Source organism: Patella vulgata, chromosome 1 (assembly GCF_932274485.2).
Source record: "Patella vulgata chromosome 1, xgPatVulg1.2, whole genome shotgun sequence".
NCBI lineage: Eukaryota > Metazoa > Mollusca > Gastropoda > Patellidae > Patella > Patella vulgata.
Genome location: NC_065879.2, coordinates 795,921 through 917,816, shown reverse-complemented (window position 1 = coordinate 917,816; position 121,896 = coordinate 795,921). Strand labels below are relative to the sequence as shown.

The 121,896-nt window shown below is 36.4% G+C and overlaps 6 protein-coding genes and 1 long non-coding RNA gene across 9 annotated transcripts in view; 4 read left to right on the top strand and 3 right to left on the bottom strand.

The window, feature by feature from the left end:
* The first annotated feature begins 217 nt into the window (after positions 1–217).
* LOC126808576 (uncharacterized) lies at positions 218–58,565 on the top strand. Its single transcript, XR_007674675.2, has 4 exons — positions 218–788; positions 15,401–15,793; positions 56,726–56,902; positions 58,430–58,565. It is a non-coding gene; the product is annotated as an uncharacterized LOC126808576 (long non-coding RNA).
* A 5,709-nt stretch (positions 58,566–64,274) lies between these two features.
* On the bottom strand, positions 64,275–78,727 carry LOC126808525 (kinesin-associated protein 3). The gene is made up of 16 exons (XM_050533342.2): positions 78,589–78,727; positions 78,017–78,148; positions 75,773–75,930; positions 74,879–75,082; positions 74,192–74,416; positions 73,521–73,619; positions 72,975–73,153; positions 72,427–72,589; positions 71,818–71,918; positions 70,653–70,871; positions 69,492–69,780; positions 68,733–68,831; positions 67,921–68,006; positions 67,232–67,427; positions 66,605–66,707; positions 64,275–66,185 (listed from the first exon to the last, which is right to left on the bottom strand). The coding sequence occupies exons 1-16, from the start codon at positions 78,627–78,629 to the stop codon at positions 66,002–66,004; spliced, it is 2,478 nt and encodes an 825-aa protein (XP_050389299.1). The 5' UTR covers positions 78,630–78,727; the 3' UTR covers positions 64,275–66,001.
* Positions 78,728–78,927: 200 nt separating this feature from the next.
* On the top strand, positions 78,928–82,938 carry LOC126808560 (N-terminal Xaa-Pro-Lys N-methyltransferase 1-A). The gene is made up of 2 exons (XM_050533402.2): positions 78,928–79,140; positions 81,067–82,938. Exons 1-2 carry the CDS (start codon positions 78,937–78,939, stop codon positions 81,577–81,579), a joined length of 717 nt encoding a protein of 238 aa, XP_050389359.1. The 5' UTR covers positions 78,928–78,936; the 3' UTR covers positions 81,580–82,938.
* Positions 82,939–97,895: 14,957 nt separating this feature from the next.
* On the top strand, positions 97,896–104,450 carry LOC126808565 (actin-related protein 2/3 complex subunit 5). The gene is made up of 4 exons (XM_056098331.1): positions 97,896–98,169; positions 99,772–99,843; positions 101,284–101,460; positions 102,587–104,450. Exons 1-4 carry the CDS (start codon positions 98,032–98,034, stop codon positions 102,647–102,649), a joined length of 450 nt encoding a protein of 149 aa, XP_055954306.1. The 5' UTR covers positions 97,896–98,031; the 3' UTR covers positions 102,650–104,450.
* Positions 104,451–107,858: 3,408 nt separating this feature from the next.
* Positions 107,859–110,024, bottom strand: LOC126808552 (prostaglandin F synthase 1). Of its 2 annotated transcripts, none has more exons than XM_050533394.1 (2): positions 109,945–110,024; positions 107,859–109,031 (listed from the first exon to the last, which is right to left on the bottom strand). In XM_050533394.1, exon 2 carries the CDS (start codon positions 109,010–109,012, stop codon positions 108,053–108,055), a length of 960 nt encoding a protein of 319 aa, XP_050389351.1. In that variant the 5' UTR covers positions 109,013–109,031; positions 109,945–110,024; the 3' UTR covers positions 107,859–108,052. The 2 variants fall into 2 exon arrangements, with proteins under 2 accessions (XP_050389351.1, XP_050389352.1); XM_050533395.2 differs by having other exon boundaries at positions 109,963–110,023.
* Positions 110,025–111,569: 1,545 nt separating this feature from the next.
* LOC126808549 (KRR1 small subunit processome component homolog) lies at positions 111,570–114,665 on the bottom strand. Its single transcript, XM_050533390.2, has one exon. The coding sequence runs from the start codon at positions 114,643–114,645 to the stop codon at positions 113,596–113,598; it is 1,050 nt and encodes a 349-aa protein (XP_050389347.1). The 5' UTR covers positions 114,646–114,665; the 3' UTR covers positions 111,570–113,595.
* A 3,535-nt stretch (positions 114,666–118,200) lies between these two features.
* Positions 118,201–121,896, top strand: part of LOC126808542 (target of rapamycin complex 2 subunit MAPKAP1) — a 20,185-nt gene continuing 16,489 nt past the window's right edge. For both annotated transcript variants that reach the window (XR_008785894.1, XM_050533378.2), the window contains exons 1-3: positions 118,201–118,260; positions 119,763–119,846; positions 120,759–120,996. Coding sequence is in view for 1 of the 2 variants with exons in the window: in XM_050533378.2 (XP_050389335.1) it covers positions 120,779–120,996 (218 nt within the window). In the remaining variant the exon portion in view is untranslated. The remainder of the gene's footprint in view (positions 118,261–119,762; positions 119,847–120,758; positions 120,997–121,896) is intronic.

The following is a 121,896-nucleotide window of genomic DNA, read 5'->3' as shown; positions in this document are numbered from 1 at the left end:
TAAAATATTGTCTTTGTTCATGGTTTAAGAACACAGGAGGTGCAGGATATTTAACAATAGAATCACGGTCTTCATACAATAGTTGGCTTGAAGCTATAGTCAAGGCATCGTGCCTTTAACAAAGAATGATCTCTCTCTCTCTCTCCCAATCACCGTATTACACAGATTCTGTGTGTGTGTACAGCGTTCAATACGACTGTAAAACACACGGGCACCAGTATGAAGTGGGAAATTTGAACAAAGTTTAGATTAAGTTAGTTAGTTGAGTTATAGTTGGTTTGATGTGAGAAGGTCGCTATATATATGTACATGTACATTGTGATCGTCCCCTTAAGGCAAACCAGTGACATTATATACCATGCTTATTGCTAAAGGCACACACCACAGTTAACAGAGACCCGTTACAATTGGGTCAAGTCGCAAGCTTGCAACATAACGGGGAAGATTTTAGAAAGTTTTATTTGTTTTTAAAACAGTATTTAAATAGATTAAAACTCGTTGTTGGGATAGATGGCCGTGGATTATTTAGCGGTGCATGAAATCTGGAGTATATATACAAATTGTAGGAGATGAAATGTTTTTTTGGGTGATGTGACGATTGGTGTCGGACATGTTTGATGTTTATTTGTTTTAGAGCAGTGAAGGAGAACGAACCAAGTTTTAACAGTCGTATAGAAGAGTGGGAGTATCAATTTATGTTATGGCCAGGCTTGACGGATAGCAACAGACGTAAACTGAATTATTGGAATAATTAACTTTTAAAATTTTCATCAATGAACAGTTAAACGGTAGGACATGTTTTAATTCTATTTTACTTATTATCGTCGTTGACTGAATACAAGATAAAGTTATATGTTAAGTCAAATTTAGGTTATAGATACGTCAATTCAACATGGGGTACATGTTTAGGTTAAGACGGAGCTAAGGTCAAACATTCTGGGACACATTTGATACGTTCATGTTGGTTGTGGAACTCGACTGTTCAGATTTAATATACTTTTATTGCTTACAAATGTCTGAACATACAAATATGAATTTACGTGACAAATACTATATTATACATGTTTTATATACGAAAATTCTGGGCTGAAAATAATGAATTGTTTGTTTTGAAATTAGTATTTTTAAAATGTTTAATGAAACACACAGCATGCCCGGTTGTTCACATCGTCTATCTGTAATAAATGTTCATTTGATAAAAAAAAACCTTTGTCACAGCACGCCATTATTATTATTATTATTAACGTAATTCTCAAACGTCCATAGTAATATAAATACTGCTGTTATTACGTAATAATTAATAAGTTAAGGAAATCTTGTAAAAAATAAAACATTATATTTTTAAACAAAAGGTTTTCTATTGATACAGGATTTTAAACAAAATCTTTTCTATCGATACAGGATTTTAAACAAAGTGCTTTCTATCAATACAGGATTTTAAACAAAACGCTTTTTATCAATACAGGATTTTAAACGCGCTTTCTATCGATACAGGATTTTAAACAAAACACTTTCTATCGATACAGGATTTTAAACAAAACGCTTTCTATCAATACAGGATTTTAAACAAAACACTTTCCATCGATACAGGATTTTAAACAAAACGCTTTCTATCAATACAGGATTTTAAACAAAACACTTTCCATCGATACAGGGTTTTAAACAAAGCGCTTTCTATCAATACAGGGTTTTAAACCAAACACTTTCTATCGATACAGGATTTTAAACAAAACACTTTCTATCGATACAGGATTTTAAACAAAGCACTTTCTATCAATACAGGGTTTTAAACAAAACACTTTCTATCGATACAGGATTTTAAAGATTTTTTTATTATTGAACTTTAAAGCAGGTGTACTAATATAAAATACATCTACTGATGTCAGATAAACAGAACTAATACTTCACACTATCATATCATCTGTATTATTTCTAATTCTTGTAAATATTGTTAAATCTCTAAATAGTACAACAGTAGGACGTTAAACCCCATTTCGTTTCCAATTCGATATTGCCATTTAAAGTTTGTGTCGAGTGGACGTTAAATCCCATTCCCCTCTCTCTCACTTATCGGGGACAGATTTTGAAATTTGAACCTTGCGCAATGCATTACACAAAATCGAAATTACCCGTTAATACGTGAGATGAAATAATCGTAAAAGAAGCATGAAATTATTGAAATGTGGCTTTAAATGGTCGGCCATTAACAACCATATCTGACGATATTCAATGACCACACGACCATCTTGTTTCCGTTTTATTAAATACGTGTAAGGTGAATGGTTAATCTGTACTTAAACGATGAATTAATTACTAGTTCAACCAGTCCATCGATTCATCTAATTGACATTTTATATTTTATTGAAGGAAAACGTTAATTAACTTTGAATATGATTTAAAAGACTAATAAGTAGAACTCTAGACGACGTAATAAGCTTTAAAATGAATTGCGGTTTAATTATCTACCTTTCGATACAATCCTGGATAATTGAGCTACCAGGGAAATTTATTTTCCTGAAAGGGGCGTTTCCGTCCATTTCTTAATCTTATCGAATTCCAACTGGCCAGGATTCTTTGTGGTGCTCAACAGCGTGTACAACGTGACCCAAGTTGTTGGTCCCAACTTCCTACGTTAGGTCTATTTGATAAGGTCAACTTCCAGTTTGGTCAAAGGTCACGAGATGTGAATAGGGCTAGCGCTAATCCCAACCCTAACCCTGGACCTAGCCCTAATGCATACCCGAACCATAATCTCACCAACCATAATCTCTCTTGCCGGGGGTACGGGGGTCTCCCCCCCGGAAAATTTTGAAAATTGAGTAGCTGTAAACGAGTTTCTAAGCATAGAAATCGACAATTATATGTTCTAAGAACGAACTATTCTGAGTGTTTTTCAAGAAATATATTCAAATCATACATAGGTAATTTATAAATATGGTCGACAACTTTTTGTCAGGGGGGGGGGGGGGGGCAAGATTATTTCCAGGGGGGGCTACGGGTCTGGTTGTAAGCCCCCTGTCATCAGCCGTCAATGTCAATCTACCTAGACGCTATATAAATCATGGATTGTTTTATGTCTGAAAGAAGACGTGTATCCACATTTTATCAATGTCAATGTTATTTATAACAAAAAAACAACCTCTCAAACGAAATAAACAACATGCCAAAAACACTCCATCTCCAACTGTTTCCTATAAATTTATTTTGGTAACATGGGATCACGGTAAACCGTTACCTCGCTAACCAAGAGACCAGGGTTCGATTCTTGTGTACCAAAGATAACTTCCCGAGACTTTCCGGTGCTGTTACCCTTTGACAGTTGTGAACGATTAAACTTGCTGTGTATAAGAATACGAAAATCTGGAGTAATTCCACTGAAATCACACAGAAATAAATTCATTATATCATCATGATGATAAAAACTTGACAGATTTAGAAGATGTAAAATAAAAACAGATTATTATTGTTATTGAAGATCATCCGTCATTTTTCACAATCAATATTTTTACGAAGGAAGTTATTCTGCCGACATCTTTGTTCTGACGTTATAAATTGATGATTTCTCCTCAGTTGACAAGTTGTTTTTACGATAATCACAATAGATGACGCATTTTATTATATTAAGGAGCCATGCGAAGGTCCACGGTGAATGTAGGCTAGTATGTGAACACCGCGAAGTTCTTCGGGTGGAGCTAGTATGTGAACACCGGTCCGTGTATAGAGTTGTAGATGTGTTGGTATAAAGATCGTTATAGGCCCAAGAGAGAGAGAGAGAGAGAGGAGGGGGGGGGGGGGTAACGTCCACTCGACACAAACTAGGTCATTTCGGGACTAACATATGGTTCATTTTTATTTCAATAATTCGCTAGCGCGTACGGGTCTTTAGCAGTGGGAGGAAACCGGGCTATCCAGAGAAAAACCACGAGGTTGGACAGGCGACCCTTCACCTTAACACGTACAACCGGGGAAATCGAAATCACGCCAGTTGACTCGGTGACATGCGATAACCGTTTGGTTATCCGCCCCCCCCCCCCCCCCCACCTCGCTAAATTGGAAATGTACGCCTTTATTTGAGGACGATGTGAACGTGCTCACCGACGATAGTTGTATATATTGTACCTATGTGTAAACCAGGTTACACCTGTTTATATAGACAGGTGATAAGACATAGATCACCTTGGTTGTCATATATTCACCTTACTGTGTAAAATAATCAGGTGGGAGCGGACGTTAACCCCCAACTAGAACCACGTGGTACCCCGTGAGCTTCATCAGGTTGTCATGAAAAAATGATTCCGTTGACAAACGAACAGTCTACAAGATGTGAAAGGTGGTTTAAGTAGCGCCACTTAAATTCGCTAAAAATACTATAATTGTTAATTTGATAATTAAATTTGAAATCTCTTCTTGTTTTAAACTCTCTTAGGCGGCGTACACGGACGGCCATGTTAACCAAGATAAGAGTACTTTTAACAAGTTAGGAGTGCTACAGGAGGTCTCCTAAATATGTGTCATAGTTAGGAGTAATTCTTAAAGTAAAATGTTTTATAAATAGGTCTTAGGAAAATCTACAAAGTTAGGAGTAATTTTTGACAGTTAAGAGTTGGTTCCAACTCTTAGAATTTTTGTAATTACCGCCCCTGGTTATTAAGCCAGCATCATACTCACTGAACCACCGCGGCTCCCCTATAGGGAATATAACTAGATGGGGTACCAATAAAGGAGATAATTCCGCTATGAAATGACTAATTATGATGAAATTATATTAAAAGATGAGCAATGTGTTAAGGACATGGACGAATAAAGATCGATAAAATTTATTGTCATCAACCATCTGTCACCATTTCAGCAGATTTTATTATAATTGACTAGATTTAATAACACAGTGATGTGTAGAGGCTTGGAAATAAAATAAAATGGGGTTTAACATCCTACTGTTCTGCTCCGACTGGGCTAATGAAGACGGGCATATGCCATACAGTGTGCTATGAGGGAAATTTTGCCCAGGTAGTAGCACTATGGCCTACGCTTATATCGAATTCCAACTGTCAAGCTAACTGGATCTAATAATATCATCACCAATATTTTACTTTAATCTGCTTAAATGAAATGGGGCTAATCTTTTTCTAATATTTTATCTTTTAAATGTTAAAAATGTCATCAGATTTTTCTTTTGCGTTTCTATACATTTATACAATTCACGTGCATACACGTCACACACGTGTTAAAACCCCCATGGTGTATACCCGTACACTAAGTACAGCACGTGCTATGGCAGAAATCAATTTCTGTTATAAATCGTCAACAAGCATCAGCTGATGATGATAAAAACATCACACACAAGATGTCGAGCTGGGACTGGGAACAAAGATGGCGAGCTGGGACTGGGAACAAAGAAACTACGTGACAACAAAGAGTTTAGACCCTTGCCTGGAATCAACGAACATCGGAAGGGTGACCTTTGACACCGCATGCACGACCTTTGACATCGGGAATACGCGACAAAGAAAGGCTATGACGACGGACCATTTAAACACGCTTTAAGCGTAGTCGGGAGATTTTGCCAGGGCAGTGGCGTACCAGTGGGTTCTGTAAGTTAATTCTTTAATTTTCTACACGACTTGAGAAATATTCGTGGTGGCGTCGAATAATAAAATGACTTCCATGTGATCTGAATACTGCAGGATTATTGTTTTCTTTACAGATGACAGGCTTCTACAGAAATGAAATGAAATGGGGTTTGACGTCCTGGGTAAATGAAGACGGCGGGGGTGGGACGGGCCCGGGGGTGGGTGTCAACTATAGAAAATGATAACTCTTACAACTCATTAGCAAGCGGAGGATAAAAATGCCGCTCGGTATTAAACAGTATTATATAATTAGCATTTACTAAACGCAGCAAATAATTTGATTAGGGGTTGTGTCGGAGCAACGACAGGGTTTTGTCAGGGCAGCGACAGACCAGCATGTTCTTGGAAGGACTTTACAATTAGATAGTTATTCCTGGGTGCCGTATAGAAAAAATGTGGAGCGAGAGAGGGGGTGGGGGTAACGACAACTCGACACAAACTAGGTCACTTCGGGACTAACATGGTTCAATTTTATTTCAATAATTGGCTTGCGCGTAGTGGTCTTATGGGGAAACCGGGGAACCCGGAGAAAACCCATGAGGTTTGACAGGCGACCCTACTCCTTGTAAGTTGACATGGACATTGTTTACCAGTGACAAGAGAGTTGATCAACACAATAACTTGTTAACTAAATAATAGGTTAGCGGTAGTTGAATGACGATTGTTGGGGTGTCAAACCGCGGGGATATACACCATTAAGTAGTTTATCTTACTGTTGAATTCTATAGAAATCACCGCCATTAGATAATACATGACAGCTGATAGATAATAGATATCACCGCGTCTTTATAACTGTCTAGTTTCTTGGAGAACAATAATTGGCGGATATTAAATATAGTTACATCAATGTCAATTCAACATCTTTAATTATCAACCATGTGGGTGGGGTTGAAAGAGAAGGGGGGGGGGGTTTATCGTCCACTTAAGTCGTACTAGGTTATTACGGGACTAACATGTTAATTTCCAAAACGCTCAGAATTCATGGACCAATGCGGTATAGTCTCGAGCTGCACTACTGCTTGGAAGGAATCGGGAGAACTTAGAGAACCCACGAGGTTAGGGAACCCACGAGGTTAGGGAAACGTCCACGTAACACTAACTAAATCATATTATATATTGCTTTTCGTCTGTTGGGGGGGGGGGGTCGTAGGCGGCTAAATTAAGGATAAGGTTGGAATGAATCAGGGGAAACTTAGGTAATCATCGGGTAAAAACTTGGCTATATTTTTAGAGTTGCGACGAACAATGTTGGTCGTATCAGTTCTAGTTTAATAAAGTAACGGCGTTGCCTGGGCAAAATTCTCCCTGGTGTGAACACCCGGAATAATATCATTCAGACGTCAATAACATCAGTTTATGGATGTAGGTTTACTGTCATTAGTTATTCATCAAGAAAAAACAAAGATCCTGGTGATAGGGTTACAGGATGTTGGTCGTACTGTTTGATTTTAATCCGGAATGAACTAATGACCAACAGACGACAATTTGAAAACTCGCTGTAAATAAAACGGGGAGTGATGTTGTGTGAAAATATGGCGAGAATATTCGAGAACCTCAGTAAGAGTTTGTTATTGTCGTCGGTCGTGATGTGAATTCACCACATGGTACTCATTATAGTTCCTGATGGTTAAAGGGCCTGTGATAATATTATTCTATGATCTTATCGTTCTTAATGTTCCTTGGAATGAAATGTTTCAATGGCATTTAGTTTTTGTATCATTTGCTTGATAAAGATTAAACAATCCCAGCTATCCGATTAAAATACACATCTATATTTCGTTTCCTTACTTGGGGATCACGTGGCTAAGTGGGTAAGACGCTAGCTCGCTAGCCTGAAGGTCGGGTGTTCGATCCCTGCATTGGCCGAGAAAGTTCATCCAGATTTTCCGGCGTGGTTCTCCCTTGTCAGTGATGCAGGACGGAGGGGCTGACAAGGAAAGCTGTCTAGTCGTTCGGATGGGAAAAAAAACCGAGGTCCCGTGTACACATTGGCGTGCACGTAAAAGATCCCTTGGCAAGTGGAATTCGATATAAGAGTAGGCCGTAGTGCCGCTGTCCAGGCAAAATTTCCCTCATAGCACACTGTATGGCGTATGCCCGTCTTCATTAGCCCAGGTTAGGAGCAGAACAGTATGTTAAACCCCATTTCATTTGTTTCCTTACTTTATACTTTCGATGACCTCCACGATAGAAGATCTGACCATATGACGGGGAGGGGGCGTGGGCGGGGCAAGGAACAGTTCTAGTCTTTAGGATGGGACGAAAACTCGCTGTCCGGGAAAAATGTCCCTCATAGTACACGGGTGTCCGTTTTCATTAGCCCAGTCGGTGCAACAGCCAACACCGCATGAAGTTAAACCACATTTCATTTCGCTCTCTTGTGAGAGTGACAATGCTGCTTTAATAACAGTGACGTATTAAAACATGCGAGTATTCTTTAATATCAGGTCACATGATCAATATGGAGTGTGTGAAATAAGTTAGATCTATTTTATAAGGCCAACTTCAAGTTTAGTCAAAGGTCACGAGATGTAAACAGGGCTAGCGCTAATCCCAACCCTAACCATAGCCCCAACGCTTACCCTAACCTACAATCTCGCCAACAATCACGTGCTCTAACCTTGTTTACATCTCAGCTACCATGACGAAAATTGAGTTGGCCTTAACAAATAGATTTAGCCGTGTGAAATAGCTTTTTTTAACGTCCGCTTCCACAGAAGTGATATCGCAGACAAATCCGCTTCCTCGTTCGTTCGTTCGTTTCTGGTGTTTTACGTCCACTTCCACCTAAGGTGATATCGTAGACAAAGATGTTTCCTAAGAAACTTACTGGAGGACGCCGTATGGATTAGGCTTGGTCCAGTTTAATTTGAGACATAGTGTCTTAGCATGGAATGCCCAAGTTAAAAATCTCATCGAAAGGAGCGGAGAAAGTTTTGGGGTAGAAAAAAGGTGGCGAGCGGGCGCAGTCTGGTCCGCTTTGCCATAAATGTTACGATCTTTGTTTTGGGTGGGTAGGGGGAGGTAGGACTGTCAGCCGGGCCCCAGGGCCCCGCCGCCTGTCCGACCTAGGTTCAGGGGTGCAGCGATGTTTCTGGACCAGAACCAAGACAAAAAACGGCCCTCCACAGGATACCCGACATCCCTTCACTTAGGGACGTCCGACTAGCAGTAGCCCTCGGGATGATCACTTATGGATCCCGTCCGTTGGGTCTTGGGGTGGGCCCCCAAATCTTCACAGAGTAGAACACTCTTTTCGTCTCTGCGGGGTCACATCATCATATCAATGATACCGATCTCACACACGAATTCGTAGATTAACTCATAGATTTCTATTTATAGCTGGATACAGGACATGGGTGTGTCTATTCGGTTTTACATATCACACGGGAGTGGCTAAATATATACACGTAAATAAAGATATTTCATCATAAATCACACCGACTTCAAGTTTAGTTTTAATTTAATTCAAAATTCAATTATAAAACATTTCCATAACATTTTGATAGGAAAGATAAAAAAATATATTTTGTGTTAAATTTTCGTCGAATATAGATTCCTTAATATGTCTTGGGATAAATCTCGCGCCTAGAAAATAGAGACCCTGGAATGTTGAGTTTAAAGAGCAGAACTAATTTCCGGGTAGAATTTTTAATAAGATAATCTGTGATTAAAAAAGTTCTTTAAAAGAAAAAGAATGGGTTAAAATATGTTGAAATATTTCACGCCTTGAAACTCTCGTGTAATTATATTGTTCACATTTAAAATAAAAACTTGCCAATTGTCGTCTAATAATATCCCATATGAAAACACCAGGGTCTTATTTAGAATACTTGTCTTAAGAATTTAGCCTTTCATTAGCTAAAAGGTTAAACCAAGATTTCAGCCACAACCAATCAAACGGCCACATCCATATGTATTATAGTTGGAGTTTTCATGAAATATAGGTCCCAGAGAGATAGAGAGAGAGAGGGGGGGGGGGGGGTTAACGTCCACTAGCCACAAAAATGAAATGAAATGGGGTTTAACGTCCTACTCTTCTGCACCTAACCTGGGCTAATTGAAGACGGGCATACGCCATACAGTGTGCTATGAGGGACATTTTGCCCGGGCAGCGGCGCTACGGCCAACTCTTATATCGAATTCCAACTGCCAAGGGATCTTTTACGTGCACGCCAATGTATACACGGGACATCGGTTTTTCGTCCCATCCGAACGACTAGGCAGCTGTCCTTGTCAGGCCCTCCGTTCTGCATCACTGACAACGCCGGAAAATCGAGATGAACTTTCTCGGCCAATGCAGGGATAGAACACCCGACCTCCAGGCTAGCGAGCCAGCGCCTTGCCCACTTAGCCACGTGATCCCCCACTAGCCACAAACTTTGTCATTTAAAGCAGCATTAGGCAGGATTAGATAAAGAGTTGACAGTTCTCGCTTTAATTGTTAAAAATATAGATAACGTAAATAGAATATGCTGAAAATTTCAGTCAAATTCCTTCACTCTGAACCGAGATATTAGCTTTTAAATTTTAGCTTAGCCTCGATCATCATTACTAAAGTCGGTACGATAAAAACCAAAGCCTCGATTATCCCGTTTTACCTTTAATTATTTTTCAAAAAATGTATTCCAATCCGCTAACTATCGCAGCCTAGCAATGACATCGAGAGTTGATTATGGTCTGAATAAGTTAAATAATGTCTATATTAATAATTTAGATAACATTTCAGGCCTAAAGAAAGACCTGCAATAAACAGATTTAGCTCTTGTATAATGTATATCATAATGTATGTTTATCATAATGTATGTTTATCATAATGTATGTTTATGGACGAACCGGTAACACACATAGCGTACATTTTTATTTCAATAATTCGTAGGGCAAACCGGAAGACCCAGTGAAAACCCACAAGGTTAGACAGGCGACCCTACTCCTGGTCAGTTACAGGTCTATAAATCATATTAAAGGTTAGACAGACAACCTTACTCCTGGTCAGTTACAGGTCTAGAAATCATATTAAAGGTTAGACAGGCGACCCTACTCCTGGTCAGTTACAGGTCTAGAAATCATATTAAAGGTTAGACAGACAACCCTACTCCTGGTCAGTTACAGGTCTATCTATCTATCTATATATATATTTGTGACTGTCGTTTGTCTGTCTGTCTGTTTGGGGTTGGCGGCTACACTAGGTCTGCCCCGAGTCTGAAATTTGGGGTATAGGGTTAGCTCGGACCGGGGAGTAACATAGGCCAGGTGGCGTTAGTCTACCACTTCCGGTTTCGGAGTTATGACCCCCCGAGCCAAGTCTGTCTGTTCGGGGTTGGCGGCTACATCTGCCCCGAGTTTGAAAATTGGGGCATAGGGGTAGCTCGGACCGGGGAGTAACATAGGCCAGATGGCGTTAGTCTACCACTTCCGGAGTTATGCCCCCCCGAGCCTAGTCTGTCTGATCGGGGTTGGCGGCTAAATTTGCCCCGAGTCTGAAATTTGGGGCATAGGGGTAGCTCGGACCGGGGAGTAACATAGGCCAGGTGGCGTTAGTCTACCACTTCCGGTTTCGGAGTTATGACCCCCGAGCGAAGCCGGTCTGTTCGGGGTTGTCGGCTACACTAGGTCTGCCCCGAGTCCGAAATTTGGGGTATAGGGGTAGCACGGACCGGGGAGTAACATAGGCTAGGTGGTGTTAGTCTACCACTTCTGGTTTTGGAGTTATGACCCCCGAGCGAAGCCTGTCTGTTCGGGGTTGGCGGCTACACTAGGTCTGCCCCGAGTCTGAAATTTGGGGTATAGGGGTAGCTCGGACCGGGGAGTAACATAGGCCAGGTGGCGTTAGTCTACCACTTCCGGTTTCGGAGTTATGACCCCCGAGCGAAGCCGGTCTGTTCGGAGTTGGCGGCTTCACTAGGTCTGCCCCGAGTCTGAAATTTGGGGTATAGGGGTAGCTCGGACCGGGGAGTCTGAAATTTGGGGTATAGGGGTAGCTCGGACCGGGGAGTAACATAGGCCAGGTGGCGTTAGTCTACCACTTCTGGTTTTGGAGTTATGACCCCCGAGCGAAGCCTGTCTGTTCGGGGTTGGCGGCTACACTAGGTCTGCCCCGAGTCTGAAATTTGGGGTATAGGGGTAGCTCGGACCGGGGAGTAACATAGGCCAGGTGGCGTTAGTCTACCACTTCCGGTTTCGGAGTTATGACCCCCGAGCGAAGCCGGTCTGTTCGGAGTTGGCGGCTTCACTAGGTCTGCCCCGAGTCTGAAATTTGGAGTATAGGGGTAGCTCGGACCGGCCGAAGCCGGGTATCCTGCTAGTAAATCATATTAAAGGTCTATGGTTGAGTGTTGAGCATCTGTTGAGATGTCTAAAGGTTATGAATAATGAGCTTTAAGTTCGACCTAATCACCTTATAAAGACATGTTTTTATCCCCATGTAACAAAGAAGCCCATTGGCTGTAAGATCCTGTCAACTCATCTTACAACTAGTCAAGTATCATTATATGTCAACCAAGCATATACGAAGCCCCCTCCCCCTCCCCCTCCCCTACTGTGTCAGAGAGAGAGACTGGTTATTTGTTACAATTCCACGAAGAGTACGTGAAAACTTCTCATACAATATGTAATCAGACTCATCATTTGCATAGAGATTTTTTTTAGAGCTGTGTAGTAGGGTTTTTTGGTGTACTGCATTGAAAGAACTATACGGCCATTGTAAGGATGCCGGGAGGGACAGGGCGAGGTATAATGCACGAGTAGAATCAAAGTCCAACCCACTTCATTTCATTTTCTTTGTATTGTACGAGGATAAAATTTAACTCAATTAAATTATACATTGGTGATGGCAATAACTGTATATTGATGTTGGTATTGATATCGTCATTTGGTGACATTTTGAGAGAAGTGAGGTCTCGCACGTCTATATGAAACGTCACAAATAAACCTATACTTATATGGTGGTGGTTTTATGATGAAAGTTTTATTGGGGTTAAAGCGACGAGTGGAATTAACCCCAAGAAAAAATAGTGGATGTCACGAGGAATAGTTCAAATTGTGAAAATAATCATACCAAATAATATCAGCCTTAGAATTAAATATTCGTGAAAATATTTCCCTTGATTATTTTGTCTTTAATTTTAGAATTTTTGACCGTTTCAATGTAATTAGTTTCATATAGGATGTACTAGTGTTCTAGACTATATCACTAGGATGCCCTAGTGTCCTAGACTATATCTAATTGCATACCAGTATGCGCGGTGAGTGGGGGTGGGCGTGACTGAAACTTTTATCCAGGGGCGCCACATAGGCTTGTGAAAGTCCTGGATTATTAAGTCAACCATTGAGTCAAGTGATTTCAATCCCAGACATACATGTATACGACAAGGAGTAGGATCATCTGTCCAACCTCCTGATCTCTCTCTTCTCTCTCTCTCTCTCTCTCTCTCTCTCTCTCCACTTTATTGGTTGTATATGTTTTATCAGCAAGAAAGAGAGAGAGAGAGAAATGGGGTTTAACGTCCACTCGACACAAACTAGGTCATTTCGGGACTAACACATGGTTCAATTCTATTTCAGTAATTCGCTTACGCGTAGGGGCCTTTAGCAGTGGGAGGAAACCGGAGGACCCGGAGAAAACCCACGAGGTTGGACAGGCGACCCTACTCCTTGTCACATACAACCGGGGAATCGAAACCCCGCCAGTTGACTCAATGACAGACCGTATGATACAGCGCGCACCTGCTAAGTAACCATTCGGCCATCCAACCCCCCGTTACTTTAATGCCCTCACCTCACACCACTATATATATCTGTTATATAATGTAAGAAAATAATCGACCATATACAAACTCAACTGATTAATAATATAGATCGTTCAAACTCCTACCTCAAATATCACACCGTTTTCTTATTTCATTCTCCCCGGCTACAATTTTTATATATTATATTATAACACCGTCTGATTAGAGACTTCGATCACAATAAAAACTCACAAAAAAAAAATGTTATTTGATCTTTTCACGAGTAGATCTTTTTCTTTCTTAATTGTTTTATTTCCTTTCTCTGTCTCTTGATTGTTTTCTTTCAGCCTTTTAAAAATATTTTAATACTTCGGGGGGTTTATTTTTACAATATATATCGAAGACATGAATCCATATTATGCTAATGTAAAAGGACAATTTTGGGAAGTTCGCGGTTAAATTATAATCTGGTTAATGTTTACTGGTATTCACAGACTCGAACCAATTAGACGTAACTGTGGAATTAGGGTAGGGACCATGGAGACGCACTGGACACTAGACATATATGATTTGCACATCTGTTAAAAATTTGCCGTGTGGCCTTATTAATGAAAACTTCAACTAAAATATTTTAAAATTGTAGAAATTCCAGCTCTCAGCTAATGAATAGTCTGCTCTCTTTGGTTTAAGTTTCTCTAAATATATATGGCACCGCGATTACTGTCCGTGATCGTTTTGACCTAATAATATCCTGTTTTGCTTTTAAAATCGGGCGTCATGGTGGCTCAGTGAGGGAGGCGTTGTCCAGGAGGAAAAGGTACTGGCAAGGAACTGTGTCTAGTCATACGGGTGTACAGATTGTCGTGCAATGAAAAGATAGAATTTCCTGGAAAATTCACCAAGTGACCTAAAACACTATTTAATTTCCTTCATAGCTCTCAAAGGAATGTTATAGTATACAGATATTACTTTCCGATCTTTAGTCATACATGTCTTATCACATCTCACCGAAAAGTCCCTTTTCCTGCACAGTTCATTCACATTATAATTATTAAACATTTAATGGTTTTCAAGATCTCTTATTTAACTTTTATATAGTTAGAGTCGAAACATTAATTGCAGTTTCCTGCAATGTTATGTTCAGACCAAGTTTAGAAACTAAGAGGATTAAAAGTTACTTTGGGGCCACGGTGGCTCGCTAGCCTGGAGGTCGGGTGTTCGATCACTGCATTGGCCGAGAAAGTTCATCTGGATTTTCCGACGTGGTTTCCCCTTGTCAGTGGTGCAGAACGGAGGGCCTGACAAGGATAGCTGTCTAGTCCTTCGGATGAGACGAAAAACCGAGGTCCTGTGTATACATTGGAATGCACGTAAAAGATCCCTTGGCAGTTGGAATTCGATATAAGAGTAGGCGATAGTGCCGCTGCCCGGGCAAAATTTCCCTCATAGCACACTGTATGGCATATGCCCGTCTTCATTAGCCCAGTATAGGAGCAGAACAGTAGGACGTTAAACCCGATTTCATTTCATTTTATTTTAAAAGTTACTTAACACTGATGATAAGGGTTAGCCGCGTTAGGGTATATATGGGAGTGAGTCCCGCCTCGCTTTACTCACTCACATTGTATATACCAGCACCCGAAATAAACGTCAGTGTTCTTAAAAGTATTATTTTCCTCTAGTTTGTAGACGCTCCAGTACCACGGTCACCCCCTAACGACAAAGCCTCGTCGTATATATAGTATTGCTGTGGGACAAGGGTTTCCAGTTGCACATTATCGGAAGACGCCCCTAGGCTATACAATCTTCCCGAGGCGCATTATTTCCAACGGATTATCAAGGTATCCTCGAGTAAGGACGATAGATAATCGGAGATAAGGAAAGAACCCGTTCCGAGGAACATCAAACTCCATTTCATTTCCCTGAAAATCGTACAGTCTGTAGGCTCAATTTTCCTTTCACATTTGAATTATTTATAGAAATCTATCACCTTGTTTTTGCAGATAGACATATTTTTTAAACCATTTTTTTTTCTTTTTTTAGTGAAATCAAGTGTACAGATTGAGAAAGAAAGGATTGTAAAAAAAGAAATGGCTACAAAGACAGAGAAGTTGATATACAGTATTATTACAGCAGTGATATTGTTTCTTGCCATAGGACTAGATTTAGGTGGAGCCTTTGTGCCTTTCTGGACTCGACCCATCAACGAAACGGATCCTGACACTAAGGGCAATGTGAGTTTTTCATTATGGACTAAACGTGAGTGTTGGGATGTAATATGTCGGACGAAGTTATTGTTAGTAAAATGGACAACAGAAGAATGTACCCAGGTTGATGGAAAAGACAATTGTTTGACAACCACGGGTTATAAACATAAACCTAAAACTGAATGTTTTGATGTTTTTTATTGTAATATAACATGGCAGGTCAATGAAGGTAAGACAATTAATATTTATATTCTAATTCTTTCTCCAATAAGCCCGTGTTATATGTACGCGTTTCCGGCGTGCGTTTTCGTCGGTTATATGGAAACGTCAGTACATAGTAAACATCCGCATGCGTGAGAAAAAACGCCAGCGAACATTTCGCTCATCGAGCAACTTTTTTTCCGTGCACGGAAACGCTTACATGCAAACGGCTCCATTACATTTGCAGTGTAGCGACTTTTTCACCGGATGAAACACGTACATGGAAAGTGGACCTTTATGCTAACACCATTAGCTGGGTGGGGGGGGGGTGAAGGCCTGAAATAGGGATTAACGTCCTACGTTTCAGCCAGATTGGTCAAACTCATGTATATACGAACTGTGAATTAACGTTCAATTCTTTCTTCAATAGAAGGGGGGTTTGGGTGGCCAAATGATTAGCGCGTGCGCGCTGTATTACAAGGTCTGTCATTGAGTCAACTAGCGTAGTTTCGATTCCCTGGTTGTACATCGCCAGGAGTAGCTTCGCCTGTCCAGCCTCGTGGGTTTTTCTCCGGGTCCTTCGATTTCCTCCCATATGTTAGTCCCGAAATGACCTAGTTTGTGTCGAGTGGACGTTACACACACACACACTCTCTCTCTCTAATTTGACTAAACGACCATCCGTGGTAAAAGGCGTCCTTCAATAGACCTACTAATGATCCGTGGTATAGCTAGCGGTGAACTATGATACACGACTACACTTTGTTTCTTGTAATGTGTCACATTGGTTAAAGGATTGGGTGAATTGTAGGCTATTTAATCATTCATGTACTTTTGATGCCCGAGGAGGATACATGTAACCCGATACTTGATACAACTTATTATATCAATGATCGTTATCCAACAACTCTTTTATCCTGCTCTCCATCATTGATCTCTTCTTTATTTCTTTTGCTTGTCAGGATATTTTGAAAACGCCATGTTGTTCGTCTAAACACCATTAACCACCGAATACATCGATATCACCAACACTTCAAAATATTTTATAAAAATAAATCTATACAAATATGTGATAACACGAGGAGTGGAGAATTAATTTCTTCTTTTTATTTAGTTTTCTTCTTCTTCTTTCTCTTTGAGTATTTTATTGTATCAGTGGTGTGTTTATTTATCTCAGCAACTCGTGGTTCAACTTCATCTCTAGAAATATTACAGTTTACACTGTGCAAAAAACTTCTCATTCCGAAAAAAAAACCTTCACATCAAAACAGAATCTGGTTACAAAATGAATTTGTCCACGCATCGATTGTGGTAATTTGTTCATAAAAACAATCCCTGATACTCAACTCTAAATGGAGATATTTTTTTTTATCTCGGAGTAAAATGTGAATTTAAAACAAAACGATATGAGTTGAAACCCTTGACAAATCTGATTTTAGATCATGGTTGTATAATCTGATAAAAATCACAAGGGTCTTGTCACTATGGAATTATTGGGGTATGTTTTATGCATGTCCGTTTAGAATAAAAGTACAATCGACACACCCTATAAATACACGTGACAAGCAGTATAAATACACGTAATAAACAGTATAAATACACGTGATAAACAGTATGAATACACGTAACAAACAGTATAAATACACGTGATAAACAGTATATATACACGTGATAAACAGTATATATACACGTGACAAGCATCAGGGTGACAAACAGGCCGCGGAATTCCTGGTGTGCTCAATTTCGTAAAAAAATAAAATAGCAATGGGGACATTCTGTTTACAGTTCATATAATTTTAGACATTATGACAATCAGGGAGTGCCATTTTATCTTCGGTTCTATTTCTTTAACGATATTAAGAAATAATTTTGGTTTACAAATCTGAAAAACACGCAATGATTGCATCTTTTTTTTTCAAAACATCAGTTTGGCCTACTGTGATCTTTTCGCGGATTTTATTTAATAATACCCAATAAAACATCTCAAATTTAACGGCATTCATTTTGTTCAACAAGTTTTTAACTATTCAACCTCTTCAATGGCGTCATTTTATCGTCTGTATAAAAAATCTTGGTGAGAAAAAGTTCTTCAACTTGTAGGATCGCTTGAATAGAAATCTCATTGACCCTTCCAACAACTTCTCGCTCTTCTCCTCGTGTTAATTATATTTCAACTGATTATTCCACATAACAAAATATTCCTAACTTTCACTTGGCTAAACTTCAATAGATTTTTTTATGATCCATGTTTTATATGGAACGTTTTCTTACTACCATTGGCTGCACTAGAATAATTTCTTATCGCCCGTGTCGATTTTAATATGGAACGATTTCTGAACAATAAAACTGTTTTTTATTTCTTGTGAATATTAGGACTAATTTAATTTGTCCGTCATATTGGTGTTATCGTTACGTGGCATGAAAATTAATACTGTATTGAAACCGTCCATATATTTTGATATTTGACAGTAATTTCACGATATTTAAGATGTTGCGTGTTTCCTTTATTTTTATGTAAAAAAACTGACGATAAAATGATTGACGATGATTTCATCTTCTCGGTGAACAGTTGATATAGTGGGTCATCCTTTCAAAGTTTATTTTAGTTATTTTAGGGAATGTTTTTATTGCATGTTATTTTAGGGATGGACTAGATACAATGTCTGTAAATATAAATGAAATAGGGTTTAGCGTCCAACTTGTTTGTACAAACTGCAGTAGGACGTTAAACCCCATCTCATTTCATTCCATTTCTGTACTCCGGCGTGGTTTCCCCTTGTCAGTGATGCAGGATGGAGGGCCTGACAAGGACAGCTGTCTAGTCGGTCGGATGGGACGAAAAACCGAGGTCCCGTGTACACATTGGCGTGCACGTAAAAAATCCCTTGGCAGTTGGAATATGATATAAGAGTAGCCTAAAGTGGTGTTTACGAATACTCTGTGTTGGATTCCGCCTGTCAAGGATGGTCTTACGTGCAAGCGAGATATGTACGCCGTTCCTTGCCAGAACCCTTCGCCCTGTACCACTGACAAAGGAGAAATGGAAAAACCCCGGGGCACCTTCTCTACCCACGACCTCTTGCTAATGAGGCAGTGTCTTACTCTCTGAGCTACCGTGGCCCCTATACTGATATCACAACGTAACGTAACTTACTCTGTGACTCCCCAATGAGACTCCCACTCCCACAGACTAGGTCATTTTGGGACTAACACATGGTTTATTTTTATTTCAATAATTCGCTTGCGCGTAGGGGTCTTTAGCAGTGGAAGGAAACCGGAGGACCCGGAGAAAACACATGAGGTAGGACAGGCAACCCTACTCCTTGTCACGTACAACCGGGGATTCGAAACCACGCCAGTAGACTCAATGACAGACCTTATGATACAGTGCGCACGTGCTAACCATTTGGCCATCCAACCCCCCACTCCCCAATGAAAATATGATTGCGGTCATGCATAAAGTACAAAATATAAATCTAAAACGGATTTTTTTTTTTTAAAAAAACCCAGTAGATTCCATGATTCACCGCGCGTGATTTATTCAAAAGCAAAAAGATGTTTTCCATTTTATTCTAATTCATATGAAAATACGTTAATCGTATACAGAATTTCCATTATTTAAAAGTTTTGAATTTTTTTATAATAACTACAGCTGATAACCTTCATGACATTGGTTCGATTCTATCACTTGAACATCCCGTGTATAGTATGGTAGTAATAAAGTACGTGCATTGACGCGTGAAATTACCAAATGGAAAGATGTCGTCAAGTAATTAATTTCTCTTTTCATATTGAAGTCAGTGTTTGAGCGTTAGATCCAGTTAGTATGGTAGAATAATTACCGCCTTCAGTTTCTCGTCGTAACCGTTTTAAAAAAAATACACTTTTGATTTTCACCAGCACGGTATCCTTATTCTACACGCGGCGGGGTTGGATGGACGAATGGTTAGCACGTGCGCGCTGTATCATAAGACCTGTCATTGGGTCAACTGGCGTGGTTTCGATTCCTCGGTTGTACGTGACAAGGAGTAGGGTTGCCTGTCCAACCTCGTGGGTTTTCTCCGGGTCCTCCGACCTCCCACTGCTAAAGACCCCTACGCGCAAGCGAATTATCGAAATAAAATTAAACCATATGTTAGTCCCGAAATGACCTAGTTTGTGTCGAGTGGACGTTAAACCCCATTTCTCTCTCTATATATATACTACACGCACGTGTTCTTGGAAATGAAATGGGGTTTAAAGTCCTACTTTTCTTCATCGACTTGGCTACCACAATTTGATCGAACATTCGTATTTTGAATTTCAATTGTCAAGGTTTTTTTTACGTGCACGCCAACGTGTAAACGGGATCCCGGCTGTGTCCTCTGAGAAAGCGAAAACACATGGCTTGATTTTAGAGCTATTTGTTTCCTTTGAATTTAAAAAAACACAACTCGTCTTTGATGTGCGAGTTTGCAATTCCGGGTTTCATCGAACCGAACGCGAACTTCGTAGACGGATTATCAAATTCTAAATCTAATAAATTTAGAATGGTTGACAAACCGATGTACGTTTTTCAATGGCTATTTTTATCAGAAAATGTCTTTTAATCAAATTTTTCTTTCCTTCTTAGAAAAGAAGAGAAATTGCCCTCGTGTAATAATGGCGATTAGGTGGGTAGAATCTAACCAGCATAATTAATATCTTCTACCTTTATTAAACCATGATGACAATATAATTCAGTTAGGTTGGAATTATTCCCGCCTGGTTCTTACAAATCTGGGAGCAGACGGCCTTCTGTTTATCAGTTTAATCATGCCACATGGCTGAATGAATCGCTTCCATACAGCACGTGACTTTTAGAATTGGCGGGAAAAGTAATGTGAGCGCGTGTAGGAAGAGAAATGGCGATATTTGAATGTAAATATTGGAAGTGGTTTATTTATATCTGGTTTGGTTTTTAACCTAAAATCATTAAACACTCGGCTGATCCAGTGATAGGCCCTAATATTTGATCAGTCGGGAGTCTTCGAGCCGTTCCGTCATGTTGTGATTGGTGTTTTGATTAGCCGATACGGGGGTGTCCGCCATTGTCATGGGGTCGTTTCAGTTAGCTAATTTAGACGTGACTTCAAGCCATTATTAAGTTATTCAATTATTGTACGTGTTAGACACAGAGAAGGGAATTTGATAATTATTTACCCATTGTGATGGGTTATGTAAGGTAAAGATAAAGAGCTGACCAGTCTGATCGCTGAAAATAGATAATGAATAAACTGAATAGCCTATTTCAGTCAAATTATTTTTAACCAAGAAGTTATGAGTGTTTGAAGTTTTGACAAGATAGCCATGATTGTCAAGTACCATTGCTATGTCTTGATTGTCAAGTATCATTGCTTCCTTTTGATATTATCCATTTTAACGTTAAATTATATGATGCAATTGTTTTAATCCATTTAATATCTAAGATGTCTGATGATCTTGATTATGGCTTGTCATGTAAATAAATGTTTCAATGATAATTTATATAACATTTTTGGCCAAAATAAAGACCTGTGATAGGCAGATTTAGCTCTTACATAATGGACCTTTAAAATGGATATCATAATAATACTTCTAGTGCAAAGTGTAAAAGTGATGAGTATATTATATAACATATTATAACATTAATTATACACACAATTAACATTAATTATACACACATTAGTTATACACGCATTAATTATACACACAATTAACATTAATTATACACACAATTAACATTAATTATACACACAATTAACATTAATTATACACACATTAATTATACACACAATTAACATTAATTATACACACAATTAACAAAATAAATAGGCCTATCCCACTTTCCCCCCAAAGAAATGAATTCTGGTTAATTTTGCACCCCCACCCCACCTCCACACCCTGTAAGATAAACACATAGGCATTGTAAGCCAACAGAAGACCGTTCTTAAATAATATATTCCCAGTGTTTGAAAACAATTTGAATGAAATACTCTTAGAGTATGGACGAGGATTGTGGATGATGTGGTTGGGGTACCTCATCCAACAAGTTTGTTAAAGTTAAAGCGGACATTGATTGGATTATATCACCTGGTTCTCGCTCCTTTAATACAGGCTATAGATTTACAATCACATTATTACAGGTAGATTGCACAGGTAGATTGAACAGGTATGGGGGTGATCGAGTCGGCTAACATGTGCACTTTAGATCATAAGGTCGGGCATTGAGTCAAGTTGTCGGCTCCGACACAGGGTCACCTGTCCCACCTCATAGGTTTTCTACAGGTCCTCCAGTTTCCTCACATTACTAAAGACCCCTAAAGACCCCTATATGGAAGTAAATTACTGAAGTAAAGTTGAACCATATGTTATTCCCGAAATCACCTTATTTTGTGTGGAATGGATGTTAAGCCCCATGTGTTGAAACATTGTAATAAGTGAAATAGTAAAGTAATTTGATTATATCAACAGATGTAGGTATGGTAATAAAATCAATGTAGCAATATATTAAATATGTAAAACATGAGATTATAATGATATGGTTGTGATTGTATATTGTTATATTTCATGTAGCTAATGTAACATATGGTCTCGTATACCACGTCAATAAATCACATGTATTCTCATAAATACAATAAAACATGGTACATACGACAATAAAACATGACACATATGACAATAAATAGTTCAGTTTTCTCTCAAATACTAGTTTCGTATTTTTGTCAACTTCTTTGCCAAGTACTTTATTTATGGTGTAGGGGAGGGTCCAGCCTTGTTTATGGTGTACGTAGGGGAGGGTCCAGCCTTGTTTATGGTGTAGGGGAGGGTCCAGCCTTGTTTATGGTGTACGTAGGGGAGGGTCCAGCCTTGTTTATGGTGTAGGGGAGGGTCCAGCCTTGTTTATGGTGTACGTAGGGGAGGGTCCAGCCTTGTTTATGGTGTACGTAGGGGAGGGTCCAGCCTTGTTTATGGTGTAGGGAAGGGTCCAGTCTCTTTGACGGTGTGTCGCCAGTTTATTTTTACCGTCATTGGGAGTAGCTAACCCTGTTTTTTTTTTTAAAACCAACTCCTCCCCTCCTTTCCTGCCCCTGATATTTTTCTCCAACCCCAACCATCTGGGGCCTATATCATGAAAACTTGAAACTAAAATATTTTAAGGATTTAGGGTTAAATCTTGGTACAAAGTTTTAGGTAATATTTGTTGTATTTTATATTGATCGTATCATCATGTAAGATAAACTTATTGTAAAACTTCGATACTATGTTAAAAACATCATTGCATAATATTTCTCTTATAATAAAAACATTTTAAGGCCATTAAATTTATTCGATATTATATACAATATCTCAACAAAACCCGATCCCTGTATTGATGGATAATGTTCATCAGGATTTTCGAATGTAGTTTTCCCTTGTTAGTGGTGCAGGCGGGAGGGCCTGACAAGGACAGCTGTCTTGTCATTCGGATGGGACAAAAAACCAAGGTCCCATGTACACATTGGCATATACGTAAAAGATCCCTTGATAGTTGAAATTTGATAAAAGAGTTGGCCATAGTGCCGCTGCCCGGGTAAAATTTCCCTCGTAGCACACTGCATGGCATATGCCTGTCTTCATTAGCTCAGTTGAAGCAGAACAGTAGGACGTTAAACCCCATTTAATTTCATTTTTTAACAAAACAAATAAAGATTTGTAAGTTCGTAAGCCCGTAAGTTTGTATTTTTAAAACATTATTGTAGTTTCTAATCAGTTATGTTTGGAGAGAGAGAGAGAGGGAGAGAGGAATGGGGTTTAACGTCCACTCGACACAAACTAGGTCATTTCGGGACTAACATATGGTTTATTTTAAATCAATATTTCGCATGCGCATAGGGGTCTTTAGCAGTGGGAGAAAACCGGAGGACCCGGAGATAACCCATGAGGTTGGACAGGCGACCCTACTCCTTGTCACGTACAACCGGGGAATCGAAACCCCGCCAGTTAACTCAATGACAGACCGTATGATACAGCGCGCACCTGCTAAGTAACCATTCGGCCATCCACCCCCCCAGTTATGTTTGGTGAAACACGTGAACAGTTCAAATTGAACGGCAATCATTTACACCTGCTTAGTCCATTCTACACCTTTTTAGTACCGTATTATTTTGTCGTTTGTGAATCAGCCATTACTAATTTCTTCCGCATTTTTTTGTAGGATATATTTTTCTTTGCTCATTACAAATAGCCCCCCAAACCATAGAATACATGATTCGTGTACCGATTATAAAATGTTAATTGTGTCTTAAATATTAGGATTAGATAATATAACAACATCAATATTGATTGAAATGGACCAATACTGAATTCGTGTTTTTAATGTTGAATATTTTATAAAATATTGAGATAGAGGGTAAGCTCCCTTAAAACCAGGTAAATAAACAGGTGTTTTTTTACCTGTTAAAAGCCGTATGTTTTAACAATGTGATATATTGTTGATATTAGTGTCGTGAGGGTGTTTAGTCTAGAGAATAAAATAAATATAGGTAAAGTTGATCTGATGCCATTAAAACCCAAATTGATCCATCCATTAAATATAAAAATATATAACAAACATTATCATGATAATTACTCACCAGTTTTTAAATTCTCTAGTTTCACGTTGATATAGGTAATGTTGTATTTAAATCTAATCAATGGATGAGAATCTCGTTTTGATTCAATAAATATGATCATTGATGGTTGGCTCTGTACGTTAAGCGATTTGCAAACAGAATTATTGTCCAGATTGGTATCCTAGTGGTGGTCGAGCTAGCGGATAATGTTGAAAGTGTATTTAGCCATTAGATCCGACCACAAGTTCACAAAGCATTAACTCCGACTTAAGTTAAGAATTTACTCCGTCCACCTCTTTATTTACTAAACTCGGTTGGCTTACCCTTACACAGAGGATTCTTTACAATAAAATTGTCTTATCATTCAAAATTATTACATTTAATACTCCACTTTATCTAAATTTCTATTTTATTGAAAAATCTCTTGTTTCCAAAACGGATATCTTGCTCCGTTCACAGACCAGTAAATCTCTTTTTCTTCAAAAATGCAAAACGGAATCCATGAAACGTACTTTTCATTATTCTGCATGTCTTTTATGGAACAATCTGCCTTTTGATATAAAGATGTGTAAAAATGTTGAAAATTTTAAGATTAAACTGAAAACTCATTTATTTTGCACACTGAAGGAACCATAATATTCAACTGATGACATACTTATTATTTTTAACTTGCAACTGCATTCTATTTTATTTTGTGTGTAATTATAGTGTTCTTCCTATATTCTACTTGTATAATGTATATGTTTTGTAGTTTGGGAGTGACTTGTCAAACTTCCCACTTTAAAATGCTATTGCATTTCTAATGATTTTAAATTTATCCTGATATTACATGTATATATGTCTTTGTAGTTTAGGAGGGACCTATGGAAGATTAGGTTTTTTTTTTGCAAACTAAATACGTTGCCTCATTAAATAAAGTTTTTATTATTATTATTATTATTATAAACAGTGATTGAAAGTTGAGTATGTCTGAGAATGCTTTGAGTCCGAATCAAAAAAATATATGCTCATGTTTACAAACCATGTCACTTGCAGTTTAAAAAAGCGTCATAGAAATTGCCACTGCCTGGACAAAATTGTACATCATCAAATTGTACACTTAGTCATAGTGAGTAAATTTAACCATGTGTTAGTCTCAGAATGACCTAGGTAAATTGTTGAATAAATATATAATACAGGTAACCTATACCTGTAGACAAGTGATACAGGTAACCTGTACCTGTAGGCAGGTGACATGATTTCTATATTTGGTATGGTTTGTTTGACTAGAGGGGGATATATAAACCTTGTTTGATATATATCGTAAGTCTCCCATGAGATATATGATATAACCTATACTTGTATAAAAGTCAATTACTTATAAATATACCTATAGTAGCAGTAGAGTAAGTAACATATTGATAGCTAATTATACTCCTATTCATAAAAACATTTAAATCAATTTTCACTTTTACTCTTAATTAGAATTATTGTTGATTGCTATAGCAGGACGGGGAGGGATTATTGTTGATTGGTACAGCAGGACGGGGAGGGGTTATTGTTGATTGATACGACATGGGTTATTGATGCCCATGTATCATCTAGGCTGGGAGGTATCCATAATATCTGAGGGGGAGTGGGGCTGGCGCAAAGGGTAAAATTTATCTAAAATTATGAAAAAAATGTGTTTGAGGCAATATATCATCAAAGAAAAAGCTGTGCTCTGCTCTCATTGGTTGAATGATTCAGAAATTGGTTAGATAAATAGTCATTGGTTAAATAAGTCAGTCATTGCTTGAATAAGTCAGTCATTAGTTGAATAAGTCAGTCATTGGTTGAATAAGTCACTTCGGTGGAAATGAACGTTCATTAAAGCTATTTCACTCACACACCGAGTAGAGTCCCTAGAATGAAACTTAAAAGGGGACTGGGGGATGATGGCCAATACAGCATTAAAACACGATAGAAACTTCCAACAAAGTTATATATCTATAGAGCAGTGATTCTCAACCAGTGTGCCGCCAGATCTATAGAGAAATCCTGTTTAAGATACAGTAATTATCATTTCACACAGACAGTATTTAACCCATCAACTGTAGGGGATTGCTCCCATCAACTGTAGGGGATTGCTCTCATCAACTGTAGGGGATTGCTCTCATCATCTGTAGGGGATTGCTCCCATCATCTGTAGGGGATTGCTCTCATCATCTGTAGGGGATTGCTCTCATCAACTGTAGGGGATTGCTCTCATCAACTGTAGGGGATTGCTCTCATCAACTGTAGGGGATTGCTCTCATCAACTGTAGGGGATTGCTCCCATCATCTGTAGGGGATTGCTCCATCATCTGTAGGGGATTGCTCTCATCATCTGTAGGGGATTGCTCTCATCATCTGTAGGGGATTGCTCCATCATCTGGAGGGGATTGCTCCATCATCTGTAGGGGCTGATAACTTTTCATGAATGAAATTGAACCATTTTTGGACTGATATACCTTTTAAAGTTTCAACTTCAACAATATTGTATGTAGCTTATATGAGATTTGAAATCCCTGAAATGGCGATCAGACACTTTAAGCTCAGTTAATTCCAACTATATTGTCATGAAAGCATTGAGATCAGACCATTGTATATTATAATTCACATTGACGCCATTCAGCCTCCAGCGATTCTCTTTAACAGATTCCTCATCACAAGCTGAGCAAATTACAAATTTTAATGATCACCATGTTTTTATACGTTCCAGATGATGGACTTGTTTAATGGCTCAAAATTTGCTGATTAAGATTTTGTTTTTTTAATTGTTGCAAGTTTGAGTAAATTTCAAACCTATTATATCATTGGTTTTTTTATTCGAGCAATTCATGAAAAGCACCGAAGTAGGAGTTCGTAGAAATTAATTCTAAAAATATCTATGAAAAATCAATTGTCAATAAATAATAATTATTTTATATAAATAATGGCTAACGATGGGCGGAATAATTAATGTAGAATTAACGAACTAGATGTGAAATAAGGCCACACCATGTTGAATTTCAGTTCTTCATGAAAACTTTTTCCTATTATGTTTCCTATTACTTCAGGGTAAAATCTAATTTAAATTATTGTTATTACCTTAAAGCTGTGAGTTCAGGATTCTATGTTTTGAAACATTAAACAAAACATCATTCACAAAATTTGAATGAAATGAACGAAATAATATCGTACTATTTTACGCCAACCGGGCTAATAAAGCCTTGCTGTTATACTATTAGAGACATTTTGACCAGGCAGCAGGGCTACGATCTATTCTTCTTTCTAATTCCATCTTGCAGGTGTTCTTTATTATGTGCATGCAAAAGTGTACATGGGACCTCTAATTTTTGGCCCATCTGAAGCACTAGGGTCACCTGTCCAACCTCGTGGGTTTTCTCCGGGTCCTCCAGTTTCCTCTCACTGCTAAAGACCCCTAAGCACAAGTGCATTATTGAAATAAAATTGAACTGTATGTTAGTCCCAAAATGACCTAGTTTGTGTCGAGTGGACGTTAAACCCCATCTCTCTCTCATATATCCTGAATACAAATATTTTTCTAAAGAACAAAGACTGGATATTTATCAAACTGAAAATAAAATTAGCTTGGCCTTACTTTAATATAATTAATGGCCGACTAACGATGACGTGGAATATTGCCACAAATTGTGTTTTACTGTATAATAAATAATTGTTGATTTTGCGAAGTATTCTTTATTTATATTGAATATAAAACATGTGACAATGCTGTAAACGATACAATGTTTGTATAAGTAATTATTTTATACATTATTTTCACCACATAAATAGTTGCTTTATTTATTATCTATCGACGATTTGAATTCCGCGTAATTATTTAACTGGTTTTGATTTGTTAGCTCGGCTTGTATGATTAAACCATATTGACGAAATATTGCCATGCTGTTAAAACACTGATAGATTTAATGTGTTTGATGTTGGCTATCCATTAGTTCCGTCCCAGGTATAAATTTCAGCTCTGTGATATGAAAGTTGTCTCTGTCAACGAATCCGATAGTTTGACAAATCCTTTATTTAACTATAAATGTCATGACAAGTTTTTTACATTAGTTCCTGGAGATTCTGTTTTAATTATAGTCGTACATTTATTTATCCCCTGTTTATTCGTTTGTTAAGAATGATATCAGATAGTGTAAATATTATATTTTATTACGTTATTTGTTAAGTAATTTACAATATGTGTATATTGTCGTTAATTGCATGCCATCACCCTGTTCCCTGTCTATTGTCATCTAATCGTCTCCCGTTCCATCAATTCCGTGTTTATTTAGTGTAGGCTTACAAATTGGAAGAATCACGTAGAGGTAATCAAACATCACTATGATACTTCCTGTACTAGAGGATGCGGGGTGTCCGAGTTGACGAACAGGTATCGCTGTAGATCGTAAAGTCTTGTTCTCAATAAAGACATGCACTTTAGATCATAAGGTCTGTCATTTAGTCAGTTTGCGTCGTCTGTCCAACCTCATGGGTTTTCTCTGGGTCCTCCGGTTTCCCACCACTGCTAAAGACCCCTGCGCATAAGTGAATAATTAAAATTGAATTGAACCATACGTTAATCCCGAAATTACCTAGTTTGTGTCGAGTGGACTTTAAACCCTCACTCCCAATAACTGATCGTCTGTGATACAGATCTTGAGGATGAAATCAGACATGTTCTAAACTGTTCTCCATTCTCGCATTCATCAGCGGAAATAATGAATAAAATAATAAAACTGATCCGAGATTAAAATTTGACGATGCATGCATATATTACTGCCACATTAAGTTTTTAAAATATAAATTTGGATGAAGAGAATACTTTATAAAATAAAATGGAGAGAAATATTGGCTATATTTAACGTGTAGTATAAATGATGAAATGGTGTGTATGTGATTGACTGTTATATAATATAGGGATACGAGAAAACTATTTATATATGTCTGTGTTATATAAATATCAATAAGTCCAACATCAAAATATTAACCAAGTTAAAAATATATCTCATCAACGGTCAACATCTTTATATTTATAGACATCTAAAATTTGTTGGAATGACAGAAATAAGATAAATTTTATGCCTGAAATATTAAATCTTTAAAAGTTCAAATTCTATTTGAATACTATATATGCGAATGTTATTCTAAGTCATTATTCAAATACTATTCGAAGCCATTATTTGACTGCTATTTGAACATTATTCGAATGTTATTTGAATATTCTTAGTTATTGTTTTTCTTGTGCTATATGTGAATACTATTTGAATAGTCAATTCAAATATTCATTTGATGTTTTTTGATAAGACTATCTTTATCTTGTGGATATTAAAACCCAGCTCTAGTAGTCTTATATCTGTCTTTATTAGCCCACTAGAACTTTAAGACATTAAACTACATTTCATTTCTAATATAGTCCTTAAAAACAGTTCAGATTCAGATTGGAATAATTTTGTGGGAAGGAATATCAACACATAGTTACCATGTATAGGGTATAGTAAAACACAGGAAGAAATATTAACACATGGTTACCATGTATAGGGTATAGTAAAACACAGGAAGGAATATAACACATGGTTACCATGTACAGGGTATAGTAAAACACAGGAAGGAATATTAACACATGGTTACCATGTACAGGGTATAGTAAAATACAGGAAGGAATATTAACACATGGTTACCATGTACAGGGTATAGTAAAACACAGGAAGGAATATAACACATGGTTACCATGTACAGGGTATAGTAAAATACAGGGAGGAATATAACACATGGTTACCCTGTACAGGGTGTAGTAAAACACAGGAAGAAATATAACACATGGTTACCATGTACAGGGTGTAGTAAAACACAGGAAGAAATATAACACATGGTTACCATGTACAGGGTATAGTAAAACACAGGAAGGAATATAACACATGGTTACCATGTACAGGGTGTAGTAAAACACAGGAAGAAATATCAACACATGGTTACCATGTATAGGGTATAGTAAAACACAGGAAGGAATATAACACATGGTTACCATGTACAGGGTGTAGTAAAACACAGGGAGGAATACAACACATGGTTACCATGTACAGGGTATAGAAAAACACAGGAAGGAATATAACACATGGTTACCATGTACAGTGTGTAGTAAAACACAGGAAGGAATATAACACATGGTTACCATGTACAGGGTGTAGTAAAACACAGGGAGGAATATAACACATGGTTACCATGTACTGGGTGTAGTAAAACACAGGAAGGAATATCAACCATGTTAAACTTTATAAAACAAATCTGTCAGTTTTAGAATCCATGACGATATTAAATGGATTTTATTCGTGGACTATTATAAATGATTATGAGTATTCATTGATTCTACAAATGTTTCACATCAACGACTCGCGTATTCTTCTTCTCTCGATAAACCATGGAAACTGTAAAAACATTTAATCGCTACACATTTATTTTAACTGTCAAAATTATCGGACAGCTTGACACATCTTTTAACTGGTTGAGCTGTTAATTGATGAAAATACAAATTATGATTTTGATGGTTATTTTTATGTTCTATACGGCGTGACGAGTCTATCAATCAGGGTATTGAACGAATATTGATCTTTTAGTTTGTGGATTATTTTACGAATATTGTTAACAAGTCATCGAATCTCCTTTACTTGCCGTTATTTATCTCAACACAATGGCCGCCCTAATGTCCGCGCTGTCATTAATGTGTCACAGGAAGCAAATGGAAGCATTATTCTCCGCAAACAAAGCATTATTGATATTCCTTCGATGATAACTCAGGTTTTTGTCTGAGGTTTGAAAGCTACGTGTTCCGATAAGTAGCATAATGAACCAGCCACAAAAAGCCATTAAATTTTTATCTCTTGCTAGCTGAATACCTTTGATTTCTTCTCTACCTGTTGCTAACGAGCTTTTAATTTGACTTCTGAATACCTGAACAAGAAAAGACACCTCAATAGCCGAGATTAGAATTGCTGATAGCTGCAAGTTTCTTGGCTTCTGCATGTTTTAATCTTACTACAGGATTTTTTAAAAGCCAATGAAAGAGAAAATTGTGTTTTTAATAAAATTGTATCGACAAAAACGGAGATATTGGATGAAATCTTTGATGTTTAATTACGATATTTGCTGAACTTTCCATCACTGTGTGTCAAAATCAATATTTTACTTTGAACAATAATTCGCTGATCAGTGAGGGATGGAGCGAAACCTTCATTCATTCATTCATTTATTCTGTACAACAGAGAGAGAGAGAGAGAGAGAGAGAGAGAGAGGGAGAGAGAGAGGGGGTGTGTTATAAGTTCACTGGACACTAACATGTGGCAAAATTTGATTTCAATAATTCGCTAGATCGTAGGGACCTTTAACAGTGGGAGGAAACCGGAGGACCCTGAGAAAACCCACAAGGTTGGACAGAGGACCCTACTCCTTGTCGCATACAAGCAGAGAATCAAAAGGTTAAATAGTAGGAGGTTAAACCCCATTACAAAGACCATACAGTAGTGACAGTCCAATTAATAGGTACAGAAATGAAATAGGGTTTAAGTTCTTCTGTAGTACTGTAGTAACAGGGCTAACAGGCATATGCCATACAGTGTGCTGTGAGGGACATTTTGTAATCTTTAAGTGGCATTTAGTGATTTGGGAACACAATAACAGAACACAATTTTTATGGGAAACAATCACTGGTTTTATTCTAAAAGCACAACGTTTTCAACAAGTATCCTCTTATCGTTATCAAGCACATTTTGCCTGGACAGTGGTTGACCCTATTCTTCATTGAATTGTAACTGCCAAGGGATCTTACACGTATACATTCCAATGAGATCTAGGTTTTGGTATTATGATATATTATTCACAGAACCAAAATGGTGATTTAACGTCCTGTCCTGTATTTCTACACCAACGAGGCTGATTGATGCCAGGGTGTAATTTAAGACATGTGTTTTGAGTGGTTGAGATGAAAGCTTTATTTCAGATCACGGCCAATCATTGATTACTTTACATGTCAGGTAAATTGATATAAGATGAATTTATACAAGATGTTTCGTGTATTTTTTACACCTGACTGTCATGGTCTCAATACTAGAATAACATACGGTTACATTAGAACAATCAGCTGGTCATTCATGGCTATCGTGCATTCATTCGTTATAAAAAATGTTTTCTTTAAAATCAAGTAAAGATAATTTTAGTTGTCCATCATCCAATATAACATGTGTTACCCTTATTCCGTCTCCGTCTGAGAGCCACGGTGGCTAAGCAAGTAAAACCCTGGCTTGCTAGCCTGGAGGTTGCGGGTTTGCTCCCGGTGGTGGCTGAAAAAGTTCATCAGGATTTTCACCTTGTCAGTGGTACGGGACAAAATGACCAATCAAAATGACTACGACCAATAAAAATGACCAATCAAAATGACCAGAATGACTAATCAAAATGACCAATCAAAATGACCAGTATGACCAGTCAGAATGACCAATCAACATGACAGATTTTACAATTTAAAATTGGTTGAACCACTTGACCAACCAAGCTAATATATTCTGTTCAATTCCATGCCTTTACTGTCTAGAACTTTCAGATGATGTTGAAGGAATCTTTCAATAACCCAAGTTTCATGTGTTAGCCACTCTGAAAACCTCGGCAGATTCCGTTACTCTTTATCTAGCCTCGGCTGTATGATGGTAAGTGATATGTACCTACGCCTATACAATTGCGATGCGGCACCGGTTTACTTATTAGGAAAACTTGCCGCTTTTAAAAAGAAGTTATCAAAATTGCGTTGTTCGAAGCGTGTTTAGAAATTTCAGTGCAAAGTTGTCCTTGTTTGAAGAAAATCGGATAAACTTGAAAGAAAAACAACTTCAGACTTTGAAATATTTGTATGATGAAACATTCTTCAAAGGCGTCGTCATGGGCAACGCTGTTCGTAATCCAGGAACTCAAAAGTAGTTCCATTGGCGGACTTCGTCACACAGCCGAGGCTAGATGTAGGGTACTGGAATCTGCTGAGGTTTGCCAAGTGATGTGTTGGCTAGCTAGGTTGGATGGTATGGCCTGAGGAATCATGAGAGGGAAAGAGAAATGGGGTTTAACATCCACTCATCACAAACTAGTCGATTTTGGGACTAACAGATGGTTCAGTTTTATTTCAATAATTTGCTTGCTCGTAGGTGTCTTTAGCAGTGGAAGGAAACCAAAGGACCCAGAGAAAACCCACAAGGTTGAACAGACGTCCCTACTCCTTGTCACATACAACCAGGGAACCGAAACCACGCCAGTTGACTCAATAACAGACCTTATGATACAGTGTGCATGTGCGAACCATTCAGCCATCCACCCCCCCTTAGAATCATGAGATATATTAAATTCACCAACCCAGATATACTTTCATAAATTGTCACCGGTAATTATGATATTTTCAATACAGATGTAAATCATAGAATTCTGATGTGTCATTAAAACGCACGATTATAAAAGGGCTCTCCCTTCAAAACAGTTTATTTTACGATCTTTATCAATGGCGTCTCCTGGAAACAAGCTGACAGGTTATTTGGGTTTTTTTACGGCTATTGTTGGTTGGTCATATAGTATTTTAAAATAAAAGGACAACCCACCGTCTGTACTCCGATCTCTACTTGCCATTTGTCACGTTTTGGGGAAAGAACTATGGGTATAATGTCACTTTGAATATGATAAACAAATCGGCAATATCCTGTTTATTGAAATATTCTGGTAATTTATTCGACTAGGATCAGATGAAAAGAATATTTTACATAAAAAAAACCCATATCACCTGCTTTATTAGATGACGAAAATCAATATTAAATATTCCACAATATAGACGTTTAAAACCCAATATATTTACCTGTCTGGATGGTTAAAACCCAATATATATACCTGCCTGGATGGTTAAAACCCAATATACCTGTATGATGTTTAAAAAACAATTTACTGTAATATACTTTTAAAACTTGAATTTTGAAAACCGCTTTTAAAATTTTAATTTAAAAACCGCTTTTGAAATTTGAATTTGAAAACCACTTTTAAAATTTGAATTTGAAAACCGCTTTTAAATTTGAATTTGAAAACCGCTTTTAAAATTTGAATTTTAAAACCACTTTTAAAATTTGAATTTTAAAACCACTTTTAAAATTTGAATTTTAAAACCACTTTTAAAATTTGAATTTTAAAACCACTTTTAAAATTTAATTTTAAAACCACTTTTAAAATTTGAATTTTAAAACCACTTTTAAAATTCGATTTTGAAAACCACTTTTAAAATTCGATTTTGAAAACCACTTTTAAAATTCGATTTTGAAAACCACTTTTAAAATTCGATTTTGAAAACCACTTTTAAAATTCGATTTTGAAAACCACTTTTAAAATTCGATTTTGAAAACCACTTTTAAAATTCGATTTTGAAAACCACTTTTAAAATTCGATTTTGAAAACCACTTTTAAAATTCGATTTTGAAAACCACTTTTAAAATTCGATTTTGAAAACTTTTAAAATATTTGTGACCGTGGAAACGTGAATATATCTCTTTAAGCAAAATAAAAAAAATATTAAATTGTTTTAAAGATCATATTTTCCCTGAAAGTATTGGAAATTTAAATTGAAAAATAATAATTTTGGATACTGATGTATTTAAATGAGAAACTCTCTCCTCAAATTTAATAAACAATACGCAAAGGTAAAAAACAAGTAATATATATAGCAATGTATGTTAGTAAGAGAAGAATTTCTTCTACATTATTTGATGTGTGTTAACTATAAGTGAATTATTTTCTCATTTTACTGTAACATTTCTAATTAGATTCACTTCATTGCTTCTCTTCTATCTAATAATATATTAATGAAAAATTTTAATAAGTTGTTCAGTTTGTCATCACCTGATGTACCGACTCTATTTGTAGATCATATTGTTTTTCATTAAAATAGAATGACGTAGAGATCTAAATATATAGTCTACATGGCCAGGCATCTATTTCATTTATAATCAGAAGTATTGAAATGATTTCAACCAAGGTTCATGAATTATTCATAGAGGGAAGGAATCATAATACCTGTGTAAATAATTGGGGAAGAGGGAAGGGACTAGTGTGTGCAAACAGGGAAGGTAATATTGTGTGCTACAAGGGCAGGGTGTGCAAACAGGGAAGGGAATAATGTGTGCTAAAAGGGAAGGGTGTGCAAACAGGGAAGGGAATAGTGTGTGCTAAAAGGGAAGGGATGATGTGTGCAAACAGGGAAGAGAATAGTGTGTGCTAAAAGGGAAGGGATGATGTGTGCAAACGGGGAAGGGACTAGTGTGTGCAAGAAAGGCAGGGAATATTGTGTGCAGTGTTATTGGGTCAAAAAACAAGAAGCCCGATCTACATACTGGCATGCACGTAATAGAACCCTTGACAGTTGTAATTAAAAAAAATGGTTGGTACAGAACAGTAGGACGTCAAATCTCATTTAATATTTTAATTAAATAAAAATATTATCATTAATCTCCTATTAATTATTGATGTCTGTTTTACATTTTATCATTTTCTAATTGAGCAATCAATCAATCATTCAATCAATCGATTGGGTTAACAAGTTACTGATTGTTGAACTAAAAACAGTCTTCATTATATCATACTGTTGCCTTTTGTCTTTCACTCTCCGATACATTTTAACATATTAAAAATAAATATTGTTATGATTGATGGAGATGAAAGGAAGAGGAAAATCAAATTATCAAACTTGTTTGAAGTAAATAAAAAAATTGGTAGAAACAAAGGAACTGTTTGACTTGTAGATTTTGGTATAGATAATTCATGTTTTGTTACGGAATGTTAAAAAATCAGAACACATCGAAAACACAAATGGCTTTTATTTTAGTCATGATATAAAACTTATTGATCTCTCTGAATAATAAGTCGATTTTAAAAAACAATTCCTTGTTGTGGTCGTATTGCGAAGATAATGGAAGAAAATAAAAAAACCAACACGCCTTGTTGCGTTCGTATTGTGGAGCTATGAAATAATAATACCAGTGTACAGTGATAAAAAAAAGGCTAAAGAAATTTATTTATGAGGTCTGCGTATATTTCAGTCGGGAATAATCAAATTTTTACTTTTTGTTAATTTACATATATTTATTTGTAGGTATATTTATAGAGAGAGAAAAATGGGGTTTAACGTCCACTTGACACAAACTAGGTGATTTTGGGACTAACATATGGTTCAATTTTATTTCAATAATTCGCTTTCGCATAGGGGTCTTTAGCAGTTGCTGGAAACTGGGTATGATAACAGTGTCTAACTGTGGTAAACAAGAGGCAAAGTGGAGGGGATATAGTTATGTCATGGCTTTATAAATGAAATGGGGTTTAACATCCTACTATCTGCTCTGACTGGGCATACTCCATACAGTGTGCTATGAGGGAAAGTTTGCCCGGGCAGCGGCACTATGGCCTACTCTTATATCAAATTCCAACTGCCAGGGGATCTTTTACGTGCACAGCAATGTATACATGGGTCCTCGGTTTTTACGTACCATCCAAACGACTAGACAGCTGTCCTTGTCAGGCCCTCCGTCCTGCACCACTGACAAGGGGAAACCATGCCGGAAAATCCTAATGAACTTTCTCAACAAGGAGTAGGGTCGTCTGTCCAACCTCGTGGGTTTTCTCCAGGTTCCTCGGTTTCCTCCCACTGATAAAGAACCCTGTGAATTTATTATTGGAATATATGTTAGTCCCGAAATGATCTAGTTTGTGTTGAGTGGACAACTCTCTCGCTCTGACTTTAATATATTAAATCAATGAATTAATAACCAACGTAAACTAGAATTCACTGATTATATTATTACAAATTTTCACGCATCTGAACAAAGCATGTGTATTAACTGGAGCGCGGTGGTAATGACTATATTATTGAGTTTGTGATTGTACATTTTAATATAGTATGATAAAATATCATATATTGTTCGTACAGCCATTATTATTTATACAATGTACCGCTATTTTATCAATTTTTACTTCAGTTGCTAATGTCCTCCCAAGGGAATTTTAATAAAGGAATGACATTTTATGGAAACATTTCAGGCAGAAACTGGAATAAAAACAGTTTTGCTGATAAAAGAATCAGAAACCAAAGAATAGAGACAATTCCTATTTGTGTGGAGGTTTTTTTTTCAAGTCCCAACGGTCCGCAATATTCACGTGGTGCAATCATTGTTTTAAAAACAACTCAATGAAATCTTTTATACAGATACGATATTATTATACTCCGTGTAGAAATACATTTGGGTTTTAAATAAATAGAAAGTCATATATACTGATTTCCAAAAGAAAGTATACACACTAAAAGTATGACTAAGTTTTGTTTCGATTAAAAACATTTGATAAAGCATTACTGAGTTTGTCTCTTGCGTCCAAACTCAACATTTCTAAGCAAAATAAAAATGTGAAACAAATTGACATTCTACCCAAATACCGTATACCATGGAAAAACGACTTTGGTTGATGCAGCACAAAATGTACAGTGTATACTTTCTTTTGGACATCAGTATAGTTGGTCAGGGAGTAAAATGATAACAGAATGCCCCGAATTTAATCCCAGTGTTGGCCGAGAATGTGCTGCAGAATTTTCCAGCATCTTTTCCCTCTTATCAGGACCTGACAAGGAACAATGTGTAGTTCTTCGGATAGTACGGAAAATAAGATCCTATGTTCACGTTGGCGTGCTCGTAAAGGAATCCTTGACAGTGGAAATTCAATAGAGAGTAGGTCGTTGGGCCATGTCTGGACAAAATTACCCTCATAACACATGCCCATCTTTATTAGCCCAGTCGGTGGAAAACAGTAGGATGTTAAACCCTATTTCATTTCATCTCATTTCGTTATCACTACCTATTATATACTCAGGTGTATGAAGCAAGGTGTTGACTTTGTCTTCACCTGACTTGTTACCAGGTGGGAGTATAAAATATTAATTATATTTATATTAATTATTAAAGTTAATTAGTGAGTGATCAGATAATCAGCCAGGGGATGTCAACCTCGTTAATATTTTACTTATGTGCACAGGTGTACTAATTATAGTACAGTAGGTCTGTCAGGTACCTTCCAGAATAACACTAAGGTGTTAAAGGTTTGAATCCAGGGTGTACTATAGGTCTGTCAGGTGTGCTCTGAAGATTGATACCTTCCAGAATATCACTAAGGTGTTACAGGTTTGAATCCATTGCCTATTAATTATAGTAGGCCTAATGGTTTTCACACCTGTATAGTAGGCCTACTGGTTTTCACACCTGTAATGGGGTTCAACAGCCTACTTTTCTGCAACAACAAGGCCAACACAAACTAGGTCATTTCGGGACTAACATATGGTTCAATTTTATTTCAATAATTCGCTTTCGCATAGGGGTCTTTAGCAGTGGGAGGAAAAATTAAAGACAGACATACACAATACAGTTTTCTATAAGAGAAACCTGTTCACACCAATTAGCATACTGGTGAACCTGAGTTTACTGTCCCATCCAAACAACTAGATATTGTTGTTTCCATGACCACTCAACCACCTACTCCTCTTGAACCTCCTGGCTAAAGTGCCACGCCTTCTCTATGAATACAAGTCTGAGGGACGGCGGGTTGAAACCTTATGAGTTGATACAAGCATATGCGTTAGACGACTCCACCTAAACAGGAGATCACATCGACAGTAATTGTAATTTTGACATTTCAATATATAGGACTATTATTTTTATGTACGATATACGATAACAGCAACGATACCACCGAATATTTGAGATTATGATGATCATATATATTTATAATATACCACATCTATTCCAGATTATAACCCAATTTATCATATTAACATTATTACATATAATGTCTTCTACAATAACCAATTGATAATGGCATTGTGAGTTATCTCCCCTGAGAGCGAGACAATGAATAGCACGAGCAGTGAGATTATCATCATGTGATGGAAATGAATCTATTTCTTGTCTCGAAGGACGGGGTGAATGTGAAACATATTAATAATAAATGTGGTGACAAGTCCCCCTGGTGGCCATTTATTATTCATTAACAACAACAGATTTGTGTTGACAGACGCCTTGTGCCGTATGACGATCAATCAATTTTATATATATATTTATATGAATATATGCATGGGACGTAATTCTATATATTACACAATTACTTATAATAACTGAGCCATGAGGATTATAGTCTTTATCAAACCAGCATGGTTTACCCTTGTCAGTGGTGTAAGACTGGCCAGCATGATTTACCTTTGTCAGTGGTATAGGACTGGCCTTGTCAGTGGTATAGGACTGACGGTGTCAGTAGTATAGGAATGAAGGGTCTAGCAAGGAATATCATCTAGTCATTTGGATGGTACAGAATAAACTGAATTGCTATGATCAGCACATTGTGTGGCCTATGGCCTCTTCATTAGTCTGGTCTTCATTCATTCATTCATTCATTCATCCATTCATCCATCCATCCATCCATCCATCAATTCATCCATTATGTGTGAACTATAAGTAAGGTAAAATGTTTGATTTGTAACTGTTGGTAATTGATGCGTTGCTTTTCTTCAAACTACACAAATTATTCAATGAATTGATAAAAGGATTTGTTTTTTTCCCACATTGACAACTGAGAGATGGATTTTTATACTATCTGTAAAATATTGAATTACAGTAACAAGGAATCTAATTTAATTTACACCAATTTGTCACCAAGTCAACTAGTCATATAGTTTTTCATGTAAGTGAAAAACAATCGAAGTGTCATCATTACTAACTAGTAAATGTCAAACCATTAAAAAAACTGTCTTGTTCATATCCATTTTAATCGCAAGTCCAACAAAAATTGTTTTTTTTTCAAAATGAAAAATTTATTTGACATTTGTTAAGTGGTAATAATTGTTTTAAAGAAGTAAACGGTGTTATAGAATTAAACTGGAGAAAACATCAGGTAGTGCAGAAAGAAATGGAGTGTAACGTCCACCCGAAACAAACTAGGTCATTTTGGGACTAACATATAGTTCAATTTTATTTCAATAATTTGATTAACTGTAGGGTTTTTTAGCAGTGGGAGAAAACCGGACGACCCGGAGAAAACCCACGAGGTTGGACAGGTGACCCTACTCATGGTCACGTACAATCAGAGAATCGAAACCACGCCTTTTGACTTAATGACATACCTTATTTTCTAATGTGCACGCGTTATTCATTCGACCCCTTGTGTTCGCTGCCGAGAAGGCTTCTCAGGATTTTCCAGCAATGTTTCCCCTTGTCAGTAGACTAGAGGCTACCATTTGGCCGTCCAATCCCCTTAGTTTTGTAAAACACAGGAATGTAATAATTATCTGGTTTTAATTATACAAGTCAGTCATTATTTGAGGCTATGGTCATGTGGTCTGAGGTGGGCGCTTTACGTCATAAGGTCTGCTACCGAGACAAGTTGTTACCATCCCATGCTGGTACGTGACAAGGGGTAGGATCGATTCTGTTCTAAAGTGAATTATTGAAATAAAATTGTACCATATATTAGTCTCGAAATGACCTTGATTGTGTCGTGGATGTCTCTCTCTCTCTCCCCTCTCTCTCACTCTCTCTCTCACTCTCTCTCTCTCTCTCTCTCTCCTCTCCCCTCTCTCTCTCTTCCTTCTCTCTCTCTCCTCTCTCTCTCTTCTCTCCCTCCTCTCTCTCTCTCTTCTCTCTCTTCCTTCTCTCTCTCTCTCTCTCTCTCTTCTCTCTCTTCCTTCTCTCTCTCTCCTCTCTCTCTCTTCTCTCTCTTTCTCTCTCTCTCTTTCTCTTTCTCTCTCCCTCTTATAGTTACTCATTCTCCATCCAATTTATTGTTTAACATATCTATTTTATGCAGATTAAACAATAAATAAATATCTAAAATCAGTTTTCATTTGTTTTATACGATAATGGATGGTGTCAAGATACACCGACCGCATGCTTCATCTGTTTAAATCTACGCCTAATCAGGAACTGAAACCCAATCATTTCCGTTCAGTTACACAATTTCTCGATGGATCAAGAAATCATGCTTCTTTTAGAAAACTGAATCTTTCCATCATCGTCTGTGATACGATATGTCAACCAGATGCAATAAATTAACTCCTCTTAATGAAGAGTCAATTTGTCGAAAGGCTATTACTCATGCAAACAATTACTAGTTCCTCAATTCCAAGACAATTATTGGTCGTCATTAAAATGAGATGCGATTAACCATGATCGTAAAGACTGTGTAACTATTTGATGGAAATCTACACCTATAACAACATTCCATCATTTGGTACATCACCACGCAGATTGTGAAAATTATCACTAACCACTACTTTCACATGTTGAAATTTAGTCCTACTCGCAAGCCATCTTAAAATGTTTTCAAATTCAGGCTTTGTCAGGCAAAATACTTCTTTTTTTTGTCATTTTCGTCTTGAACAGATTTTTTTTATCCGTGTTTTTGATATTATTAATAAATGTCCGACACAAAATTGAAATTGTTTGGTACTGATTCATCAGTGCCCGGGGGGTTAACACATGCGCTTTGTATCATAAGGTCTGTCATTGAGTCAAGACAAGGATTAGGGTGGCATGTCTAACCTCGTGGGTTTTCTCCGGGTCCTCCAGTTTCCTCCCACTGCTAAAGACACCTACGCACAAGTGAATTATTGAGATAAAATTGAACCATATGTTAGTCCCGAAATGACGAAGTATCTCTCTCTCTCTCTCTCTCTCTCTCTCTCTCTCTCTCAGTGCCTATATTTCGTTTTTTTTTCAAGCCTGGTGGTGACACCAAATTAAATATTTGAAGAAATCTTCCACGGAAAGTTGTTGGGATTTTTCTGTGGATAAGAAATAAGAGTGCATTATAAAGTGAAAGCTGCCATATTGAACAGGCCATTCCAGTGATTAGTAGCCTGGATCATTGAGTTGTAAATTGTCTAGTGTTATTACAAGGGGATTACACTTTAATTAATATGTCTGGTCGATCATAAATCATTCCTAATCAACAGGCCATTTTCTCTTATCTTTTACAAGCCTCTCCTCAAAATTAACAAAAGTAGGTTGTTAAACAGCGTCACGGAAACATTAAACCCAACATTTAAGAGCCGGATCGGACGAGGGACACAATATTTTGAATATTTTTTACATTATGAAACTTATCAGGCAATTAAGCGACTGGTCTTAAGGTTTTTCTGAAAGTTGATAATGTTTTTTTGTCCGTCTGTGAGTCTATTTGTAGTGAAGAATGTCTGATGTTGGTTGTTCTATGAGACAGTTGGCGTGATTGTTTACGAGATTTGGTTGTTTGGATATTGTCGTGAGAAATTTTATTACCTGGGTAGTTAATGTAGAGTAGTCTTCGTATCTTAATTAATCACTGGCGATAGAAACTAGAGACAATGTATCCAATTGGCTGGTCACTGGCTATAGAAACTAGAGACAATGTATCTGATTGGCTGATCAAGTTGTCTAATATGGTGCACTGGCAGAGTTTCAATTCCACGCTTGTACATGACAAGTAGTAGGGTCATCAGTCTAACCTTGTGGGGTTTTTCTGGGTCCTTCGGTTTTCTCTAACTGCTCAAGATCCCTATGTGCATGTGAATTAATGGAATAAAAATAGTCCATATGTAAGTGTTGAAACTAGAAGTCGAGAAGCCAAAAATCACTAGACCTATTCGGGTAAAAATCACTAGATCTATTTGGGTAAAAATCACTTGACCTATTTGGGTATCACTAGACCTATTTGGGTAAAAATCACTAGATCTATTCGGGTAAAAATCACTAGACCTATTTGGGTAAAAATCACTTGACCTATTCGGGTAAAAATTGAAGAGATTTTGAGTTCCTCACAAACTACAGTATTGTAAAAGTTAAAATCTCTAAAACGAATATCAGTTTAACACTGTTTATTTCTGTTCTGTGTATACCTAGATATGATCAACTGAAAATTATCTACCATTAATATTTAAGTTTTGTTTTCTTAATTAAATGTTAAATAATCAATCAGAGAAGATTTTAGTGTGAATTAATTAAGCCGTACAGAAATAGATTTTGTCTTAAAAAATACAATCAGTGACTTTTAAGAAGAGCTTGTTGTAGAAATAGGTCCTTGTGTCATATTTTAGGATTGGTTGGTTGTATAAATATTTAACACGAAGAATTGTTGTGGGATATCAACCGTATCAAAATAAACAGTTATTTAATCACCAGGATAAGAGCATGGGATTAGCTGATTAATTATACATAAATCAAACGATATAAGGCGGAGATAAACTAAACTATTAAATACGCAATTTATAACGATTTCAACCTGAATAACCTTTATTATTATAAACAGACACATGGACACAACCACACAGAGTAAGGATTGACAAACATATGGACACAGCCACACAGAGTAAGGATTGACAAACATATGGACACAGCCACACAGAGTAAGGATTGACAAACACATGGACACAACCACACAGAGTAAGGATTGACAAACACATGAACACAACAATACAAAGTAAGGATTGACAAACACATGGACACAACCATATAGAGTAAAGATTGACAAACACATGGACACAACAATACAGAGCAAGGATTGACAAACATATGGACACACCATGAAATATTTACAGATATTGTGGTATAAATTATATGAATCAAGATCATTTATTACATCACATTTTAACTTGGCAATAATTTAAGCCTATTAAGTATAATTGTTGACACATGGCACAATACAATTCATAGAAAAAGATAGTATTAATAGTGTATGTACCTATTATTTACTATGGTATATGTGTTTATAATACACCCCCTCCAGGGCAGTATATTATACCATGTCATATATCTATACAATATACAACAATGTATATAAATATATTATAAACTACCAGTTATTTAATATACTATGTTGTATTCAAATCTCTTAATCTCCTATATGTAAAGTCTCTCTAGTGTCATGGAGTCATTTAATATATTTAAAGATAGAGTCCCTCTAGTATCATCGAGTCATTTAATATATTTAAAGATAGAGTCCCTCTAGTATCATCAAGTCATTTAATATATTTAAAGATAGAGTCCCTCTAGTATCATCAAGTCATTTAATATATTTAAAGATAGAGTCCCTCTAGTATCATCAAGTCATTTAATATATTTAAAGTTGTTGCCTCTCCAGTGTCATCAAGTCATTTAATATATTTAAAGTTGTAGCCTCTCCAGTGTCATGAAGTCATTTAATATATTTAAAGTTGTAGTCTCTCCAGTGTCATGGAGTCATTTAATATATTTAAAGTTGTAGTCTCTCTAGCGTCATGAAGTCATTTAATATATTTAAAGTTGTAGTCTCTCCAGTGTCATGAAGTCATTTAATATATTTAAAGATAGAGTCCCTCTAGTATCATCAAGTCATTTAATATATTTAAAGTTGTAGTCTCTCCAGTGTCATGAAGTCATTTAATATATTTAAAGATAGAGTCTCTCTAGTATCATCAAGTCATTTAATATATTTAAAGTTGTAGTCTCTCCAGTGTCATGGAGTCATTTAATATATTTAAAGTTGTAGTCTCTCCAGTATCATCAAGTCATTTCATATATTTAAAGTTGTAGTCTCTCCAGTATCATCAAGTCATTTCATATATTTAAAGTTGTAGTCTCTCCAGTATCATCAAGTCATTTAATATATTTAAAGTTGTAGTCTCTCCAGTGTCATGGAGTCATTTAATATATTTAAAGTTGTAGTCTCTCCAGTGTCATCAAGTCATTTCACATATTTAAAGTTGTAGCCTCTCCAGTGTCATGGAGTCATTTCATATATTTAAAGTTGTAGTCTCTCCAGTATCATCAAGTCATTTAATATACTTAAAGTTGTAGTCTCTCCAGTGTCATGGAGTCATTTCATATATTTAAAGTTGTAGCCTCTCCAGTGTCATGAAGTCATTTCATATATTTAAAGTTGTAGCCTCTCTAGTGTCATGGAGTCATTTCATATATTTAAAGTTGTAGTCTCTCTAGTGTCATGGAGTCATTTAATATATTTAAAGTTGTAGCCTCTCCAGTGTCATGGAGTCATTTAATATATTTAAAGATAGAGTCCCTCTAGTATCATCAAGTCATTTAATATATTTAAAGTTGTAGTCTCTCTAGTATCATCAAGTCATTTAATATATTTAAAGTTGTAGTCTCTCCAGTGTCATGAAGTCATTTAATATATTTAAAGATAGAGTCTCTCTAGTATCATCAAGTCATTTAATATATTTAAAGTTGTAGTCTCTCCAGTGTCATGAAGTCATTTAAAGATAAAATCCCTCTAGTGTCATGGAGTCATTTCATACATTTAAAGATAAAGTCCCTTATGCCTAATGAGGTCATCTCTTCTAAAGTTGTAATCCTTTACACCTAATGAGATCGTTTCATATACTTAAAAGATATATAGTCCCTTGTATGATTTTGTTTGCCAACTAATTTGAGAGAGAGAGAGAGAGAGAGAGAGAGAGAGGGGGATTAATGTCCACTGATACCAACTAGGTCATGGTTCAATTTTATTTTAATAATTTGCTTGCGCGTAGGGGTCTTTAGCAGTGGGAGAAAACCAGAAGACCCGGAGAAAACCTACGAGTTTAGACAGGCGACCCTTCTCCTTGTCATATACAACCAGGGAATAGTTGACTAAATGACAGACCTTATGATACAACACGCACACACTTACCATTCGGCCGCCCAACTAATTTAAGAAATAGAGTATTCAAACATTGTATTTGAGAATTGTTTGTAAATGGACATGGTTATAGTTATTTATAAATTATTAACTAATATTGCTACTTTAAATGTTCAAACTTATTTTTCATTAGAGGAAGATTGGAACCTTAACTTTAAAAGCTTGGTAAATTCTTTATTCACGAAAATAGACCGAGTTATTAACTGGTTATAAAAGGGAATTGGAGATAATCCCTGATTAATCCTTTCAGCTTGAGTTAATCCCCTTTGATACCATGGAGTATTATTATATCCAATCTTCCTCACAAATTACATTTATATATTATAAAGCATGCGTAAATATAATTTGATTCTTCTACTATAGTTTGAATATCTTCAAAGGTTAATATCAGTCACTTATATTTCTAACATATTATATTCTTTGTTTCTTTGCTTAAAGAGGCAACGTGTCCAACTTTTTATAATAAAACGCCAGAATTATAAGTCTCAGGTTGTGTTCACATTAATAATAATAATATGTCCATTTATATAGCGCCAAATCCACAAATCGTGCTCATCCGCATAGTGCTCATTGACATAAGGTTTGTGAAACGGAGGTTTCTCATTTATAGGATTCTTTCTTGGATAATTAGGAAATAAATTGACATTCACTCTGCCATCTTATTTATCTGAGATGGATAAAGTAATAATAATTTTCCGGTCACTTCCTTACATACCCGCCCATTGTTTTTTTACCGTCCACTGGAACCGATTTCTGTGAACTATCCGATTCCCGGTACACGATTCCATGATGTCTTGTCCACTGACCTGGAGGTCGCGTGTTTGATCCCGGTGTTGGTCAAGAAAGCTCATCAGGATTTTCCGGCATAGTTCCCCCTTCAGTGGTGCAAGACAGGGGGCCTGGCAAGAAACAACGTAGCCTATAGTCATTCGGATGGGACAAAAAACCGAGTACACAGATACATATTGATGTGCCCGTAAAAGATCCCTCGGCAGTTGTGAATTAACTTGCCCTTATATATGTTAACTTTATTTTTAGTAATCACTTCAACTATATTTTAAAATAGCGTGATCATCAGGCACGTTTCATTTGTGCCAAGAGACAATTTACAGAATTAATGATTTGGTCTTCTATTATAAGAAAAATCAGAAGTCTTTGGGCTCTTCGGGTGGGGTAATGGTATGTTGGATTATCCAGTTTTAGTCATTAGTAAGCAGGAAATATTTTCCAGTGATTTTTCTACTCAAATGAATAAAAACAAACACAGTAACGACACACCTTTTACGGACTCATTATCAACGGATGTACATTAGGTCTAGCCTTTGTTTTCCAGAATTAAATTTCCATTCCTTATAATGACAAAAGCCTCATTAACAGAGTCTATGTAAAGGAAGGAAATGGCATGATAGGAACAGGAAGGACACACGGACGTATTGGTTGTCAAGGAAATGAGATAGAGATTCAAGTAAAAAGAATTAATGTAGCTTATTGATAAAGCTGAAGTGTAAAAAAAGACGCTAAGCTTACAGATTTGGTGTTCGTGGCTTCTAGTCAGTAAAACCATAGCTAATAGCTTCTGATACTTAGCTCGTTGAAAATGTCGGATAATACGGGATTTAAAACCCTTGAGATTCCAATCCCTAATTTATATCCATTAGTTGTCGGTGATAAGCCCTGACACGAAAGGAATCTCGTTTTTTCTACAGCCTCTAATTCCGTCTAATAAAAATTGACATCAAAGTTTTTTTGCTGCAACACGTTTTCAAAATAATTATTGTAAATAGCGCGCTGGAAACGTAAATTACATCAATTTATTTTATGAACAATAAAGAAACGGATATCAAAAGAAAATGTTGAGAAAGAGGTTTTATAAGCTGATTAATAGAGAATTATTTTCCTATCTGGTCAGGAACACGACCCAAGTTTTAAACATTAAATAACGCTAAATAACAAATACGGCCTTAAAGCGGCAAATAAAACTTAAAGATACCATCCCACGGACACAATGTTAAAGATGCCATCCCTCGGACACAATGTTAAAGATACCATCCCACGGACACAATGTTAAAGATACCATCCCAGGGACACACTTTTAAAGATACCATCCCACGGACACAATGTTAAAGATGCCATCCCTCGGACACAATGTTAAAGATACCATCCCACGGACACAATGTTAAAGATACCATCCCACGGACACAATGTTAAAGATGCCATCACACGTACACAATGTGTGATTTGATGATAATATTTGGACTAAAGACATATTCAACATCAAAATTAATTTATCTATCAAAAGTTTGCTTCAAATCCCTTTCAAAACATTTTGATATCAATAAAACTACCCCAAGCTGTCTCGTGAATTGATCAAGGGGAGGGTTCATTTTCAGCTTGGACATTGCTCGCTGTGCATTTCCAATAAATATTAAAGTTACAGGCATGCCACGTGTTTACAAGATCTTGATTTTTCATCCCATCCGAATGATTAGACACTGTTAGTTGCTACACTGCTGACAGCAGAAACCACGCGACGAACTGTATGTAAATAACAGTAAAATTGAAATGAGACAAGATGTGTATTGCATGTCTTTCAACACAAACTAGGTTATTTCGGGACTGACATGGTACAATTTTATGTTAATAATTTGTTTATGTGTTTAGGTCTTTAGTGGTAGAAAACCGAAGACCCGTGAGAAAACCCACAAGGTTAAGCAGGCGATTATATTTGGTAGAAATCGAGAAAGTGGCTTTTAATTTTTACTACCAGGAGCTTATTTAGTCTCTTCATTGGTTGTGGGAGTCACGTTAGCTAAGTGAGTAAGACACTGGCTCGCTACTCTGTAGGTCAAAGGTTCGATCTCGGTGTTGGCAGAGAAAGTTCATCGAGATTTTCCGGCAGGGTTTCCCCCTTGTCAGTGGGCCAGGCAGGACATTCGGATAGCACAAGCCCGTCTTCATTCGCCCAGTCGGAGCAGAACAGTAGGACGTTAAACCCCCATTTCATTTCATTTTCATTTCATTTTCATTTCATTTTCATTTCATTTTCTTTTCATTTCATTTTCATTTCATTTTCATTTTCATTTCATTTTCATTTTCATTTCATTTCATTTTCATTTTCATTTCATTTTCATTTCATTTTCATTTTCATTTTCATTTCATTTCATTTCATTTCATTTTCTTTTCATTTCATTTTCATTTTCATTTCATTTTCATTTCATTTTCATTGGTTGAGGGATTAAAACCCTCTTATAAATTTTATTTCAATTAAAAAGAGTTTTTAAAACATTTTGGTTGAAGTTAACAAGAATATGGTCATTGTATAGTGTAAAGAGTTCATTTATATTTATGTTCTATCTAAATGGTCGTGAATGAAGCAATGATTACACTCAATTCCTAACATTATCAGTTGAAACGAGTCAACTTTAAGCAAGAAATTTTCTCATGCGATAAATTTATTGTGCTTGAAAATAAAACACGGAAATGACTTGAGGTATTTTAAGCTCCATTCCACATTCAGGACATGAGAAAATGTTTTCAGTATGACCAGGAATAAATTCATGCATCGTTATTCCCTGAAATCATTTGGCCATTTCTGTCAAAATATAAAATCTTAAATACTTAATGCGCATGTTCCATTAATATGAAAATTGTGCAATATTATTGACTAAGATTACTTTGGTATTTTTTGTCATGACATTTAGAATTCAAATTTGTCTAATTCTAGTCATTATAGCTTCTCAAAATAACATTTGGAATGGAAAACTTTCAAGATACATTATGGGAGATTATATAACGAGTTGGCAGTTCTCACTATAATAGTTAAAAACTAGATAATGTAAAGGCAATTTGCTGAAAATTTCAGTCAAATTGATCCACTAACCTAGAAATAAGTGATCGAAAGTTCCGCATAGCCTCAGTCATCATTACTAAAGTCGGTACGACAAAAATCATAGTCTCGAATATCCATTTAATCATTAAATCGAGAAGGACAGTTATACAGCAAATCGGATCATAATCCAACAATTATCGCAGACTAGCGTTGACATCGAGAGTTGATTATGGTCTGGATAAGTTAATTAATGTCTAATTAATAATTTAGATAACATTTAAGGCCTAAAGAAAGACCTGCAATAGGCAGATTTTGCTCTTGCATAATGTATGTTTAATTAATGATACATTATGTAAGGTAAGATTTTGATAAAGAGTTGATCATTCTTGCTGTAAAAGTTTAAAAATGAAAAATGAATATATTGAAAATTTGAGTCAAATTACTTTATTCTGAGCGAAGTATCGGTGTTTGACGTTTTAACAAAACAGTCTGTATTGTCCAGTACCGTTGTTACTACAATAAATAAAACTTATTACAGTCTGTATTGTCCAGTACCGTTGTTACTACAATAAATAAAACTTATTACAGTCTGTATTGTCCAGTACCGTTGTTACTACAATAAATAAAACTTATTACATTAAATTATTTAATGGTGAAGTGTTTTCATCCAATCACGGCCATTCGATGGTCTAAAGATTGTAGGCTTGTCATTGTGTTTTCATCCAATCACGGTCATTCGATGGTCTAAAGATTCTAGGTTTGTCATGTGAATATCTGTAAATCACTGATTAATAGTTTATATAACAGTTTCCCCGGTTGTACGTGACCATGAGTAGGGTCGCCTGTCTAACCTCATGAGTTTTCTCGGGGTCCTCCGGTTTCCTCCCACTGATAAAAGACGCCTATGCGCAAGTGAATTATTGAAATAAAATTGAACCATATGTTAGTCCCAAAAAGACCCCTCTCTGTCTATGTCACAATACTGTACTCTCTCTCTCTCTCTCTCTCGGTCTCCTTCCGTCTCTCTCTCTCTCCTTCTCCCCGTCTCTCTCTCTCTCTCTCATCTGTTATAGTTTTACCATAGGTGTAGGGGAAATTTTTGACTGGGGGGGGGGGGGTGGTTGGTGCCCCAAAAATGTAGTTAGGTTCTTAGTATGTTACATAATAATAATAAATTCGCTGTTAAATTGGACACATTCAAGAACGCAATATTTTTTTATACAACTTTTACAAAGTACAATTGTGTGCCCAAAATGGGGGGGGGGGGGCCCCCCAGCCCCCCCCCAGCTCGTATGCCTATGAGGTTTACATAATACAGCTTTAAAGTAATTAGCTACCGAGTCTAAATTAAAGAACAAGAATACAAGAGAGACTGTTTGACAAGTTCAAGTCGTGGATAGGAAATAATTTTTGATCATAGTAGAATTTTGACTGCTCGGTGGTAAATTGAATAAAGTGATGTCAAACTATATTAGTATAAATCACTGGACGATTATTCTATAGAAGAGTTAATTATAGTGGTACTTAAATACGATACTTCAACGTGACTCGTAGAGATCTTGGTACTCGCTTGGTTGACATATAATGATACTTGACTAGTTGTAAGATGAGTTGACAGGATCTTACAGCTAATGGGCTTCTTTGTTACATGGGGATAAGAACATGCCTTTATAAGGTGATTAGGTCGAACTTAAAGCTCATTATTCATAACCTTTAGACATCTCAACAGATGCTTAATACTCAACCATAGACCTTTAAGTGTAGGATAAAGCAGAGACTGAGGTTATGCTGGGGAAAGAAAGACTGAAGAAAATAACCCAAGGTTTTTTCTGAAGTTTTTCTTTCCCAGTAACCGAAGTTGAGGACTTTATTTTGCTTATAAACTGTCTATGTTTAATTACATGTACGTAATATGAGAATATCCCATAATTCCAGTAAGAAAAACTTAACATCATGTTTTCTTATGGAAAAAAAAAACCTACCTTGGAAGAATAACCCATTACAGGTTTAAAGAAAAACTTTCAGAAGAAAACCCCCAAATTTCCCTGTAGTCTACATATCCAAAGTCGCCCCCGACTTTCAGACCACAAGTTATTCCGAGAATAGAATATACCCGAAAGAAGAAAGAGATTTACCGTTATAGATCTGTATTTAACCAGGAGTAAGGTTGTCTTTCTAACCTTGTGGGTTTTCACCGGGTCCACCCGTTTAATATGACTAGTAGCCATATATGGCATGTTCAGTGTTTAATATGACTGGTAGCCATATATGGCATCTTCAGTGTTTAATATGACTGGTAGCCATATATGGCATGTTCAGTGTTTAATATGACTGGTAGCCATATATGGCATCTTCAGTGTTTAATATGACTGGTAGCCATATATGGCATCTTCAGTGTTTAATATCACTGGTAGCCATACTATGACTAGTAGCCATATATGGCATCTTCAGTGTTTAATATCACTGGTAGCCATATATGGCATGTTCAGTGTTTAATATGACTGGTAGCCATATATGGCATGTTCAGTGTTTAATATGACTAGTAACCATATATGGCATGGACCTTGCTTAATAGTAAGAGCAGGAGGACCACACTACACACAACAAATCAACAAGACAAACAATAAAAACATTGCAAGAAATAAAACAACAAATATCAGATCAAGTGATTGTAGCTGTAATGATACAGAGAGAGAGAAATGGGGTTTAACGTCCACTTGACACAAACTAGGTCATTTCGGGACTAACATATGGTTTAATTTTATTTCAATAATTCGCTTGCGCGTAGGGGTCTTTAGCAGTGGGAGGAAACCGGAGGACATGAGAAAACCCACGAGGTTGGACAGGTGACCCTACTCCTTGTCACGTTCAACCGGGGATTCGAAACCACGTCAGTTGACTTAATGACAGACCTTATGATACAGCGCGCACGTGCTAATCATTCAGCCATCCACGCCCCTGTAATAATACAGGTTTCACTATGACTGTATATGGCCGGTTGTTTACTGTCATCATTTCTATAACATTTTAGTCAAATTAGCTTCAATCATTAAATTCTTTGATCATCCACAAATATTTGACCGATAATTTTAAATGTCATGAGGTTTAGAGAATGCTGTAAATATGTCTATTATTAGCTTGAATTGTTTTTAAATGTCAGAATTCTCATTAGAGTTTTATCTCATCTTTATCAGTTGATTGGTCAACAAAATAGACAGATGAAGATAAAATAAAAACAGAACCAAATTACAATATATACATCATACATTTATACCATCAATATACATCATACCATCAATATATACATCATACATTCATACATCTATACCATCAATATATACATTTATACCATCAATATATACATTCATACCATCAATATATACATCATACATTCATACCATCAATATATACATCATACCATCAATATATACATCATACCATCAATATATACATCATACATTCATACATCTATACCATCAATATATACATTTATACCATCAATATATACATTCATACCATCAATATATACATCATACATTCATACCATCAATATATACATCATACCATCATTATATACATCATACCATCATTATATACATCATACCATCAATATATACATCATACCATCATTATATACATCATACATTCATACCATCATTTTAAGTTTCAAAGTGGGACAAATTTGAGGGGGCCCCCATATTTGAATACAAGATTTAAAGATCCATTGGATGACCAAGAAAATCTAATTTAGATTTGAAAATGTGAAGGTCATGCTCAGGGTCCCTATTCGGTCCACAATCAAGGTCCCCATTTTGTACCAAGAGGGCGGCTTCATGGGTAATTTTGACTGTGGCTTGAACTCCACTGGTAGACATCTATATTTTTATAGTGCCACCAGTTGTTAAGAGATCATTCATAAAGATAGGTCTTCAGGTTTGCTGTGAAATTAAACCCAGTCCCCTTTGAATTATTCTGGATCCCCACAAGGTGAATCTGGCCCAAAAGATGTTTAAAAAACCGAAATATTGATACAAATGAGCGTACTTTCACCCAGAAAAAAAGTTGATACTTTAAATCAATTGATAATTTTATGAGGACGTTTCTTGAGTGCACGGTCGGTGGTGACTCATATCCTGGTGATTTCTGAAACTGAAACAAGGATTTGAACAGCGATAAATACACGCATTGTTAGATATGAGAATAAATCAGATTTCGTGGGAATTACGAACAATATACAATAAGTTAACCCAATAGTCACGTCCGGTTTGGTTCGTCATCTTGATGTTTCAGTTCTTACATCCTGTCATTCACTAGATACAGGAAGTTCATTATGTCCACTCTTAAAAACAGGGTAGATACTATTATTTGATGGTCAATGATGGGCTTGTTATTATTTATTAATATAATGGCCATATTATATGTAATTTAAGATATACACACATCTATTTATTAATAATGGAGGGTTGAATGTCCGAATGGTTAGTGCGCGCATTGAGTAATAAGGTCTGTCATTGTGTCAGCTGGCGTGGTTTCGATTCCCCAGTTGTACGTGACAAGGAGTAGGGTCCCCTGTCCAACCTCGTGGGATTTCTACGGGTCCTTCGGGTCCTCTGGTTTCCCCCCACTGCTAAAGATACCTACGCACAAGTGAATTATTGAAATAAAATTGAACCATATGTTAGTCCCGAAATGACTTAGTTTGTGTCGAGTGGACGTTAAACCCCATTTCTCTCTCTACTTATTAGTAATTATAGATGCTTCAATAAAATAACTTGATTCCTCTGCTTTTGGTGCAATAGTTTTACACACTCTAAATTCGACATCAGAGTTTTCACACTGCAACAAGAACCTGGATACTAAACAAACTATTATTAAATACGATAATTATATCACCTTCAGTGGTAAATACACATACACCACTCTCTCTACAATCTTTCGGCAGTCATATTTTTTTTTTATCAAATTATTTGACTGAATCTTTAAAAATCTGTTTTGATGGTTCTGATGTTGTTGTTTTTAAATAGATTTATTGACAAATCGGTTGCCTTTATTTCAAGTTGTTTATGGAACTGGATGCAAATACTTCGTAATCTTCTTCTTCTTTGGGCAACGCTCTTCTAAACAGCTTAAGCCTTGGCCAGTTCAAGAATGACCAACATGAAATAACACATGATACAATTATATGAAATACAAGTTATTTGAAAGATTTATTTCAGCGACATTTCAACGCGAGTTCTCTTGTCTTTATGGTCTTTGTCACCAGAAATAAATCTTTCAAGTAACTTGTATTCCATATACTTGTGTCATGTGTTATTCCCATCCTGTTACTAAATGCCACTTAAACAATTTAACATGAAACTTTGCTGGTTTGTTCGTTGGATAATCAAACACCGACTGACGGTACTTCCATTTTTGATGTCAAAATAACAAGATGTCTGTGATGATGTCTTGCTCGGTTTCTAATACTAGTTATATTATTTCATTTTGAGCCACGGTGGCTAAGTGGGTAACACGCTGGGTCACTGGCCTGGAGGTCGGGTGTTCGATCCCTACATTGGCGGAGAAAGTTCATGATTTCCCCTTGTTAGTAGTGTATACATTGGCTTGCACATAAAAGATCCCTTAGAAGTTGGAATTCAATATAAGAGTAGGCCATAGTTCCGCTGCCCGGGCAAAATTTCCCTCTGTTTGGCCCGTCTTCATTAGCGCAATAGGAACAGAACAATAAATGTTAAACCTCAATTTATTTTTATTTTGAGAGAAAATGTTCACTTGTGTTTTAAGCTGTTAATACAATCTATGATTGCCTTCTATATCGGGTTACAAGACTATATTTGGTGTTAATTTCATGCTACAATAATAACTTGGCTAATTATCGCGGGCTAATTAATCATCATCATTAGTATGTCATCTCATCTGTTTGATGTACCAGTAACTTAACCCCAGATATCTCATCATTAATAGATAAACTCTTTGTTTTTGTTCAGTTAAAAAATAATTCAATTTTAAAATTTGTTGTAACCTCATCTGCCTTTGATGTGATGATAACATATCTGTGACTACTAGATCCATTTTAATTGATAAACTTAAGATAAAATGCACAAATGTATTTTTTATCAATTTGAAATTATTTCCGAGGAAGTAGACATGCTGGAAGAAATCAAGATTGTTGGATTGAAAGTCTCTGATTGATATTTGAACCAGTTTTAATCCTTTGTAGGAGGAGGGGGGAGAGAGAGAAGGGAGAGAGAGAGAGGGGAGAGAGAGAGAGGGGGAGAGAGAGAGGAGAGAGAGAGAGAGAGGGGAGAGAGAGAGAGCTTAATTAAGGTTCACTTAACACAAACACAAACAAAGGGTCCTTAGCAGTGGGAGGAAACCGGAGGACCGGGAGAAAACCCCATGAGGTTGTACAGGCGACCCTACTCCTTGTCATGTACAATCGGGGAATCGAAACCACACCAACTGACTCAATGACAGACCTAAAGAATAAACTGAGAGTAAGTCTAGAGTAAAGCTTGGAGGATCCTAAAGAAATTATGGGGGAGCAGCTTTCTAGTCTTGACTTTACATTGTGTTTGATGAATTTGTAAGCAAAGCAGTCTCTGGAGGTTTAAAACTCTAGAAAGCACCGGATGCTCTATCCACAGGCCCTCCAGTTCATGCCTGCCCCCCTCCCCCTCCACAGTCCATGTCTGACTAGATTGTGTCAAATGTGTTGTGTTGTAAACTAGTGTATTAATAATATGGTTATTTGTTGTGTATTAATAATACATTTATTTGTATGTTTCAGATCCTGATAAAATACCATCCCTGTTGTTTGTAGCGAAAGCGTTTGAGACCCCGGCAGTGGCAGCAGGAGTTATTGCCCTTATTTTATATATTGTAAAGATAATAATGCTGTTAAAATGTACAGATACAAAACGTCTTCATATAAAAGCTGCTTATTTAACTTTCTGTGCTATAGCAGGTAATTAGTCAATAATTATTGTTCCTATGCATGTGTAGTATCGGTATTATACTGGTAGCCATGGTGATGTGTAGTATTATACTGGTAGCCATGGTGATGTGTAGTATTATACTGGTAACCACGGTGATGTGTAGTATTATACTGGTAGCCATGATGATGTGTAGTATTATACTGGTAACCATGGTGATGTGTAGTATTATACTGGTAGCCATGGTGATGTGTAGTATTATACTGGTAGCCATGATGATATGTAGTATTATACTGGTAACCATGGTGATGTACAGTATTATACTGGTAGCCATGGTGATGTGTAGTATTATACTAGTAACCATGGTGATGTGTCATTAACCAGAAAGTCCCAGTGGTTTCCCCTTGTCAACAGTGTAGGATGTGAGCCTGACACGGGACAGCGTCAAATTTTGGATGGTATGAAAAATCAAGGTCTCTTGCTTTTAGAGTTATTGCCCTTGCTTGTTTATAAAAATCTTTTTCAGTAGACCATCATCGAATTGTTGTTTTGTTACATTTGTTTACCTAAAGACTCTAGGTCCGAAATGACTGAGTTTGTGACGTTAAACCCATGTGCACATAAAAGATCCCTTGGTAGTTAAGATTAAAAAAAAACTAAACCGTAGTGCCACTGTCTAGGCAAAATTTCCTTCATATGCCGGTCTTCATTAGCTCAGTCGGTGCAGAACAGTAGGATGGTAAACCCCATTTCATTTCGTGTTGTCTACATCGTTAACTTTCATGGGGTAGGAGGTATTTATCTTATACTAGCAGAATGCCAGGCTTCGCTCAGGGGTCATAACCCCGAAACCGGAAGTGGTAGACTAACGCCACTTGGCCTATGTTACTCCCTGGTCCGAGCTACCCCTATACCCCAAATTTCAGACTCGAGGCAGACCTAGTGTAGCCGCCAACCCCGAACAGCCCGGGGGTCATAACCCCGAAACCGGAAGTGGTATACTAACGCCACCTGGCCTATGTTACTCCCAGGTCCGAGCTACCCCTATACCCCAAATTTCAGACTCGGGGCAGACCTAGTGTAGCCGCCAACCCGAACAGACAGACAAACAGACAGACAGACAAATGACAGTCACAAATATTAATATAGATTTATGGGGGGTTGTATGGCCAAATGGTTAGCATGTGCACGCTGTATCATAAGGTCTGTCATTGAGTCAACTGCTGTGGTTTCGAATCCCCGCTAGTACATGACAAAGAGTAGGGTCGCCTGTCCAACCTCATGGGTTTTCTCTGGGTCCTCCTGTTTCCTCCCACTCCTAAACGCGAATTATTGAAATAAAATTGACCCATATGTTAGTCTCGAAATGCCCTAATTTGTGTCGAGTAGAGGTTAATCCTCTCTCTCTCTCTCTCACTCTCTCTCTCTCCCCCTCTCTCTCTCTCTTTCTCTCTCCCTCCCTCTCTCTCTCTCTCTCTCCCCCTCTCTCTCTTCTCTCTCTCTCTTTCTCTCTCTTTCTCTTGTCTTTAAAACATTAATTTGTTTGTTTATTGTTGCAGGTGCCGCTGCTGAAATTGGTGTAATAATATTCTGTGTAATGCTGGAGAAAGATATTTATCATTTGGGATGGGGGCCGGCGTTACCCGGGGTTGGGGGGTTTCTACAACTTTGTATCGCGTTAGGAGGATATCTGAGCTGGAGGAATGGACCTGGGGATGATTTCTTTGATGAGGATGATGAAGCGTTCTTAGAAAAAGCTCCTCCTCTTAAAAGACCAACTCGTCCTGCGCCTCCCCTTCCACCAAAACCAGAAGCCGTTGTTTTACGAAGTGTATCCGTGACATCCAACAGATCGGCCAACGTGTGATACAATTTTAGAATAGTGCTGTGATGGATGCGACACGATGTTTGGGTTAATGTGTATCTATACAAGCTGGTATTGACCACGAATGTTAAGATTGCGTTAGCGATTATGAACAGTATTAGGATCATCTAGGATAATCACAATGGTGGAAGCAGACATTGAAAGATCCGTGCTGAACGTTAGCTAACTTAACCTCACGTCTGCTTCTATGGAATGTGTAACATGTTTGTTACCATGTCTGCGCTGTTTGGTGAAAAACTTGTTGTTGCGGTGGGTGTTAATTCAATGAAAAACTGTTGGTGTCGATTCAATGAAAACTGTACAGTGAAGTGAAATACTTTTTTTTGCGGTTTCTGTCAATTCAATGAAAAACTGTTTTTTTCAGTTTGTGTCGATTCAATGAAAAACTGTTTTTGTGGTTGGTGTTAATTCAATGAAAAGCTAATCGTTGTGGCTCTTGTGGCTCGTATCGAGTTGTTATTGTTCGGTATCTTTCGAAGGCTAATCCATGAACTCAATACTGCTATAATGTGCAACGTTTGATTGTTTGTAAATTACATGACAACTCAAATATTTCTCATTTCATTTTCTTAAACATTATCACACTTTTAATGATGAAGTGCAAAATATCAAGAGGAGGGGAGACAACTCTCATTTTGTTTTCCATGGATATGCAAGTTTTCATATTATGCATGAAAGACACATTTATAGAAAATATTATCATTAGAAATGTTTGGTGACAATAGTGACCTCTGACTTCTAGCGCTCTCCAGGTGAGATAAACAGTGGGGTCAAATCAAATTCTGATTTTACAACGTTCATATGTCTTTATTTAGTTGAAATGATAGTTTTTGGTGCATGTTTAGATTTCTATAATTCAGTATATTTTATGGAATTTAATTCAGGGTCAGGGTTGGTTAAAGCTCTGGTATAAATTCGATAGAATGTCAAGGCTCTTAATGATATAAAGAGAGTTGGGGTCAGAGGTCACTGATTTTACACCAGCTATCATTGGATAACATATATAGTGTAACTTATATATTTTTGCAAGTGTGTGCATGTGATATCAACAGTAATATATAATATATATATATAAATATATATGCATGTTTGTAAAATAGGCTATGTTCGATACATTCAGATATCTACGCAAAAAAAACCCAAACCACATTGTGATAATCTATCATTTCATCGTCACATCACGGAACTCATATCGTTCATAAAAATATGTGAGTGTGATGAAATATGGTTTTTCATTGGATGAAAATAATCACATGATGCCTCTACGAGATCAATTTAGTTACCATGGTTACAGTGATTGCATCATTCTCAAGTAACATTTAACCACATTTTACGTGTAAAAAAAGAAAAACATTCTATCACAAGATGCATTGTTAATTGGTCGAAAGGTGACCATGTGACCACCTTAAATGTGTTCCAATTGTTTTGCATTGACATCATTTTCATCAAAAGCAAAAATCGTGTGTGGTATAAAAATTATAATTCTGTTTGTATGATTGTAAATGACATCATTTCATTGGTTATAATGGGACCATGTGACCAATTGTTTTTTTTTTTGAAGTATTTACTGCAGAAAAATTTTTGTTATTTGTTATTATGTTAAGTTTTTGTATATTCTATAAAAAGCCACGCTAGTTCATTTTATATAGGCTTTAAAATTTTCTTTTTCTTGTTGGTTCTATAATGTAGGGCAGATTACACATGACTTATAATGAACATCAGGCTGGGATTACAGTGGGGGCTGACTGGGCTTCAACCAGGGCCCCCAATCTTAAAATAAATTTGGTACCATAAATATGTCATTTATTATGTTTGTGCCAAATAAATCTATCTACTATATCTACCATGCTGACAAACAAATACATCTATCTATCTATCATACTGATATACAAATTACATTGATGTGATTGGGACGGCCAATGATCAGAATATGCCCCCATTGTCATTTTCAACCAGATGTCCCATGCCAGCTGAATCCCACCCTGATTAATCTATCCATCGTTGGTTCGTTCCTAAAGTTTTACGTCCACTTCCAACATATACTAATGTCCAAAGGAAAGTATACACTGTGCATTTTGTGCTGCATCAACCAAAGTTGTTTTTCCATGGTATACGGTATTTGGGTAGAATGTCAATTTGTTTCACATTTTTATTTTGCTTAGAAATGTTGAGTTTGGACGCAAGAGACAAACTCAGTAATGCTTAATCAAATGTTTTTAATCTAAACAAAACTTTGTCATACTTTTAGTGTGTATACTTTCTTTTGGAAATCAGTATAGGTGATCTATCCATCAATGCATTTTCCTTTCTATATCCCAACATGGGCGTATGATTTGTTGCCTGGCAATGGGTCTTTTTTTTTAATTGGCAAATGATCACTATTCTTCCATAATTAAATACAAAACTTGTGTAGAATCCGCGTCCAACAGGAATATGAAAACAATGGATCGGGGAATAGAATCGGATACGGAAGTGTTCTTCACTAGATAAATATTAAAATAGATAAACTATTTTTAAATGTTTTACTTATTACCTTGAAGAAGAAGAGGGTACCTCTTCGAAACGTTGGTCTAACAATATCTGACTATGAAAACAGTGTTAGAGTTTCTTTTGTTCATCTTTTATAATTAAATATGTTAGTCATAGACACTATTCTTACAGACTTGTAGAACAAACCATTGACGAAAATAAACCCAAACTTACAACATTCATTCCTGATACTAGGGCTCTATTCCTTAAAACATATTGGCCGAAATTATCACACATTATCATCTTTTAACCAATGATTGTAGCCTAAACAAACAATATCCTGATTCAATCGGAAATAATTTAATTTATCATAAATGTGTAGACAGTAGTCCCCATTATCAAGTTGTATTTTTGTTACCGTTTAAACCATGGGTTCCACGTCGGCCGTATATGCCGGTCGAGACCTACGGCTATGGAAAATGACCGTTCCTAGATCTGACCTAACGGTCATTTTGCACGCCGGAAAAAGGGTCTTTTTTAAACAAAAAAAACAATTTCAAACATTGCTACGATCGACCTTCACTGTGTAACTATACACGAATGCACGTCGTCTAGAAGCCAATCTCGTGATTGGTGTTATAGAGTTGTATATATAGTCGTCAACAGATTATACTGAGTGTTGTGTTGATAATTAATGATGAGTGTCTGGTAGTAGAACAATAAATGTTAATTGATAAGTGGGAACCTAATCAATGGCGTGAAGCGGCCCATTGTTAATCATTCACGTATTGTCCACGTGTCATAAGAATTTTCAACAACAAAGCCGTTTACCGCTATTACGGTCAGGCACAGTGTAAACAAGGTTATTATGATCTTCGAAAAAGGGCAATTGATATGAAGTATTGCTCTTCGAATCCAACCAACTGTCATAAAATAAAAAAAAGCATAGAAATTACGTAACTTGTCGTAAGTCCTCAACAACGTACGTGTTGGGAGAAAAATGCATTTTAAAATGTTTATAGCGGTATTACGGCCTTGTGGAAATTGTTGAAATAAAATCTAGAGATTAGTTAACTTGCTTACCGAACAATTAAGAAAAATACGTATTCCAGTTCTATTGTGCAGCAATATTGATAATTCCACGTGTAGAAGAAATGTCGTGTATATACGATTACTCTTATACACGACCTTATTCTAGGGGGCGCTAGCGTCGCTAGCCGTGAAGTTAGTTATCCGTTAGTCATTTAGTTATACATGTACATTATTAGGATTTACGTCACAATTCTGCGGCCCGTAATTTCGTAAGAGATGGTCTAAAACCAAAAAAAATGTGAGATATGTGCCATGGATTATTATATATTTATATATTTACGTCACAATTCTGCGGCCCGTAATTCCGTAAGAGATGGTCTAAAACCCAAAAAAATGTGAGATATGTGCCATGGATTATTATATATTTATCTTCATTTCCATGTTATTGTATTACAACTCAAAATTATCCAGGTCAGTGTGTTTTCTATAGAGCACGTGTTAATTACGTGTGAGCTTCTGAAATGGTTTTTCTCCGGCCAATTCAACTATTTCGTTATTTAAGTAGCCAAAACGGAATATTTAATTATTAAATAATTATCACGAGCCTTACTAATATTTCATTTTTAAGTCAAATATATTTTTTTTTTGTGCACCCCATGGTGACAAAGTGGTATAGACACGTGAATTCACAATACCCTACCATGAATAAAAAACATGAAATATGAATTTACTTTGAAAAGTTTTCGTGCGTTATCAAAAATGACCGGCAATGGAAATTTTGAAGTGGAAACCCTGGTTTAAACGCATCATTTGTTTCATATTGTACAGAGAGCATTGTATATAGATAATACATGTAGTTTGGATTTACTAGTCATTTCTACAGGCTTATCAGTGTATAGTATGCTTGATCATCCAGTCTTGTATATATTCATGCCTTTTTTTGTTGGTATTTGAAACTGAATGAAAGTAAATGTAAATGTGTGTTTTACACAAACCATTATTATAAATAAACCATTGCTTTTTATACAAAACTTTCACTTTCTTCTACTGTTTGTATATGAAGAGCCCCCAGGGAAGAACGATCCAAGTCACTTTTTCAACGAACCACAGTTAATGGCACCATCTGGTAGCAAATTTTATAAGCTTTCTGTTGAACAATCAATTTCAGGTAAAAACTGTCCATCGTACCCTTTATTTGACCTTAATTTTGCTGAAAAGTGGAAGTCAGTTATTGTACTGGTAATTATGATTCGTAATAAACATCATTTTAAAGTTGTAATTAAACCATCTCGTTCATTCTGTCCGTGTCAAGCATTCTTGTCCGAAAGTCTGTTTTGCGTTTTACGCGAAAAGACAAAAATGTGACTTAGATCGTTCTCCCATGTTTGTTTGTATATAGATTAGGACAAGGAAGAAATAAATAAAAAGGGGTTTAATTACAACAGTGAGAATAACGAGAGAGATACATCACTCAGTATTATATACAAGGATAGATCTTAGAGACTATGGATAGGGGGGGTGGGGCGTCGCCAAAGGCGTGAAGCAAACAAAACAAGGGTCGGGTGGCCTCCCCCAGAAAGTTTAAGCCTAGAAATGCCATTTCCAGTGATCTGAGTTTATTATAACACCCGAAACACCTAGATCCAGATTGAGGGGGGACCGCCAGGTGTATTAAAGCTTCTGTGTATTGCTTAGAAAATGTCAAATTATCCACGATTTAATCCAGGGAAAAAATTGTCCAATTGTTGAACAGATAATAATCTTCTGGCTTCAGACGAATATTAACAGACTTGGAGGAACTTATAGGTTCATTGGCTTCTGGACCCTATTTCTCAAAATCTTAACTAAAGATAAAATCCAAATTTTAGTAGATACTTTAATTTTGATTGGCTAAGCACTAAAATCAATCCAATATTATTCAATCAAATTACTAAAACTTGGTTTTATTTTAGTTAAAATTTCGTGAAACAGGGCCCTGGTGACTAAATCCTATATATCAAATGTTAACAAGATCTAGAGAATTCTGAGACATTTTATATAACGTAAATTAAACATTTACAAAATAAACAAACAAAAAAACAAATTAGAAATATTACAAAAAATAAATAAACTAAAAATTGGACGGAGGAAAGCAAAATAAATGACACTCATAAAATTATAAATGAAAATGTTTTATATTTACAATAAATTGAAATTATCATTGCTTGATAATAAACCATTGGAGTACCCAGTTGATATCCATAATTATTTCGTAATCTACAATAAATACTGTAACTACATACCTTTTGAAGAGGTATTATAGGACAGTCTGGCCATTTCTATTTGGATCTATTAAAAGTCTTATTTTGATCAAAAGTAATACAAATATAATTGCATCCGCTGTCGGAAACACAATAAATTAATTGGAATAAAATTTTTAATATTCATTTTGAATTATCTACTTTTCAAACTATTATAGCAAGAATGGACAGCTCTTTATCTAAATCTTATATAATGTATCTTTGAAACATATCAAATTGAAACAGTTTGTTTGTTTCGAAACCTTATATAAATTCTCTTCTGTTTTTAGAATGTTAGATTTATTTTTGAGGAGGAGAGATACAGACGAGGTGTAAATAATGATACTTTGAATACAATGAATTCACATTACCTGACAGATTGAGATATATACTAGTTCATCTATATACAATAAATATTTAATAATTACAAATCATCCTCTTTAATAAACAGATTACATTATGAATGACTGAGACTATCCGTAAATTACTGTCAATTACGAAAAAATAATCAGAAGTTTTATATCTTGCATGTAGTTGATAGATCTTGTTGAAATCTATCAGTTTTATATCTTCTGGCATTCTGTGTAGTTGATAGATCTTGTTGAAATCTTGGGGTGTGTATTTAATATAAATATTTAGGCTAATTTTACCGTATTCTATGACAAATATTTATTGATGTAATGAGAAACGGAGATATACAGAAGAACATGGTAAATCTAGTAGATTTTTACTATAATTATCTTATATAAAGTCCTACACACTAGAACTTGACTATAACTCTGTCACGGACTCATGGCTTAATGATTACACACAGGTTATAGTGAGAACCTTTATGATCATCTCTCTAGTTATTGTCAAGCTCTAGATGCTGTTTGCTTCAAACAATGACCCATTAGATTACCATAAACGGGTGAAACATAAGCGTGCCGTAAAGAGTACCGTCACGGCAGGGGGCTAGGCACAGTCAAATTTTCGTAGCGTAAACGCTATCCGGTCTGTCTGAACTAAATCAACCGCCATAATTGTTTCCATCCGGGTAATTTGCATAGGACTGAAATTAACTTTTCTGTGAAGATTTCCACATTTAGCTTGCTTGGCACGGTTCTGAGACCGGTTATTTTAGAGTAATGTAAATGGGTCAATTACTTGAAATTTATCGCAGCCTGGTACCGTGCCCAGAAATTGGTTTAATATAAAACAGCATCCCAGATTATTCGAGAATGTAAAGCATATATATGTATAAATAGGGGTTTAATTGATGTCAAATATCCCAGATCATTTCCAATACAACCGTAAAACATAGGAATGAAAACCATGTCATGTGACTCAATGACAGACCTTATAATCTATGTGTTAGATCCCCGCTAATTAGTGTGCATGAATTAATAATAAATTATGTTACAAGTTCGTCATGATGAAACACTGTACAATATGATAAGATGATACGATGTTGCCGCTTGGTTCTTTCATCTGTTATATGAATAACTCTCGTCACCATTTACATACTGGCCATACTGGTCTATCATTGGTTGATTATAAGGGTCATAGGGTCGACCTGGATCTAAAGCACGACCAAACTCATCAACTGGGTGACCATCTTGTAGGAAACCAACGCTTGATTTCGGCCGGATATAAGGGTCGTCTTCATAACTGTTAAAATCATATAAAATACATTTCAGTTTCTGTATAAAATACATTTCAATTTGTGTAGAAAATACATTTCAATTTGTGTATATGATAGTGTTCAAGTTTGTATTAATAAACTGAGATTGACAACATGATCTACTATTATTTTGTGGGGTGATTCATGAAAGGAAATTAAACATCCTACTGTTGTTCTTCAACAACTAAGATAATAAAGATACACCATGGAGTGTGCTACCAGGGACATTTTGTCTACACAGCTGTATTTCTGTCTATTGTTCATTCAATTACAACAATCAACGGTTCTTTAAGTTCTCTTCATGAATTGTACACAGGACATTGGTTTTTTGTCCGATCCGAACAACTAAACTCTGAGTTACCATAGTAACTTACCTGTAATAATGTGAGTTACCATAGTAACTTACCTGTAATTGTTGTAATAATCTGAGTTACCATTATATAATCCCCCATCATCAATATACTCAGGTGTTATATGACCATCCATTAACATACTCGGATCATACCCTTCTATAATATACAAATACATAATCTCATCATACAACATACATAATATACAATAGCATTAACATAATCTGATCATACAACATACATAATATACAAATACATAAACATACTTGGATCATACCCTGCTATAATATACAAATACATTAACATAATCTGATCATACAACATACATAATATACAAATACATTAACATACTCAAACCAGACTAGCACTCATGTTACAAACAGAGAGAGAGAGAGTTTAACGTCCACTGCACACACACACTACGCCATTTCGGCACTAACATATGGTTCAATTTTATTTTAATTATTCCCTTGCACATAGGGGTCTTTAGCAGTGGGAGGAAATGTTCAAGAAATTTTCCAAATACAAGAATATATTGACTCGTCAAATTAAACCCTTGCATCCAATCACATCAGCTTCAACGAGAACAGATCAAGGTGTTGTCAGATCGTCTTGTATTGAAAATCAACAGAATATTTAAATGAGAAAGCAATGAAGATCTAGTTGTAAATAATTATACAAACCTCCGTTATTATAGAACAGATCTGGTCTATCAAGGATCTCCGAGTCTTGAATATACGGATCAAATCCTTCATCAGAATACATATAACCATCATTTAAATCACCCAATGGTCGGGCTTCTAACATCTCTAACCATTGAGAATTATGCCATCGGAATTTCTCTAATTGAATTTTTTTAGACCACTCCTTGTCATATTCCTGTAATAAATATAAACACATGTTTAGACACGGGATTGAACCCTTGACTTGCATAGATAACAGGTCTTATGATCTACAGGACATACATCAACCCATTCAGACAGTCACCCGACCCCTGAACATACATCAACCCACTCAGACACCCCTGAACATACATTAAACAACTTGGCCAGTCACCCCACCCCACCCCTGAACACACATTAAACCACTCAAACAGTCACCCCACCCCATCCCTGAACTTACATTAACCCACTCGGACACCCGACCCCTGAACAGAGAAGCTACTGTTGAAAAGGTCAATTGGATAAGCTACTAATGTATTATATAATTATTCAAAATGTGGTTATAACCTTCTAGACAGTCTACCAGCTCATCCCCCCTCTCCCCTTCCGAATCTTGTACAAAAATACTTACACCAATAATATCTAGGGTATAATTACTCCATTCACTCCCCCCCCACACCCTCCTCCGAATCTTGTACAGAAATACTTACACCAATAATATCTAGGGTATAATCACAGACTTTTCGTATCTCAACATTTTTATCATGCATTAAATCTATCAAGTAAGCTGGTGCCTCTACACACAAAGGTTAAGGGTCATAGAATATGGTACAATATATACACAGGTTAAAGGTCATAGCAGACTGTACAATTGATTCACGATCAAGGGTTAAAGGTCATAGAATATAGTACCTGTGCTTCACTCAAGACTTTGTATAAGTCATCATGGTATCTAACAATCGAGAATATGAATTGTGGGCAAAGTTTTTATGTGCCATTTATGGTTATGTCTTTTTAATTCTATTTATAGAAACATGTGAAGATAATGATCTATTTATAGAAACATGTGAATATAATGATCTATATATAGAAACATGTGAATATAATGATCTATATATAGAAACATGTGAATATAATGATCTATATATAGAAACATGTGAATATAATGATTTATATATAGAAACATGTGAAGATGATGATCTATATATATAGAAACATGTGAATATGATGATCTATTTATAGAAACATGTGAAAATGATGATCTATTTATAGAAACATGTGAAGATAATGATCTATTTATAGAAACATGTGAATATAATGATCTATATATAGAAACATGTGAAGATAATGATCTATATATAGAAACATGTGAAGATGATGATCTATATATAGAAACATGTGAATATGATGATCTATATATAGAAACATGTGAATATGATGATCTATATATAGAAACATTTGAAGATGATGATCTATATATAGAAACATGTGAATATAATAACCATGTGTTATAAAAGGATACGTGTATCTTTAATTATAACTTCTCTGGTACTCTTGTGAAATATCATCTGATAAAATACATAAATAATCTGACAAACAACTTCATCATCTTCTTGTTTCGCTGTAAATATATCAAATAATCTATTATTATTATCTAATCAGGTAGTCTTGGGTTCTCGTCTGGTGTAGTCAGGGAAAGTTTGTCAGGATTTTCCCTGGCATGGTTCCTCCTTGTCAGTGGTGTGTGATGGGATGAAAAACCAATATTTTGTGTACAACTTTGGGCTGCACATAGAAGAAGCCTTGTCAGTTACCGCTGTCCTGTCAAAATTCTCCGTCATAGCACACTGTCAGTTTACATTTGGGTCATAAGAATAGGATGTTATACTCCATTTTAATTCATTTATCTGATCTTTCACACCAAACTTTTATGTTCAATTAATATACTGGCTGGGTATTGATCCTTGTGTTCCTCAGTCTCTATCTTCCAGTCCAGTGCAACTACTAGTCTCTAACTTCCAGTCTAACCAGATAGGATAGTGAAAGGTAAAATGAATGTAGCAAGTAGTCACTCAAGGCGTTAAAAAAGAAAATGTGTTAAAATGTCTGCACTAGGGACTACTTTTATTTCAATTCCAACTGTCTGCTGTAAATGGTATACACAGAACTTTGTATATTGACTAGACACATGGTATATTCTATTTCAATAATGGATGTGGAAGGAAACAACCCTACTCCTGGACCCTTTCAAACATCATAAACAATCTCGAGTTGAACTCACCGTTAAGTAATTCTATAAGACTCTGTATAATATTAGATTGAGCTAATAATACTGCACAGCCATCATCACTACAAACTGTTCCTACTAATATTATAACTTGTAATACCCAATCATCATCGGCTGATCCTGGGAGTAACTTCCCTTTAATCCAAGATATGAGATCATATTCTCGTAAAATCAGCTCATAATCAAGCTCCGGAATGGTCAAATTACCCAGAATACCCAGACATTCGAGAGTAAATTCATCTTCTTCTTGTAAAACAGCTGCACACAAATCACTAATATAATCCTGGAATAGAAAATAAGTCCGTTGAAAATGATGAACTCTTTTCATCAAAGTCCCCTGTTTATGGGTACGTGGAGGTGAGAGGAAAGGGGATGTTTATCAGCAGGAGGAAACTCGATGACCCAGAGGAAACCCGTGAGGTTAGGCTGGTGACCCTACTCCTTGTCACGTACAAGTATAAGTATGGGATTAAAACCACGCCACGTGACTCAATAACAGACTTCACTCAAATTTGAAAACAATCAGGAATAAAACCCAGGGAAACCACTGTGTAATGTCAGCATGAGTCATGATCTGCTATATGCTACACGAAATACGAATGTAAGCATATGTAGTCAAATTCAACTATACAAGTAACCACATCGGTGAAATGTATAAAAAAAAGTCTAAACCTAAATGCTCTAAAATCAATCAAGAAACGTTTCAGTATTCAATACATATAGGGCACATGTTCCATCCATCACAAAAACAAAAACAAAACTGAATATAAAGAAGCAAATAGGAAATGTAGACTGTCTCGAAAGACAGTCGTCTGCTGACTGAGTGGCGTGACGTTATTTTGGGAATGACGTCATAACTTAGAAGGTGATAAAAAATGGCAGACAATTTGGAAACCCAACGCACCTCCTTTTTAGGTATGTATAGAAACATTGGCCCTGGTCGAGGATAACACTCACCAGGAAAAAGTATTTTGGAGAAAATTTTATAGGTATGCCCTAAGGCAGGCAGTGTAATAATATTAAAGTGCTTGAATGAACGTGCTGGTCAAGGACAACACCCACTATGGAGAAAATTATCTAAAACATGTATTTTTGTAAAATATCAGAAATAAGACTTTTTCATCACTAAACTATAGAAATTAAAATATAACTCACCACAAAAAGAGCCTTAGTTTGTCCATCATGTTGTGAGAGATTGCGTATCATCTTCATTAACAAGGGATCTTTAAATTTAAATGCACGTTTCATCAACATCTTCAATCCACTTCCTTCACAGATGATACTAGCTGTACGTTTATTACTCGCTAGATTTATACACAAGGCCAGTAACTCTATCTCTGTACTTTCATTACTCTCAAATAACATCTTCATAACCTGGTAATAATGAAAACATCTTTATAACCTAGTTATAATATAACAACAATTGAAGTGTCTGCGTCAATTGTATTTTTATTTTTAACAAAAATACAAAATTTTCACAGTTGAATCGAGGTTAAAATGTAGTGTATATTTAACAGTTAAATATAAAACAAAACGTCAACGATAGATAATTTCTCAACTTAGATTCAATCGCTATTAAAAGATTTCAGCGAACATTATTGGTGGCGTTGTTTGGTTTTTGACAATATATCGACTATAGTGGATGTCGAAAGTTTACAGATTTTTAATTCATCCTATCTTTACAAATACTGAATGGAATTGAACCATTTTTTGACTGATATTCCAAAAAAGATGTTTCACATATATTTTTTGTTCTGTTCCGTGACTATGTTATGTGTATTCAAGCTGTGTGTGTGTGGTTTAATTTACTGTTTGTTCAATCAATGTTTTAATATGCAGTTCTCCAGCACTATCAATTAGTTCCAAACTACGAAAAACTAATTAAACAGTCTGGGTCCTGATTCTCAAAATCTTAACTAACGATAAAATTCAAATACTTCAATTTTGATTGGCTAAGCACTAAAATCAATCTAATATTGTCCAATCAAATTACTAAAATTTGGATTTTATCTTAGTTAAAATTCTGTGAAACTAGGTCCTGGTTTAAATAACTTGGAGGTCCTGGGTTTGGCGTTGGCTGAGACAGTTATTCAGGATACTCCAGTGAGGTTTCTCATTGTCTAGGTGTAGGATGGAGGGCCTGGCATGAAAAACTGAGGTCCTGTATAGATGTTGGCATGTATGTAAAAGAACCAATGGCAAATGGCAATCAGCCTTACAGCAACCCAAGCTATAGTCCGATCCTAATGATCAGTCAATCTAAAAGGGATATATTTCTAGGAGCAGCCGTATTCATCGATTAAATATCATCGATACTTACAATAGGTATACAGTCGGTATATGTAAACATAGCTTTAGATTTATCGTCCAGACTTATATGATATAGTAATGATAACACTATTAAACGATGATTTTCATTCACTGGAAAAAAAAAAAGAAAAAAATTTTTATAAGCATTCAATAAGCTGGTTTGTATCCTGGACCTGGTCCGAGAACAAACTTTACGATTTTATTAACCCTGTTACCATGGTGATGCCTCGAAGACTGATATAGAAATAGTGTCTAGTCATACGGATGGTATGAAAAGTTTGAGGTCCACCCCCCCCCCCCCCCCTTGTATAAAACACTGTTTCTGAATCACCTGGTTTAAATGAAATTATTGCTCTTTATATACTGGAGCCACAGGGAAGGGAAAGAGAGAAATGGGGTTTAATGTCCACTCGACACATACTAGGTCATTTTGGGACAAAAATATGGTTTAGTTTTATTTCAATAATTCACTTGTACGTAGGGGTCTTTAGCAGTGGGAGGAAACCCACGGAGTTGGACACAGCATATTGTAGTCACATCTTCATTAACGTAGGTGGTGCCGTAGTAGGCCTACATAATACGACTTTATTTCTTTATATCAAACCATTGTTGAACTTACCTAAAAGATTGACTAGTTTTGGTAGGAGACCAAACTTGATCATTTTACTGCGTAACTCGGAATCAAACGATAGATTTAACAATAATCTCAGGGTAATATTCAACAAATCTTCGTGTTCACATGGTATAATCTTCGTTATCTTCTCTATTATATTTAACTCAGCCTGTAATACAACAATAGTAAACTATGTGAATTGTCCGTAAAAAAAGTCAGCTATGTGAATAGTCCGATTAAAAAATTAGCTACATGAATTGTCTGAATAACAAGTGAGCAGTGTGATTTGACTGAATCAAAAGTGAGGTATGTGAATTGACTGAATCAAAAGTGAGGTATGTGAATTGTCCAAATAAAAAATTAGCTACATGTACGTGAAATGTCTGAATCAAAAGTTAGCCATGAGAAAGCAAGTTAGAAGCAAAGTTATTGTGTAAAGTATGAAAAGCGGAGAGACTATCTCATGTCAATAATTCCCTGGTTTTTATCGAAAGTTGAAAAGTGGGGGACAATTTAAAACAGAATGGAGGTAGCATATTTACAAATTATCTTACCATTTCTTTTTTATTTTCTATAAATATGGACATTTTCTTGAGGAAAGACGTCACAAGAATAAGAAGTTCTGAATTATCTCTGTCTAATGTTTTAACGAGAAATTTAACAATTCCTTTATTTCTCATTTTGGTTTCAACTTTTAAATCTTCGGCTAAATTCAACAACAGGTAATATGTCACTGGAAATAAACATAATAATACTAAAAAAACATAATAATAATACAGTGTAACCCAATCTACAAGAATTTAATTTAAAGATCACAGTTTAAAATAACGCCACAATTAATCATTTTACATCAATAATCAATTGGGTTTTTCATTTTTGAACAGTGATTGAGTAATTAAATGCATGTAAATTGGACACTCGTTATCAAAATTGAATGGTCAGCTTTAAACTGGACACAAATTAGATGATTTATTAATGAATGTGTCTTGCCACATGGACACCTGGTCTTGAAACTATCATTTTTCTCCAGGAGAAACTCAAATATTGGAAAAGATCTGATGTCATCTGAAATCAATTTGATTAAACAAATATGACCTTACCTCGTAGAAGCTGTTCTTGTTTTTTGACTAAACTTTGATATTTCTGTAAACTTTTAGCGTAATCATCTCGCGTTTTTCTGTTATTTTTATCAAATTCTGGTGACAAGGTTAAAGATATTTTCTACAAATTAATTTTTTCAACAAAGACATATTCCTTTTTGGACGATTATTTTCAAATTCTGAATTCTTGAATGACATTTAGAAGTAGAGGTATAATATTCATATTAACACATCTGTATAGATTTTACTACTTCTTAGTTTATTACATAAAACAATTCAATACTCTTACAGGTATCTTTATCAAGCAATGATCAATAATTGAAGGCATTTTATTGGAAAATATAAAATTTTTCTACAGCCTCATCCACGCTAAAATCTAAGTGGTCATATCATGTATATATCATCTGTAGTGGATGTCAAATGTTGACAAATTTTTAATTCATCATATCTTTGTAAATACTGAATGGAATTGAACCATTCTTGGACTGATATTCATATTATAGATTTAACTTTGACAATATTGTAGTTTGTCATGGAGTTTTCAATCCCTTAAATCTGAGATGCCCTGATAATATATTGACCGATATTCATTTTTTACAGTATTGTATTTTTATATTTTATTTTGAAAGTTATAACGTTTAATAATAAATCAAGATATTTCTAAAGGATATCAAGTTTTTTCTTTTTCTGTAGCTCCTCTGTCCATAGGTCGTACTTCTTTAATTCATGTTCAATAATTGCCATACATAAAGCCCCCACTTTAAAATGTAGGATAACTCCGTGAAATTGTGTAAAACTGGAGAAACAGAAGAAAATATAAACAATGTTGGTGGCGACCTCTGAACTCTTCTTCCAATCTTCTCGTAAAACTCTAGCTAACGCTCCTATCACAGTTTCTGTAAAATAAATAGAAATGTTTGACGTTAGAGATGGTTGGAGGACAGGAGAAGGAGGAGAGAGAGAAATCGGGTAAAACATCGACTCAACATAAACAAGGTCATTTTGGGACTAATATGGTATAATCTTATTTCAATAATTTGTTTTTATTTCAAGAAATGAAATGGAGTTTAACATCCTACTGTTTTGCTCCGACTGGGCTAATGAAGATGGGCATACACCATACAGTGTGCTATGAGAGAAATTTTGCCCCTACAGCGGTGCTATGGCTTACAGCAGCATTTTTATTTAAAGTTGACCAAAGCTGTCCATTCACTTGGATGCGTTTAATTACATGTACATAATAACAAGAGTCTACATTTAAAAACAAAATATCTATGATTTTCTTTTAGATATATGGGAAAAATCTAAAGATTAAAAGATTTATTCAGTCGACTGTATTTATAAAACTAAGAATTTACCATTTTGGAAAAGTTCTTCCAGATTATCCGGATTTCGTGAGAGTTGTAGAATGAGAGCGGAGCCTCGTACTTTATCAGGAATATCTTCATACAGTAATTCCAGATATTCATCAATATCATTTATAATAGCTGTCTCGTCGACTTCCGTAGCATCGTGTAATCCAGGCTCTTCAGGTTTATCACTTAGTTTAGTTTTACCAGATGCTGAAAGTAAAAATAGTCAATAAATAATGTAAGTTTACATTGTACATAAAATTTTTCTTCTCTTTACGATGCACATTAATTCCAGCTTTCACGTTTAAGGTGCGCTTTCGCTCCTGCTCCTCTTGACGCACCTCGACTTTCCGTCATTAAAGACTCCTGCAAATTAGCTAAATCGCTCTCCCAAATATTGAGATTAATTGACTACTTTTAATTTTTGTTTATTTTCAAACTGCATTCGTTCGAACTATCAGTTTCCATGATGATAATTCTGATGCTACCATATTCACCAAATATTGAACAAGATAAATCATAAATACAATTTGGCTCTCCTTAATTCAAGAAAATGTAGAATTACTCTTGCAATATAATTAAGAAGAGATTTGTACGAGAGTTGTTTTCGCATTTTTGAAATTGGCAGCAGTTTTTTATGGTTCCTGTACAATTTTATAAACGTGAAGAACTGTTAATTCGCCAGGTTAATTTCGAAATTAAATTCTGAAGAATTTGAAATGTTTTGTTTATTATTGATTGTGTTGCATGTCAGGACAGAAACGGAATGTTACCATGACGATGATGTTAGAATACTTCTGATATGACAACAAAAGAATAAAATAATCACACATTCATTCAATCTTTCAGTGGAACTTTAAAGGAGTAAATTATTAAAAAAGAAATTAAAAGATTGCCAACCTTTACTGGGAACACCATTATCTCGTCTATTCTGTAAATAATATAAAAGTTGTTCTACTTCAGGAAATTTACTGGGATGAATTAATTTACATTTATCTATAATTTCCTTGGCTAGAGATGATAAATCACTGTTTTCATTTAATCCTTTCACACGGATGCTGAAAATAAAATAAAAAATTCAATCTTCATTACAAGTTTTATTTATTTGTACAGGTGTGTATGCCATATTTGATTCTACATGTATAACGCTCGGCACAATGTCTTAGAGAGAGAGAGTAATGGGATTTAACGTCCACTCGACACAAACTAGGTCATTTCAGGACTAACATATGGTTTAATTTTATTTCAATAATTCGCTTGCGCGTAGGGGTCTTTAGCAGTGGGAGGAAACCGGAGGCCCCGGAGAAAACCCACGAGGTTGGACAGGCGACCCTACTCCTTGCCACGTACAAGCGGGGATTCGAAACCACGCCAGTCGACTCAATGACAGACTTTATGATACAGCATGCGCACGCTAACCATTCGGCCATTCAACCCCCACAATGTATTAGCAAGCCTACAATAAATGAAATGATGTTTAATGTCCTAATTTTTTACACCTTTCAGTTTAATGAAGACCATCTTCAATAGAAGGCTTGATTTCGCCTTAATTACGTACATCTTATCAAGCCCTTCACGTAATACCCCGCATATTTTAGCACTAATTTCGATTGGGTATAAGCCCAGCTTGTGATCCTATCAGATTCCTTCGTTAAAAATATGGTTACGATTATCAAGTCTCGCGCTTCTAGCTAAAATGTCTACATGTGACAATCGAGTTGCAAAGTTCAAGGTTCGATCAGTGTCAAGGTTGCTGGAAATCATGGTTGATCAACAAAGGCTGTAAACTTGTCTATTTCTTTTTCTATGGAGGCCGCCATATTTGTTTACAGTGTGTTATGTGCCACGACCTCTGATTGGACAATGCTAATTAGTCATGTGTAAACACAACAAGCGCCAAAATTCGGGAATTGTTGAGTATTGAAGCAACGACTAGATGTTGTAAAACTCGTGGTCGTTACTTCAGGAACATGAATGAACACGGACATAAACGTACACCATTCACACGAAAATAGGCTCTAATAGCAATCACTTAGTGAATCTTCCACCTTAATGTCCTCAAATGATGATGACACAGTATTATAATAATAACCAGTGCTGCCACCACACATGGAATTCTCTATACCTGTACATCTATCAATTAATAATACCCTAAAAAAGTCTAAAGTTAAGGAACTGTACAATGGCATTTAGTAATTGGAACTAGATATACACAGGTCATAATACTACGGAATACAATACCTGTTTATTACACAGAGAGAGGGAGAGAGAGAGAGAGGAGTTTAACATTCACTTGACACAAACTGTGTCATTTTGGGACTCACATATGGTTCAACTTTATTTCTATAAATCGCCTGCTTGTAATGTACATGTACTTTAGCAGTGGGAGAAAACCGATTTTGGACCCTACTCCTTGTCATGTACATGTACAAGCAAGGAATCGAAATCATGCCACTTTGACTCAATGACAGACCTTACTGTTCCACGCACACTAGACCCCCAAGTAATAAATATTAATTGCATTCCATAGCATTGTGGGGGATTGGATGGCTGAATGGTTAGCATGTGCGCGTTGTATCATAAAGTCGGTCATTGAGTCAACTGGTGTGGTTTCGATTCCCTGGTTGTACGTGCCTGTCCAACCTCGTGGGTTTTCTCTGGGTCTTCCAGTTTCCTCCCACTGTTAAAAGACCCATATCCACAAGCAAATTATTGAAATAAAATTGAACCATATGTTAGTCCCGAAATGAGTTAGTTTGTGTCGAGTAGACGTTAAACCCCATTTCTCTCTCTCTCTCCATAGCACTGTGACTTGGTCTGCATTAAAGTAATATTTAGCTTGTGTTGTGACTTTAGAAAACTATTTTCCAGTTTGCCATTTCATTTATATCTGTGACACAATTTGGTTCAGTAGAATTTATATCTTAAAAGATTGCGTCAGAGTTATTTATCATGGGGCATCGAAAGACAGGACCATAATTGATTTGAAGCAGGAATTCAGATCGTTTCAACTAAAAAATCCTTGTGAAAATTGATATATTTTTAGTCCAGTCTCTAAAATGAAAACATTTGAATATCTCTTTACATAAGAAAAAGTTTATCAATACGGCCACTAGCTGAGGCATGAAAAAAACATATATTTACATTTTTTGACATTCTTTTCTTTCCCCTAGCATAGGATCTCCCAATTCACCGAGGATTGTGGCCTCAAGTTCATAATTTACTACCAAAGCTTTTTCTGTCGGATGGACATCAATACTTCCGCCTTTTACTTTCCTTTAAATGAAACAATTAAATTATTATAATTAACATGCTATGATGACAATAAAAAAATCAAAGAATTACAATTAAAATTTTATGATAACAATAATCTCCTGTCTGGCATAAACAATTGCCTTATATACACAAATTACAAAGCTAGTCCAGTACCTGTACAGACACTGGGACAGTTCATTTTTTCATTAGTCAACAAGCGGGTGAACAATATGATGTTTGGTTATGGGTCTGTTTCATTAGATAGAACAGTGGTTTCACCCCCCCCCCCCTCACCCCCATCCCCACAGTTCTCTAAAGAAACCTCTTTACATTGAGTCAGACTGTGTAGTCTGCTAGTGCTATAGTCAGCTAGTGCTGATATACATTCACATTACAATCCTAAAATCCCTTCCACAAATTATAAAAGTGTTGCTTTATTAGCTCAGGATTTTTTTTTTTACCTTTTCAAATATCTGGCATCTTCTGGCTGAAGATTCGACATGTTACAGTCCTCAGCGCCGACCGGTTTTACAATAAAAACGATACAATTGCCTAAAGAAAAAAATTATAAACACTTTTGACAGCCATACCAAAATATGTGTAACCTCAAACCCAAATGGTGACACTAAATATTTATGATTCATAAACCTAATAGTGATTAGAATTGAAGTAGATATAATCATATGATTTGGATTGCAAAATCCATTCATTCGTATATTTTGGTTTTAAGGCTTTTATTGGGGATTAAAGTTCACGTATGATATCTCAAAAAACGTTTTTATTTAGAGATTATAATTGTGTTCGGCAACATGGCAGATCAAGCTGAGGAAAATAAACAAAGCGAAGAAGAAGTTCATTATGATTTAAAAGTCATTGATGAGAAGTTTTATGGGGATGCCAAAGTTTACTGGGAGAAAATATCCCCCACTGTCGATGGAATGTTAGGGGGTTTCGCCAAAATATCGCCAACAGATATTAACGGTTCACGCGCTTTTCTAAGGCCGTTCATGAAGGTTTGTTAATTGCAGTTGTCTCCCTTTAACAGATTTTCCCAAAATGAGTTTACAATATTCAAAATCTTCCACATTGAAAACACCAATTATTTGTCAGTTTAAATCAACATTGATGTTGTGATCATACCGGGAAAAGACAGGCTTTTGACATCCAATATTTAAGACAAAATAAACATTTTACCATTGGTACATGAATCGTGTAACATAATCATAATGGGTTTCAGTGTCATTTTTAACAAGGGACAAGAAAGAGCGAGACTAGAGATTCCATAAGTCATGTCAAATGCTGACGCCAAATTCTTATATGGAGAGCATGCGCAATCGACTGGAATAACCAGACGCTAGAGATTGGTATTCGACTGAGATTTCTGACGTATTTCGCCGAACGGAAACAATTGAATGTAAATCAGTTTTATAGTCAATCAGATTACATTATTATATGCGTTGCGACCCATTTGTATCAATTTCTAGGTACCAAATATTAGCGATTTAGCTCCTTTAAAATACATTTTTATGGTTTTTTTTCTTTCTTTATACATGCATATGTATAGATTTATATTCCCTATTCTAAAAGCAAATTTTTCTCAAGTCAAATATTCATTGAGACGTGGTGAAGAAAAATCTTGCGCAAAAGCATGTATAACTATATATAATATAAAAGGTTAACAATATCATATGGAAATATTGAAATAAACAAACTTGGATTAGTATAATTACTAGCATCGTGTACATTCTAACTAATCTCTTAACCCTATTATCTTTCCACCTCTAATTAGCCATCAATATTCAACAGAATCTGACAGAATATGTTATTTCAAACCCCTGGACTATCAAACCTTTTCCTCGATTCTATACAGTCACAAATTTTTAAAACAGGAAAAGTAGGAAAAGACAACACATGACATTTGAATATTGTCATATTCCAATAGAAGAACTACCGTACATTATTTGTGAGGTATTCAAATCTAGATAATTAATGGCGTTTTTTTTTTTACGGAACCCCCTTTTTTTCTTCCCAGTCCAACACACAGACGCTGTTCCTTGCCAAGCTATGAGAACATACATGTAGCTAAAAACATTAAATATACTGATGTGTTGAGAGATGAGGTTTGTTATCTATTCCTTGCCATGCTCTTGGTCATGCTTCACTGACACGGATAAACCATGCTGAAAAATCGTGAATATTATTTAAAGATAAATTATGTAAGATTTGGATAAGAGCTGGCCATTCTTGCTATAATAGTTCAAAATTAGATAATGCAAAATGAATATATTGAAAATTTCATTCAAACAACTTTATTCTGAGCGAAGACATTAGCCTTTGAAGGTTTGACAAGATGTGTGAAATGATTGTAACCACCGTACTGGTTGTTCAAATTTAGCCTCGCTTCACCAATTTTAGATTAAATTATTAAATGGCAGAACCATTCAAATCTACTTAATATTGGAGATATCCGATGGCATTGAGAGTTGATTATGGTCTTGGCATGCTAATAAATGTCTAATTAATAGTTTATATAATATTTCAGGCCTAAAGAAAGATCTGCAATAGGTTGATTTAGCTCTTGCGATTTCCGGGGGGTTAGATGGCCGAATGGTTAGCACGTGTGCGCTGTATCATAAGGTCTGTCATTGAGTCATCTGGCGGGGTTTCGATTCCCTGGTTGTACATGACAAGGAGTAGGGTCGCCTGTTTAACCTCTTGGGTTTTCTCTGGGTCCTCCGGTTTTCTCCCACTGCTAAAGACCCCTGAGTGCAAGTGAGTTATTGAAATAAAATTGAAACATGTGCTAGTCCCAAAATGACCTAGTTTGTGTTGAGTGGATGTTAAACCCCATTTGCAATAGGCAGATTTAGTTCTTGCATTATGTATGTGTAATTGATAAACTGCTCTAGTTTAATCTGTTTTGTTTTTTTTTCATTCAGATTTCCGGAGGAAAAGTGAACAACAAGAAAGCACTGGATTGTGGAGCTGGTATTGGTAGAATAACCAAAAGACTTCTGCTTCCCATGTTCGATTCTGTTGACATGGTGGAACTCAATCAACATTTTCTAAACGAAGCCAGAGCATTTATTGGCAGTGAATCTAAACGCGTCGATAATTTATTCTGCTCTGGATTACAGGAATTCATTCCTGAAATTGGTCGCTATGATGTCATCTGGTGTCAATGGGTTCTCGGTCACTTAAAGGACAAACATTTGATTGACTTTTTCAAGAGATGTAAATCAGCGTTGAGTCCAAATGGAATGATAATCGTAAAAGAAAATACAGCATCGGATACTGAGCGAGATTTTGATTCGTCAGACAGTAGTTTTACGCGTCCACGAAGAGAGTTTGTCGATTTAATAACTCAGTCCGGTCTTACAATTGTTAAAGAAGAAAAACAAAAAGGTTTTCCAAAAGGCGTTTATGATGTTTTTATGTTTGCGTTGAGATGATGAAGGAATAAATGTTAGGAAATCGACAACAAATCTCGCACCAAAGAAACCAATTTGCCTGCTGTTCTGCCGTCTGCTTGATTAGAATGCCAGGATTCTACAGAATTAGAAGATAACAAATGAACAAGGTTCGCCTTGGATAAAAAAAAAAATATGTTAACTTTTTTTTCTTGTATGCATTGAAACTTGAAAAAAAACACCTTCACCAAAGAAAATATTTATTGTTTGAGAAGATTAGTAGCTGTTTTTGACACAAAGATGGCAAATGAACAAGGTTCACATCTACTTCTTTTGTACATGTATTTTCAATAAAATACAAAAAAAAATGTGGTCTTTTTCTGGTACATGTATGTGATAAAACCTTCACCTGTAAATATGTGAAAGTGTTTATTATTCAAGAGCTAAATCTGCCTATTGCAGGTCTTTGGTTGGACTTTAAATGTTATAAATTATTAATTACACATTTGTTAACGTGCCAAGACCATAATCAACTCTCTAGTCTCTAGACCAGGGATGTCAAACTCATTTTGATTCAGAGGTCACATGAACTAGGTTTACATTAAGTGGGTCGAAGATATACAAAAATTCTAAAAACTAGCCAAACGTCCTTAACACAGTTCATTTTTTATACTGGTGTCCAAATTGCCAAGATATAATATTGAACACAACGTTCTCTTGTATGACATACAACTCCGATATCTATGACATACAGAAAACAATAAATGATTTCCACCACTTGTTTCTAAGAATTATCGACAAGTCATCTTAAACCCTTGGCGAGCCACATGTTAGACGCCCCTGCTCTAGAACAACAGATGCTCAGGATTGCCAATACATTTAAAAACGATTGGACTGTTTTTCTGCACGTACTGGGCTGATGTTGGTCTGTGATTGATTGAATCATGTATACTTTATGCATGTTTTTAATATGACTATTTTCTTTTTTGAAATTGTGCTGTGCATATTTTTGAAATGTTGTTTATTTGTCTCAATATTAATGCTTCATAATTTTATAGAATTTATGTATGTATGAAGCTATTTTTTTTTTTTAACTTATTTCTCAACTTGATAAGAATATTTGATCAGGTTTGATGTATAGTTATTTGGTAAATATAAAAATATATGTAAAGTTACTTCCAAAAACATCCTAGTTACATGTAGTGTGGAGTGGATGTGAAGCCGCATTTTTCTTTAGTTTCGATTTCCTTGTTATACATGACAAGGAGTAGGGTTGTCTGTCCAACCTTGTGGGTTTTCTCTGGGTCCTTTGGTTTCTTCCCACTGCTAAAGACCTTTATGCGCAAGCCAATTATTGAAATAAAATTGAGAGAGAGAGGGTGGGGGGTGTAGAGAGAGGGTGGGGGGTGGTGGGTGTAGAGAGAGGGTGGGGGGTGTAGAGAGAGAGAGAGAGGAAGGGTTTAACTTCCCACTCGACACAAAGTAGGTCATTTCGGGACTAACATATGTTTCAATTTTATTTCAATAATTCACGTGCGTATAGGGGTCTTTTAGCAGTGGGAGGAAACTGGAGGACCTGGAGAAAACCCACGAGGTTGGACAGGGGAGGTTTAACCCTATTTCTCTCTCTTTCTCTTGTATTTGATGTTTGATGAGTAGGTAATTGATGATTATACACTAGGTGTATTTGATGTTTGATGAGTAGGTAATTGATGATTATACACTAGGTGTGTTTGATGTTTGATGAGTAGGTAATTGATGATTATACACTAGGTGTATTTGATGTTTGATGAGTAGGTAATTGATGATTATACACTAGGTGTATTTGATGTTTGATGAGTAGGTAATTGATGATTATACACTAGGTGTATTTGATGTTTGATGAGTAGGTAATTGATGATTATACACTAGGTGTATTTGATGTTTGATGAGTAGGTAATTGATGATTATACACTAGGTGTATTTGATGTTTGATAGGTACCAGTAGGTAAATAATGTGTATTTCAGCTGAAACAAAATACCAGTGATATTTAATCTGGTTATTGAAAAGTCAAAATTTTATTTAAAGGCTCAATACCACACTTGTTGTAACTGAATAATATGTCCCAATCTTTATTCTGGTCAACAGATTGTACTATTTTAGAATATTTCAATTAATTGATGATACAAATTTCATCTTAACACACCTTATTTAAAAATTTTGAAAAATTCAACATAATGGTTTGAAACGTCTAACGTAAACCTTTTCAAATGAAACTTCGATTTAAAAATATTTTCGAACCCTCTGGACAAGTAAAATAGGATGTAATGGATAATTTACACAACAGGTAGGACACTTAAACATCTAGTACTTAGATAGAGATATTATTTATTTTCTGGAGCTTTCAAGCCAGCAAGAGTGTTATTGTCACTTTAAGGTCATACAAAAAAATTATTCTGGTTTTTAATCCTTCCCAAAAATCTGATGGGAGAGGGAGGTTTTATTTTTTATATTTTTCTGGGGAAAGGATCATTTCTTGGTGAAATGACTTTTCATCAACATCACATTTCAAGGTACTACATTAATCTCATGTTGTGATTATCCAGTATTTGTTATGATAGTGAAGAACATACATCATGGTAAGGTACTTGATAACTGAGCCTACATTATCAGTGTACAGTAATTAATAAGACAGTAATAAAAGGAGTCATCTTTTCAGTGATGAGAATCAGGATTGTTTTTTAGGCCTAATATAAATTATATATGTTTATAGCTCAACTCATGAGATATATTTGTGTAACTTGTGATAAGAATCTTTGTGTTTTTAAAGCTTTTAGATTGTGTTTATTATTTGTGGAAAACTGTTGTAAATGGTTTATAAAATAATGTTGTGGGAATTAAACAATGTTACTTTTAATCGTTATATTTCATTTTGTTGTGTGAAGGGGTGGGGGCTTATGTCACCCTTGTGTTCCAATATGACTGTTTACGAATTGGGGAGATGCGGTGGCTCAGTGAGTAAGACATTGGGTTGCTAACCTGGAGCTTACGTGTTGGCAGAGAAAATCAATCAGAATTTTCCAGTGTGGTTTTCCCTTCTCAATAGTGCAGGACAGAGGGTCTGGCAAAGGATAACGGTATAGTCGTTAGGATGGGATGAAAACTGAGGTCCTGAGTACACATTGATATGCACGTAAACACTCGTTTTGGCAGTTGAAATTGGAGATATGAGTTAGTGCCAATGTCATTGCAAAATATTGTTCGTGGCACACTGTATAGCCCAGTCAAAGCAGAACAGTAGGATTTTGACCCCATTTCATTTGTGTGCGATTGTGTTTGATCAGGGTTCCCGCGGCTTCGTCAAACATTTTTTCAAGGATAAATATATGTCAAATTCAAGGATTTTCAAGGACATTTTTTAGCCTAAAGTTACAATAACCAAAACATTACCAACTATCGTTATAATCTCATATTTAAAAGGAATTGAAGACATTTGAAACAAAATTAAGGATCTCAACTGAAATTCAAGGATATTTTCTATTTCCGCGAAATTAAAGGATATTCAAGACCTTGAAAATGAAATTTTAAATTTAAGGATATTCAAGGATTTTCAAGGACCGCGGGAACCCTGTTGAAGCAATATGAAAAAGGCAATATAAGCCGTCTTGCAATCTAATGCAACTGTTGAAGCAAGCTGTACATTTTCTATGTTGCTGGGATCTGTAGCAACTGTATATAACTAAGTTCAAGGGAATGTTTAGGCATTCGGTGTACTCGGGTTTTCTATTACATCATTTGTGTACATAAAACTGTCTGTCAACATTATCGAAGGATGTTGTGACAACAAAATTGTATTTAAAGAAAGGATAAATACCATGCAATACCAGAACCAGCTATTACGAAATTTATTGTTAACCTTAAGATGACAGCATCGCGATTTTGTACTGGTCACATGACCGTCTCGTGGCTCCTTTGACCTTATTTGGTTTTGGTTGCATACAATCCTGCGTAACTTAACCTCTCTGTGATTCCAGTTGCATGTAGGGCAGGGCTTCCGGGTTGTAAATCGAAACAACTTGACCCCTCAACCCTGGACATTCTGGTTGTAAATCTAGACAACTTGACTACTCACCCCTCCCCCTCCACCCTAGACATTCTGGTTATAAATCTAGACAACTTGACCACTCAACCCCAGTCCACCGTCTGGTTATAAATCTAGTTTACAGAAATGAAATAGGGTTTAACGTCCTACTGTTCTGCTCCTATACTGGGCTAATGAAGATGGGCATACGCCATACATTGTGCTATGACGGAAATTTTGCCCGGGCAGCGGCACTATCGCCTACTCTTATATCGAATTCCAACTGCCAGGGGATCTTTTACGTGCATTCCAATATATATAACGGGACCTCGGTTTTTCGTATCAACCGAAGGACTAGACAGCTGTCCTTGTCAGGCCCTCTGTTCTGCACCACTGACAAGGGGAAACCACGTCAGAAAATCCTGATGAACTTTCTCGGCCAATGCAGGGATCGAACCCACGACCCCAGGCTAGCGAGCTAGTGTCTTAACCAACTAGCCACCGTGGCTCCCGTTTGCTTACAGCATGACACCCAACAGACAATTCAGCCCCCGTTTTATCAACAGTACGACACCCAACAAACATTTCATCCCCTATTTTATCAACAACAAAAACAATTTTTCATTCATTTCCGTACTTTAATTTAACTTTTTACAGCATACTTTCTGACGGGGAAATTTTGTGCTTTTCGGATCTGTTTTTTACTTTTAATATTTTTTTCGTTTTTACTAAGAGCCCGTCGAATAGCTCTGGTCTTTCGTACACGGATCTGTTTTGGTACCCACTTCTTTTTCTTGTAAAATTTACGTAAATTTTCTTTACGGGTCTGGTTCATAACAGTCAAAATTCGACCAACTGATTTTCGTACAGTTCGACTGAAAATAGAAAATCAAACAAAAGATTGAATACACAGAAAATATATAAAAATATAGGTTGCCAGGCAGGGGCAATGACAATATACGACCATATATCAATGCGAACTTGCTATAAATAGTTACGGCAAACCTATTGAAATTTTGGGTCAATGTTGTTTTTGATTAATTCATAACCTTGTATGCAATGTTTTGTTATAATTTCAAAACTTTATTATTTGAAACTAAATTTTTTAAAGAGCAAGTACTTTTTGAAATTAGTCTTTTTTCAGAAGAAATCAGAGGCCGAATTTATAAAAGGCATTCCTGAAGAACAGAAATTCAAATTGGTGTGTCCTTGTCATTAATGAAATAAAAAAAAACAACAGTAAATAATCTCTGGGCTCGAATTCTATCAGATTAAAAATAGAACCATTAAAATATTTCAGCGAAGATTATACGTGGCAATTTTTTGATTCATCAAAATTATCCAATTTGTTTATTTCTTTCTCATTAATTTGATTATGGAAAAATTCCTACAAATTATCTCCCAAGGTAATGTTAACCCACAAACCTTGACTGAATTATCAATTAATCAACATTAAAAAAAAGGTACCATATTTTATTTTTATTGATTTTAATTCACTGGTTATTGGGATTGGGTTTAATATCTTCTTCTGCACCGACTGGGATACTGAACACGGGCATATTTCATACAGTGTGCCCGGACAGTGGCCTACTTTATTCCCTGCATACCCATGTGGAGACAGGATATCGGATTTTTGTCCCATCCAAACGACTAGACACTATTCCTGATCAGACCTTCCCTGTCCTTTCCCACTGACAAATAGAAACCATGCTGAACAATCCCAAGGTGCCAACACTGGGAGCGAAATCCAATATCTTACTAAGCCACTGCTACTCATCATCGTTGCAAGGGAGAGAACTATGCCTGGATATCAGTTTTAAGTTCACGACCATGTATATATACAGGTGGACTTCAGTTTGTCATCCCATTCACAAGAATAGAAACATTTTCTTGTTGGCCCCGCAAGTCATCCCATTTGTAAGAACAGAAAATGAAATGAAATGGGGTTTAACGTCCTACTGTTTTGCTCCGAACTGGGCTAATGAAGACGGGCATACTCCATACAGTGTGCTATGAGGGAAATTTTGCCCGAACAGCGGCACTACGGCCTACTCTTATATCGAATTCCAACTGTCAAGGGATCTTTTACGTGCACGCCAATGTGTACACGGGACCTCGGTTTTTCGTCTCATCCGAATTGACTAGACAGCTGTCCTTGTCAGGCCCTCCACATTGTCTTGATAGCCCCGCAATTTCGGCTATATATTGGATATTAGCTCCAGCCCCCCCCCCCCAAACCAAGCCACCTGTAAGTCTCACCATGTCCCGTATTGTATTGATGAGACTTTCAACTCCTACCCTATTATGTATGCAACAAGCCTTGATCATCCACTTATACCACTCAACAAATTATTTCAATAATTCGCTTGCGCGTAGGTGTCTTTAGAAGTGGGAGGAAACTAAGACCTGGAGACAACCCACGAGGTTGGCCAGGCGACCCTACTCTTTGTCACGTAAAGAAGGGGAATCGAAAGCACGCCATTTGACTCAATGACAGACCTTTTGATGCAACGCGCACACACTAACCATTTGGCCATCCAACCCCTCCAAAATATGTTGGAAATATCTCGACAGTAACCAAGTAGTTTATATACCAACTTGACAATTTAATATCACAATAAATAAATCAAATACTTACATTTTTGACAATTTGTTAGCTGAACCGCCAGTTACTGTGGCAACTCGTAGAGTTTGAAGTTCCTGTGATTATACAAAATATACAAAATCAAATTATTCAGTTTACGAGCCCCTATTCTATCAAGATAAAAACTGGTCCAGTTGCATTGAAACAATAGACATGTTTCAAATTTAAATTTTTTATCACCAGGACAAATTTCTGTATTTGCATAGTAACTTGTGTTCTATAAATTAATTCAGTATTTGGATATTTTAATTACCAGTTTCAGTATTTTATTTAGTTTTCAGTATTTGTACATTTTAAGTAGTTTTCAGTATTTGTACATTTTAATTAGTTTTCAGTATTTGTACATTTTAATTAGTTTTCAGTATTTGTACATTTTAATTAGTTTTCAGTATTTGTACATTTTAAGTAGTTTTCAGTATTCAGACATTTTAAGTAGTTTTCAGTATTTGTACATTTTAAGTAGTTTTCAGTATTTGTACATTTTAATTAGTTTTCAGTATTTGTACATTTTAATTAGTTTTCAGTATTTGTACATTTTAATTAGTTTTCAGTATTCAGACATTTTAAGTAGTTTTCAGTATTTGTACATTTTAAGTAGTTTTCAGTATTTGTACATTTTAAGTAGTTTTCAGTATTTCTAATCATTTATAAATGATATCACTTTATTGACAGCAATCTCAATCTTTGCTGTAATAAGTAATTTTTGACTCGCACAATCATTTTAAGTAGCAAATAATACTGGTACACTTGGGCTAGTGTTGCCGGTACACTTGGGCTAGGGTTACTGGTACACTGGGGCTAGTGTTACTGGTACACTGGGGCTAGTGTTACTTGTACACGGGAACTAGTGTTACTGGTACACGGGAACTAGTGTTACTGGTACACGGGAACTAGTGTTACTGGTACACTGGGGCTAGTGTTGCCGGTACACTGGGGCTAGTGTTGCCGGTACACTGGGTCTAGTGTTGCCGGCAACACTTGGGCTAGTGTTGCCGGTACACTGGGTCTAGTGTTGCCGGTACACTGGGTCTAGTGTTGCCGGTACACTGGAGCTAGTGTTGCCTGTACACTGGAGCTAGTGTTGCTGGTACACTTGGGCTAGTGTTGCTGGTACACTGGGGCTAGTGTTACTGGTACGCTGGGGCTTAATGTTAATGTTACTGGTACACTGGGGCTAGGGTTACTGGTACACTGGAGCTAGTGACTGGAGCTAGTGTTACTGGTACACTGGGGCTTAATGTTACTGGTACTATTTTTAAACTTATTATTAGCAGCTACAGAGCTCAAGCACTAAATTTGAAATCAAAATTATTTGAAAATGACAATAGCAGTAAATCAGGGCCCAATTTAAACTGGTTTATAATTTATTTTTACCTCTTTGAGTTCATCGAGTTTTTTGTCTAACTCTTCCTTCTTCTTACCACGGTAATCTTTAGCCTTTATTCTGGCCTGAAATATATTTATAGATATTTATAAACAATCACATAGGAAATGATATCCAATACTTGAATGACATTGAGAAGTAGAGGTAAAACATCCATACAATACATTGGATTTACTTAATATGACACACGATTCAATGCACTTACAGGTATAAGTGATAAAATGAAATGGGGTTTAACGTCCTACTGTTCTACTCCGACAAGGGTAATAAAGACAGGCATACACCATACAGTGTGCTATGAGGGAAATTTTGACTGGACATGGGCGCTATGGCCTACTCTTCCTTATATAAACGCCAAATGCCAAGGGATCTTTTACTATTTTAGACTGGTCACTGGTAGAAAAAATCAAGAAAGTGAAAGAAGACTCATCTTCAATCAATGACTTCGTTCATTTCCATTCGCAGATCTGCAGCAACTTTAAATAAAATAATCTCTTACAACGGTATTTGATTTTAATGAACCGGTATTGAGAAGGGTTGCAAATAATGAACTAGGAACGACATAAAGCAGTTGTGTATAAAAACATAAAATGATCCTAAGTCATGGCTACATTTGGTATCGTCTCCTAAACTTTGAGCTTTAGATTACAATAAATCATAAAGGAACCAACAAAATATCTTTATTTAGGGATAGTTATGTCATTTATCTATGACAATTTAGGTTTGGATGGCAATTTTAATCAAATTTCGCTGAGATTTAAATAGATTTTTAAAGCAATTATATCGCCTCACCATGTTGACGATTCGGCTTGTAGGGAAAGATCGAAAACGAGGCGACCCTCAGACACTTCCGGTTTTTCTAGTTTATATAAAAGATGACCCGGACTATGTTCAATTTCTGTGGCAAAAAAATACGGCCTAGCTGCGGTTAGAGAGAGAGAAATGGGGTTTAACGTCCACTCGACACAAACTAGGTCATTTCGGGACTAACATATGGTTTAATTTTATTTACATAATTCGCTTGCGCGTAGGGGTCTTTAGCAGTGGGAGGAAACCGGAGGACCCAGAGAAAACCCACGAGGTTGGACAGGCGACCCTACTCCTTGCCACGTACAACCGGGGATTCGAAACCACGCCAGTCGACTCAATGACAGACTTTATGATACAGCGCGCGCACGCTAACCATTCAGCCATCCCCCCACCCCCCTAGCTGCGGAGTGCGGAACTAATCATTTACAATAATTTTGTATTTCCCATTATTCGGTGCAACAAAGAGAATCTGTAGAAATAAAGACATATAAATTGTGCTGAAAATATAATTATAGTTTGTTTATTGGCAAATTATGTAGCAGTTTGCAATTGCAATATATAGGCTACAGACATAATATAGACCAGCCCCTATGGTATTTGTTTTATTTGGTGATTTTTTTTTCTTTGGGGAAAAGCGGAGGGGGGGGGGGAGGGTGTACAATTAGAACTCAAAGAGTCCAAAACAATAAGTATACTTCGAGAATTCGAGAATTCTGCTTCCATTTTACGGAATTGTTGGATATGGCGGCTATTTGAGGGGCAGAAATCTATTCTCGAAGTATGAAGCCGACGGATCTCTGTGTGTAGAATAAGGTGAACCAATATAGGCTTACCAGATGGACTATCAGTATTACACATACTAGGCTACTAGTAGTCTGTTAACCCACAGTCCAACAGTAACCACGTGATGTTCTTCGCCTGTCTTTATCTCAATTTATTCAAATATCAGTAAATATGTTCGTCGTATCATCAGATGTATTTATAATCAGATTGTCAGGGGTGTCATTGAATCAAGTAGCGTGGTTTCCATTCAACGCTTAATTGCACGTGGCAATTGCACCGCAGGTGAGAGCCCGCGCGGGGGATTTGGGGGGCCCTCCCCCAGAAAATTTTGAAAACTGACTCCCTTAGACTCGATTTCTGAGCACTTAAAAAATAGTTTCGGAGATTTGACACACTATTAGTTTTGGCAACTTGTTAATCCATGGGTTGATTAACACCCATTAAAATCGAGATCAAAACACTGCTGCCGCTGACCCGCAGACAGAAATATACCCATAAAACAACCAGAAATACGATTTTGTAAACCTACGCACCCTGACATAGTATTGGCACATGGGAAAAACCTTGTCAGCGATTTTCAAAACGTATGTATGTTGCCGCCCAGTCTTCAACTTTTGGGCTCAGTAGGCGGCACAGTTTGGCCAGTGCGCGGCGGCGGCGGCGGCGCCGAGGCTCTGCAAGGAGAAGGGTCGCCTGTCCAGTTTCCTCCGGTTTCCTCCCACAGCTAAAGACCCCTACTCGCAATCGGGTTATTAAAATAAAATTGAACCATATGTTAGTCCCAAAATGACCTCGTTTGTGTCGAGTAGACGTTACCCCCCTCCACTCTCACTCTCTCACACCAGGCAAACTATTTCTCACACTGCACACGCTATGACGTATATCATGCACGGTTGGTGCAGAAAAACAGGATTTAATATCAGTTTGAGAACTATGATATATTTTAAATACACTCTTCTTCCAACAACATAATAAACACAATAACATAATATAGAATACAATTACTATTTTAATTAAAGCTTGAATATTCTTGATATCTCAATGAAACGTCGATTTTATTATGTTATACTGTATTTAACCTGAAGTTTTATAATGCGTCGTTTAACTTTGATAGGAATCTCAAAGAAACGTCGCTTTTATTATGTTACTGTATTAAACCTGAAGGTTTACAATGCCTCGTTTAACTTTGAGCATGTACGATGGTCTGTTGAATATATCACATACATTTATATTATAATCATATTTCTATAGACCAGCGAATTATTACCCTATGATCTTATTTCTATAGGCCAGCGAATTATTTACCCCTTGTATACAATCCACTCCACCTATTCATTAAACGCTACAATAATATTATGGAAAACTAAAGCCACCAAAAAATAAAAACTTACTCTTCTTCATAAAATGTAGATTTATGAAAAGGGCAGCTTCAATAGAAGGCTTGATCTCACTTTAACTACGTACATCCGTGGAGGTCGCGATTTCACAACCTCTGATTGGACGCTATACTGCTCACGTGTCTGTAGATAACATTGCTATAAGTTCGGGAATTGTGAAATAAACAAGCAATGTCCAGATGTTGTAAAACTCGCAGCGGGCCCGTATCTAGACACCATTAAGCGGGGGGGGGGGGGGGGCATTACCTTTCGGTAGGGGGGCGAACATTTTGAGGAAATTTTCGGAAAGGTCATTCTAACAGACTGTTGTAATCATCATGCTATGTAGTTACCTAGGCGTCTAATAAGCATTTTAAAATAAGTATTCAAACAAAAAAAAATCGTGATTTTTTAAATTTATTTAAAACTATTTTAGATTAGTACAAAAAAATGGTTTATAAAGTAATGAGATACCGTGGGATTAATATGCGCATACTGGTAGCATAGCGTTTTAAATAAATACCGCTAAATTTTTGTTTCGAGTCGCACTTTACTTTGTCAGTACTCAGTACTGGTAAATGTTAATAATTTTTTCGCTCCTGGCATATGGCTTCAAACAGTTAGTTTATGGTAGTTGCAGTCGCGTATGTTTTGGTTGAAATTTGCCATATTTCCAAACTCCTTGGACAAAACAATTATTTTACATGTTTTTTCAGTGTCAATAATCATGTATGTAGTGTTTGTGACAACGTGGCCTAAAACGGTATCGGCAGAGTTATCTCCCTTGATTATGATATAAGCTACCTAGTCTTTCGTTTGTAGTTTAGCGCGCAATTCATTTGTCGCCTGAATTATACCTCCTCCTGCTTAGGGAAGCGTAGTTTTATTTTAGGTTAATATAAGGAACTGTGTATACTTTAATGATTGTTAGCAATTTCTGAGCGGGGGGGGGGGGGTGAGCATTTCATGCGGGGGGGGGGGATGCCTCCTCGCGCCCCTCTGTAGATACGGGCCCGACACGCAGTCGTCGCTTCAGGAACATGTAAAAAGGGTGACTGTTGTAATTATTCGTTTCCCGCACTTCTAGGGTATATTTTTAGAAGTCGATTTAGAGGAGGTCCGAGGACACAGTCAATATAAAAGGTTGAAAGTGCTATTTTAATAAGGAAAATGATCATTAAAACACGCAGAAGCTCACCAAATACAGACAATGTTTTAAAAAATAAAAATATCAATTTTTCCACGATTGCCTTTCCATCCAGACCGTTGCCGCACGAGCCCCAATATGTTTTCCGATTATCTATATCAACCCCGGATTTCCAAATCGTTTGTTCAGTTTATGATTTGTTTAGCACGTGTCCTGTATATTGAGTGGCTCAATGGTTAACGCGTGCGTGTTGGAGCAGAAGGTCTGTCATTGAGTCAAGTGCGTGGTTTGGATTCTCCGCTTGTACGTGACAAGGAATACGATCGCATATCCATCCTTGTGGGTTTCCCTCGGGTTTTCCCGTATCCTCTAAGACCCCTTCGTGCAAGCTAATTATAGAAATAAAATTGAAGCATATGTTAGTCCCGAAATGACCTAGTTTGTGTCGAGTGGACGTTAAACCCCATTTTTCTCTTTTTTATAAAATTGAGGTGCTATGAGGATAATTTTACCCGGGCAGCGGAGCTACGTTCTGCTCTTATTTCAATTTTACCCCGGCAGCGACGCTACGGCCTTCTTTTTATTTTGTCAAGGGATCTTTTACACTGACGCTAAAGTGTACTGGGGACCTCGGTTTTCATCCCATCCACACGACTAGATGCGATGGTTATTGAAGATTATTTAATTTGATCAAACGTTTCTTGTTTATATGGGGGGTTGGTGCGTGCTGTATCATAAGGCCTGCCATTGAGTCAACTAGCGTGGTTTCGAATCCCCGGTTGTACGTGACAAGGAGTAGGGTCGCCTGTCCAACCTCGTGGGTTTTCTCCGGGTCCTCCGGTTTCCACCCACTGCTAAATGCCCCTGTCACCCCTACGCGCAAGCGAATTATTGAAATAAAGTTGAACCATGTGTTAGTCCCGAAATGTCCTAGTTTGTGTCGAGTGGACGTTAAACCCCATTTCTCCCTCTCTCTCTCTCTTTCTCTCTCTTTCTCTCTCTCTCTCTCTTTCTCTCTCTTTCTCTCTCTCTCTCTCTCTCTCTCTCTCTCTCTCTCTCTCTCTCTCTTTCTCTCTCTCTTCTTGTTTATTGTTTGCAATGGCTGCGTATTTATTTGTGTATGGTGTGATCCACCTGTACTTACTATTTGGAACTGTTTTTAACGTTTGATCTACATATTGGCGCAAGCGTCAGCCCATAATGCCATATAGATAAGATAGTATATATAAAACTTCCTTTTGTCATGGTCTAGTAGTAATAAGAGGGGTCAAAGGTCGAATTTATAGCCGCAACATACAAGTAGGCGTTTCTCACGTTTGCCAAGGAAGTTCAGGTTTACTGGTCATATTGGCTTATGAATAATTGGGTCGTCATTAACATATTGAGAGCGGAGTCGCCTGTTCCTTGTTTGTGAAACCTGTGATTTATTTGTTTATTTGTTTATTTATTTATTTGTTTGTTTACTTCAAGTTGTCATCATGCCGCTAATGGATGCTAAAGCCAGGGAAAGTATGTATACGTTATATTCACTGTATATTTGTCGCGTGCAAGTTTTTCCCAGGACCCTAGCTGTATATAGACGGTGTTTATTTTATTCTTCCTGGTCTAACAAAAGTTTTAAAAGGTTTACTTCGATATTTATTTACACGGTATTATAGCGCTGTAAAAACAGCTGTGGGTAATAGGGGGCGGGGGACACAAGTTATACCCCCACCATATCCCCCATTCTGCGCGATAGGGCGTGTCATGCACATATCTCTGGAAAAAAACAAAAACAAAACGGGATTTTGGAAACGGGGGATCACGGTCCCACTTTTGAGTCTATACAGTCCTGGTTGAATCTAAATGGATGAATATTATTATACAGCTATGTTAATGGAGAATTTGTTTTCTCATCAACTTCTATAAGCGATGTTGACCTAAATTATACCAGCCTGCGATAGTATAGTCTATTGATAAACATCACAAATATCAACAGTTATTATGAATCATTTGAGTAGGAAATACACCAACTATAAGCATGGTGACTCGATACATATAAATTGTAAAATAGGAATGATATAATTAAATGTCGATACATATAAATTGTAAAATAGAGATGATATAATTAAATTCTAATAGATTGTAATTTACTCAGTAATCCGTCAATTCACGCATTGTTTCTATATCAATATCAAGTTGATCACTATACATGGCATCAATAATATCGAGAAAATACTCAGTTACTAGTATATATTTTTGTTATATGAAATGGACTTTAACATTTAACACTCAAACCTACTTTTCTGCACCAACCGGGTTAATGAAGACGTGTATAGTATAGTATACGCCTAAGATGTTTCTATGAAGGATAGGTGTTTCCACCTTTCATCGAATTCCAACCGTGAATGGAAGATGGAATTTCCTTATGACTTAATCAAGCAACTGCATCAGGCATTCGCAAGTTTTTATGGAAAAATATCGTGGTGACGCTTAAATGGAGAAATATATTCAATTCGGTTCATTAGGTCCGTTATGCACGCTTATTTACTTCGACATATTTTAAACGCGCCTAGCGAAAATAACAGGACCGATCATACCCCACCCACCCCACCCTAACGATATCATTATTAGGGTTGTGTGCTCCCACCTGATCTTGAAGATGATACAAAATCAGGGATCACCCACCCCTACTATGCCTGCAATCTGTTTCTCATACGTTCACTTGTACATGTATTTCCCAGCATAAACCATGTAAAATAGGCCTGAGGGTATATCGCATACGGAAGTTAATTATCACATCAACAAAATATTAAATCGGTATCAATCAATATGGATATATGACAAGGTCTACATCAAACTGATCGCTCGGTAAATATTCGTTCGGCCGCTAAAAACACCATGGAAATAGTACCAATATACATTTATTATTCGGGGGGGGGGGGGTTGGATGGCCGAATGGTTAGCACGTGCGTGCTGTATCATAAAGTCTGTCATTGGGTCAACTGGTGTGGTTTCGAATCCCCGGTTGTACGTGACAAGGAGTAGGGTCGCCTGTCCAACCTCGTGGGTTTTCTCCGGGTCCTCCGGTTTCCTCCCACTGCTAAAGACCCCTACGCGCAAGCGAATTATTGAAATAAAATTAAACCATATGTTAGTCCCGAAATGACCTAGTTTGTGTCGAGTGGACGTTAAACCCCATTTCTCTCTCTCATTTATTATTCGTTACAGATTACAACAACCTCAAAACATTTAAACATACAATATGTAAGATTTAGATAAAGAGCTGTCCGTTTTTGCTATAATAGTTCAAAAATAGATAATGCAAAATGAAAATATTGAAAATTTCATTATTCTGAGGGAAGTTATCACTGTTTAAGGCATTAATATGACGTGTCATATATTGTTTATTATCGTAGTAACGGTAACTGGATTCATTTTTAAATTAAATCATTAAATGGCCACCACGTTTCAATCCATTTTAATCTGTGCCAGCTGATGTCCTAGAGAGTAGATTATAGGCTTGTCATGTGAATAAATGTCTAAATGATAATTTATATAACGTTTGAAGCCAGAAGAAAGGTCTGTGATATGCAGATTTAGTACGTATACACGATATATAAATGAATTATTTTAAAGTATAGTTGAGGCAAACTTATATCGCTGTTACAGATGGTAAAACAAATTAATACTCCCAAACATAAAATGAGAAAAGTTCCCATATTATGGTTTTATAAAAGAGGTTATTTCCCCTATTTCCCCGATGTTCCGTGTATGCGTTGACAGTTTGAATTCGAAATATGAGCAGGCCTTAGTGCTACTGTCTGGGCAAAATTCCCCTCATAGCACACTGCATGGCACATGCCCGTCATCAATTGCCCGGTTTATTTCTTTTATTTTTAAAATCGAATGCTATATTATTAAATTTGGTTGTTGATATTTTTGCGTATTTGCATCCATAAAAGATACCAGAGTTATTTGTTGACCATCCTATTTTAAATTATCTTTAGAATGGATTATTTCACATTTGTTTTTCTTTAATGTAAAGGTCGTCTTTCATTTCTTATTGAGTTCATGTTTGGAATTTGCATGTTTGAAACGAAAAAAGACGCCACTGATTAATAAATTGAACTAGTTCATGTCGTGCTCCAAATATTAGATGGAACCGGAGGTTCTACATTGTGTAATTTTTACTTCCGGTTGTAGTGAGGGTGTGAAAAAAGTTTTGCATTCCACCGAAAACGTGATAACAACCGTGTATTACCACGTCAAATTAATTATCGATAATACTGATTGATTGATTAATCATTATGTCTAAAAATACAGGTGCTAATCGATTTAGGAAGGTGAATGTTGACCAGTACGACGAGGATCGGTTTCAAGAAGATGACAACGATGACTCAGAACAAGGACCGAATGAAAGTGAAGTCCAGAGCCTACTTACACAATATCCTTTTCATACAATATTTAAATAGTTTTAGATAAAATATAATTCCTAAATTACGTAAAAATTATATAAATGTAAGATAATGGAGGCGGGGGATACAGCAGAATTTGGTTTGAGACTCTTAATAGTAAGGGCGAGTCGAATTGAGAGGGTGGGCGTCATTAAGGGGAGTGGGGTAGCGGTGGGCTCCGTGTCATTAGGGGGAGTGGGGTGGCGGTGGGCTCAGTGTCATTAAGGCGAGTGGAGTATGGTGGGGTGGGTGTCATTAGGGCTAGTGGAGTGGATGAGTAGGGTGGGTGTCATTAGGGCGAGTGGAGTATGGTGGGGTGGGTGTCATTAGGGCTAGTGGAGTGGATCGAGTAGGGTGGGTGTCATTAGGGCTAGTGGAGTGGGTGGGGTGGTTGTCATTAGGAACTGATATTCTATGGTTTAAGGTCCTATTCTCCACAACCAACCAGGCTAATGACAACGAGCAAGGGTTCTTTAACATGCACACCAACGCCGGGCAACGCGTCCTTTTTTCTTCCTATCCATAAAACTAGGTTCTGTCCCTTACCAGGCCCTCTGTCGTGCACCATTGACAAGGTGAAACCCTGCCGGAACACCCAGAGACACTTTCCTCCTTGATCTCTTTGTTAGTGTGCCTTACTCAACAAGCCACCCAGCCACTGTCTTACTCACCCAGAAACTGCCTATACAACCGGCCACCCAGCCACTGTCTTACTAATCCAGTCACAATCTTATTCACCCCATGTTCCTGAAGCAACGACTTCGAGTTTCACAACATCTGGAGGTTGCTTGTTTACTTCACAATTCTCGAACTTATAGCTATGTTATCTACAGACACACGAGCAGTAGCGTCCAATCTGAGGTTGTGACATGACTGACATCTCAACCTCCACGGAAACTTGACATTAATTGAACCTTGAACTTTGCAACTTGATTATCACAGGTAGACATTTTAGCTTGAAAGCGTGAGACTTGGTATTTGCGACGATCAAGGAATCTGATAGGCTTACAGGTTGGGCTTGTACCCAATAGAAATTAGTGCCGCAATATGCAGGGTATTACGTGAAGGCCTTGATAAGATGTACATAGTTAAAACGAGATCAAGCCTTCTTTTGAAGATGTATTCACCCAGACACTAAAGCATAATCTGACCCTCAGTCCCGGCAAATCAGCAATATATATACGGTACATTGAATCCATAGAAAGATGGAAGTAGTCACGGTTATCATGAAGGACAGGGCAAAATCACAATTGGGGGGCGGTTTCACGAAATTTTAACCAAGATAAAAATCCAAATTTTAGTAATTTGATTGGATAATATTAGATTGATTTTAGTGCTTAGCCAATCAAAATTAAGGTATCTACTAAAATTTTGATTTTATCTTTAGTTAAGATTTCGAGAGACAGGGCCCTGGAAACTTAGTTTTTTTGAGAAGAAAACTAACCACTTCAGAAATGGTAATGAATAAAAAAGCTATGAACAGACGACTCGTTGGTCCCAAATATTTACATTCCTCACGAATCTCGACCAGGTAACTTTATTTTTAAATTTCTGATGTCGTTAGCTATTTAACTTTCCTTAACTTTGTTTACAAATAAAAATGTAGATGCGTTGAAGGTGATATTAAATAATGCTCCCCTGGCAACCAAAAACCAACAAGTAAAAGTAAGTTTAACTTTTATTTTCAAGCTTCTGAATTATTTTACAATTTTGGAGAAGCGGCTGTCGCACTTTTTGGTACACAATAACTTTTCTGTTAAGGACGAGGTTGCATGTCCGAATGGTGTAACATTTGCGAAATAGATCATAAGGGTTGTCATTGAGTTCGATCCAACGCAGGCTTTCCCCCGGGTCCTTTGGTTTCCAAACACTGCTGACGGTCCCTACACAAAAGAATCGTCCCAAAATGACCTTTTTTAGGTTTTAGGTGAGGGTAGGTTAAACTCTCTCTCTCTCTCTCTCTCTCTCTCTCTCTACTGCTCTCAAATGGCACAAACTGACACACTCAGTGACAGCTGTACACGAGTATTAGATGAGGGACATTAGCCTTGATGGCTTTTGTTAATGAAATTAAATGAAATGGGGTTTAATGTCCGACTGTTCTGCGCTGACTGGGCTATTGAAGATGGACGTATGCCATGTAGTGTGCTATGTATGAGGGAAATTTTGCCCAGGCGCCGGCACTATGACCTACTCTTATTTCATATTCCGACTGATAAGGGTTCATTTTTTTGCTTGAACACAGGTCCTCCCAGTTGGTGAGCCAACATTATTATTATTATTATTATTGTTCGATTTATATAGCGCTTCATTACACATGAAGTGTTTCTAAGCACATATCACAAACATTTACTTCAAACACACAGAAACAATCAAAATCAGGAGAACATAATTAAACACAATTAAACACAATTAAACACAGCTGCCTGTTAGGCGCTATTATTCAAAGGTTTATATCCAATAAATCAACCGGCTAATCTCTATATTGAACTCAGTCGAGGTATTACCTGATGAACACCTACACCAAGTAGAGTTCAAAAATAAAAAACGAAGTTTAAAAGAATCAACTTCATTAACAAAAATTAAACAATCAAAAACTAAACAGATAAATCAAATTCAAACGAAACAAATAAAACAAAGAAAATGAAAAGAGCAGTTCATTACCATTCTACATTAACAAAATAAAGGAAAACAACTTGTGAAAATTTTTCAAAAAATAAGAGCAAAGTAACACTAATGTTAATACTTTTTTAACGAACATATGTTATATAAAGTATTAATTAGACATTTATTCACATGACAAGCCAATAATCAACTCGTATCATGCTGTTACCATTGTTCACATTTGTTTGTGGACACTCTACAGGTCACAATTTTTATCCAATTTAGATGAAGCTTACAATATATGTTTATTTCCCAAATAGCTCGGACACATGTCGAACCTTAAATTTCTGGATTATTACCCCTGATTGTACGTTCATGGGAGGACGAACTCCATCAATAATCAGTGCTCCACAAAACTAACATCTTACTCACTAAGCCAAGGTGGCTCCCTTGATGACTATATTTAATGTATTAATTGTGGTTTGATTTGATTTATTTTAGGATCGAGCTTTAGGCCTGGCTGTACGTGTTCTATTAGCGTTTAAAGCTAGTGAAATAGATGGCGCTGTTAAATCTCTAGATACTGTTAATATTGATATTTTAATGAAATATATCTATCGAGGATTTGAACGGGCCCAAGACAATAATACTGGTATATTATTAACATGGCATGAAAAGGTAAGTTATCTACTATCATAAATAGAACATAAAAGTTGTCAATTATCAAACATAGAGCTTGTCAACTATTATACATAAAAGTTGTCAATTATCATAGATAGAAGTTGTCCACTATCATACATAGAAGTTGTCTACTATCATACCATAATGTTGTCAACTATCATACATAGAAGTTGTCTACTATCATACCATAATGTTGTCAACTATCATACATAGAAGTTGTCAATTATCATAGATAGAAGTTGTCAACTATCATACATAGAAGCTGTCAATTATCATACATAGAAGCTGTCAACTATCATACATAGAAGTTGTCTACTATCATACCATAATGTTGTCAACTATCATACATAGAAGTTGTCTACTATCATACCATAATGTTGTCAACTATCATACATAGAAGTTGTCAATTATCATAGATAGAAGTTGTCAACTATCATACATAGAAGTTGTCAATTATCATACATAGAAGTTGTCCACTATCATACATAGAAGTTGTCTACTATCATACCATAATGTTGTCAACTATCATACATAGAAGTTGTCAATTATCATAGATAGAAGTTGTCAACTATCATACATAGAAGTTGTCAATTATCATAGATAGAAGTTGTCCACTATCATACATAGAAGTTGTCAATTATCATAGATAGAAGTTGTGAACTATCATACATAGGCGTTGTCAACTATCATACATAGGCGTTGTCAATTATTATACATAGAACTTGCCAACTATCATACATAGAAGTTGTTAACTATCATACACATTGAAGTTGTCAACTATCATACATAGAAATTGTCAACTATCATACCCATTGTCAACTATCATCCCCATTGTCAACTATCAAACATTGAAGTTGTCAACTATCATACCCATTGTCAACTATCATATCCATTGTCAACTATCATACCCATTGTCAACTATCATACCTATTGTCAACTATCATACCCATTGTCAACTCTTAATAATGTAATGTAGCGTAAATATAAATAGAAACAAAAATATTGTCAAATTTTGATAAGACTTGTAATTAGGTATAGAATATTTTCAGTTTTGAATTAAGAATTATGACTTTTTATCTATTGGATCAAAGTATATTAAAAGATTTTATTGATTTCATTTCAGGTTTTTGCCGTCGGTGGATTGGGAAGCATTATGAGAGTTTTAACAGACAGAAAGAAAGTTTAAATATTCAACATAGAACAAATCATCTTCATCATATATTGTCATGATGTACACATATATTGTCATGATGTACACATATATTGTCATGATCTGTCATGATGTACACATACATTGTCATGATGTACATGTGTATTGTCATGATACAGAAAATGATTTAAAGGACCACTAGTAGAATGCCCATTTACCATAATTATATAAATTCATTAGGCCAATCTATGTTTCCGTTTTTTTTTATAAATTTCTTCGGTCTTCATTAGCCAGGTTGGTGCAGACGTTAATTTTCATTTTATAAATTTGTTTGCCTCCGCTGCTTTAGGTTCTGAGATTAAGATGCGTGTATCGACTGTCTGTTCTCATGAGACCCTTCTGTTCATTATCACATCCCTTGAAATCTACCTAAATGTCTGATGTGATGACTGGATAACAGAGAACACAGGAAGTTGCATCCCATTGATCATTTACGGACAAAGCATCAATTTCATTGGCCAGATGGAAATAAAATGTAGAGCATGCTCGCGGTTAGATGTCTTAAATTAAAAAATAGATGAAAATAAATCCAATAACATGAATAAGTCCAAACGTCTCTGGTATTCATTTGGATCAAGTGTTTATAACCGGAATCTGTTCGATTGAAAGCAGTGGTCTACATGTAGTCAAGCTCGTGTTTTTATGCCAGTTAAACTCTATTTTTATAATATTATCTACTCATGGTCCTGTTGTTGTTATATATCAGATTTCAATAAGAGAACTAGGATTCATACATTAAATACAGACTCTCTTGATAATTTCCCGGAAACGCAAGTACGAGATAGTGTCTGTATTGTAAGGTGTTTAATGGTCTTAAATAGGACAATGTGTAATATATTGAAACTGACTCCCTGGCGCAGTATTAATATATTAATTAATCTCTCTCTCACGATCATTAACTATACATCAGGCTCTGAACCACACTGATCCGCAGTGAATATTCGCTAGGCCGCGACAATCACTGATAAGGATGACATCGATGCGACTTAATGAGCCACAAATATTAACTTTTTTCTCCGACAAATAAAATTCTAAAACATTTTTTTTTATGTATTAGAAAAATAAATAAAGACCTTTGAAGTATTTGTAGGTAAAAATTATTTCCTATTTTAGTGTAAATGGGTATTAAAATGAGTAAAAGGCACCATTCTGCTCGAATCAGTAACATCAAAGGTAAACAATGCATGCCCCATTGAGCCAATGATTGATGCCGCGTGATATGACATCATGTGTTGAAGGCAGTCATCTTTTACAGAGATATTAGAAGACTTTCGTAATACTCTGTGAAACAGATTGGCTTTGAACATATAGCTAGTTAATCGTAGTGGACCTCCAATACAGTGGATGTCATATCAAATCCTTCTAGTGCAAATTTTCAGATATTAAATAATTTAGCTTGTATAGGTCTATCCTTTTGTAGTTTTTTTTCGTTCGATGCAATTGTACATGTGTTTACGTCAAATAATTTTAAAGGTAGTCACCCATATACCGCCATCCCTGTGAATAAATCCAGGGGTCAGTGGCGTAGAACGATACCACTAGGGATACCGCCATCCCTATGATTGAATCCAGGGATCAGTGGATTTAGCATTGTTTGGTTGAAGATAAATATCTATAAATTTAGGGCCATCTTGGAAAATAACGACAACATCATTTACCTTTGAATTCTATGAGAATGAGCATGTAACTATTGTAAAAGAATATAATATTGTCCTGAATATATATATCATGCCTCACATTTAATCATCATATTAAAATTATAAAAAATAAATCACAAGATGTTTTACTTTCTTCATTCTTTTGGAGGGGTTGAACGTCCTACTATTCTTGTTCTGCAGGGTTAATGAAGACAGGCATACACCATACAGTGTTCTATGAGGGAAATTTTGCCAGGGCAGTGGCGCTACAGCCCACTCTTATATCAAATTCCATCTGTCAAGGGTTGTTTTAAGTGCATGCCAATGTATTCACAGGATCTCGTTTTTTGTCCCATCCGAATGACTATTTGTTGTCCCTTGCCAGACCCTCTGTCCTGTATTACTGACAAGGGGGAACTAAGCAAGTCTTGTAGGGAATGGGGTTAAAAGGGATTTCTTGTCAAGACATTCTGTGCGATCTGAGGAAGGACAGAGCAGTGTTCCCAACTCATCGCCTCCAAATTACCTATTTGTCCCTTCATTCACTAAGGCGGATGGGGGTCGAATGGTTCAATGCATGCATGTTAAATCATAAGGTCTGTCATTAAGTCAAGTGGCGTGTATTTGATTTCCAGCTTATATGTGACTAGAAGTACATCATGGGTTTTCTTTGGGTCCTCCCACGACTAATACATTTTGTTGAAATAAAATTGAACCATGTGCTAAATGTTAGTCCCAAAATCACCTAGTTTGTGTCAAGTGGATGTTAAACCCCATTTCTGTCTCTCCAATTAAGATATATTTGAACCATATATGTTAGTCCCAAATTGACCAAGTTTGTGTCAGGTGGATGTTAAACCATATATCCCTCTCCGTCTCCTTCAGACACTATAATCCTAATGGGTGTGCATGCACTGGATCCAAGTCCAAAAGGTTGCTCGCAGTGCCCGTAACTAGAACACACACCCCCCCCCCCGTGAAAAATTATCGATCATGAAAACAATAGATATACATTCTCCGTCAATTTTACAGCACCCCCTGAGAACACTTCCCGTCCCCCCCCCCCCTTGCTCTGAGCTAATTACGTCCCTGGTTGCCTTTTAGTTAAATTTGAATATCTTTAACAGAAGCCGAGAGGGGGTATTAAAACTGACCCCAGAATTCCTGTTGCCTTGAGTACACAGTACAGCAGAGTTGCCCAGTTCTTTTAACACCAGACTAAAATAATATTAGACACCAGTACTCACTTGATGACAGTCGGTGGATGTTTTGGGTCTCTCAGGAGAACCTCCAGTACAAATGGTAAATAATAGATAATATTGACTGGTTATAAGAACTCCTCATGTTACTCAAACATCTCCTTTAAAATATTGACTTGTTACTAAACTGCCACAATATTTATTATTATAAATAACAATACCTGTATTATAATAAAGACAATAATATTCAGACTGTTAAATAACAATACATGTTATTATAAAGATAATAAAATTCAGACTGTTAAAGATAGGCGACCATTTTGTCGGGCGATTTCGTTTCGATTTTTCTTGAAATTGGAACTCAGCCTTCTTTATGGTGGAATGGTGATATATTTAAACGCTTTTTAAAATCGGATAAACATTGTAACCTCTAGAGGGCACACAAGTTAAAAATGTGTTTCGTACAATCAGGGACCATAATCCAGGAAGTTATGGTCTGGTATGCGTAATGAAATGGGTTTTAGCGTCCTACTGTTCTGCTCCGACTGGGCTAATGGAGTACGATCTTGTAGGTAAGATATAAACCACTTTCTGGGCGAATCTACAACCCCACAGCACCAGGGCCGTAACTATAAGAGCAACGAGGGGGCAGGAAGTGTTCTCAGGGGTGCTGTAAAATTGACGGACAATGTATATAATATCGGGGGTTTTATAGTCGACAATTTATTCACAGGGGTGGGGGGGGCAAACTTTTTGTACAATCTCCACAGGAATTCAAAGGAAATATGCATCTGGTCAGTTAATCATACCTTGACGTGATAAATAGACAATTCCATATATGATCAGGAGTCTTATCTATTTTCCCAATTGTCGGACCCTACATAACCAGGAGCTTGCTGACAGACGAGTGGGAAGTAGAAGACAGGTTTGGATGAGTGCATGGACTCGCTTGATCTCAGCAGCTGTCTTAGCAGAGGGGCGGAATCGTGGGTTTAATATAGTTAATGTACCGTCCTGATGTGTTCCTTTAGAGTTTAAGTTCCTGTATTATTGATGGTACTGTTGTATTTATGTAGTTGTGTTATATTCCGTTTCAATGTAAATAAACCCTATATGTACGAAACTGATCTCGGTTATCACTAAAATAGTGTTACATTAAAGATACATTATATAAGATTTAGATAAAGAACTAGCCATTCTTGCTATAATAGTTCGAAAGTAGATGATGTAAAATGAATAATTTGAAAATTTCATTCAAATTACTCTATTGCAAGCGAAGATATTAGCCTTTGAAGGTTTGACAGACGTGTGCAATAATTTCAACCACCGTACTGGTTGATCGAAGCTAAGTCTCGGTCCTCCATATTTGATTAAATCGAAGTATCACTGAACCATTCTAATCTATTTAATATCGGAGAAATCTGATGCCATCGAGAGTTGATTAAGGCCTGGATCAGTTAATTAATGTCTAATTAATACTTTAGAAAACATTTCAGGCCTAAAGAAAGACCTGCAATAGGCAGATTTAGCTCTTGCATAATGCAAAACAATTCAAAAACTGGAAGACCAGAATTTAAATTATTTTATTCATTAAAGGGGCATTACGTTAGATTTAGATAAAGCGCTGGTCCGCTATAATATTTCAAAAATAGATAATGCAAAATGAATATATTGAAGATTTCATTCAAATTACTTTATTTTGAGCGAAGTTAGTAATGTTTGTAGTTTTGACAAGATGTGTGCATTGATCGTAACCATTGGTCATTCGAGTCTAATTCTCTATTCTCCAGTTTTGAATTAAATGACTGAACCGTTCTAATCTACTTAAAATCGGAGCCATCCTATGGCATCGAGAGTTGATTGTGCTCTTGTCATGTTTATAAATGTCTAATTGATAATAATTTATATAATACTCCATGCCTAAAGAAATCCTGCGATAGGCAGATTTGGCTCTTGAATAATGCCTGTTTAAGAAATGAAGACACTTTGTGATATTGTCAAATAAAGGTGCTGTGATTTCTTAAAATTTGGACACGCGATACTTGAAAGTAGTTTTAAAGTCTTAAACTCAGTATTATTCACAGTCTACGACATTGCAGTCACGGCTTATTGGTCAATTTAAATTCACATTGATGTTATTATCTTATAAAGCTGGGCTTCTGATATCCAATATTTAAGATACAGTGACCATTTGTAATGACGCGACTGGATGAACGACGCTAAAAATATCCCTGAATACTACCGGTGTAGACTGGGGTAACCAGACGCTAAAGAATGCTACTCAACTGGGACTCTTCGCGTATTTCGTCGAATAAAACTGATTAGAAATTACAGTAAAAACAGAAACGGTTGAATTAAAATCAGTTTATATACATTCGTATTACATTATTATATTTATATATATGCGTTGCGACCTATTTGTTTCCATTTCTAGGTGCAAAATATTAAAGACTTTGCTCCTTTAATTCTAACCACTATCGGGTACACTCGAATGTCAAGTCGATTCTGTTCAACTTGGTTAAGGTAACAGACGACTCGTTGTGTTAAAATGGTTGGTTGGGAACATAATCCGGATGATTTTTAGCCCATGGGAAATCAAAATATTTCACATTTCTATCCAAGGTTTGAATAAGTTTGATGTCTTCTTTTGATAAGCACCAATCTAATACTTCTATATTCTGTTTCAATCGAATTTTAGTTTGACTTTTTGGCAGAATGCCTCGATTCAACTGGGCTACATAATTTAGTAGAACTTCGCCTGGTGTCCTGTTTATCCGACTCGCTATTTCTTTTATTACCAGATCATCCAATAAAACAGGTTTATTTCCGCTTTGATTGGGTCTCGTGATAGCACCGAGTGCTCCATATGACGTCATTATTATTCCCCTCTCCGTACAAAGTTTTCCCAATTCCTTCTGTTGTAAATAAGCGTGGCATTCGAGTTGCAAATTTGAAGGTTTGATTTTCGCGGCTTTCCATATTTTATTGATAACAGTGGGTTGACAATTTGACAATCCGATATGCACAGTTTGATTTTCTCCAACCAGTTTCTCCATGGCTTTCCAGGTCCGCAAAATATCATAGCTGACTATTTCCCTTTCTCCATTTTCATCCAAGGGTTTAAAGTTTCCATCTCCTCTGTTTGGATTACCGCACGGATGGTGAATCAACAACATGTCCACATATTTTAATTTTAAATTATCCAATGATTTTTCTGCACTTTGCAAACAATCCTGATAATCTAAATATATTGGCGGAATTTTCGTAGTTATAAACAAATCTGCACGCTTTACGGTTCCATCTTTAATTCGGGATGCTACCACGTCGCCGATCTCAACCTCGTTGCCGTAAGATAGCGCTGTATCAATGTGCCGATAACCAATATATAAAGCATAATCCAAGGCCTCTCTCAAGACATCATTTTTCATCAAGAAAGTCCCCAACCCGACAGTTGGTATTCTCCTTCCAGAGTTTAAAGTCAGATATTTCCTTAACGATGTCATCTTGGAATCTCCATGTATTCTGCAATTGGGAAAACATAAAAAAAACTGTAAGAATTCTAAGAATAAACTTGTAGAATATGCTTCTATTAATTCAAGCACTATTTATAGCTAAGTACAATGATGAATTGTCACCTAATACCTATACACGACTTCCTCAAATAATATCATGAATCAAATCACATAAGGCGTGTATGGTGTCTTTGAGGGTGTAACACAAAGGTGGCAATAAACAAGTTAATACACAAAATCATCTAACATAATTATATTCTAAGAAACACATAATGACACAAGTATTTACAGCAAATAACAATCACATATTATTAGCCCGATTCAACAATGATCCCTGGACCAACACATAATTAAAAATGTACATGAATACAGAACACGCGACCTTCATTTATGTATGACATAAATGTGCCTTATAGGTCAATTAGATTCACTTTAAACTCTGTTACATTCAATTCAATGTCAACCTTTTAAATGACAATTTTAATATATCGTCATCTCAAAACAGCTAGCCCTCAGCTGACTCAAGAAACTGTCTTCTGCCTTCATAGACCTGTAAAGGGTCCATGTCAATGACAATGTCTAAGCTTATTCCTTTCAATTTCTCTTCACGATCTTCTGAATTACCCAAGACATGATGTAGCTTCTCAATATTTTAACACAATCGTTGGCAAATGATATTCTCTTGATTATATGGATTCACTATATCCATATTCTACTGTCCTAACTAACTACTAGTTCTAGTGCGATATCATTTGTAAATTGTAATACAGATAAGAAGATACTTAGATAGCCTAATTTAACGCAGTGTTCGTAGATATTTTCCCTAATTCTTCCTATCAGACGTGAACTGTCAGCCCATGTTTCAATCACAGGTTTGTGATTTCAATCCATGTTATTATTAAGCTTAAGGTATCCACCAATACCTGTACTTCAAATCATACCCTCTAATAATCCTTCGCACCAAGCCCACGAAAATAAATATTTGACTTGGCCTTTCAGACTTATTGGCGGATGTCGTAATAAAGGGAGGCAAATAAAATTAGGAATAGGGATGCAGACCACCATTGCTTTCGTCATTGACGACAAATTCGTTCAGTTGGAGAACGTTCCCAAGATAGAGATGTTACCAGGGGCATATTGGGCCATCGGGCCATCGGGCCATCGCACGAAGGACCGGTCGGACAAAAAACTGAAAAAAATAATTTTGTCCAATTCGTCTAAAAAACCTTTTTCTGCTGAACATTATATGGAGGGGGGGGGGGGAGTATTGGACCGGCCATGGAGAGATGATGATCATGTTTTATGTGGCCGGTGGCTTTAACGGACAGCCACGCCATCACTGGAGTCTGGAATGGACTGGTATAATAGACTTTCTGGGCTGGGTGTGCTGTGTGTGGGCCGGAATTCAGAATCCTCCATATGACGATATGATGATTTCACAGGTTGATGGTTGTAAATTACTTGCAGGTCGGGGTTTTGGCCTAAATTAATCGATTTATGAAATATATTATTTGACAGAGATTACATGTATAATCAGATATGCCACCAAATCGCATATTTGGGGGTTCATTTTTCAAAATTTTCCCGGCAGAAAGCCCCCGGACCGGCCCCAATCTGCCCCTGGATGTTATGATCAAGAAGTAGAACGACGCTGTAACAAGATTTTTCATACAATCAGGGGCCATAATCAATGTTCATCTTCGGACTCCATCAAGACATTCACCTAATAAACACCTACACCAAATGGGGGCTTGGATGGTCAAATGGTTAGCACGTGTGCTGTATCATAAGGCCTGTCATTGAGTCAACTAGCGTGGTTTGGAATCCCCAGTTGTACGTGACAAGGAGTAGTGTCGCCTGTCCAACCTCGTGGGTTTTCTCCGGGTCCTCCCACTGCTAAAGACCCCTACGCACAAGCAAATTATTGAAATAAAATTTAGTCCCGAAATGACCCTACACCAAATTTAAACATTCTAGTTCAATTAGACGGACATTTATTGTGTCCCAAAAAGTGTGACGGACGGACAGACACAGACCCATTTTATTAGTTCTCAGATTTCTTCTAAAGGCAAGGGACAATTATATTCCATCGAATTGTAACTTCCTGTGCACGGCAATTCACTTACATGTAGGTTCTTCACTGAATGAATTCCTGTTTTTATGTTTAGGTCCATTGCATCGCATGCACTCAAAGACAATTTTTACAATCCTTTAATGGCATTTAGCAATTGGAAACATAACAAAACTGACACAGTTATATGGGACAACAATCACTGGTTTAATATACACAAGCAAGACGTTTCAATAAGTATTCTATTATCCTTATCATCCAGTCATTAGTAATAAGAATGGTTTCACATTGTACATATATATATAGACCCTCCAGTTTACTCAATGTCATTGTGCTTGATAACGATAAGAGAATACTTATCGAAACGTCGTGCTTGTGTATAATAAACTAGTGATTGTTGTCCCATATAACTGTGTCAGTTTTGACAATGTTTACGTTTAAGGTCCAATACAGAACACACTGAATCTACACAAGAAATAAGGATAGTCATTCTATTTATTTATCAATACATGAAATACACAAAAAATAATAACAATAAAATATTTATACAAATTTTTTTTTTAATCAGCGTGCAACGGCACCAGATAAACTGACGTCGCAGACTATGTTTGCATGTAGGTACATGAACTCAGTAGCACTACACTACAAGAATCTACATGTGGTACTCAGTAGTCAATTAAATACATGTATGACATCTTTTTGATAATCAATGGTTCGTAGGCAACATATTGACGGAATAGTAATCCAAGTGATGCAGAATTCAGTCCCGACAGCATAGGTGGAGTGAATAGAATAATCATGACCTAATTAAACACAAAGAAAATGTTTCAGCTGTCATGGCTGATAATTTCTTATTAAAAGTCAGCTCATGCATCATAGACCGAAAACGCAAATTTGGGGATTCAATTCTGGAACTTCAATAGTGTACCTCCCCGATACCTTATTAGTGAAAACCTAAAGGGAGATGATCTGGGTATAGGTCTACCAGGTATACGACAGTCTTATTGGTATGTAATACAATCTTTTGTTATTTACTTGATCCACATAATATTGATACATTGTAATAATAAACAACATTGGTACAAATGATGTATATAGGATGTCCAACAGAGACATTTCTCCCCCCCCCCCCCCCAAATCTAAAAATTCTATTACGACATTGTATTTTGATAGACCATGAATCTAATCTCAGGGACTTTGGGGATTCAATTCTGGAACTTCAATAGTGTACCTCCCCGATACCTTATTAGTGAAAACCTAAAGGGAGATGATATGGGTATAGGTCTACCAGGTATACGACAGTCTTATTGGTATGTAATACAATCTTTTGTTATTTACATGATCCACAGAATATTGATACATTGTAATAATAAACAACATTGGTACAAATGATGTATATAGGATGTCCAACAGAGACATTTCTCCCCCCCCCCCCAAATCTAAAAATTCTATTACGACATTGTATTTTGATAGACCATGAATCTAATCTCAGGAACTTTGTTAATACATAAGGTCTACTTAAAAATGATTTAAATTGGCTGAAAGAGGATAAAATGTTGTAAATATCTAAAAAAAAAATTGTTACAGACACTGAAAATACATGAATGAAAATGAAATGAAATGGGGGTTAAGGTCCCCACTGTTCTGCAAATGAAATGAAATGGGGTTTAACGTCCTACTGTTCTGCTCCTAACCTGGGCTAATGAAGACGGACATACGCCATACAGTGTGCTATGAGGGAAATTTTGCCCGGGCAGCGGCGCTACGGCCTACTCTTATATCGAATTCCAACTGCCAAGGGATCTTTTACATGCACGCCAATGTGTACACGGGTCCTCGGTTTTTCGTCCCATCCAAATGACTAGACAGCTATCCATGTCAGACCCTCCATCCTGCATCACTGACAAGGAGAAACCACGCCGTAAAATCAGGATGAACTTTCTCGGCCAATGCAGGGATCGAACGCCGACCTCCAGACTAGTGAGCCAGCGTCTTATCCACTTAGCCATGTGATCCCCCACCCACTGTTCTGCTCCAACTGGGCTAATGAAAACAGGCATATCCGAATGATTAGATAGCTGTCCTTATCAGGCCCTCCGTTCTGCACCGCTGACAAGGCGAAACCATGCCGTAAAATTCTGATGAAAAAAATACATGGACTATTTGGAAGTAATTTTTTCAAATAGGAGTGCTTTCCACTGAAACTCCTTGAGTTTAAACCTATTGTTTTATTAAATTAGTTTAATTACTCTATAATTACTCAATATTGACTTTTACAGGTAAGATTATACAATGCAGGGAAATTAGGCTTCCCATATGAAAAGCGTTACATTTCAGAACTTCAAATAATTATTCTAGGTTACATGTATTTATTCACCAAAAGATAAACATTTAATTTATGCAGAGAAAGACATGATTTTAATTCCAGATTGTCTTTTGTTGTAATTTTTACCAAGTTAAATTATCGTAAAGTTCAAAGGCCACAACAAATGTTTCATGGTTTTTATTTTTTCTGAGCTTTTTTAACTTTGCGTTTCAAATCCACGACATCGACCCCACTTGATTCAGTTTTCTGTTTTTTCCTTGGAGCACTTGTTTCCTCAGGAGGCACAAAATCTGCTCTTCGTTTTTCCCGCTGTTTAGCTTTCGCCACTTTATCCTTCTCTTTGCGTTCCATCAATTTTTTCACATGCTTCTGCTTCTCATTGAGAAAATATTCACCTGAAGCCAACTGTTTGTCCATTTTTGACTCGGGCATGGGAGGTGGGAATGGGGTATACTCTTTCTTCTTAAAGACAGTTTTAGCCTTCTGCTGATGATTCTTCTTTTTGAATTGCGGCATGAACCGCTCCCAATTTTCATTTTTTAATTCTGGATGTTTCATTAATTCCCTTTTTATCATCAGTCGTTTTATCGTGTAGACTGGGTGGGTATTTAGCATCGTCTGCTCCACGATATCACGAACATCGTTTAAACCCCCGTATGGACCTACAACAGACACAGTCCGACCTTGAACTAAAATATAGCAGTCGGTCAACAGTTCAATAGCTTTCAGTGTCGCACCATCGGGTCCAATTAGTCGATCTCGTCTTTTAATAAATCGTTCTTTGTTACGCACATACGATGAAATTTTTATGATGTCACAGCCGATTTTATCCTCCAGAATTTTAACTGAATGTTCAAATGGTACGCTTCGTGCTAATAATTTACAAAAATCCCTCGCTTTTATTATAATGTAAGGGTCCCATGTTTTTCTTGTCGTTTTGACTGACATAACGCCCTCGACCAAATCTAATTCTGAAATTAATAAATGATCTTTCAAGACTTTTTGGACAAGTGGCCAGCATTCTCTGATGTAAGTTTCACGATATTGTGGGAACTTTATCTCAAACGAACTCTCAGCCAACATCCCGTGTGGGTTGTCCTCTTTCGTGAACCTGGGTTCTGTCCATCCTTCTGGCACCTCAATGACAGCTTTCTTTTTCTTTGGGAACTTCTTTTTCTTCCCAGAATCATGAGAAATAGCAGGAATTTCTTCACTTGTTTCGGCCATGCTGGTTATAGTTTACTATAGATGGCGCTGCTGGGCTCTATCTAATTATATGGCGTGGACCTAAACCTACATTAGTTTTCGTTTCGTGGTAAGGCAGTTGGCGTGTTATCTCAAATCGCTGTATTTTATTGGATTCTACACCAGTTGTGAATATTCAAAGTAATTTCTAAATTTAAGTATTTTTTTTCTATTTTTAAAAAATCTAAAATCAAAAAGTTATTGCTCTTGACAAGTAGCACTATTTACTACAATCTATCCATTTTTTAAACTCATACCACAATAATCTACAATCGATATTTGATAATATACCGTTCTTTATGCCACATTGGCATTTTTAATTAAAAATTTTGTGTCAAAATGCCCCTAAAATTACGATTTTCAAGCAAGTTTGGAAGGTGTAATCAAGAGACATAACTTGTGTAATACACAAATCTACTCAAAGCTACCATTATTTCATCATCACATTTGGAAACAAAAATGCTACGATTTTAAATAAAAAATGACAATTTGATATAAAGAACGACAAATTATCAATAATCGATATAAATTATTGTAATATGAGTTTAAATAATGTTGAAACACAAATCCTATTTCGTTTCGTTTTTTTATAGTTAAAAATTTCGTTATACTTGTCTTTACTACGCTAGGATCTGGAAGAGTTGTTACATAACCCACGTTCTGGGTGATATGAGGGATTAGCCAATGATCTAAACGGTCTGTTTACGGTGAGTGTTTTTGGCGTGAGGTGCACGGAACTGTGGGTAATCCACTAGAAACATCAACGCTGATTGGTTAATCAAATGACCTTCCATTACAACCAGATCTTCATGTGGTGTACTAGGCCATCGAAAGTATAACCAGCGGCTGCCAGGCAGGATACGCCCACATTTTCGAGAGATGGATAGAGAACAAGCTAAAAAGAAAGTGATTTTTCCTACAATCAAGGGCCATAATTCAGGAAATTACAATTCGATATGCGCAAATATCGAAAGGAGTCGAGATCTTTGTGTTATAAACTTACATTTCAAGTTTCAACAAAATCGGATAAAAATTGTGACCTCTATAGGGTCCACAAGCTAAAAACGTGATTTTTCGTACAAACAGGGGCCATAATCCATGAAGTTTCGATCCGATACATGCCAATATCGAAAGCAGCCGAGATCTTTTGGAGATAAACCTATATTTCAAGTTTCGTCAAAATCGGACAAGAATTGTGACCTGTAGAGTGTCCACAAACAATTGTGGACGGACGGACGTCCGGACGGACAGGGGCGACGACAATATACGTCCACATCAAAATGTGGGCGTATAAAAAAAAAAAAAAAATGAAATATAGATCTGTATTTTAATCAGATCGGGATTTGGGTGTATTTGGGTAAATTGTGCTACCAATTCAGAAACAGTACTGCTGATCGTGGATGGCGCATATTCTATCCTGTAGTTCACTAAACATCAATGAAGTTGGAAATAAATTATTGATACACGGGTCGTTGACATTGATTTTTCGTCCCATCCGAACGACTGGGAAACACGTACTTTCCTTGTCGACAACACTACATACAGGCTTGATAAATGCCAATGTTCTTCCCACCAGGATTCAAAGCCGAGACAATGTAGTGAAGAATTCAGTGATCTACCCGCAGAATTCGGTGATCTACCTGCGACCCCAGAATCATCTGTGGGAGCATCTAGTTTATGACCAATATCACAGGACGACGTTCATGAACTGTTCCCAAAAATATGCTCTGGGGGACAAAATTCCGCTGCGTTCGTGTTCGCCGTTAAACTTCATTCAAATAATAGTAATCAACCAAATGCGATCGGCGTGTTTCGCGCTCACATTAACGACGAAAGCGGACGAATTTTTGTCCGGAATAAATGACCCCTATTGAAGACATCGCTTAAGACCGCGATTATTTTATTTATTTTTTTATTTTTTTTAACAGCCCCATTAAATAGTTAAATAACTACATGTAGTGTGTAATAGAGACATTACTCCTACGAGTCTTTTTTGATATAAAAAAGAAGAGTTGAAGCGCAAATTCTTTGGTATAGATTTTAATTTCATGTAAGGCGATATCTCCTAGTAGAATATGAAATTTATCACACTCGCGGTGTTTACGGTAGAATGTGTTATTGGATGATAATGCACGATACACGCGATATCTACCGTAGAATGTGTTATTGGATGATAAAGCACGATAACAATCTTCCAAATCAACAGAGATTTAAAGGGCAAATTGACGAAACGTATCCATCTACGAGAGAGAGAGAGAGAGGGTTTAACGTCCACTCGACACAAACTAGGTCATTTTGGGACTAACATATGGTTTAATTTCATTTCAATAATTCGCTTGCGCGAAGGGGTCTTTAGCAGTGGGAGGAGGAAAGCGGAGGACCCGGAGTAAACCCACGACGTTGGAAGGCGACCCTACGTACAACCGGGGAACCATCTACGAGCTCATACTAATTAGATCATTGTAATATATTGGTATACCAAGGCACAAATTTGTGTTTATTCACCCAAATAAATTTGAATACGGTATACATTTGAATTTATTTTATTCCTCTGTCTAGCCTAATCAGTGTCGGCGCCAGCCTTCGGTGATTGGAGTGGCAAAGCTGGGGCAAAGTCCAAGGTTAAGGGGGCAAAGGCACGAGCTTCAACTAGGGGTAGGGGGCCTCCCCCTGAAAATTTTGAAAAACAGGTTGCCGTAAATGCAGCCTAGCTGGCAGTATTTCAGGCACTGATCGATGAGGTAAAGTGTCAAACGAACGGACATGCGAATCACGACGAAGCCCACTCACGAGCGTCAAAGTAGGGAGTCCTACTGCCGGAAATGCTGTACGTCTGACAGTATTCTGTCAGGCACCGATCGTCGAGATAAATAGATCTGCCCAGATACCGTTCGTCGCCTGATCACTAGTTTATCCGACTAGAGAACAAAATGTCAAACGAACGGACTTGCGAACCTCAACGAATTCCCCTTATGAGCGCCAAAGTAGCGAGTCCATTGGGGACCTCGCCAAGAAAATTTTGAAAAATAGACTGCCGGAAATGCTCTACAACATGCAAGTTTATGACTGAGTGGGGATGTAGGATTTATTCACCGTAGAAGGTATTGATTACCGAAACGTATCACAAATACTTTTTTTTATTTTCTAAAATTATAGGGGGGGGGGGGGCAAACAGAGGGCAGACCAGATTAATGGGGGGGGGGGGGGGAATGCCCCCCACCCTTGCCCCCCCCCCCCCTGGCGCCGCCACTGAGCCTAATTGCTCTAGTTATAAAGGAAAAGAAATAAAATAAAATGAATTAATTTTTTTTTTTAAATTTAACGTTCCACTTTAAATCTTCATTACGCATCTATCGTAGCAATGGTCTATTTGTTAAAATTATATTTGGAATGTGTTTAACCAGTTCTATTACATATTTAATATTGGCTACCACCAACATTTTTCTTTAACCCCCGGCTTTTGGAAATTTTTAATCCCATTCCCCATTTCAGACGTATCATCACATCACGACCCGGAAGTACAACCTTTAAATATGGCTGAAAATGGAAACACCACATTCGAGACTTGAACTAATTCAATTTTTATTTATATTTAAGGTGAGACATTGACCTTGAAACCACAATTAACACCTGAAAAAACAAAATTTGTCTATGAAATGGGTTAAATTATTTTAAATCAGATAAGAGCGAAGCAGCTAAGAGTTGGTAAACGTAACAAATAAGGCAAAAAAGTTCTGGGAGAGAGAGGACTCGCAAACAAGGAGACTGTTAGTGGCTGACAGTCAGTCTGTTGTCACAAAATCTGTGTATACCACCCAACTATTTCTTTCCGGCAAATAAAAGGGAGGTACTATGCTTCCCCACACTTTACTGCTACCTTACTTGACCCCAAATGTCGATTGTGTGTACATTTGTAAATCACATTTTTCAACAAGACTAAAAGAGGGGTGGTACTGGTTACATTGACATATACTATACCATACCTCTTGTATCAGTGGATTCTCTGCATAAGAATAGTTCATTTAATAAATAAATCAAATGAAAGCATTAGATATATGAATCTCTTTTCTTGATAATTCATTGGTCATTAAATTAGAATCATTGACTTCATATTTTTGGCTTGATATTTGAGTTATTTTCCAGTGCACCCATTTATAACATTTGGATTTCGACTTAACTTAGTATTCTTAAAGATGCAGATCGCCATAAGATTTAATTAAAGATGCATTATGCAAGAGCTAAATCTGCCTATTGCAGGTCTTTCTTTAGGCCTGAAATGTTATCTGAAGTTATTAATTAGGCATTAATTAACTTATCCAGACCATATTAAACTCTCGATGCCATCATTAGACTGTGATTTGAAGTGGATTTGAATACATTTTGTGATGGATAATTTTACGTAAAAATGGATAATCGAGACTTTGTATATTATTGTGCCAACATAATGATGATCTAGGCTAGCCTAAAATTGATTCGCTATTGTCTTGGTTCAGAGTGAAGCAGTCTGACCGAAATTTTCAGCATATTCCCTTTACATTATCTATTTTCAAACTATTAGTATTATATAGGGAACTATCAGCTCTTTATCTAATCTTACCTAATGCTACTTTAAGAAAACAAAGTTCAAAGTTCAACGTTCATATAGATTAAAAAGGGGACCATTAAAAGATGTTCTGTTTCTGTCGTCCGCAGAAGATGTTGGATGTTGATAGATTTTCAATTTGTCGTATCTCGGTAAATGCTAAATGGAATGAACCGTTTTTGGACTGTTTTAGAGTTCAACTTTCACAATATTGTAGTTTACGAGGGGTTAAAAATGAATTGCGACTTTCAGGTCACATTTTCAAATTTATAACTTGAAAACATTACCTTTTATGTGTTATGAAAGTGTTTATTAAATAACAGAGAAGTAGTTATATCTACATCTACATGTATTCCATGTGTTATTAAATAATAGAGAAGTGGTTATATACATATCCATAATACTTTGTGTATATATTTAAGTGTACTTCTGGATGTTATTTTAAGAATTAAGTTTTAAGCCTTTACTACGATAAAGGCCTATACATATATCCTTAATTTTTCCCTCTTACTTGCAGCAATTTTATTTATGATGTCTACTGAAGAAAGACAATTACCTGGGTGACAAAACCAATTAACAAACATAATATCTTCAATCTCAGGTGAATATAAAGTGGAATTGTCTGTTATAACTTCAAATGCACATTCAAAAATATCTTGCATTTTTGCATGGATGGCTGAATGGTTAGCACATGTGCGCTGTATCATAAGGCCTGTCATTGATTCAACTGGCGGGGTTTCGAATCCCAGGTTGTACATGACAAGGAGTAGGGTCGCCTGCCCAACCTCGTGGGTTTTCTCCGGGTACTCTGGTTTCCTCCCACTGCTAAAGACCCCTACGCACACGCAAATTACTGAAATAAAATTAAACTATATGTTAGTCCCGAAATGACCTAGTTTGTGTTGAGTGGACCCCATTTCTCTCTCTCTCTCTCTATGTGAAACCCAGTCACTGGATTGGGTGATCAAACTAAGTCATTTTGGGACTAACATATGGTACATCTTTATTTCAATAGGGGTGTTTAGCTGTGGGAGGAACCCGGAGAAAACCCACTAGGTTAGGCAGACGACTTTACTGCTGGTCATGTACAAGCGTAGAATACACTACAACTTGGTTATCATTTAGTTGTGTTGTTTTAACAGGATTTTCTGTATTTAATGTTTAGTTTCAAACGATTGTTGGAAAACTGTTTAAATCTGTTGAGAATCATAGAAAACTATTGGATGTCTTTAGTCAGGTAGTTTAAAGAGTCTGTCTAGATTAGATAATGAGTGTTAGGTTTATAACTTTTTAGTTTCTCAAAAGGTGTTGAGTAATTAACAGACGAATTAATTATTCAACACCTTTTGAGAAACTAAACATTAAATACAGAAACTAAATGATACCTGAGTTGTAGTGATAGTCACCAAGCCTCTTGCTCCCGGGCAAGAAATTATCATCTAAATTCTAATAGTTAAATTAGAAAGATCACTTTCCCCAAGTGTTTAGTTTATTCAACATATTTATATTTCAGGTTAAAATAAATCAATCACCATGGCGATGATGGATAATAAAGATTTTTTGATCGCTCACTTGCGTAATTCGTTTATTACAAGTGATGATACAGGGATGTGCGAACTAATCTTGGAAGGGGACGAAGCGGAGCATACCGAGGGAGAAGAAGAATTTCGAAGAAAGAAAAGTGAAATAGGAATAAAAACTAAAGATGAACCTCCTGGTGGATCAGTCATGTCATCTAGTAGTACAGATGGGTAAATACATTGTTATGGTGATATTATTGTTATAATACATCGTTATGGTGATATTGTTATAATACATCGCTATGGTGATATTATTGTTATATTACATCGTTATGGTGATATTATTGTTATAATACAGGGCTATGGTGATATTATTGTTATAATTCATCGCTATGATGATATTATTGTTATAATTCATCACTATGGTGATATTATTGTTATAATTCATCACTATGGTGATATTATTGTTATATTACATCGTTCTGGAGGCTTGGATAACCGAATAGTCAGCACTTGTGCGCTGTATCATATGGTCTGTCATTGAGTAAACTGGCGTGTTTTCGATTCCCAGGTAGTAGGTGACAAGGAGTAGGGTCGCCTGTCGAACCTCGTGAGTTTTTTTCTGGGTCCTCCGGTTTCCTCCTACTTCCAAAGACCGCTATGCGCAAGCGAATTATTGAAATAAAATTGAGCCATATGTTAGTCCCGAAATGACCTAGTTTGTGTCGAGTGGACGTTAAACCCCATTTCTCTCTCTCTCTTACATCATTATGGTGATGTTTTTGTTATGGTGATACGTTGTTATGGTGATACGTTGTTATGGTGATACGTTGTTATATTATATGGCTATGGTAATACCATTCATTATATTTCATCATTATGGTGATGTTTTTGTTATGGTGATACGTTGTTATATTATATGGCTATGGTAATACCATTCATTATATTTCATCATTATGGTGATGTTTTTGTTATGGTGATACGTTGTTATATTATATGGCTATGGTAATACCATTCATTATATTTCATCGTTATGGTGATATATTTGGAATTTTATCGTCATATAAAAATTTGTAGGCCGTTGAGGAACAAGCTTGCCAAGAGTCATGTACTTGAATTGACAGAGCCTTA

Excerpts from the sequence above, each read along its gene's own strand:
- LOC126808525 (XM_050533342.2), bottom strand. The coding sequence starts at position 78,629 with ATGTCGAATCTTCAGCCAGAAGATGCCAGATATTTGAAAAG. Across the intron at positions 70,872-71,817 it reads ATACCGACTGTATACCTATT|GTTATGAAGATGTTATTTGA; the intron begins GTAAGTATCGAT and ends CATTATTACCAG. Across the intron at positions 69,781-70,652 it reads AAACTAAGGCTCTTTTTGTG|GATTATATTAGTGATTTGTG; the intron begins GTGAGTTATATT and ends TTTCTATTCCAG.
- LOC126808560 (XM_050533402.2), top strand. The coding sequence starts at position 78,937 with ATGGCAGATCAAGCTGAGGAAAATAAACAAAGCGAAGAAGAAGTTCAT. Across the intron at positions 79,141-81,066 it reads TTCTAAGGCCGTTCATGAAG|ATTTCCGGAGGAAAAGTGAA; the intron begins GTTTGTTAATTG and ends TTTTTCATTCAG.
- LOC126808565 (XM_056098331.1), top strand. The coding sequence starts at position 98,032 with ATGTCTAAAAATACAGGTGCTAATCGATTTAGGAAGGTGAATGTTGAC. Across the intron at positions 98,170-99,771 it reads TCCAGAGCCTACTTACACAA|AATAAAAATGTAGATGCGTT; the intron begins TATCCTTTTCAT and ends ACTTTGTTTACA. Across the intron at positions 101,461-102,586 it reads TATTAACATGGCATGAAAAG|GTTTTTGCCGTCGGTGGATT; the intron begins GTAAGTTATCTA and ends ATTTCATTTCAG.
- LOC126808552 (XM_050533394.1), bottom strand. The coding sequence starts at position 109,012 with ATGACATCGTTAAGGAAATATCTGACTTTAAACTCTGGAAGGAGAATA.
- LOC126808549 (XM_050533390.2), bottom strand. The coding sequence starts at position 114,645 with ATGGCCGAAACAAGTGAAGAAATTCCTGCTATTTCTCATGATTCTGGG.